Source organism: Microcebus murinus, chromosome 1 (assembly GCF_040939455.1).
Source record: "Microcebus murinus isolate Inina chromosome 1, M.murinus_Inina_mat1.0, whole genome shotgun sequence".
Lineage (NCBI taxonomy): Eukaryota > Metazoa > Chordata > Mammalia > Primates > Cheirogaleidae > Microcebus > Microcebus murinus.
The window spans coordinates 144,187,954-144,306,625 of NC_134104.1; the positions used below are offsets into that span (position 1 = coordinate 144,187,954).

The 118,672-nt window shown below is 36.3% G+C and overlaps 1 protein-coding gene across 6 annotated transcripts; it reads left to right on the forward strand.

The window, feature by feature from the left end:
- The first annotated feature begins 914 nt into the window (after window positions 1-914).
- Window positions 915-109,693, forward strand: GOLGA4 (golgin A4). 6 transcript variants are annotated; one of them, XM_012745410.3, is made up of 26 exons: window positions 915-1,041; window positions 12,060-12,149; window positions 19,503-19,601; window positions 24,773-24,838; window positions 36,228-36,542; window positions 38,987-39,034; window positions 42,156-42,212; window positions 45,940-46,038; window positions 46,731-46,863; window positions 48,358-48,545; window positions 48,848-48,931; window positions 51,464-51,611; window positions 62,771-62,949; window positions 67,612-67,743; window positions 69,242-69,397; window positions 70,103-74,337; window positions 74,914-75,035; window positions 75,372-75,502; window positions 81,769-81,882; window positions 84,318-84,338; window positions 84,516-84,584; window positions 86,805-86,880; window positions 91,226-91,329; window positions 99,037-99,123; window positions 105,240-105,302; window positions 108,997-109,693. In XM_012745410.3, the coding sequence occupies exons 1-25, from the start codon at window positions 970-972 to the stop codon at window positions 105,267-105,269; spliced, it is 6,855 nt and encodes a 2,284-aa protein (XP_012600864.2). In that variant the 5' UTR covers window positions 915-969; the 3' UTR covers window positions 105,270-105,302; window positions 108,997-109,693. The 6 variants fall into 6 exon arrangements, with proteins under 6 accessions (XP_012600864.2, XP_012600865.2, XP_012600867.2 ...); XM_012745411.3 differs by lacking the exon at window positions 105,240-105,302; XM_012745413.3 differs by lacking the exon at window positions 48,848-48,931.
- Window positions 109,694-118,672: the final 8,979 nt, after the last annotated feature.

The window sequence follows — 118,672 nt, forward strand, 5'->3', positions numbered from 1 at the left end:
GTGTGATCTTTTATCATCTCCAGGGCTCCCGCACTTAGAATGATAAGGAAAGATTTTTGAACGAATACATGAAAATACACGATTTCAGTGAAATAAAGAATAAAAGCAGGTGTCCAACCGGGTGAGGTCTTACAATATTGTCCTGAAACATGACCCTGGGCACCTGGTACCAGGGACTTCCTGATCCCTGGAAGAGGCCAGGAAGGGAAGGGGGCCCCTCTGGGGAGCAGTCAGGAGTACTAAGCACTAAAGATACAGCATTCTCACCACAGCTACTGAACAAAAGCCCACCATGCTTCAGGGCCCAAGTCAGGTTCCCTGGATCCCTCTTGGGGTCCATCCTGGATGTTCACCCCTGTTTCTTGCCGTGGGCTTGTCCTCACTGTCGCCCTCAGTAGAAGCAGCATTCTCCCCGCCTAATTTCGCAGCGCCCCCCAAAGACCAGGTGAGAGTCAGGATAGTGCGCAGACCGGTCCTTGCTGCGGCTCTGAGCCGCGAGGTGCACCTCCGCACGCCGTAAGTTGAGCCAGCCGCCAATCCTGCTCCTTCTTCATCCTCTCCTGCGTTGCGGGAGACAGCCCAACCGCGCATGTGCCGGCGTCGCCATGGCGCTGTTCCCTACGGCGCTCCGTAGAGCTCTCTCCGTGAGCTCCACGTAGGCCGCGCAGGCGCCCTGGGCGCACCGTTCACCTGCTGCCGTTGTCGTCGCCGCCGCCGCCGCCGCCGCCGCTGCCGAGGCTGGATGGGGGTCCGAGGGCAACCAGGGGCACCCAGAAGAAAGAGACGCGGCGGCGGCGACGCCGACACCCGCTGGACGAGTGTCCGCACTCGCCCGCAAGCGCAAGGAGGAGGCGGCGAGGCTGGGCCCCAGCTGTCCCTGGTGTAGAGAAGCCGCCGTCGCCGCCGCGGCCGGGACACCCGGGCTCTTGCCCCTTGGTATCATTCACTCTCAGGACCCTGCGCTGCGCCATGTTCAAGAAACTGAAGCAAAAGATCAGCGAGGAGCAGCAGCAGCTCCAGCAGGCGCTGTCTCCTACTCAGGTACGATGGCCGCCGCTCTTCTGCCGGAGTTCCCGGCACCCCTTACATCGGTCCGGGGGCTAGAAGGCGGGGGCAGGGGTGGGAGGAGGGGAGTTTCCCCGTGACTTTTGACCTCTAACTTGAGGACTCGTCCCAAACTCCAGGCCAGGGATGAGCTCTGGGCGGCCGAGGTCCTCTGTGACTCCTGACCCAGATTCTCCCACCCCCTAACTCCATCCAGTAACGAGTTGATGGGGGTGGTTGGATCCATCGTGACGTCTGATCTCTCTTAAGTTTTCCCTTAGGTCCAACCCGGACCTGAGTTGGGTGAACGTGAGGCCCCGAACTTGTGTGATTTGTGACCCACAGAGGAGGTTCCCCTCACCCATCAGAGAGACCTCAACCGGGAGTGAGGGCGAGGTGGGAAAACCCAGGTCTCTTGTGATATTTGACCTCTAATCGAGGTGTGCCTTCTCCCACGCCCCTCCTGGAATTGAGTATGGAATGGCCAGGATCCGGCAGGACTGACTCCTGGCGGAAGTCTCCTAAGTCCAAACCCTGGTTTAAGGGTGAGGGCCGGGGTCGAGCCGTTCTGGGCCAGGCTACGTGCAGGCGCGGTGGGACTTGAAAGAGGTGGCTGCGTGGCCGGAGTCCAGCGCCCGAGGCTGTCACGAGTTAGGCATTTCGCATAACTTGGTTGATCCCGGACAGACGGCGGGGGGCAGACACACCGAGGCCCTACTAGCCCTGTGCCAGTCCACATCCCTGCTTCTGCTTGTTAAAAAGTCTTGCTGCTCCTAGAACACGGTTACGTTTTTTCAGGAGTGCTGTTGTTTCAGGGAAAGTTTCCAGGGAAAAGGGGGCGTGTTAGTAGTGTTAATTTAAAGAAACAGCTTGCTGACTGTGTTCAAGTGCTGGTCTCAACGGCGAAGGTGAGGGCTTCTGCAGAAATTCTTCCTAGCCTTTCTGAGTCTCAAGAGATTAAGCAAATAAATCTCTGTCTTAATTTTAGGGTTTCTGGTCTTTGCTTGTGGTTGCAAGAAAGGCTGAGTTTTGACTATTGTAGGTGTTTGTAATTTTTTAACATAACATTTGTTTTATAAACAACTATTGCATAGAGTTTATTCCAAAACTATAAAGTGAAGGTATTCTCTTTTAATTTAAAGCTCGTGTAGAGTAAAACATCATGCTTGAGAAAAACATCAGAATGGCAATGAAAGCTTGCCTGTTCCCTCCTGTAAAGTGTAAATGGTTGAAATTTAAATAATAAAGATTGTACTTTTCATACCCTACTACAGTCTTTTTTAACTCTACAAAACACTGTTATTTAAGAAACAGAGAAACCTTACAAGTGAGGCATAGGTGAGGAATGTGGGGAAATGGACGTGTTAGTGAATGTAAGGCACTTATGTCTGGGACTGTATAAAATATTGAGTCAGGATTCCATTTCTAGAAATTTATTCTAAGAAAATTTAGTATGTATTGAAGATTTAGCTACATGGATTTTCATTTCAGCATTGTTTTTTTTTTTTTTTTTTTTTTTTTTTTTGAGACAGAGTCTCGCTTTGTTGTCCAGGCTAGAGTGAGTGCCGTGGCGTCAGCCTAGCTCACAGCAACCTCAAACTCCTGGGCTCAAGCGATCCTCCTGCCTCAGCCTCCCGAGTAGCTGGGACTACAGGCATGTGCCACCATGCCCGGCTAATTTTTTTATATATATATCAGTTGGCCAATTAATTTCTTTCTATTTTTATAGTAGAGACGGGGTCTCGCTCTTGCTCAGGCTGGTTTTGAACTCCTGACCTTGAGCAATCCGCCCGCCTCGGCCTCCCAAGAGCTAGGATTACAGGCGTGAGCCACAGCGCCCGGCCAGCATTGTTTTAATTGGTAAAAAATTAGCTAAAAGTTCAACAATAGAGAATTGGATAAATTCCATCAGGTAGTTGGTTATTTTATGCAGCCATAAAAAAGGTTGACATATTAATTATTTCTGAGACAGGGTTTTGCTCTGCTGTCTGGGCTAGAATGCAGTGGCATGATCATAGCTCACTGCAACCTCCAACTTTTGGGCTCTAGCTAGGACTATAGGTGTGTGCCACTGCTCCCAGCCAAAAAGGTCACTATTTATGGGTCCTTACTATTTCCAGTTATTTTGCTTAATACTTTACATAGATTATTTTATTTAATCCCATGTAAACCAGTGAGGTAGATGCTACTATTATTCCTCTCTTGTAGATGAAGGAATGAGTCTCAAAGAGGTTAAGAAACTTGCCTAATGTTACACAGCTAGTGTTAAAGCCCATAGAAAAGTATTATCATTGAAAGATATTTATGTTAAAAGACAGATTAAAAGCAACATGTAAAATGTGATCCCAGTTTTGTGGTAAAGAATATATATGTAAGTATATTTATGCACAAATATAGTGAAAATAGTTTAAGAAGGATGTACTCTAAGGTGTTGGTAAGTTATTGCGTGTACTTTTTCTTATTTGTAATGTTTAGTTTATCTTCATGAAAATGAATTACTTTTGTGCATTAACAAAGAGGTGGTTGTTTTTAGTAATAATAAAGCTAGTTACACACTAAGATATAAGAGCTTTCAGTTTCTATATCTTAATGATTCTCATGAGACAGTGCATCTGGATCAAATAAAGTCACTTTGTGTATAAAGATTTAAAATAATCTTTTGGGGTAATATGTATATTTATCCAGAACTCGAAAGTAAGTTGTTAGTGATCAACTACTTATGATTCTCTTCTGGTTCCAAATCTTTAGTTATTCATAACCCTTTAGGAATGAAAAGTTCTAGATTATTGTTTTTAGAGAATTAAGGATTTTTTAAATGCATGAATTAAAAAAAAGGCTGGGCGCAGTGGCTCACACCTATAATCCTAGTACTCTGGGAAGCCAAGTCGGGTGGATCATTTGAGTCAGGAGTTCAAGACCAGCCTGAGCAAGAGCAAGACCCAGTCTCTACTAAAAATAGAAAGAAATTAGCTGGAAAACTAAAAATATATAGAAAAAGTTAGCCGGGCATGGTGGCCTGTCCTGTAGTCCCACCTACTCGGAAAGCTGAGGCAGAAGGATTGCTTGAGCCCAGGAGTTGGAGGTTGCTGTGCGCTAGGCTGATGCCACGGCACTCTAGCCTGAGCAACAGAGTGAGACTCTGTCTCAAGAAAAAAAGAAAAGGTTTTTGATGACATTCCTTTTGCAATAGATTACACATATCCTTGTTTTCTTAAGGAAAAGATCTTCAATTTGTAATAATACAGTGACTCTGGGTTATCATTTTTGAGTATAAATTATTTTGTGAAGATGCCATGCCCTCAGGATTTAATGAGGTGTGAAAGGCACTTTTACCCACTCAAAAAAATTTATTCATTTATTCTTGGTCTACTTTTTGTAGTTGTTTCATAACTTTGCTTGCTATCTGCCATATATCTTTCTTTTTCCTGCTTTTGGATGATTGTGGGCTTAGAAACAAGACAGGTAAACTTCTAAAATTTTGTATAAAGTAAGGGCAAGTACCTGAGGGATTCTTTAATGCATTTTAGTGTATTAACACAAATTTTGAGAAATTTATTTTGCGTTTTCAGAGGCCTTTGTGTGCATATTACCTGAGTACTGATTACTGTGATTACTTGATAGGTTTGTTTCAACTAGAGTGATTTGTCAAGTATGGATAATTCTCAGATAAATGAAACATTTGTATCACAATATTTGCAAAACTTTCCAGCAATAGTAATAGTGATATTGTATAGAGTCCTTTAAGGTTTTAAAAGCATTTAGCAAAAACAAGACAGCCTTCTAATAGTCCCCCAATTGTATCTTTTCTTTCTTTGTTTTTTTTAGAGATGGGGTCTTGTTCCATCACAAGGCTGGGGAGCTGTGGCACAGTCATGGCTCACTGCAGCCTTGAACTCCTGACCTCAAACTGTCCTCCGCTCAGTCTCCTGAGTGGCTAGGACTTCCCAGTCACTTCTATTTGGTTGATGCTAATATCCTTCTTTGATGGATATTATTGTTATTATTACTTTAAATTTAATTAATTAATTAATTTTTGAGACAGGGTCTTGCTGTGTTGCCCAGGCTAGATAGAGTGTAGTGGCATCATCATACCCCTGTAGCCTCAAACCCCTGAGCTGGGTTCAAGTGTTCTTCCTGCCTCAGCCTCCCAAGTAGCTGGGACTACAGGTGCATGCCACCATGCCTGGCTGATTTTTCTATTTTTTGTCGAGACGAGTTCTCACTAAGTCATGCTGGTCATGCTGGTCATTCTCACTAGGTCATGCTGGTCTGAAACTCCTGGCCTCAAGTGATCCTCTTGCCTCGGCCTCCCAAAGTGCTGGGATTACAGGCATGAGCTACCGTGCCTAGCCAAAGTGGATATTATTTTAGGTAATCATTTGCCCAACTTTGGTGATAATGTGAAGCCTAGTAACTAATTAAAAATAGTTTTAAAAGTTTCAAATCAAGTTTCACTTATTATTTTTTTAACAACAAATATCTATTTTGGATTTTTAAACTTCTTACAGCACTAACTTGATAAAAGAAACATTAAGAAGTAATATAGACATTGTAATTTCTTGGGATATCTGTAGTACATGAATAAAACATTTTAAAACATTTTTAACCTTTTTCAAATATTGGTAAAACTTAAACTTTAAAACAGATACAAAAAGACAAATACGATTGCGCTTAAATGAGGTACCCAGAGTAGTCAAATTCATATAGACAGAAAATGGAATAGTGGTTGCCCAGGGCTGAAGAGAGAGAAGAAATAGAAAGAAATTAATTGGCCAACTAATATATATAGAAAAAATTAATCCAAACTCACTGTCTAGTTAGAAAAAAAAAAAAAAAGAAAAAATTAGCTGGGCATGGTGGTGCATGTCTGTAGTCCCAGCTACTCAGGAGGCTGAGGCAGGAGGATGGCTTGAGCCCAGGAGTTTGAGGTTGCTGTGAGCTAGGCTGACGCCACGGCACTCACTCTAGCCTGGGCAACAAAGCGAGACTCTGTCTCAAAAAAAAAAATAAAATAAAAATAAAAAAATAAAAACAAAAACAAACAGCAAAGAATTCCACAGATTGCAAAGAGTCCCTTTCTGAAGGGACATAGCCTTATTGTACATTCATGTTTACTGAATAATTAGTCTCAATCTTCCCCCTGGGATGGGGGCATTAGGAAGAGAGGGGAAAGGGGCAACAGAATGGAAAACAAAAAAGGGGAAAAGAAGCCAGTCACAATCTTGAAATTGGGGAAAGCATAACTCCCAGAGAGAACATTTAGATCAGAACGTACGTTATGAAAGACATGATGAAAAGTTCTAATAATTTTGGTACCTAAAATATAAAAGTTTATGTAAAGAATCAACCCCAGATTACTTTGACCATTCTTTCAGAGCTGGGATGTCAAATTGATTTGACAGTGACTTTCAGCAGTGCTGTGCTGAGGATTCAATGGCTGTGTCTCTGCTGTGACTGATTATTCATAGGCGTGGGAGAGAAAAAGAGTGAAATGAACCAGATTATTTGTTATGCTTGTGCAAGAGTAACATCTCACTTATTTGGGACATAACTGAAAAACCGGGAAATATATCAAAAGGCCTATAAGCAGCCCAAAATGTTAATATTACTAACTTCACATTCCATAGCTAATGTAAGTTATAAGAAAACAAAATAATCCCTCATTTAGAGCTTTCTCATACTTATTTTATCCATAATTCCAATAATATAGTTACCTAGTTTCTAAACTAGTAATAGGCCAGAATGAAGGCGAAGACTTGCTATAAGTAGCATAATGGATAGCAGTGACAACTGGCCTAGAAAACATTATATTCAGTTTCCTTTTATCTTAGAAAACTGGAATTAGTTAATTGATTTCAGAAAATTATAGATTTAAAATGGTTAAACCTCATGATGCCTGAAGAGGTTTATAGATATATATCTTTAGCAATTCCACTATTACATCCACTAATGGAATAAACTTAGATTAACATAGTTTTGACTTTAATATGGAACTTCCCAGTATTATGAATATCCAAAATTGTGTTATCTTTCGATTGTATTGTTCAGCCTGGGATTTATGGTTTGTTTTTTTTTAATGTTTTTTAATTACTGTTTTTTGTGTAATTAAAATTCATTAAATATACTTGATGTATTCTAGATTTAAGAGTTAGTAGGCATGTTTATCAACATTGTTCTTTCAGGGATAACATGGTATAGTGAAAGTAGTTCAAGTGGGTTGTAAAATCAGTGGATTGAGCAGCTTTTTTTTTTAAGTGAAAAATTAGGTCAGGGAATATGATATTTCATGTCATAAGAGTTAAGGTTGTTCTGTAAGACTTGTTTTAGATGTGTCCCTAGGTAAATTGGGTGGTATTAATTATTTTTTACTTTGTGTCTCAGGGAAAAATGTCTAAGAAACAGTGATCTAAAGAATACTGGTGAATACTACTTTCAGGGATCATTTCTGTAGTTTACTAGTGAATTTTCTCTGAACTTGTAGGAGCTAGTAGTGAATTTTCTCTGAACTTGTAGGAACAACAGTAACACAAAAGAATGGAGAAATGGGTGAGGGAATCACAAGACCTGTGTGCTAACTCAGATCTCGTAGTATGCAACTTGGGCAAGCTATGTGAGCATGCTGAGCATCTTATATTCTCATCAGGAAATTGGGAATGATAATATCTGTCCTGCTTACCTTTCAGGTTGGTTGAGAGGATCACAGGCGATAATGTATTTGAAAGCATTTGTAATTGTAGAGCATTTATTTATTTAACAGTGTGCCTGCAAGGTGCTATGCTGGATGCTGCATTTGCCTTAAAGGCAGATTCAGTCCCTGGACCACAGGGTTCAGAGACAGGTACTTTCAGTGTGATGGTGGTGTGTACAGGGTGTTGTGACTGCATATAGGAAGGCATTTCTGGAGAGGGTCAGGGTGACATCTGAGTAGAGTCTTGATGGATGTTGAAAAATCATGGTATAGGAACAAGGCATTTGAGGTTTATTCCTAAAGGTGACTGTATTAGTTTTATAATGTTGCATAACTAGTTACCACAACCTTAGTGCTTAATAACTCAGTTATTATTTTACAGTTCTGTACGTCGGAGGTATGGCATGCTGTGACTAGGTTCTCTGTTCAGTGTCTGGCAAGGCTAAAATCAAGCTGTTGTCCAGTCTGCATTCTCGTCTGGAGCTCAGGTCCTATTCCATGCTCATGTGGTTGTGGTAGAATTCGGCCCTTTCTGGTTATAGAACTGAGGTCCTCATTTTTTGCTGACTTTCAGCTCTTAGAGACTGCCAGCATTCCTCGCCAAGTGCCCCCTTAGGCGTTTTGCTTTCTTTCAGGACAGCAAGATTGCATCTCTCTGCCCTCTGTCCTCTAGACCCATATTTGAAGAGCTTATGTAATTAGGTTAGATTCCTCAAGGTAATCTTTTGATTAACTCAGAGCCAACTGATGAGCAACCTTAAACATCAAAATCCCTTTGCTGTGTAATACAATCACAGGAATGATATATTTATAGGGTGAGGGTCATCCTAGAATTCTGCCTACTACAGTGACTAAAACGGTTTTTCTTATACTGAAATTGAGACCTGTGGTCAGTTAATAATCAGTGTGTGGGCAATAAAATATTAATTGTGAGTCTGAATGTAGCCATCAGGTTTCTTGGCTAATAGCTTAGAAATCTGACTTCAGATTTTTTATGGCTATGAGAATTAATCAGCCCATGTTTGGTTTGAAGGAACATAAATCCCTTTATATCCTTTTTTTCTATTGAGGCAGGGTCTCGCTCTGTTGCCTGGGGCTGGAGTGCAGTGGTGGGATCATAGCTTACTACAGCTTCAAACTCCTGCATTCAAGTGATCCTCCTGCCTCAACCTCCCAAGTAGCTGGGACTACAGGCGTAGACTGCTATGCCTGGCTAATTTTTAAATGTTTTTGGAGAGATGGGGTCTTGCTACATTGCTCAGGCTGGTCTTGAACCCCAGGCCTCAAAGGATCCTCCAACCTTGGCCTCCCAAAATGCTAGGATTACAGGTGTAACCTTTATATCTTGAAGTGAGGATATCTCATTAAAGATCCAGGCACTTGGAACAAGTGCTCAAGTACAGTTAGTTCTTTATGCAGTGTTATATACTTTACAGTCACATCCACTCTCTCGTGTGATCTTTGCTTTATAACTTTAGGGGAAGACCAACAAGCCATCAGCCAAGTTTTGCCAGATAGTACTATTTTTCTCAGGACAGTGTATTTTAGAACCTCTTCTTTAACTTTGGTAAACCTCATCATTCGATTTTTCTTAGTTTATCCAGAGCTGACGACGCTCTCAGTTACTTATTAGACTCACATGAAGGCAAAGTATAAAGACATAGGGCCAATTTTTAAACCTTGCAGTGGAGTATACTTTTCAAGCAATTGGAAGGTCACTGCGTGACCACATCTGAACATTTGGAAAGCTGAATTAATAACCCAAAGATTTCTTAGACACAGTGGAATTCTGATACAGAGTTGGTTGGTCAAGAGATATTTCTGCTAGTCTGATAGTACTTTTCTAATTACTTTCCTCTAACTTTTTACCCCTTAGTGACCCTTTTATTAAAGATCTTATATATAACCATTTGTTAGTACATAGATACAAATGGAACTCCTCCTCCCTAATAGTGGCAGCCTTTAAAGCATCTGCAGCCTTCAAAGCTGGCATGGTTTAAAATTATTACTCTAAGTGTGGGAAGGGTTTATTGAATTTCCCTCAACTTTAATGGAAGCTATTTTTGATGTTCTTTCAACATTTGTCATTTATTAGCAGTCCAGTGACTGTGCTTTCCCTTCCTATTTTCTAAGCATAATGTCAACTTTTACTCATATATTTTCTGGACATTTAAATCACTTATAAGACTTCAGCTTTATTTTACATTCAACCATTTTCTTGTTTATATTTTTAAGTCCTTACTCTTCCTGGTTGGTTTTTTTTTTTTTTTTTTTCGTTGTTGTTTTGTTTTCTGAGATGGGGTCTCACTTTGTTGTCCAGGATGGAGTACAGTGGCACAATCATAATGATCATAGCTTACTGTAATCTCAAACTCCTGGGCTCAAGCAGTCCTCAGCCTCCCAAGTAGCTGGGACAACACGCATACACCACCATGCCTGGCTAATTTTTAAAAACAAATTTTGTACCCAGGCTGGTCTTGAACTTCTGAGCTCAAGTGATCCTCCTACCTCAGCCTCTTAAAGTGCTGGGATTATAGTTATGAGCCACCATGCCTGTGAATTTTGTGTTTTTGTCTTGAGTGGGAGAGGATATATTATCCCTTAAGGTGACTTCTCTGCATAGCTAATTTCATCTATCATGTGTTGATTTTTTTGATTCATCTTTTAGAAGGAGTGTGTATGTTAGATTTCTTAGTTGTAAGCAACAGAACTTAGTGTAGTCAGGTAAACAGAAAAGGAATTTATTAAAAAGATTCGGTGGCTTACAGAATTTCCTTGAGGGTCTAAAAGTCTGGGCTGATTGCTACATCCAGCTATACTGGGGAAACTACTCTAAAAATATTGCAGCTGCCTCAGCTTGGCACCAGTATTGCATCTTCCAGTGCACAGCTCATGTCTGTTTGGTTGCATAAAGTTATGTCTCCATGCTCACCAGATGATGAACTTTAATTTTGCCTGTTTTCTCACATTGCTCATTTATGACTGAGGTCTCATGAGGGTGTTTGATTGATGGAGCTCAGGTTACCTGCCCCAGATAAAAAGAAGATTGATTGGGTTAGTAAGTTTTTTGAGTTATAACTTATGAACTTACAAAAGCTATTCATAGAAAAAAGGTTATTAAACTTTTGACATATATTTAGGTGCTTTCCCTCTCCCAATTAAACTGCTCCTTTTGATTTATGCTTTTGACATAAAAATCTTTCCTGTTCAGAGGTTATTGAAATAGACTCTTATATTTTCTTTTTGTATTTCAATTTTTAAAAAAACCACTTAAATATTTAATATAGCTTAAATATGAAGTAAGGATCTGATTTGTGTCTCTCCTTCCATGTGGATAGCCAGTTGTCCCAACACCATCTGTTGAATATCTGTCTTGATGTGAAATGTTATGTTTTTCATAAACTAAATATGTATGTGTGTATAGAGTGTGTATATATATACACTATCCCTCATGACCTCTCAGTTCTAGCCTAGCCAGAATAGTATGTGCACAGATTTGACAAACCAGAGTTCCAGTTATTCATTCATTGACTCATTTATTTGACAAATATTTATTAAATGCCTTTTATGTAGAACTGTGCAACTACAAAATGGTAAGATACAAAGACTCATTCACTTCTGTGTGTATATGAGTTCAGATCTATTTTGCTATAGGTATAGGAGAGTCTTGAAGTTTAGGTTTTATACTTTTCAGGCTGTTTTTAGTTTACTTAGAGTAAACTTCAAACTCCTAGTTTAAATTTTGGGCTCTTACTCCCAAAGGATTTTGTACTGAGCATTACAGGAGTCAGACTATCCTCTACAGAGTTTAAATGGACTAACATGTCAGTATCCAGCAATGATGTTCAAGGTAGGCTTAAATTAAGCAAGGCCCTTGGTTAGAGAGGTAAGGAAGTACTGGTTACCTGTGTACTTCATAGTAGTGAATGTTAGAGCTGGAAGGGAACTTAAAGGTTGCATTGGCAGCTTTTCTTTTTAAAAAATGAACTTTTAATTTTGGAATAATTTTGATTTACAAAAAAGTTGCAAAGATAGTACAGAGAGTTTTTATATACTCCTCACCTGGCGTTAGTTTCCCTTAATGTTATCATTGTAACATTACCATCACAACCTATTTTTATGTATTAAGACATATAGTCCTAAAAAGTTAATTTAGCAAAGATCATAGTTCTAGTTGGTGGCAGTCAGGCCAAGAACCCAGGCCTGGTAGGCTGGGTCTTCTAGTTGATTATGTTTGTTATTCTTTTCTGCTTTTCATGTGTTTGCTCTTTTCTTTCACTGAATTCTTTGGACTTGGACTAAGAATGCCATAATTTTTTAAATCTAGGCTTCCTCCAATTCTTCAACACCAGTAAGAACCAGGAGCAGGACATCTTCATTTACAGAGCAACTTGATGAAGGTACACCCAATAAAGAGGTAAGTTTGGAATTTCTTTTTCAATATACCCATTATAAGAAGCTAACTAAAATGTAATGCTGTTGATAACAGTAGGAAACTATTTTGACAGGTCCATTATTTCATTCCTAGGTTTTGTTTTTATTAATATAATTGGTCAATATTTTTGCAAATAGCAGTTATGGTTTCATAAAGTGTGTTTTTGATGAGAACCTTAATTTGAGAGGATATACTCTATTTAATATTTGAAGTTTTCAGAATAATTTGATAACAATTTAAACGGTAACATAGCATCATTTTTTCAAGGTAGTGAGTGGAAACTGAGAAGTAACTTAACTGATTCCATGTAACTAGCAGCTGGCACCACAACTCATTTTTTCCAACACTTTTTTCTTTCTGTGAAATGTAACACAAGTACAGAAAAGAGGGTAAAGTGCAAGTGCACAATTCAGTGAATTATCATGATGTGAGTCCCCCCAGGTCAAGAAAAGGAACACTGCTAGCATTTTAGTGCTTCCTACCTGCCCCTGAAAGATTACCACTATCTTGAATTTTTGACATTTGCTTCCTTCCTTCTCTTTATAGTTTTACCACTTAAGTATGCTTTCTAAAGGTAGACATTAAAGTTAAACATTTGACCAACAACCAATTTTTGGTTGTTGTGAATTATGCTGCAGTGAACATTATTGTATATTTCATTTGGTATACGTGTACCTGCATTTCTGTTGGTATGTACTTTGGAGTAGAATTGCTGACTCAAAGTATATACTTAGTTTTAACACTTTAGAAGATAATGATGCTTGTTTTCCAGAGTGGTTTTAGAAATTTACATTCCCACCAGGAGTTTATGAAAGTTGCATTTGCTCTACATTCTTGATAATCTTTTTAATTTCAGCCATTTGGGTTTGTGTGTAGTGGCCTTTTGTTAGGATTTTAATTTGTATTTGATGACTAATAAGATTGAGGATGTTTCTTTCATGTGTTTATTGGTAATTTAATATCTTCTTTGTGAAGTGCTTGTTTAGGTTTCTTGCCCATTTTTCTATTGGATTATCTTTTTCTTATTTATTTGTAGACTTTATATATTTATTTATATATTTATGAATTTATGAATGACAGGGTCTTGGTGTATCTTCCCGGCTAGAGTGCTATGGCATCATCATAACTCACTGCAACTTCAAACTCTTGGACTCGAGCGATCCTCCTGCCTTAGTCTCCCAAGTAGTTGGGACTACAGGCACACACCACTATGCTCAGCTAATTTTTATATTTTTTGTAGAGATGAGGACTCAGTCTTGCTCAGGCTGGCATCGAACTCCTGGCCTTAAGTGATTCTCCCACCTCAGCCTCCCAAAGTGCTAGGATTACAGGTGTGAGCCACTGTGCCTGGCTAGGAGTTATTTTTTATATAGAATGGATAGGAGTTCTTTATTGGATATATATCTTTCTTTTTCCTCGAACTGGCAAGTATGTAGAGCAGTGGATATATATCTTATAAATATCTTCTTCCACCCTGTTGCTTGCCTTTTGTTCCCTTGTATCCTTTGATGAACAGAGGTTCTTAGTTTTTACATTGTGTCTAATTTATTAATATTTTATTTGATAGCTATTGTTCTTTGTTTCTTATTGATGAATTCTTTTCTTACGTTGAGAGTATTTCCTGTGTTATCTTGTTTTGCTTTTCACATTTAGATTTGTAGTCTAATCAAAAATGCTTTTTCAATATGGTGTGAGATAGAGATCAGTTTTCATCCCACACAGTGTGTCTATCCAGTTGTCTCATTTTTTCCACACTATTTCACTCTACTACCTCTTTTCAGAAACTGTGTCCATATTTTAGTGGCTTTTTTTGGAGCTCTCTATTCTTTTCCATTTTTTTTTAATCTTTGATTTGATACTACACTGTCTTAATAACTATAGTTTTTTATATTAATTCTTGCTTTCAGTAGAGCAGGTCCTCCTGCCAGGATCTTTTTGAATGTCTTGATTATTCTTATTCCTTTCCATATAAATTTTATAATTAGATATTTAAGTTCCACAAAAACTCAAAACAAAATAAAACAAACAATGACAACAAAACAAATTTACAAAGATTGGGATTGCATTGAGTTTATAGGTTAGTTTGGAGAAAGTCTCAATATCACAAATCAAATTTTACAGTTTTTTTTTTTTTTTGAGACAGAGACTCACTCTGTTGCCAGGGCCTGTGCTATGTTGTCAGCCTAACTCATAGCAACCTCAAACTCCTGAGCTCAAGCTATCCTCCCACCTCAGCCTCTCAGGGTGCTGGGATTACAGGCATGAGCCACCATGCCCAGCCAGAAGGATACTTTCAAATTGTGCTGATGAGGTTACTTTAAAACAAAGTTAGAAAGACCTTTATTTAGATGTTGATAGCAAAATAAACAAAAATTTCATAGTGCAGTTTTTGCATTCAAAGTTAATGGCATATATGCTCTATTCATGGTGTGTATATTTAAATGAGCTGATAAAGAATAGAAGTATAGAATGTATACTTTCCTTGAGATCTTACCTTTTTGGGGAGGGTTTGTGAAGAATTGGTATTCTTTAAATGTTTGGTAAAATTTACTAATGAAACCACATGTGTGGGCTTTTCTTTGTGGGAAGTGTTTTGATTACTAATTCAATCTCTACTTTTTATAGCTCTATTCATATTTTCTAGTTTTTTGTAATTTGTATCTTTCTAGGAATTTGTCCATTTTATCTAAGTTACCTAATTTGTTGGCATACATATGTTTTTTATTTTATTTTATTTTATTTTTTTTTAGAAGCAAATTTGTTTTGAGATGGCATACATATGTTAAATGAAATTTGGCCTGAGGCTGCCTCTGTACCTCGAGTCCCTACATATGTAACTGCCTAATTTAGTACATTAACAAACTGAAAACCTAAATTAGGAATGTATTTTTTGTAGCAACTCCTGAGTCTTAGCCAATCACAGCAGTAAAGCTTCTGCCAATTTCAGTATACCAACTGATCGGCCCATACCCAAATAGGCAAACACCTTTTCTTTTAACACATAGGATAGGCTGGGTGTGGTGGCTCATGCCTGTAATCCTAGCACTCTGGGAGGCCAGGTGGGAGGATCCCTTGAGGTCAGGAGTTCAGACCAGCAGGAACAAGAGCAAGACCCCACCTCTACTTAAAGAAAAAAACCCAAAAAAACCCAAAACACATAGGATGGTTTTATAATCCTTTTTATTTCTGCAAATTTGACAGTAATCTCCTCTCATTCCTGATTTCAGTAATGACTCTTCTTTTTTTTTTTTTTTTTCTTCCATCAGTCTAGCTAAAGTTTTGTCAATTTTGTTGATTTTTTTTTTTTTTTTTTTTTTTTGAGAATCAACTTTTGGTTCTACTTTCTTGTTGAATATGCTGAATATTCCCAGAATTGGAGTGGCAAGCTGATTTTTGCTGACTTATTTTGCTCAAGTCTAAAGTGCCATGGACTTAGCAAAACTCCCTTGAATCTGTATTGCGCCTTTTTTTCCTGGGCTGATACATGCTTTTTCCCATCTTTATATATCCTTGATCTTTTCAGTGGTGATTAGGGCTAGGGAAAGTTAGATACTTTGTCTTTTTTTGCTATCTGTTTTTGTTTAAAGGCTTTATGTATAGTAGAAATAGCTGTATAGACAAAATAGAGCCTTGACTTGAGGTCTTGAATTTGATCAAAATGACTTACCAACAGTCTGTACTGCATATTTTCTCATTTGCTGCTGCAGTAGACCATTTTATTATCCTGTCTTCTGTAGAGTATACTATCACAGATACTTTTTAAGGTATACAGTGTTGCAAGTAAGAATGTAGTGAGTTTAATTTACTCAAAATAGTAAGTGTTGCTGCTAACAGTTGTATTCGACACATTGTCTGCCATACTAGAAAAAAATTTTTTTCTTTGGGGCCACAGTACTTTATTATAAAAATAGGATAAAAACTTCAGAAACAAAATGATCCTTTCAAATTTAATGAAAAACTTGTTATTTTTTATTGTTTTCTATGTGTGAGTTATACGCAACTGGAAAAATAGTTCATGCATCTCCCAAGGTAAAGAGACATGTGAGTTACATATGCTTCATGAGGCCCTGGGCTCAGAACTAGTGTGAGTTAAATATAGCTCATATGGCAGTTAATGTGTTAACAGTGTCTGGGAAAATAGAAACAGGACCATCTATCATGGAGGCAGAAGGTTTTATACTCTCGGTAAGGTATTAAACTTCTTAAGCCCTTCCTGTCAGCATTATATATGAGAGATGACAGTCAAGCTTTTGTTGCCTATGAGTAAAAAGAAATCTAAAAATTACTGAAAATAAGTTATAATACTTTCTGAAGGAAAGTATTTTCACTGGGGAAAGGACTGCTGGTTATTAGAAAGAATCAGTTACAATGGTATGTGCTAAATCCTCACCTGAAGGACTCTAGTCCAGTCATGCTGTGAGTTTACCCTTAAGGGATCTTTATTGTTTCAACAACACACTAGTAGAAGAAACTTAAAAAAAAAGATTTGAGAGTTGTATCTGGGTACACAAACAAGGTTAACATCTCCCTGGGCTGAGAGGGAATGAAGCTATGGTTCTGGAGGGCTCAAGATTGAGACAAAGGCAGCCCTTTTCAACTAGGGTTCTGTGAGAGAATTAAGCTCTATGGGAAAGGATTTGAGTAACTGTTTTCTTAATTCTTCTAAGGATGGTATGAAACTAGTACCATACTAGGTACATAGGAGATACATTAATTCATAATATATAGTGGATGCCTTAGGGCTAGAAGTATTCTGTGTGGGGGAGTTAGATTTTGTGCTACAAGCTGAGGGCTAACCTGGGATTCTTAGTGCTGGTGAAAGGAGGTTGAGAAAAGCTGTTGCTAACTGCTGCCTAGAGCTGTCTATGGCCCATTATGGGAAACTTGCAGTCCTTAGGGAGGCCTTATGACCAAGAACTGAATCAAACCTCACATTGGCTTAATGACTTGAATTTGTGATCACCTGGGTCTTGCCACAGGGTGGGAAACCCAAACTGGAGTCCTAGAAGTCAGATGGCAGATACAGGCCAGCAGGGCAGTTCCTAGGGGTGGAGAAGCCGGGGACCATTCAGGGGAAGGGCTGCAGGAAAACACAGAACACCCAACAGTCACATATATCATCCGTCTGGTAACATCCCACACTTCCCATAAGCCCTCCCTTGGGCCAGGCCAATAAAAGGAAACCACCTGAGAGTCCTTAACATCTTTCTCCACTCCTGGAGACTGACCTGTTTCTCTCTCTGGAACGTATTTTCACTTTGTATAGTTTTCTTCCTTTTTCTTTCTTTTCTGCAATGAAAGCTGTTTGTGTGGAATTGCTTCATGTCTGTGTTCACTCCATCACACCAGCCCCGCTTGCGACTCTTCCAAGCAAGGAGCCAAAGAACCAGAACAACATTTCTCGTTCAAAAATCCAACCTTGACATTTTAGTATACTACTAAAATTTAGAATTTAGTATAAAGTCAATTCTTGAATCCTATCCAAGGAGTACCAGTTATTAATATAACAGAAAAGACTAAAAAATATTTTTCCTATCCACAGTTATTAATGGTCTCTAATGTAGGACCAGAAAAAGAGTTAGTGAAGGCTCTATTTAGTATCCATAACTCTGTAGTACTGAGATGAAAAGTGTATGTTCTTAAGCTTTTGCAGACATATTCAGATATTAGTTCTTTGTTATATATTACTCAATATATATTATTTGTTTGTTTGTTTTTTGAAATGGGGCCTCCCTGTGTTGCCCAGGCTCGTCTTGAAAGCTGGGCTCAAGTAATCCTCCTGTCTCAGCTTCATCACATAATATATTATGTAACTCTATATTACATAATATGTTAACTGCTAATGTAATGTTGCAAAGATCCATTTTTACAAGTTTTTATTTTGAAATAATTATAGATTCATAGGAAGTTCTAAAAATTTTTGAGGAGGAGGCCCTGTATACCTTCACCCATTTTCCCCCTGTAGTAACATCTTTTTTTTGAGACAAGAGTCTCACTCTGTTGCCTGGCTAGAGTGCCATGGTGTCAGCCTAGCTCACAGCAACCTCAAACTCCTGGGCTCAAGCAATCCTTCTGCCTCAGCCTCTTGAGTAGCTGGGACTACAGGCATGTGCCACCATGCCTGGCTAATTTTTTCTATATAATTATAGTACACTATCCAAATGAGGAAATTGACATTGGTAAACTGTGACATCCACAGAGCTTGTACACATTTTAGCAGTTTTACATGTACTCATCCTGTTTGTGTGTGTGTATGTGTGTGTGTGTGTGTGTGTGTGTGTGTGTGTAGTTCTAAGCAGTTTTGTCACATGTATGGATTTGTGTAACTTCTATAAAAATTTATTGTAATTATAATTTCTTGTATATCTAATTCATGATTGTGTTAGTATTTTGGTCTTTAGTATACAGTTTCTGAAAGAAAACTAAAGCACAGAAGAGAATATATACCAAAAGGATTAGTGTAATATAATTTATCTTTAAAACTTACCATAAATTTCTGTTTCAAAAGCTATTTTTGTACATATTTTGGAGAGAGAAATAATGTATATAAGTACAAAGCAATGATTATTTAAAGCTTTTTGTGTTTTATCATCCCTATACATTTTCATGTGATCTTTTTGAATATATAAAAATGAAGGGCTCAATATTTATGAATGTTATACTAAGGCTTTGTGTTTTTTACTATGTGTTTTTTAACCCACTTTACTGATGTGTGATTGACATGTAAAAAGCTGTTCATATTTAAAGTACACAACTTCATGAGTTTGAGGAGAAGTATGTATCTATGAAACCATCACCACCATCAAGGACCTAGACATATTTGTTTCCTCCCATACCCATTATTATTTTTATTTTCATCATTATTTTTATTGCTAAGAACAGTTAACATAAGGTTGACCTTCCTAGAAAATTTTAAGTGTATAATACAGTATTGTTAGTTGTAGGCATTATGCTGTATAGAAGATCTCTGGAATTTATTTATCTTGCCTATCTGAAACTTTTTACCCTAATATGTTGTTTTTTATTGGTATGAATTTTTATGCCAAATTGCCAGATATGCTGTGTGCCATGGTTTCTGTTGTATATATCATTTGCATGCCGGTAAGCAAGTTGTTTATAAGTTGGGCTTTTAAATCCCAAACTTATCAACTCACCTCCATTCCTGACCTTTCTCTGTAGCTTATTTCTGTGGGTGGGATGGTGGTGGTGATGGTGATAGTCATTATAGTATTATGCATGCTGTGTGGTGAGAACACTTTACAACATGCCATTATGATTTGTTTTTCATCATTTGTTTTATTTTTATACTTCTGCTTATTACACTGAATGAGACAGCTACTAGCCGGGATGATAGCAGAGCCTGCTTTTCTCTCTGAGTATACTATCTTTGCTTTGGATTCCTCCATACAGCCTAAAACACAGAGTGACAGTGTGGTGAGTCCTTCCACCGCTTTCTGCATTCCCTTTGCCGGGAAGCAAAGTAATTTGACAGTTGTAGATGCAAATCTCACGTTGCTCATCACTTACCATCTTTCAAAGCATCTTCAGTGTCTTGTTGCTAACCTTGCTCTAAAATATCAGAGAGTAAACTGCTGAATTCTGATGGCTGGTGTGCTTCCTGGTGGCTTTTTAACAGCAACAAAATAACACTCCTTTCACTAATGGTTACCTTCACTTAGTCTAAACTCTTAAGTTTTCTCTCTAGGGAATGTTTGCTTGTTAACTAAAAAAAGGTATGCAATGCTAGAAATCTCTGTTCTACTATTAGTAGGAGGCCAAGAATATTTTGAGAAGTGGCTCACATTTTTCAGGGGGAAAATTTGTTATATAAATCCATAATTAAACAACATTGACTAGGTAGGTGGATTCTACTGTAACAAATAATTGCATATTATTTTGCAATGACCAATTTTTTGTGTTAAACATCTAAAAGGAAATAATTGTCTCATTTGTTTTCAACTGATTGAATTCACAGTTTTGAATCTTGCATATAATTTCATTTTGGGAAAGTGGACATTTTCCTATTTAAAGTATTTGGTAGGTTCATAGTTTAGCGAATTAAAATTTAGAGATGTTTGCCCAGGAAGGATAGCTTTTGGTGTTAGATTAGACACTGATTGAACTGGGATTGAGGCTTTTCTAAACAATAAAAATTGATTTAACCTTAATAGGTAGCTGGTGATGAAAGAATATTTCTTAAACCATGTAGGCAGTAAAAATTTGGTATGTGTATGGCCAGTAGCGATCTTTGTTTTTTTTTTTACCCCACCAGTAGCAATCTTAAATTACATTCTAAGCTTGGTTTTAGGAAAGAAAGCAGCTAGGGTGAAAATGAGATTTCTAGTGATGCCTTAGCTTTATGCTTCATATAGTAGTAATAGAAAAAATTTTTTAAAAAGAGAAACTTCTCATAGTCCCACTTCTTTAAGTATATAAAAGTATATCATTTGTATTGAGTATCTATTTTCTTGTAGAAAGTGCTTTTAGCATAAAAGTTGAGGTTTTAGAACTATTTAAAAATAATTTAAGAAGAGTAAAAGTATTTTTATTTAAATTTTGATTTTTTTTGATAAAAGCTATTTCTCCTCATGGAACAAAGGGAAACCCATATTAGAATAAAAAATTAGTGAACGTTTCATTCCATTATGAGTTCACCAGGTGCTGACTTTTCCTTAATTCAATTTTTAAAAAATGTATCTCTTTACCCCAATTCTAAAAATTGCCTTCTGCTTAGTGTTCAGCAGTCAATAAAATTGTAGTTGAAAGATTTAAAAAAAAATACAATTAAAGACAAATCTGGCAGGGAACTTGTGTGTGCTTTTAAGTTAAATATTCTTTAAAAGGGTTTTCTGTTTATCTAAGAATTTCCTCCAATAGAAAGTATTGGTGATTTTTGAGTATTGACACATATTGAGCTAGTTCTTCAGGCTTTTCTCTGAGAGAGGGCCTTCAGAGGCTTATTCGGAGGCTAGTGACTGCACAAGGACTTTTGAAATGTTTGAAATGGCAGAGAACAGGAAGGTAAAAGTTAATTCATATAGGCAAAATGTTAGGTTCTGGGGACCAAGATGAAAATGCAGGGTCCTGTCCTCTGAGAGTTTGTAGCTTAATATACAAATGAAGATGTCAACATACACTTACAGTACAAAGGAATTAAGAAGAAAATAAAGGCATAGGGAGTGTGCTATCCCCCCAGGCAAGTCATATTTGAAAGTTGAAAGATGAACAAGAGTTTGGTTGGCAGAAATTACAGATTGTGACAAAATCTCTAATTTTGCATCTAGAGATTCCCAATTTAAATCTACAGGATAGATTGGGACAATACTTTCCTTAGTTGTCCAGAATTTATTTAGATACATGATATAAAACATGAACTGAAATATATATGTGGGGAGGGGAAGTTTTTAAATGTTGTTGTGTGTGTGTTTGATAGGGTAATATTTCAAACACTGTAGAGTAGCTTTTTTGTATGGACTGCAGTCATGTGTCAAGTCATTTACATATTAATAGAATATGGAATTTCTTGCCACTCATCCTCTTAACCTAAATATTTTATGGAGCTGTTTTCTTTCTCCATAATTTGTCTTTTACTTTTCAATATACTGATTGATCGGAGAAATGTTGATTTCTGTAAGGTATATTTTGTAGTGTGAAGTGTAGTATATTTGTAGAGCTAGAAAGCATTCATTATGATGTTACACAGATATATGCCATGTGTATAATTTGAAATGGCAGAGAACAAGAAGGTAAAAGTTAATTCCTATGTTGTCCCAGTCTTCTCTATATAACTTTAAGGAAGTATCTGAGACTGATAAAATTCAATAACTTTTTATTTTAGAAGGAAGAAAAGGTACTTAAAATTTATTTATTTATTTATCGATCAATTGTAGAGATGGAGTCTCACTCTTGCTCAGACTGCTCTCGAACTCCTGACCTAAAGTGATCCTCCTGCCTTGGCCTCCCAGAGTGCTAGGATTACAGATGTGAGCCACTGTGTCCAGCCAAAATTTATTTATTTATTTATTTTATTTTATTTTATTTTTTTTTGAGACAGAGTCTCGCTTTGTTGCCCAGGCTAGAGTGAGTGCCGTGGCGTCAGCCTAGCTCACAGCAACCTCACACTCCTGGGCTCGAGTGATCCTCCTGCCTCAGCCTCCCGGGTAGCTGGGACTACAGGCATGCGCCACCATGCCCGGCTAATTTTATATATATATATCAGTTGGCCAATTAATTTCTTTCTATTTATAGTAGAGACGGGGTCTCGCTCTTGCTCAGGCTGGTTTTGAACTCCTGACCTTGAGCAATCCGCCCGCCTCGGCCTCCCAAGAGCTAGGATTACAGGCGTGAGCCACAGCGCCCGGCCCCAAAATTTATTTTTATTAGAGAAAAGTTCAGATATATTATAAAAGTGGAAATAGTTGTAGTAGTGGTATAAGAATCCCTTCCCCACCAATATCTATTACCTAATATCAACAATTAATAACTGTTTTATTTATTACCACCCTTTCCCCATATTTCCCTAACCACACCACTACTATCCTCCCTATACATGCAGCTTCCCCCCCACCCCCGTCTCCCCCATTAAATATTTGAAGCAAATTTCAGAAATCCTGTTCCATCCATAAACATTTTGGTATATGTCTCTAAAAGATAAAGACTAAAAATATATAACCACAGTACATTTATCACAGCTAAAAATTAATAATCTCTTACAATCAAATACCTAATCAGTGATCAAAAATTTGAGAACACATTTGCAAAGCTGAACTCCTTCTACACTTTTATTTAAGAATTAGTGGCTCAGCCTGGTGCAGTGGCTCACACCTGTGATCCTAGCACTCTGGGAGACTGAGGTGGGTGGATCACTTGGGGTCAGGAAATTGAGACCAGTCTGAGCAATAGCAATGCCTGTCTCTACTAAAAACAGAAAAAATTAGCTGGCCATGGTGGCGTGTGCCTGTAGTCCAAGCTACTTGGGTGGCTGAGGCAAGAGGATCACTTGAGCCCAGGAATTTGAGGCTGCAGTGAGCTATGATGATGCCACTGCACTCTAGCCAGAGTGATAGAGTAAGACTCTATCTCAAAACAAAACAAAACAAAACAGAGTTAGTGGTGATTGCTGGTAATCGAAGCACTTTGGGAGGCCAAGGTGGAAGGATCACTTGAGGCCAGGAGTTTGAGACCAGTCTGGGCAACATAGTGAGACCCTGTGCCTACCAAAAAAAGAAAAAATTAGTCAGATGGGATGATGGGTCCCTGTAGTCCCAGCTACTCTGGAGACTGAGGTAACAGGATCATCGGAGCCCAGGAGTTTGAGGTTGCAGTGAGCTATGATCATGCTACTGTACTCTAGCTAGGGCAACAGAGCAAGACTGTCTCAAAAAAAGAGTTAGGCTGGGCGCAGTGGCTCACACCTGTAATTCTAGCACTCTGGGAGGCCAAGGTGGGCGGATTGCTCGAGGTCAGGAGTTCGAAACCAGGCTGAGCAAGAGTGAGACCCCGTCTCTACTATAAATAGAAATGAATTGGCCAACTAACATATATAGAAAAAATTAGCTGGGCATGGTGGTGCATGCCTGTAGTCCCAGCTACTCGGGAGGCTGAGGCAGGAGGATTGCTTGAGCCCAGGAGTTTGAGGTTGCTGTGATCTAGGCTGATGGCACGGCACTCACTCTAGCCTGGGCAGCAAATTGAGACTCTGTCTCAAAAAAAAAAAAAAAAAAAAGAGTTAGTTAGGTCAGATATTTGATCTTTTCTTGGTCAGTTCTGTAGAGGTAAGGAGAAATGTACTATTTAACTACCAAGTTACTAAAACATAGTTGCTAGTATTTGGTGGAATGCTTTTGTTTAAAACACGGAAGTTATTTTATCATAAGCTATTTCCATAGCTCTAATTTTAGTTAGACATTTAGTATAAGTGCAATATAGAATTTTGAATCTCAAAGAATCTCATTCATTAGCATGAAATCTATGCCAGTATGATGTAATCAGTAGAACATTGCTTAACTTGGAGCTTTTGCCCTATCACCAGAACAAAACAAAAATCTTTCACATGTGGAAGAAGAGAATTTTAATTATAAGTTTTTCTGAAAATTATCACAACAATTTCATTTAGATTGCTAGCTACAAATGAATGAGGCATTTCCATTTCTCCTTATCAAGATAGTTTTCAGAGCTTAGCCCAAATAATTTTAATTTGAATATTATTTTATTCTAGTGAAATATTGACATTATTTCTTCTTCTGGATAGTTTTCTATTTGAATGAGATTTGCTAATTGAATCCCTGATGTTGATTTTTATCGTGGGGGGAAAAATATAGGGACATACGGGAAGAGGTATGTGATTAGCTTGAAATAGATTATGCTACATACTAATATCTGCTATTTAGTTCTATATATTACCACAAAATGAATTTTCTAAAATACTTACCATACTACAGCAATTTTGCCTTGCATGAAAACATTCTAATAAACGGACAATTACTAATTTTGTTTAATAGATAAATGTATATAATGGATCTTAGTACTTAGAGTTTGTTCTTAACAGTTTTAAAGCTTTAGTTTTTTTGTTCCGTTTCTTTACTATGTATTTTTCTTTTTCTTAGAATGCATCTACCCAGGCTACAAAATCTCCCGACAGTGTTAATGGAAGTGAACCAACTACTCCTCAGGTCTGTTACTAATATTTTAAAAATTAAGTCATTTCAGAATGTTGGTCAGCCTGTATTATTAGCATTTGATGTTACATCGAAACGATGATTGCTAAACATTTGATACAGCATGTATGATAAACACAGTTTTGTTCATGGTTTCTTGAAAAAAATTTTAAATGAAAGCAAGATTTTAGTTTTCATTTAATACATTTATAACAGTGAAATGAAAATATTTTGAAAATATGAAATCTGACTTTATAATTGTAAAAGATTATAGAGGTAGCCATATTGAAAAACATGTTTTGAGTTATGTAATCTTGGAAGGGTACTATGAAGGAGTGGGATTTCTTTTAAAGTTTGCTTTAATGCAGAATATTCTGCTACTAGAGAATTGAGAATTTTTTTTTTTTTTGAGACAGGGTCTTGCTCTGTATCCTGGGCTAGAGTGCAGTGATGTGATCATAGCTCACTGCAACCTCAAACTCCTGGGCTCAAGTGATCCTCCTGCTTCTGCCTTCTAAGTAGCTAGGACTACAGGTGTGCACCATCATGCTCAGCTCATTTTTCTATTTTTTGTAGAAACAGGATCTCACTGTTGCTCAGTCTGGTCCTGAACTCCTATTCTCAAGTGATCCTCCCGCTTCGGCCTCCCAAAGTACCAGGATTACAGGTGTGAGCCACTGGGCCTGGCCAGAATATTTTTGATTTAAAAAAGTTATTTGGAGGCTAGGTCTTGAGTGACATTCTTTTGAAGCCTTCCAAAAAAGAAAGAACAAAATCATAATGATATCAGTGTCTGAGATGAACATCTGTTTACTTTGCTTTTAGTAATGACTTTTATCATAATTATAGCTGTTCTCAGTAGTCTCTATTGTAGAACAGTAATGTTTCTAATTCTGTGAACTGAGGGCATGCATTTAGATGATTTGTAAGCTAAATGATTTGCAAACTAACTTATATAACATCCTGAAATATTGTCTAGCAAATGTATAAATCACAGCTTCTCAAACTCTGGATGAGTGACATGCGAGCTTACATCCTCATGTGTTTCAGTGGGGCTGGTTAGGTTCTAGGGACAACCAGAGTCCCTAGGCCTGTTCTTTGGCCTTAGTAAATCCTATGACCTCTACAAATACATCATTTCCTATAAGTGCCTTGAGGGAGGGGTAAAATATTGAGAGGCACCAATCTTAACAGTACTATACTGCTGCAGTCCCCAACCCCTGGACTGAGGACTGGTACTGGTCTGTGTGCTGTTAGGAACCAGGTTGCACAGCAGGAGGTAAGCAGTGGGCAAGCGAGCAAGCGAAGCTTCATCTGTATTTACATTGCTTGTATCACCCATTGCTTGTATCACCACCTAAGCTCTGCCTCCTGCCAAATCAGTGACGGTGTTAGGTTCTGCATTATGGTGAGTTATATAAATTATGTCATTATATATTACAATGTAATAATAATAGAAATAAAGTACACAATAAATATAATGCCCCTGAATCATCCCCAAACCATTCCCACCCCCTAATCCATGGAAAAATTGTCTTCCTTGAAACTTGTCCTTGGTGCCAAAAAGGTCAGGAACTGTTGCTATATTGAATGTATCCAGTGATCTTTAAAGAGTAATATTAAAGAATATTATTTAGATTGCTTATTTTCTTCTCTTATAGGATAGTCCAAAAATCTAAATGTAGTTATGAATACAGAAACTAGAATGAATGATAATCAGCTTTTTAAAAATTTCAGCATATTATAGGGGTACAGATGTTAAGGTTACATATATTGCCCATGCCTTCTCTCCCCCCTCGAGTCAGAGCTTCAAGTGTGACCATCCCCCAAACGTTGCACATCTCACTCATTATGTTTGTATATACCCATCCCCTCCTCCCCTACCCACCTCCCTGACACCTGTTAAATGTTATTCCTATATGTCCACTTAGGTGTTGATCTGTTAATATCAATTTGCTGGTGAGTACGTGTGGTGCTTGTCTTTCTTTTTTCTTTTGGGACAGAGTCTCGCTTTGTTGCCCAAGCCAGAGTGAGTGCTGTGGCGTCAGCCTCGCTCACAGCAACCTCAAACTCCTGGGCTCAAGCAATCCTGCTGCCTCAGCCTCCAGAGTAGCTGGGACTACAGGCATGCACCACCATGCCTGGCTAATTTTTTCTATATATATTAGTTGACCAATTAATTTCTTTCTATTTATAGTAGAGAAGAGGTCTAGCTCTTGCTCAGGCTGCTTTCGAATTCCTGACCTCGAGCAATCTGCCCACCTAGGCTTCCCAGAGTGCTAGGATTACAGGTGTGAGCCACCGTGCCTGGCCAGTGCTTGTTTTTCATTCTTGAGATACTTCACTTAGTAGGATGGGTTCCAGCTCTATCCAAAAATATAAGAGGTGCTATATCACCATTGTTTCTTAAAGTTGAATAGTACTCCATGGTATACATATACCACATTTTATTAATCCACTCATGTATTGATGGGCACTTGGGTTGTTTCCACAACTTTGCAACTGTGAATTGTGGTGCTATAAACATTTGAGTGCAGGTGTCTTTTTCATAAAGTGACTTTTGATCTTTTGGGTAGATGCCCAGTAGTGGAATTGCTGGATCAAATATTAGATCTACTTGTACCGCTTTTAAGGTATCTCTATATTGCTTTCCACAGAAGTTGAACTAGTTTGCAGTCCCACCAGCAGTGTAGGAGTGTTCCTCTCTTTCCGCATCCATGCCAGCATTTGTTGTTTAGGGACTTTTTGATAAAGGCCATTCTTACTGGAGATAAGTGATATCTCATTGCAGTTTTGATTTGCATTTCCCTGATGATTAGAGATGTTGAGCATTTTTTCATATGTTGATAATCAGCTTTAAAACAAATTCAGGAGAGTTTTAATTAATGTGAAGAATGAATGTGGAGGATATTCAGGAAGTAAGCTCACTAAGGCTTAAAAACAATTACAAATATTTTCTTAAAAAATAATAAAGAGTAGCATTTAACGAGTGTTTACTGTGTGTTAGGCATTATCTTAAGTATTTTACATATATGATCTCATTAATTTTTATAACAAGGAGATACCTTTACTCGGAGTTTACTTTTATTTTAAACAACTTTCTGACAAGTTGGTTGTTTGGTTTAGCAAATTAGAAACAATGTGTATATATGAAGTGGGTTGAATGCTTACTGTGGTTGAGCATATTGATAGCAGCAGGAAATCATAGTTGACACCAGGGTAAAAGACATGGCAAAAAGCAAGCCCTAGAGTTCATAAAACATAGCAGCTTGTAGACTCTCTTATTACTGGGGCAAAATACCCATACAGATTGAACATCCCTAATTTGAAAATGTGAAATGCTTTAAACTCTGAAACTTTTTGAGTGCTGACATGATGCCACAAGTAAAATTTTCCACATCACTTTATGTGATGTGCCACAGTCCAAACATACAGTTCATTCAGCATGTACAATGTACAGTTTAATTAGCATCCCTAAGAGAAAAAAGACTCTCCCAGTTCCCTTTGACTGCAACATTATCTTTTTCATTAACACCCAGATTTCTCCCCACAAGCAGACTCACAAAGGGTAATAAAATGAGTGTGTGCAGGCTGGATGTGTCAGTGGTAGGTTCCCCATGATGTCCCACATGGGGCTAAGACCTGTGTGCATTACTCACTGTTTTTTGGCTGTTCTCTGCTCTGTGGTGTAAAGATACTGTTGAAAATGTCAAAAAAAAAAAAAAAAAAAAGCCTGCAGATACCTCTGTGGGTAGCAGTGATAAGAAAACGAGGAAGCATTTATGTTTTTTTATAGCACAGAAAATCAAACTGTTGGAGAAACTGGATAGCAGTGTTAGTATGAAACATCTTACTGAAGAGTATGGTGTTGGAGTGACTGTTGAAATTCTATACTGAAAATGATAAACAGAAGTTAATTAGAATTAGAAAACACCACATAAATCTAAAAATGAGGATCTCAATCATGTATTGAAATTTGGATCTGTTAGTGTTGCAGTGAACACAGGCCACTTAAATATGGCATATAATAAAGATCTATCACAGTGAACTAAAAATTGAAGGGCACTGTGAATGTTCAACAGGCTGGTTGCAGAAATTCAAGAAATACATGGCATTAAATTTTTAAAGATTTGTAGTGATAAAGCATCTGCTAATCATGAAAAACAGTGGAGTTCATTGACAAGTTTGCCAAGGTCATTGCTAGTCTGTAGTGCTAATGAAACCTCTGTGGCCTTATTGCTCTAGAGAAACACTGATTACGGCTGATGAGACAGCCTCACCAGGAATTTAGGATGCCAAAGACAGAATAACTATGCTGGGATGTGCTAATGCAGCAGTTACACATAAGTGAAAATTTGCTGTGATAAAAGCAAAAGCTTGCATTTTCACAGTTTTCAAGGAGTGAATTTCTTACCAGTCCATTATTATGTTAACAAAATGTATGAATCACCAGGGACATCTTTTTTGATTTGTTTCACAAATATTTTGTACCATTGGTTCATGTTCACTGCAGGGAAGCTGGATTGGATGACAGCTGCAAGATTTTGTTATGCCTTGACAACTGCTCTGCTTATGCCCCAGCTGAAATTCTCATCAATAATAATGTTTGTGCCATGTATTTTCCTTAAAATGTGACTTCCTTAATTCAGCCATGTGACCAGGGTATTATTAGATCAATGAAGAGTAAATATAAAAACTTTCTTGAATACCATGCTAGTAGCAGTGAACAGAGGTGTGGATGAGGAAGGGTTTCAAAGGGAGTTTAGCGTGAAGGATGCTGTTGCCAATATTTGGAACACAGTGCCTAAAGACACAGTTGTGCGTGCCTGGCACAACCTCTGACATGAGATTGTTTAGTGATGATAATGGATGAGGTAGTGACTAATGATTCCATATGTCAAGTGAGGAAAAAAATGATGTCTGACCTTACATTTGTTTTAAAAAAATACCTTCAGAATCCCTCAGTGGGTTGGAAGAAGTGGATATTGAAGAATTTTTTAACATTGATAATGAGACTTCAGTTGTTCATTCACTGACCGACATTGAAGTAGCTGAAATGGTTCTGAATCAAGATCATGATGATAATAGTGATAATGAAGATGACACTGCAGAAAAAGTGCCTATGGACAACATGGGGAAAATGTGTGATAGGCTTATTGAAGGACTAGATCAGTGTGCATTCATAACAGAACAAAAAATTATGTCAGTTTATAAAATCAAAGAGAGAATTCTAACACAAAAACCATTGTTAGTGAGGCAGATGATACTGGAGGAAACATTTAAAAAAGCCATTTAGCAGAATGCCTCCTCGTACTTAGAGAACTCATTTCCTGGTCCCTCAATTGCTTTTGATGCTTCTACTCACTTATAAAAAGAAAATACAGTATACGGTAACCTTTTAATCAAAATATTGCATTGTAGGTGGAGACTAAAACTTAGCATTGTTAGTTGTTGCTGTTTAACAGCTGATATAGATATTCTGCTGATGCTACTATGTTGTTTAGTTACCCTGAACACATTAGTTTTTCACTGTATCATTGGTATGTCATATCTTTTCCTATTAGGTACTTATGTGTGAATTAGTGTAAGAAAATGATTGCTTATTGATGGCATGTTAGTTCAGAGTCAGGAGTGATGGTGATGCCAGCAGACCACAGATTGTCCACATGGGTAGCTGAGATAGTGACACCTTTGCTTTCTGATGGTTTAGTGTATATAAACTTTGTTTCATGCACAAAATTATTAAAAATATTATATAAAACTAACTTCAGGCTATCTGTGTAAGGTATATATAAAACACAAATGAATTTTGTGTTTAGATTTGGGTCCTATCTCCAAGATATTATGTATGTACAAGTATTCCAAAATCTGAAAAAAAGCTGGAATCTGAAGCATTTATGGTTCTAAGCTTTTCAGATTAGGGGTATTTAACTTGTACAAGTCAATTGATTTGGTACACAATATAAAATTGTGGCAGGAGTATCATTTAAAAAGGATTGTCCATTGTCTTTTCTTTGTACCCCCAAGCTCCCCATTGTCTTAAAAGGCAAAAAGTGTATATGTATTTCAGAAAAATTAATGTTAAAAACAGTTAACTTTTGAAGTGTTGTTTAATGCAGTTCATAAAATTCAGCTCATCAAAATGATTCATTCATTTATTCATCTCCAAAGGAATGTTTTATTCCAAACAGACTTATAAAAACTCAGATATTTGAAAATAACTAGTATATGCCACCTTATAATAGAGAAAAATACATTTTGCAAAACAGTTGATGTATTTGAGCATTCCTCTTTATCTGGTAAGCTGTAAAATTATTTCATTGGATCATAGATTTAGTATTTAGGGATTTAGGAGGAATCTAGGATTTAATATTACGCTTTGATTGTATAGATGAGAAATCAGGCAAGAATTCTTACATTATGTTACCAGGAAGAAGTGACTAGTTATTGACTAGTATTGTGGAATTATCATAGGTAGACACAAACCACCACTCTATCCAGCTATAATTTTTTGCCATATATTGCCTCATTTGAATTTATATGCTATTGAAATAAAAGGAGAACTGAATTTTATTAAACAAAGTAAAATATAGGGATTTAAATGGTCTCATGTTATTGTGTTGTTTTTAATTATGGGGAAAATCCTTATTTTGAAAAATGTATGAATTTTTTAATATAAGAAAGTATAGGAGTATTACAATTACATTTTTTATTGCTATTTTCTGAATATTTCTTTTCTCTTTCTCTCTTTCTCTCCCTCTCCCTCTCCCTCTCCCTCCCTCCCTCCCTCCCTCCCTCTCTCTCTCTCTCTCTCTCTCTCTCTGTCTCTCTCTCTGTCTCTCTCTCTGTCTCTCTCTCTCTGTCTCTCTCTCTCTGTCTCTCTCTCTCTCTCTCTCTCTCTCTCTCTCTCTCTCTTTTTTTGAGACCGGTTATCACTGTGTCGCCTGGAGTGCAGTGACCTCATTATAGTTCACTGCAACCTTCATGGCTCAAGTGATCTTCTCTCCTCAGCTTCCTGAGTAGCTGGGCATGCTGTACCACACTCAGCTAATTTTTCTATTTTTTTGTAGAGATGGGGTCTTGCTCTTGCTGAGGCTGGTCTTGAGTGATCCTCAAGTGATCTTTCTGCCTCTCTTTCCCAAAATGTTAGGATTATAGACCATTAGCCACCATGCCCAGCCTCCTTTTTCTTTTATTTTAAACAGTTTATTATGAAAAATTTTAAATATACAGAAAAGTTAAAGAGCTTTACAGTAGACATCTGTATACACACCATCTATATTCTACCATTGATACTTTACTGTACTTTATTATAAATCTGTCCATCCTTTTCTCTATCCATCCCTCTATCTGTCCCTCAATCCACCGTACTTTTCTGATTCATTTCTTTATATGAAGGGGTCGGGGGTAGTGAGGAGGAGGGGTGTTCAGTTGCCTGGGCTTTTTAGTTAAGACAGAGTCTCACTCTGTTGCCCTGAGTAGAGTGCAGTGGCTTCATTGTAGCTCACTGCAACCTCCAACTCCTGGGCTATAAGCCATCCTTCTGCCTCAGCCTCCTGGGTGGCTGGGGCTACAGGCGTGTGCCGCAACGCCTGGCTGGGTTTTTTTTTTTCTTTCTTTTTTGATAGAGATGGGGGTCTCACTCTTGCTCAGGCTAGTCTCAAACTCCTAAGCTCAAGCAATCCTCCTACCTCAGTAGTTTGTTCCTTTGTATTGCTTAGTAAAATTCCTTTGAATGACTGTTGTGCTGTTTGTTTACCTATTTACTTATTCATGGACACCTAGGCTGTTTTTGGGTATTATGAATAAAACTACCAGTTAAGCTGGGCATGGTGGTGCGTGCCTATAGTCCCCGTTACTCGAGAGGCTGAGGCAGGAGGATCGCTTGAGCACAGGAATTTGAGGCTACAGTTCCGTTGTACTGTGCCACTGCATTCCAGCCTGGTTGACAGAGTGAGACCTCATCTCTAAAAAACAAAACAAAACAAAACAAACTATTAGGCACACTATTTTAGAAGTCTTCTTGTGGATGTAAGTTTTCATTTTTCCCCTTTTCAAGTGCTGTTTTGTACTAATACTTTTTCATGATTTCTAGAATAACATGTGTTGTATATATAAAATAATGTGTTTTGATACATATTTTGACCAAGTGTTGAGTCTTTAAATATCTCCCATTAGATCATTTTTAACATACTGCCAGGTTAAGGTTCAACTGAACAGATGTGTCCTAAGTACATAGTTTGTGGAAAGCACTGTTGCAAGGCTACAGAGATAAAGAGAATATGGATCCTGTTCTAAAAGAACATGAAGTCTAGTGAGTCAGAACATGAACTAAGGTGAGTCAGAGGGTGTGTGTATAGCAGACATAATGATAGGAAAACTTATTTAGTGCTTATACATAAAAGCATTATTCTAGGTATTTTAAATGTTTTTACTCATTTAATCCACACAACAATCCTATTAGAGTAGTACAGTTTCTATTCCCATTTTACAGATGAGGAAATTGAAACACAGAGGTCTTTTTTTTTTAATTTTTTTAAATTTCTTTATTTTTTTTTCTATTTTCAGTTGGCCAATTAATTTAAAAAAATTTTTTTTAAATTTTAGTAGAGACGGGGTCTCTCTCTTGCTCAGGCTGGTCTCAAACCCCTGAGCTCAAACAATCCACTTGCCTTGGCCTCCCAGAGAGCTGGGAATACAGGTGTGAGCCACCACGCCCGGCGGAAACACAGAGGTCTTAACGTTAGTTAAGTGGTAAAGCTGGGATTCAAATCAGAGTTTTGTCAGAATCTGTTCTTAACCACTGTGCTTTATTGTCTCTGTAATTATTCTGGGGTATAAATAATTAAGTTAGTTGTCACACCAACAAGTAAATAACTAATGGTGAGTCAGAATGCTCTCAGTGCTGTAGTAGTGGTCCTGGGAAAGTACTTAAGTCATAAAGAATGGTCATTTCTGAGGGAGGAGATCTCAAATTTCCTGAAAGAGCTGAAATTGGAGCTGAGGGAAGACATTCTTATTTGTAAGTTTGTCTTTTGTTTGAATCAGTGTCTTTTTAAATCACTTTTCTCCAATAATAATCATAATTGCTACTACTTATTGTTTACCACATTGTAAATATTTTGTATTAACTCCTTCAGTCCTTTAGGCAGCCATACAAGGTAGGAGGTGTTATTATTTTTATCATTGTCATTTTTATCATCCTCATTTTATAGAGGAGGAAACAAGACTAATGAGTTTAAGTAACTTGGTCAAGGTCATGTAGAACACAGTGCTGGTGCTAGGATTTGAACTTAGGCCACCTGACTCGATAGCTCAGAGGCTTAAATCACTGCACTCAGAAATGTTACTCTGATGTGGCAGTTAAATTTATCAGCATCTGCCAATACATATCTTGGCATTGTTCGTTAACTTTTGGCTGACCCTAAAATACCAGCTATTTCTGGTGTTCTTCAAACTTGTATCACTTGTTTGTGCTACGGCAATTTATGAGAAGATTGTCTGCTATGAACTAAAAAGCCCTTTTCTCATAGATCAGAAGTGTCTGGTAATAGAGTACCAGTAATGTGGTTTTTAAAGTTTTTGAGCACAAAGGTCTCTCCTCTCCCTTGAGGCCTTTTCCTGCCCCCGACCCCATTATGAAGGGAGAACTTGTACATTAGCAAAAACCCCAGAAAGTACAGAAAAATATAAAAATGAAAATAAGGCCAGGTGCAGTGGCTCACACCTGTAATCCTAGCACTTTGGGAAGCTAAGGTGAGAGGATTGTTTTAGGCCAGGAGTTTGAGACCAGCCTGGGTAACATAGCAAGACCCTATCTCTAAAAAGATTAAAAGAAAATTAGCCAGATGTGGTGGTATGCACTTGTAGTCTCAGCTACTTGGGGAGGCTGAAGCAAGAGGATTGCTTGTGCCCAGGAGTTTGAGGCTACAGTAAGCTATGATTGTGTCACTGTACTCCAGCCTGGACAACAGAGAAAGAACCTCTCTCTTAAAAATAAGAAAAGAAAGAAAGACCACTCAAAATCCTACCATTCAAAGAGAACCACTGTTAATTTTTGGTGTCTGTCTTTCACAACTTGGTTCTAAGGGTATACATATAAATATACATATAAATTGAAAAGTATATATAATTACCTTAAGTCAAAATGAGTTTACAATATACATATTGTTTTATAACTTGATTTTTTCTCCCATTTGATAGTATGTCTTGAACAACTTTTCATATACTATAATTTATATAATGTGTCCTCTAGTGGTGAACATTTGGGTTGTTTCATGTTTTTACTATTATAAACAACCTGTGATTAATCTGTGTGCATAGAAGGGCATGGGGCATGTTATTCCCTCTTACTTACTCCTACCTTGCCCAATACTATTATTAAATCTCTAAAATTCACGAATAAAACATCTCTGTTTTGATTTTTTAAACTGTATACTAAAGAGAATCTTTTTGTTTTCTTGTAAGTTTTACCTACACATGACCTCAGTCTCCCCTGAGTATTTCACTCTTGGCATCTTTGAGGTCTTATAGGTGACCCTGTTGCACTAATGAGAATGAGTTTCTAGGAAACACCTGTTAAACAGTGACTGCTGTAACCTGAGCAAGATAATGATACTTACAACAGTTGAATTATATTGTGTTATTTTTCATTGTGTTGTTATTCAAATTTATTAAGGGAACAGCTCTTTCTTATCACTATTTCTAGCATCTGTGCAGAGGGATTCTACCTCAGACCTTTCAACTCTCCTCCAAGATATGTTAATTTTTATTTTTATTCCCAGTAGACAGGATAGTAAGTAGAACAGAGTTGGATGTCACTAGTCAACTCTGCCACACATTCCCTTATTAAACAAAAGTAGACTCTATATATTACCTCCCTCCTGCCTCCATTCCTCTTTTTTGTTGAGAAGAATGATCAGAAATCATCACCTCCATAAAGACTCTCCAGATATAGGTCACTTGAGTTCAGTCATGCACTTCACGCTTCATAGTAGGCTCTGGGTATAGACTGGTGATACAGATGGTGTACTCAGATGGTCACTGCCTTCAAGGATCTTACAGTTTAGTGGATGAATCCCCACAACACATCTGTGAGGTCAGCTGCAAAAGTATGGCTTCCTTCTTTTTTACAGATGTACAAACTGAAGGAAAATGACTTAGTGAAGGTCATTTTACCTCTAGCTGACAGACCTGGGACTTTCACCCTAGTCCTCTGACACCGGTGCTTTTTCAGAAATAACCAGGTGTCTTTTGTTTTTCAGGAAACAATATATTATGTAAAATGTCAGGAATATAAATTGAATTTATTAGAGCTTTTAATAGATTATTGCTGGTAAAAGGGGATAAAGGAAATCTAAATGTGTGTTTTTAACCCACGTATTCTGTTTGGTTTTGGTTGCAGTCAGGTGACACACAGTCTTTTGCACAGAAGATCCAGCTCCGGGTACCTTCCATGGAGTCTTTGTTTCTAAGTCCAATAAAGGAATCTCTATTCCGATCTTCTTCTAAAGAGTCTTTGGTACGAACGTCTTCCAGAGAGTCCCTGAATCGACTTGACCTAGACTTTTCTGCTGCCACCTTTGATCCACCGTCTGATATGGATAGCGAGGCCGAAGACTCCCAAGGGAATTCAGACAGTCTCAGTAAAGAACAGTTGATTCACCGGTTGCAAAGAATGGAACGAAGCTTAAGTAGCTACAGAAGAAAATATTCTGAGGTAGGAGCATGACCTTTTTGCCTTTACAAAAATTTCTTCCCTTGTTCTCTCATTCATATTACTGTATTGCTTTTACTCCTGTGGTTGGCTAGTGTTGATTCCCTAGATACCCTGGTTATTAATAGTAGGTAGTCTGTGAAAATATTTAGACTTTCAGTGGTACAGAGGCCTTTGGTAAGACTGTTGGTAAAATTGTGGAGGAGATTGTTGTCCTGTAGTATTTTGGTTCACACATTTTGGGGCTGTCTCCTCTCCTAGTCTCTCTCTCCAAGGTCACTTAGACACCCAGTGCAGAATTCATCCTTTTTCCTTCTCACATCACCTCCCTCGTTCATCTCTAAGTAATGTGCCTCTTCTGCCAGCCAGATTCCCATTATTACTGACTCCAATTATGTTTTAGGTAGCCTGATTATCTGATAGATTTGGTTTATTCTCATTGTACCTACATTTAAACTTTTTGCCTCAAATGACTCTTTTAATTGCTAAATACCTTGAGAATGAACACTCTGTGTTTGGTCTAAGGGAAGAAAGAAGTAGTGCTGCTGTATTGTTTATTTGTCTTAAACAATGTGTAATGTTTTGTTATCTTAAGGTTTGTAAATCAGCATTACAGTTAATGAATAATGAAGTTCAGAGTTTGTTTATAAATTTAGCCATGACTTCTATTTCCAATTATGACTATAATAGGGATAGTTTTACCCTATGGCAACAAACAAAACAAAATAAAACCCTAGATGAAATATACGAAATGTCTTTTTAAAACTATAAGGTGCTGACAAGATAAGAAGAAATTATCAGGCTAAAATCTGCAGGCTGGCTGGAATCCAGAGATGTAAACAGGGCATTAAAACCATTTATCTCATGAAGCACTTGTAGAACTTGGCAACTTTTTCCTTTTAAAATTTTTGCTTTTATATTTTATTTCTACTGAAGTTAATAATGGTCTTGAATCTTTTTGTTTGTTTATATTATTTTGCTGATTTAGCCATGGCTTTTAAGTTTGAAACGAGGGTAGCAGTATAATTGGTATTTAAGTATGCCAGACAAGGGGTATTTTATATGTATAATGTCATTTAATTTTGTATCATCCTTGTGAGGTAGGTGTTAATTAGCTCTATTTTGTAGAAAAGGGATTGGAGACTCCTAATGACTTGCTTAAGTTGCATGTTAACTTGCTTAAGGTCACACAGGCAGCAATTGGCAGAGTCTGGATTTGATTCTAGGTCCTCCTACCCCCGCCTCCCAAAGTGCTGGGATTATAGGTGTGAGCCATTGTGCCTGGCCAGAATTTTGTTTTCTGTATTCTTATCTCTGTTGCTAGAATCAGCTTATGTGCAGAAGAGGCACATTACTTAGAGATGAACAAGGGAGGGGATGTGAGGAGGAAAAAGGATGAATTCTGCACTGGTTTCTAAGTGACCTTGGAGAGAGAGACTAGGAGAGGAGACAGCCCCAAAATGTGTGAACCAAAATACTACAGGACAACAATCTCCTCCACAATTTTACCAACAGTCTTACCAAAGGCCTCTGTACCACTGAAAGTCTAAATATTTTCACAGACTTCCATTGCTCCTGCCTCTTGACTCAAGACATCAGTAGTGGCATTTGAGGGCATATAGCAGTCTTCCAAGGTAAATGACAATGCTCAGACTAGAGGGGTGCTTCCTTTTAAAGCTGTGGTCTATCTCTAGAGCAGCACTAGCACTTCTAAAGTAGGGTCCAAATAATTCATTGAAGCCATGTGCTTAACCTTCAGATGAAAAATGTTATATATTAAAATAATTTATAGGTTTAAAGAGATTTGTTGGCCGGGTGTGGTGGCTCACGCTTGTAATCCTAGCACTCTGGGAGGCCGAGGCAGGAGGAGTGCTTGAGCTCAGGAGTTCGAAACCAGCTTGAGCAAGAGCAAGACCCCGTCTCTACTATAAATAGAAAGAAATTAGCCAAACAACTAAGAATAGAGAAAATTAGCCAGGCACGGTGGTGCGTGCCTGTAGTCCCAGCTGCTGGGGAGGCTGAGACTGAAGGATCCCTTGAGCCCAGGATTTTGAGGTTGCTGTGAGCTATGATAATGCAGTTTGAGTAGCCTCTTATCTTTAGGCAAAGCTTTAATCCCCACCTATGAATTAAGTACTAACATTTAAAGAGGCATGTTTCATATAGAAACTTTGATATCTTCTAGTCAAGTTACATTTTATTTTTTAGAAATATATATTCTATGTTATTTAGTATTGACTGTTACACATTTATTAATCGGGTTGAATTATCTATAAAGGACTCTTCTATTTTGTTTATTTTTTGACTTTCATAAAGAGATATTTTAGGAGAGGTTAGAATAATTAATTACATTTATTTAGGAATTATTAATGTTTTTTGTTTGTTTTTTTGCCTGCTTCCTTTTCCTTTACAAGGAATGACTAATGTTGTTGGTGACTTTATTTTAGCTTGTTACAGCTTATCAGACACTTCAGAGAGAGAAGAAAAAATTACAAGTAAGTGATTTATTGGCTGTGTTATTGAGTCATACATAATTTTAAAATTAGAAAAGATCTTAATGTAAGATATTTCTAACCCTCCCCTTGAATAATTCTCCATATGATCAAAATATTTCACCTGTTTTACCTTTATTAGGGGTTTTGATAGAGAAAGAGTGAATAAAAGATCCTAGAAATTTTACCTCTGTAAGGGATGAGCTTCCTTGAGTTATAGATCTCTGCAGTGTTTAAGTGGTTTGAATTTAAGGCATGTTTGCCTCTTTCAAGCATGTTTCCTAGTGTCTCAGTCTGTAGGTTGTTTCCTTGTGTTAGTAGTAAAGAGATATTCAACCTTCTTTGCTTTCCTTCTACTTTTTAAATATTTGCAGACATCTGTTTCATATCATTATATCAGGGTCCAAATCCAAGCATCCTCTCTTCTAAAATAGCTGTTTCCTGAGGCTGCTGCTTATAAAGCTCTTGGTGAAGTATGTAGGGATAAGAAACTATGTATCTCTTCTTGGTGACCCACCTTGGCCCTACCACGTCATCCTGTTTGTGGCCAGAAATTTCCCACCAGGTATCCTAGGTGATAATTCATACATCAGAGCTCAGGGGAAATATCTGTTCCAGTTCAAATGTTGCCATCAATTTGTTATTTTTTTTCCACAAAATATAGTCTTGTTTTTTAAAGTAAAAGTTATTTCATACCGTTTAGCATTTTGTCCCATTTGAAAAAGCTAATTATATACATAACCAAAAAGTTATTTTTTAAGTGAGCTTAATAAAATTAATTTCCTCATGTATATTATTTTTAAATAATTAATCAGCCATAAATATTAACTTCATTAAGTACAACATAAAGTTTCCTGTCTTTGGTCTGGAATATAATCAGCTCATCAGTTATTTATTGCTGAATAAGTGTTCTAACTGTTCATAATAAATAAAAAATTAGATGATTACAAATAGAACTTTTAGTTTGATATTTTCTGAAACATGCGATCCATTTAAGTGAGGAATAGTTCTGATTTAAGCCATTGTCTTATTTATATTCTATAAGTTCATTCTCAAAAGGTTACCTTGTTCTTAAGTTCTGTGAGTACCTTGCTTGTTTGTGTTTCTTTGAATTGTCTGTGGATTTTCATTTCTAGATACATGTTTGTAATTCTAACACTAGGTGGCAGTAGAGAGTTATGGTTTCATAGTTTCAAATTTAAAAGGTGTTAGAGATAAAATTCAATGATTTGTACTCTTTTCTATACATGTATACATGCCCATGTGTGCATGCCTAGAAACCTCTTTATTAAATAGACAAATATCCTTTCCATAGAACCAATGAAATTATTTTAAGTACTGCCGACACTATTACCAATGCTATTTATGTTAGCTAACATTTATTGAGCTCTTACTAGTGTGCCAGGCATTTTGGTGTATTTAGTCTTTGCCCCTTTCCGGTGAAGAAACTAAGGGAGAGTGACTTGTTCATTGTTGCACAGCATATAAGAGGTAGGGAGGAGAGCTGAGATCTATTTCCTGGCAGTTAGACTCCAGAGCATGTGCTACAGTTTTTCATCATTCTCAGCATAGCATCTTCCTGTGTTTACAAATTTATATTTGAAACTGAACAAACAAAACCTGTGTTCATGCCTTTTGGGGGAAAAAAGCCCTGGTTTTAGTTTTATTCACTTACAAAGCTGCACAAATATAGCCCATCCACACTCCTTGGTCATTAGCAGATCCTTTGCCTATCTGTGTCCCTATTTCATTGTTAATGCACACAAATCAGTGAAGCTCCGGATTAACCTATTTATCTACTTCTGTGTATTTATGTTGTATAAGAATATATGGTTGTTTCATTTCCATAGACCATAACCTTTCTGAGTTTAACTTCCTTTACTAGTGAAAAGAATCCCCCTGTTTCTCCCTCCACCCCCTCAAAGGGTGAGTCCTTTCTTGTTTTTTTTTTGTTTTTTTTTTTTTTGACAGAGTCTCACTCTTGCCCATGCTGGACTGCAGTGGCCTCATCTTAGCTCACTGCAACTTCAAACTCCTGGGCTCAAGTGATCTTCCTACTTCAGCCTCCCAAGTAGCTAGGACTATAGGCATGCACCACCACGCCTAGCTAATTTTTCTATTTTTTGTAGAGATGAGATCTTATTCTTGCTCAGGCTGGTCTTAAATGCCTGGCCTCAAGTGATCCTCACGCCTCAGCCTCCTGCTAGGATTACAGGCATGAGCCTGTAATGAGGATTACCCGGCCTCCTTTCATCTTTCAACATTACTCTTTTAGCGTGATTTTTTTAAAATGTATGGTTGCTAATTTAGCCCTTTAATGTTCTCTTTGCTAGTTTCTCCTGGGATTTTTTGTTTGTTTGTTTAAATATAGACAACTATTTTGTTTTTAAGTCATAGAAGCTTTAAAACAGGCTGGTAATTGAAATATCCCACACATTATAGGCTACAATGAGATAAGTTGCAATTGGAATTTGATTTAACTTTTACAGTTTTTTATTTTTTAAATTAACCTATATCAAAATTGACTTTTTGTTTGGTTTACATGTCTACATATTTTAACAAATGTATAGAGTTATGTAACCACTACTGTGGCCAGGATACAGAACAGTTCTATAGCATCATGATTTAACTTTTATTTATTTGTTTGTTTATTTATTTTAAGAAACAGGGTCTCTGTCACCCAGGTTTGGGTGTAGTGGCACAATCATAGCTCACTATAACCCTGAACTCCTGGGCTCAAGCAATCCTTCTGCCTCAGCCTGCTGAGTAGCTAGGACTACTATGGTGCAAGCCATAACACCTGGCTAGTTTTTTTTTTTTTTTTTGTAGAGACGCCCCGAGTCTTGCAGTGTTGCCCAGGCTCATCTTGAACTCTTGGCCTTAGCCTGTCTTCCTGCCACAGCCTCCCAAAATGCTGGGATTACAAGCATGAGCCACTGTGCCTGGCCTGATTTAACTTTTAACAGATTTTCAGCATGGTCACATCGTTAACATTTTCAGTCTTGCCTTCCATCCTCAGGTTATTTTTGAATAAACGATTATAATATTTTAAAAGTAATTATTTTTTTACTTGCATTACTATGTCATGCTGTTATTTAACTAGCTTTTTTCTTTTTAATTAAAGGGTATATTAAGTCAGAGTCAGGATAAAGCACTTCGGAGAATTGGAGAGTTAAGAGAGGTAAGATTTAATGATGAATGCTTTGAAAATGGTAATCAAATCTCTTATATTTATTAAAACTATCATGTGTGCTAGGGTAGGTTCATATACACTTAATTAGTTATAGTAATAACTAACCAGCCCAGTCTATAAGACCAGGGATCAATTCTTACTGTTTTTATTTGTGTGGTCTTCCTAAGATACATGTTGTTGTTAGAATTAATAAAATAAGAATCTTACTTAGATACGTAATATCATTTGTCTGCATGAGCAGTCATTGGCAACTTTAAAGGCTAATAAACCATTGTCCTTTTCGTTAAGTATTTTAGGCTTCTTTTTGTTTTTCCTAACAAATAATTTTTTTAGTAAAGTAAAAATTATGTTCATTGTAATTTGGGGTGGTATTTTTCATAGAGTTAAGATTATTTGAGCTCCTTTATGTCTTACTGTGGGTCACGTATATTCATTTGTAATCAGAGTAGTCAAGACCACGCCTGGTTTGGCTGGGTGTTTTAAATTAGCTTTGCTGCCTTTTACAGTGAGTATCTGTTGGCTTTTGGGGGTTCTTTTGTTCTCGGGTGCATCTGATACCTTGTTGCTTCCCTCTGCTTTCTCCTATACAGATCCCAACAACATGCTATTTTACTGCTATTGGTGCTTTCTCTCCACCCCTTTGTATTTTGGTGTTTGTAGGGGAATACCTTGTTTCCATTTGTTGTGAAGGGTCTTCATGGGTTTTGGTTTGCTACTTTTTGTTACGTTATGACCAAGACCAGGGTTATTTTGAAATGTTTGAAACAGGTAGCTTTAGGACAAAGTAAGTTTAATATTTTAGGTATTCTAATAGTGTGTAATTTATGGAATTTATCAGTTTAAGATACATAGTATATTTTGAAAGTACAAATAGTTTTAAAAGGATTAGATAAATTAATAAATCTATAAATAGTTTTATTGAGAAAAACTAGTGTAATTGTGGGAAGAGGCAAAGAAGAAGCAAAACAAAGAAGAGATTCTCTCCCTTGTTGATTGATGTCATCAACACCAGCCATATTGTCCCATAGAATAGTCTTTGTTGTTATTGTTAATAACAGATGATTACCTGAATGAACCATCAGAATTAATCATATAGGAATTTCTTATGTTACTAAACTTTTATTCTTATTGATATCATGTTTGATTTCTAGTTTCTTGGGACACTTTTTTTATATAGCCAAGTTCCTGATTTTTTGTGATGATACAAAAGAGAGATTATATAAGGCCGGGTGCAGTGCCTCATGCCCGTAATCCTAGCATTCTGGGAGGTGGAGGCGGGAGGATCGCTCAAGGTCAGGAGTTTGAAACCAGCCTGAGCAAGAGCGAGACCCCAGTCTTTACTAAAAATAGAAAGAAATTGGCCAATTAAAATATATAGAAAAAATTAGCTGGGCATGGTGGCAGATGCTTGTAGTCCCAGCTACTCGGGAGGCTGAGGCAGAAGGAGAAGGATTGCTTGAGCCCAGGAGTTTGAGGTTGCTGTGAGCTAGGCTGACGCCATGGCACTCTAGCCAGGGCAATAGAGTGAGACTCTCAAAAAAAAAAAAAAAAAAAAAGATTATATAATTTACTACAATCCCTAAATAATAGTTTAAAATATTCCAAACATGAATTTGAAAACCAGAGTAATTTATTTTTATGTTAGCAAGACCAAGCATTCGCCTCAGTGATACAAATAATTACAGTTACTCTTCCTTAATGAAAATTTGTATAACTTCTTTTGGATTAACATCTTAGAAAACTTATAACCACTTTTGAAGTGATAAAAAAAAAAGGTAAAACCTTAACTCCTAGTCTGCCCAAACTCTACATTTCTGGTTTGTCTGAAAATTACCTTCCACTTCCCTCTGAACAGTGGAGGATGGGGGAACTGTCATAGGGCTGCTAACTGTTACTTTTCTAAGTAAAGGTATTGGGAATAAGGATCCAGATTCTTTTATTGTCATTATTTCATGAAAGAGAAATTTTGATACCAAAAAATTAGGAAGGACATATTCCCAGGATTAATTACAGTTGCTTAAATGAAAGAAATTTAAATGTAAGAAAATCTCTCTACATTGGCCTTCTGTTTCTCACTTCACCATGGATTGGTGAAAACTTTATTCTGGACATGAGCAGCATTTGGAGAGTACTGCTGTGGGATGTCAAGCTAGGAGACATTAGGGAGAGGAACAGTAAGGAATGTGCTAGAGATCTTGGGGCATTGTGGGTGTGGGGGAGAATAGGGGACATTTAGTTCTAGATAGTGCCTCAGTATCTTGAGAATTAATAAATTTGAAACAATGTAAGAAGAGGGAGTTGCTTATAAGTCCTTGAAAATATTGTTTGAGGAAAATTATTCTAGCAAATATGTGAAGGATGGATTAAATCAGAAGAAGACTTGAGGTAAGAAATCTCTCTAGAAGGCTGTTGAAGGAAATTAACGATCTAAAGTTTTAGAGTCCTGGGCTGTGGTTATAGTTGTGGAAAAAGATAGGACCTAAACATTATAAAGAAAGTAATAAAATAATTTGATCATATGTAGGGATCAATAAAGATAAAAGATAAGTAAACTTTGGGACTTTGAATATTTTGAGTTTAGGTAATTGGTAAGGTGGGACTCTCAGAACAATAAAAGGGTTTTGATGGGCTAATATGTCTTAGATGTTAATCTCTAGCATCCTAAGAGAGTAAGTGTAAGGGAGAAACACAGAGGACAGAAGACTAATCAATGAATGACAAAGAGGAAACAATAATTGACAGGAATATAGCCAGGAGCCCTGAAGCCATGGAAAGCAAGTACAGTCATTCATTGCTTAGCTAACAAGGGGAATTTGTCCTTGTGTGAGCATCATAGAGTGTATTTACACAAGCCTAGATGGTATAGTTTACTACACACCTAGGCTATAACATTTAGTCTCTTGTTCCTAGGTTATAAGCCTGTACAACAGTGTACTGTACTAAAAACTGTAGGCAGTTGTAATACAATGATAAATATTGTGTATCTAAATCTATATAAGCATAGAAAGGTACAGTAAAAATACAGTATTATAATCTTATGGGACCATCATTGTATATGTTGTCCATTGTTGACCGGAATGTCTTTATGCAGTGCATGACTATACCTCAGCTAGGATGGTAATTATTGGTGGCTGATATTACAGAGAGATAAAGATCATTGGATTCAGTTACGAAGACTCATTAATGACCTAAAGAAAGCAGCATTTTAGACAATTTCAGGAACTAGAAATTTTATTATTTGGTGATCACCTAGTTCATCCTCTTCATTTTTCAGATGAGGAAAGCTTGTGATTTTGACTATCATACACTTGCATGTGTTGGGAGGAGCAAGACTCTGCTGGCTATCTCTTTGGTATATAATAATTTAGTTTTAGATCAAGTGAATATAACACAAATAGTAAGATGTCTCAAAATAAAATTTTACTTTTATCTTAATAATTTTTTATTCTCTCCATATTGTTATCAGTTCAGCAATTATTATAGCCCCAGAAAATATACTTTTCTTCTTGGATCTTCATATTCTTTAAGGAACAAAATTATTTGTTGGTGTGAATATTTTAAATAATGTTAATATTTTAAATGGTGATTATTCTCTAATTATTGTTGCTGATACCTTAAGAGAAATGCAAATCTGGGTTGATCATGTTTTTAAACTTGAAAACTTTGTTTTTTGTCTTATATTGAAAACTACCTATAAAATCTTTTTATGTTTTAGGAGCTCCAAATGGACCAGCAAGCAAAGAAACATCTCCAAGAGGAGTTTGACGCGTCTTTAGAGGAGAAAGATCAGTATATCAGTGTTCTCCAAACTCAGGTAAAAGAGTAAAAGAAAAAGTATAGAATTTTTGGATAAAGAAAAATAAAGGGGTTTTGATGGGATATCTAAAATGTTCCAGACTGGGGAGGGGAGAAGGCCTATTGTTAAAACTCTTTGCCTTTCTTAAATTAATTTTAAGGATAATTTTTGATTTATTATGTCTTTTGACTAAACATATTATTACTAATAGCAAATATAAAAATCAACTGCATTAGGAGTAAACTTTTTATTTTGATTTTTTTTCCTGCACTATAGTAAAAAGAACGTCATTTAATCTATCCCTTCTCTGTTTCAAAGAAAGTACACTAAGCTATCCATATCCATGGGTTTTGTTTCTGTGGATTCAGCCAACTGCAGATCAAAAATACTTATTTTGGGGAAAAAGCATATCTGTACTGAATATATAACTTTTTTCCTTGTTATTATTACCTAAAAAATACAGTATAATAACTATTTACTTAGTATTTTCATTGTATTAGGTATTATATGTAATCTAGAGATGATTTAAAGTACATGAGGGATTTGTAGATTATATGCAAATACTAGCCATATTACATAAATGACTTGAACATCTATGGATTTGGAATCTGCAGGAAATCCTGCAACCAATCCCTCTCAGACACCGAGGAACAACTGTACTACTGCCGTAGTTTATCTTGATTTTTTTCTAACGAAGCATTTTTTTTTAGGTTTCTCTACTGAAGCAACGATTACGAAATGGCCCTATGAATGTTGATATACCAAAACCACTTTCTCAGATGGAACCACAGGCTGAAAGCTTCACTAAAGAAGAGAATACGGAGAATGATGTAGAGCCAGTAGGTAAGCTTCGTTTTGTCACAGGTTAATTTAAAAACTAGAATGTGGTGGCTCACATCTGTAATCCTAGCACTTTGGAAGGTTGAAGTGCGGGGATTGCTTTAGGCCAGGAATTTGAGACCAGCCTGGGCAACATAGCGAGACCCCATCTCAACAAAAAATACAAAAATTGGCTGGGCATGGTGGCATGTACCTGTTGTACCAGTTGCTCAGGAGGCTGAGGTGGGAGGATCACTTAAGCCTAGGAGGTTGAGGTTGCAGTGAGTTTCATTAGTGCCACTGCACTCCAGCCTGGACAACAGAAGGAGACCCCCCCCCATCTCTAAATAAGCAAACAGACAAACTAGTGGAGAATTTTGAGAGATTTAGGGTGTGAGCTGATAGACCTGGATGGATGGATAGATAGATAAACAAACAAACAAACTAGAGGAGGATTTTGAGAGATTCTGGGTGTGAGCTGTCAGAACTGGGCTGAGAGAGAAGTATCTTTGATTCTAACATTTTCAGAAAGATGCAAGTGTTTTTATTGTTTTTTGGTTCTTTCTTGTCATTTAGGAGAAAGTAATTATTTTAAAAGTTTCATAGTTTACAAGGAGTACCACTTTTATTTTTGTAATTGAAATTCATTGTTTTATTGATAGCAGTAGCTAGACTTCATATAAACAAGTGATTTTTGCTCAATGTTAATAAATCTATTTGTAACTGGATATTTTAGTTTTTAAATAATATTGCTTATATATTTAAAAATCCTGTATTTACCCTATTCATTGCTTTTTAACTGAAAAAAGAAGACATAGTTAAATTTTGTCTTAAAATTCAATTGTATCCCTCCCTAGGCTTTGAGGTACATATTCATTAAAATTCCTATTTTTTATTTCCTGGCCTTTTCTCTCAAAGAGATTTACAAACTTGGAGTAAGTTACGGAGCAGTTAGCTATCTGAGCAACCAACCTATAAGAGGTCCCAAAATTCTTCTGGGATGTAAAATTTTACATCCATAAATTTTACACATAAATGTAAAGAAATGGAGAAAGCTGTGCTTATTAGAACTCCTCTCAGGAAAAGATTAGAATTTGGTTGGAAAGAATACTGTACTCTATTAATACTTTGGGATGGATGCTAAGACAGGAGGTAACTTTAAATAATAACAAAAGTTATCAGATAATAACAAAGACAGTTATCAAACTGTCTTTTAAGGAGGGTGGATTCATAATGTTAGCTAACTACAGCACCATGCCATTTGGGATGGGATTGAGTCACAAAATAGGTGAAAGCACTACTGAGTTTCTTCAGACAGAGATCAAATAGTAACTAAGTAAATGTTTGAAAGAGTGCCAAATTATTAGCTGACAAGGGTTGTCTCTAAGAAACAATCTGACTGCATCTGGATTAGAGTATGCAGAGTGTTGGTATAAGAATACACTCCTGTGTGCTAACAGACTACCTGTTCCTTATATTCCTTACTGCCTGTCCCTGCTTGTGCTACTTTATTGCTAGTGGGAGATGGAGCTTCTGCTAAAACACTGGAGACACTCCAGCAAAGAGTTAAGCGTCAAGAGAATCTTCTTCAGCGTTGTAAGGAAACAATTCGGTCACACAAGGAACAATGTACACTATTAACCAGTGAAAAAGAAGCTCTGCAAGAACAACTAGATGAAAGACTTCAAGAACTAGAAAAAATGAAGGTAAAAGAGCAATGAGTTTTGTTCTAATTTAATCCCGTGAAGCTATATCTGCAGGCTCTCATGTGGTTTGTACCTCCTCTGGAAAGCCCTCCTCCATTGTCTTTAGAATGGATGGGGAGGGTGTCCTTGTTTGGGCACTTAAATGCCCTGGGCTTCATAGTACTTGCTATGCTTTTGTGACTTGGCATGTACTTTTCTCCTACTAGATTATAAAAAGTATCTAAATTAGGTAATATGTTTAGATTTCTCATATGTAGAGAAGCTTTAGTAGAGATGGAAATGAATTTTTAAAATTTTTTTAGGACCTTCATATGGCTGAGAAGACTAAACTTATCACTCAGTTGCGTGATGCAAAGAACTTAATTGAGCAGCTTGAACAAGATAAGGTAAAATAACAAAATTTATGATACTAACATTTGTCAGGGGATCCAAAACTTCACTTTTGACAGGAGTTGGAAGCAGTTAAACTTCTTTCTAAAATTATTGCAGCTGCTCCAGTGAAAAAATCTTCTTAATTTCTAGATTTATATCACCATTAGCATTAGTTTTTTAATCATGTGATGCTGCAGATTCTCCTTAATTTCTTGATCCCAGTCAGCATTTTGATTAGAATAACTATTGCAAAGGAAATCTCTGTTAATAGTAGATGGCTGCTTCTTAGAGAAAAGTTATTTATAGTTAAGGCATTCTAAATGCGAATGATACCAGTATGTTCTTTCAAATATTATGAAAAGACATTAATCTCTTAGATAAGTTTTCTAAAAAGTAAAGAAGTGATTATATATATATGTATATATTAACATAAACAAAACTTTCTACAAATGAATTTTAGAATGTGTAGGTGAGATTAGAGGACTGAGGACTTACCCTTGGCAGTTTGGAGTTGGAACAGCAGCTATAGCTACACAACAAAGACAACTGAAAAATTCATAGATAAACAGTTTTTACTTAAGACTTTCAACCCAGGTTCTTGGGTCCCTTTTCTAAGTAGCTTCCGTCTGTTCTATACCATCCAGTATTTTCTTTAAATATGCTGGCTTATAGGTACAATGTTTTCAATGGCCATGTAATTATGAACATCTCAGAGCTGTACTGCTATTGAAATGTATTGGCAATTTCTCATTGTTCCTATAATGTTGTTTTGCTAGCTTCTACTTTATAAACTTCATGAGAGCTAAGACTGTAAAAAAAAGTACTATGAAAAACTTAAAACATTTACAAAAGAAGAAATATTAGTAAAATTAATTTCTATGAACTCATCACACAGCTTCAACAGTTAACATCTCATGGCTAATCTTGTTTCATTTGTGCATTCCCAACCCCCATCATCCTCCTCAACGACCGTGATTGTTTTAGAGAAAATCCAAGAAACCTTATCATTTCTTGCATAAATATTTTAATATATCTTTTAAGTAAAAGACTTTAGTTTTACAGAAATATAACCACATCATCACATCTAAAAATTTAATAATTCCTGAATGTGATTTGCTATCTAGTTAGTTTCAGATTTTCCCTATTATCTCAAACATTTTTTTCCTTTTTTGTGAATCAGGACCCAAATAAAGTTCTTTCATCTCAATTGGTTGATATGATTCTTAAGACTTCTTTTAATCAATAGATTCTATCGCCTTCTTTTTCTCTTTTTATTCTGTTGTAATTTGTTTTGTGGAGAAACTAAAGGTCCGTGATTTTGTTTTGAAATTTCATGTAACAATGCTCCACTTACCTGGTTGTTATTGTCCATGAATATTAGCCATCTGGAAGAGTCATACTGCAAAGCAGGGGTCAGCAAAGCCTGCAAGTAAGGCATTAATTTTCTTAAGACCATAAAATAGCTGTCACAAAGTCTGAACTGTTTTTCAAGAGACAAATTAAACCACTCCATTTTTTGTTAGTCCCAAATGACTGATTTAATATATATTTGATTATCTTTTCTCCCTACTGATCTTCATTTCTAGTGTAGGTCATCCAGAGAGGGAAGGAAAGCAACTAGAAAATTGGAGGAATGGGGTTGCTTTACTGACAGTAGTAAGGAGTGGTGGTGAGACCAGAGACAGTCACAGGAGGAACCAGGTAGATCTGTACTGAAGTCTTTCTCCATCCAGCGTGGCAGCAAGCATCTTACACTCTCAGTCTTCGGGCCTATCCCTGTGTTATAGTACAGATTAATAATTGTAGTTCATTATGGCCCTGAGGTCAAGTTCAAAAGGCAATATTTTGTTCATTATAAATTATTTATTTACTAAGACTGGGAAAATTATAGCACATTTTATAGACAGGTTATAAACCTTTTAACTAAAAACTTCAGTGCTTAAAGGATTAAACTTGCTATTAAAATGATGTTTTATATCAAAGACACCCTGATTATCATGCCAGTTAACAGAGGCATAGAATGGAACATAGACTTCAGTTTGTGAAATACTGAAGTTGAGAATCCCTAATCTGAAATCCAAAATGCTCCAAAATCCAAAACTTTTTGAACACTGACATGATGACACAACTGGAAAACGGGAAAATTCCACACTTTACCTCATGTGACAAGTTGCAGTGAAAACATAAAACTTTGTTTCATGCATAAAATAATTAAAAATATTGTATAAAACTACCTTCAGGCTATATATATAAGTTGCTTATGAAGCATAAATGAATTTTATGTTTAGCCTTGGGTCCCATCCCCAAGATATCTCATTGTGTATATGCAGATATTACAGAATCTGAAAAAATCTGAAATCTGAAATACTTCTGATCCTAAGCATTTTGAATAAGTGATACTCAACCTGTACTGAAATAATTCTTATGCTGTACTTATTAGTAGTAAGAAATGTTATTTTTTCTGCCTTGGATGGTTACATTTGAGCTGTGCTATTGATCATACAGTTTTGTTCTGCAAATACTTTAGAGTTTGCACTTTTGTTCAGGGAATGGTTATAGCAGAGACAAAACGTCAGATGCATGAAACCTTGGAAATGAAAGAAGAAGAAATTGCTCAACTTCGTAGTCACATCAAACAGATGACTACCCAGGGAGAGGAGTTACGGGAACAGAAAGAAAAGTCTGAAAGAGCTGGTAAGAACTCAGAGGTTACTTGTTTTATGTTGGAATTCAAAATTCATTTAAAGTGTTTTGCCGACATTTAAAGAAATTAGTTAAGTATTAATAAAAATGCGTAACTGTAGAGGCTCTTTTATAAGATACCCAATTGCTCATTAGAGGAGGCATGGGTTGGGAAACTATGATGGCCTGTGGGCCAAATCCATCCCATGGCCTGTTTATGTATGGCCCTCAAGCTAAGAATGATTTTGTAAAATTGTAAATAATTGAAAAAAGAAGAATATGTGACAGAGACCATATGTGGCCTGCAAAACCTAAAATATTTACCATCTGACCCTTTAAATGAAAGGTTTGTTGACCACTGGCTTGGAGTATCAAAATTCAGGTTTAAAATTTTAGAACTTTGTAGTAGGCACAACATGATACTTATTAAATAACTGCTACTTATAGGTGCTCTGGGGTAAACAAAAATTATAAGGTATAGTCTGCTTTTAAAGGTAATAATGAGCAATTCAGTATTTTACATAATAACATTATGTTTTGAAATAATAACAGCTAGGCTGTAAAGTATAGAGACCAGTCTAGTATTTGAAGTACAATACTGAGTAATGCTAGGAAAAGAGAGATGTTAGAAAGAGGAGAGAGTAGGATAAACTGTGCCTTCATGACAGTGAAGATATGAGTTTTGAGTTGGGCCTTAAGGACTAGAATGGTCTTAAATGGAAAGGTATGGGCAACGTACATTTCAGATGCTACAAAACCATAAACAAACCCAGTGACCATAGTGGGTGTGTGAATCAACTGAAAACCATTCTTACCAAAGTGCAAAATTGAAGTTGGATTGTGAAGGAACTGACTGTTGAAATATTAAAAGGTGAATAGCTGAGTTTAGACTTTGGTATACAAGGCAGCAGGAAACTAGTAATAGGAAAGCATAATATGATGGAAGTTAGTATTTTATGTAGAAAAGAAATGAAGTGGGAAGTCAAATTTAAAAGCAAAGACAGAAATTTAGATTTGAGGGACTGTAAGCTTTGGCTACCTTGACTAGGATGGTGGTCTGGGAAGGAGAGGAAAGGTAGAATCTGTAGACTTTGGTGTCTGATCAACTTAGAGGGGCAGAAGAAAAGTAGGAATCTAAGATGACTCCAATGTTTTGAGCTAAAGAGACTGAATGAATAGTAGTGTGGAGTTAGAATAGGAAATCTAAATAGGGAAGTTGAGGATTGGAGTGAGATGATGAATTTGTTTAGTTACTTTGAATTTGAGCTAATGATAAGCTTTTCAAATGGAATTGACTTATAGGAATTTGGAAATAAGAAACTGGACCGTCTTTCAGGGGTCATTAGCCTAGGGTTGAAGCTTGTGCTTAAATCTGTAAGAGAGGCTGATTTCTCTACAAGACTAAATTTTACAGTAGTTGTAATAGTTATGGTAGTAGTAGCAGCAGCCGTTACTAACTGACACTTATTTATCACTTGCTGCTGCTGTTGCTACTACTACTGCTGCTACTGTTCATACCACTGCTAGCTAACACTTGGTAATTTTAGCAAGGCTCTCATGTAAGTGCTTTACTTGTGTTTACTTGTATTTTATCCTTACAATTCTGGGGCATAATACTGTTATTATCCTCATTTTACAAATAAGAAAACCTAACAATATAGAAGTATCACCTAAGAATATCCTCTCTGTGCCTGCATTTATGCACAGAGAGTAAGTATATGGTCAAGATTTTAATCCAGGCATTGTGACTTGAAAGTCTGTGCTCTTAACCATAGAGTTCTTGAGTTTGGCAATGAGAAATAAATGAGAAAACAGAAGTTACCTCAAAAAGTCAATAGGAATTTTGGATGGTTATCCTCTTGGGGGAATATAAGAGGTGTTTAAAGAAGCAGGGAAGCAGGATGAAGACTTTGAAAAGGATTGTTAAAGATTTGATTCCCAGATGCAGTTTTGAGAAATGATTTTGGAAACCAGATTGTAAAGTGTTAAGGAGGGGAATGGGGCTGGATGACAGTGAAATAGTTGGTTGACAGCACATGTGCTCATAAATATCTCATATCTTTATAGTTGTTTTATGGATAAAGTGGTTGAAAAATTTAGTTAATGAATTTGTTTCCATTAAACCTAAGAAAATTTTCCTTCAGATAGAGTTAATAGAAAATCATCTTTCAGAATATAATCTCAGACGATCTACTTGAAGCATTTTGAGAATTGTGAGACACTGTTAAATAGGATTGCTTTCAGTGAACAGAAAACCTAATTTATAGTCTCAGCTTTTCATATCAAGCCCTTTCATTTTTAGGACTGCTTTTTGTTGATTATTGTAACCAGTAAAGAGAAAATACATTTCCTGTTAAAATTGGAACTTCTTGAGGAGATAGAAACTGATGAGTAAATATCAAGTTGAAAAGGGTAAATGAGGAGAGGTAGATAAAATATACAGTTAATTCACATGCAAGATAAAATTTTTCCTGAAAACTGTTCTAGTTAAATCTTTAGTAGTACAGCCTTCCTTCCCTTGCTTCTCCAAAACACAGTTGTATTTTGTCTTTAAATGTGATTTTTATAAAATTATATTGTTGTAAATGTTTGATAGCCTAATAGTTGAGAAACTTTTCTGTTTAGTACTGTCAAAATATTAAAAATTTATAATATTAAAAGAATCGAGATTTAAATTTTTTAATAGATACATTCACTTTGGAAAGATTTTAGATATTACAGTTACAAGTGCTTTTATAGATATTCTTTAAAATTACATTTGCATTCATAATTATTGAAGGCTATGATAGAAAGTTGTAACAAATGAGTTCCACATTGAAAATGTTGCTTTTTAAATCTATAATGAAAAGTAGTTTTGTACACTAACTGTATTTCATTTGATGGTCTTAGTTGAGTCTGAACAAAACTGTTCAAATAGAAAATGGTTCTTAGTTCAAATATATAGTGCATATGCTACTTGGAAAATTCTAGTTAGGTACTAAAACATAAGAAAAGGTCAATGCAAAGGAAGGAGGGTTTCCATAAATAATTTGTGAACATCATCTGGCTCCTGGAGAATTCTATTGCTCTATTAAATATTTTTCTTCCTCTTTCTCAGATTTAAAATTCAAAAGCTAAACACAGAAGAGCTGGCCTTATAAAGGAAACATTAACATCAGTATAGCCTGCTGTTAGGATTTTAGAAGTAGATATGTCTATAAAAACCATTATCAAAGAAAATATACTCTCCTAATGTGTTTTCAACTGTAAAAAATTTAACTCTGATATTGTTAGTAATTCTTGACATGTGGATATTAGAGAAATAACTAATTCCTTTGGCTTACTTGTTCTGGATGTCAAAATCAGCTCAAGAACATTCCTCACTACTTTTCCTGGAAAACAGTCTGTTGAACTGCTCCTCATATTTTTTTCTAGACAAACAGTGGTGTCTACCATGTGTTGGAGGACAGTGGAAATCTGAATGTCTATGATTTTAAAAAGAATAATTCTATCACAAAATACTGAGACAGTGAATGTGGTGATGTACCAACTTCAGGATGGTATATCTACCTGTAGTACTTAAATAGTCTCCTCTCTAGTAGAAATGTTAGGTCTGTTTTTTAAAGTATGATAGTACAGCATTCTTGTTTTGTTAAAATTATTTCTTTTAGTGAATAAAGAAAACAAACAATGAATATATTTATTGCAAGCACTTATCTACAAAGGAATACTGTTAGTAGTATTCCTTTCTAGGTGTTACTTAAGAACAGATGGTCATATCTTCCAATAACTAGATTTTAACTTGGAAAAGTCTGGTGGTTCAGCTTAAGTGCATAATGCTATATTTTAAGTCCTAGATAATATTTCTAATTGTCTAGAAAATTATATCCTCAGTGCAGTACCAGTGTAGAATGCTCATGTTACTAAAGTTCACAGTAGTTCTTGGCTATTCTGTGTGTATGTGTGTGTTGTGTTTGTGTGTTAACCAGGGTAGGAGGTAGAAGTATCTGGCTAATTATTAATGAAATACATTACCAAAAAATTGGAAAGTAGGGAAAAATCAAGAAAATCACATCACTGTTGTTTCAGTACATTTCCATTTAGCCTTTTCTCTAATCTTTATTTTTATATTATTGTAATAATGTACATACAATTTTGTATGTTCTTTCCCCCCATTTAGCACTATATTGATACTTTGATGTGTTGCTAAAGTACTAACTTGTTTTAATGGCTGTGTCAAAGTGCATGTACATCATTTACTTGGTAACCATTTTTTTTATTGATCAACACTTACATTATTTTGTATTTTTGCCATTATGAATAATTTGGCAGTTTTGTGATACAGCTTATTCCATATCTTTGATTTTTTTTTCTCAGAATGCATTCTTACCCATAAACTTTTAGTCTTTTTTAGTTAGTTACCTTTAAGTGATTTAAATATGTATTGGCCATTACAAAAAAGAACCCACTCCACAATGTTAATCCGCCTCCCATCAAAATGTTCTTGCCTACAATTATGCAAAATAAATAAAATATTTTCTTGGATTAGGAAAGTTTCAAGAGTACACTAACTTTTGTAAACCCCTTTTCCCTTTCATGTACCCTGTCTTTGCTGAAGTTGTGTGTTTTATATGATTGGCTGCTTTTAAAAACTTGGATTAACTAATAACATTCTTTGCTTTTTTATTGTCATGTTGTGTTTATGCAGGAAATAAGTTTTTTATTCATTAGTATAGGCCTGATATGACAAAGATATTCAGTAGGACTTATTTGATGTTTGAAGGACCCTTAAAATAGAATAATAGAGTTTATATATTTAAATAATATGTAAGATTTATGCATTTTTATATAACAAACCAAAATCACATGTGTACTTAAGTGCTTTGTTAGTTGCTGATAATTTATGTAATAAAATTTTCTTGGAGTCTTAAGTCTCACAAAACATCTTATTTTTGTGCATCCACACATGCCAATAAGTGAATCATGGTGCCTTTCCCAAGCCTTGTATGAACAGGACTGGGGTAAGGGCTATTTTTTTTATTATCATGGGTACTTAGAATAAGCCTTACAAGGAAAATTCCATGTTTCTCAGGCAAAAAAAAAAAAAAAAAGTATGAATTAAAATAGATTTGCAGTATGCCATGTTAGATAAGTAATCTGTACATATATTGGCACTAAATGAATACCTGACGGCAAACTTTATTATTTTACATGGATTTTGAAATGCATTTATTTATGTCTCCAGCAATGTCACTGTTACTGGAAAGCATCGGCAACTAGAAGAACATGTTTCCTAGGTGCAGGATCATATTTCCAATTTAATTAAATTTACTTAGCTTTAGCTTAATATTTTTCAAGATTGCCTGATGTTTTCAAGGTATTTGACAGATGAATTTTATGTAAAGAGTACATGAAAGTTTGGATAGATCTGTAAATTTTTTGAAGGTTAAAGCATAGTCAATTTATAGAATTAATCTTGTTATATATTTTGGAGAGTGGCTTAAAAAGTAGGTTTCCATTGCAAAGGTCATATTAAATTTCTGAAGTCCTCAATTTCTATATGAGCATTTTATTATTTAATATATGCTAGTAGGTGGTAGTATTTTATTTTCATTTATGCAAGCTCTACAACAGTAGTTTTTAAACTTTTTGATCTCAGGAACCTCTTTACACTCTTATAACTTATTGGGGATTCCAAAGAGCTTTGTTTATGTGGGTTATATGTATTGATATTTATTGTATTAGTAATTACAAGTAAAAATTTTAAAAATACTTGATTCATTTAAAAATAATTATAAACCCATAGCATGTTAGCATAAATACTTTTATGAAATATACCTGTATTTTCCAAAATAAAATTTAGTGTGAAGAATGGCCTTGCTTTACATTTTTGTTTATTTCATAGTTTGGCTTCATAGAATGCAGCTGGATTTTTATGCCTGTTTCTGCATTCAATCTGTTGTGATTTTGGTTGAAATATATGAAGAAAATCTGCTGTCATACAGACATGTATTTGGAAAAGGGGGGACCTCACAGATCTCTGAAAGGGTCTCAGGATCCCAAGATCTTTGGACTATATATTGAGAATGCTGCTCTAGACTTCTGACTTTATTCACAAAATAGGCATTGGGTGGGAATTCTAATAAGCAAACTTCTTTCTGTTGCTTTTTCTGTTAATTTGCATTTCATTCATTTTGTAGTACTATCTATTTTTTTTTTTTTTTTTAGCTTAATGCCACATGCATTTTAGCAGCTTTTTTGCTGGGATAAAGACAGACAATGGCTTATTTATTCTTTCTTGATGTCATTAACCAGCTTCTTAGGATCAACAGTTAATCTAGAGGTTGGCAGCCTTTCCACACTTCTGCATCTTTGTTTATTACCTGAAGTGGGAATAGAAGTGGGTCTTGTTAACCTTATTGTAAAGTGTTCTCTGGAACAGTGCACGAAAATAGTAATGCTATATAGAACCTCAGAATTCTGGCATTTGTTATAGTGGTTGATTGGAATGGTCAGGATGAGGTGGAGAAAGGTGGTACAGAAGCAAAAAACAATGCCACATTCTTCCTAGCTTTATCTAAGGATTAGTTCTTTATTCTCCTCCCCTCCCTACTACTATTACTATCTTTTTATAAAATATTTTCTTTATCACCCAATACCTAGCATATGCTCTGCAGGTGGTAAACAGCCATTAAGTAGTTGATGAATGAATGGGTGGAGTATTGAGCTGTAGATTGCCAGCCTCTCTCCGTTAACTCTTATAGTAAGTATCTGTCCATTTTTATAATTCCCATGGATGTAAGTCAACCTCGTTTGAAGTGGAAAGTGAGGTGCTAGCAATAGAAGGCCTGCCTTGCATTTTACTTAACTGACAGAGTACTATACTTAAGGTTCATTAAATTTCTGCCTAGAAGTATTTTCAAAGTGCTTTTATTTTTTAAAAATAAAAATTGCCTGAGACACATTGAATTTTGCTTTGGAAGAACACAACATATTGTGTTCTTGCAACGTTTTGCAGCAGTTTGTGCTTAGCCTTCCCTTTGATGTGTGCCGTGACCGTGGTTCCCCGCGCACTCTTGCATGTCGGCAGAAGACTTGTCAGCTGTGGCTGATGCACGCTTTATTTCTCCCCACTCACTTATCCTTTGTTGATAATTGGAAGATAAATTATTTAGATGTTCAGAACATACTTCTTTAATACTTACATTAAAATCCTAGTTTCATTTTGGAAAGAGTAGGGGAATTTACTTTTAGAATATTACAGGCTATGGACTCCAATTTACTGTGTCTGCTGGTTGTGAGGTTGGAAGGTGAGATATTTCTGAGTAGTAAGTACACTCTCAGTATGTCTTCCTTAAACACTGAAATGGGACTCGGTGTTGGAGGCAGACTTCCTGTGAGGAAGTAGCTTCATTTGTGATATAGTGTAGAATCTGTAAAGGGCTAGAAATATTTTTATATGTGCGGATATATATAATGTGTTTTATGCCTTTTTTGTTTTTTTCTTTTTGGGTACTTAACACTTCCTTAAAAACACTTCCTTAAAGCAGGATGGAGGTGGAAAGCAGTGAGCTTTTGTGTCTGTCAAGAGTATAAGTGTTGGCTGATCCAAAGGTAGCGAGTTATCTCACTTGATTGTTCACAGTCAGTTACAAATTGAACTCTTGTTCTACTACTTTTTCCCTTTATCACTACTGCACTTCACTGGCCTTTAAAAATAAATAAATAAATACATAAATAAAAAGAAGTGTAACATGTTACATTTTGTTGAGAGTGAGAAGCCATTAATAATTGATTGGTTCAGAAATTCTGATTTAGTAAGCAATATTGCTCAGTTGAGCTCGATCAATGTCAATCAATGTCAGTATTATTAGTTTTTTAAAATATTGCAAGGTAAGGATTATTTCTTTTTCTTTTTTTTAATTAAATAATTTTTCTCATCATTTTCATTTTTTTAAACATCGGGCGAGTTTGAATATTTCTTTTTCTTTTTCATTTTTATTTTATTTTTATTTTTTTTAGAGATAGGGTCTTGGACTTCTGGCCCCAGGTGATCCTCCCACCTGAGGGAGTAGGGGGATTACAGTCGTGAGCCACACAGGATCATTTCTTAAATCCAGTTTTAAAATTCTACCATGAAGCCTATATATTGAAGTTGACTTACCACCTGAGAGAAAATTTGGATGCCTCAGTTACTGCATTTGAATGGGGATGTTGAATTAAAAGATTTCAAAGGTTTCTTTCTAGGTGTGAATTTATTTGGTTCTCTGGTACAGTGGTGGAAAGTAGGAGAGAAGAGTAAAATTAGGTGAAAAGAACTATGGAACCAAATCCATCCTGCTTTAATCATTATATGGTAGATAATCAGGTGACTTAAGAAAACTATTTTAGTAGGAGAAACACTAAAATTAGAATATATATGTATAGGAGAATATTCTAAAATTTACTGAGTATGGCTAGAAACTTAATTATTAATAGTAGAAAATTATATTTAAGTAGGAACTTGTGACATAGATTTTTTGTTGTTTGGAAAGGTGAGAGCACTGCATTTATTTTTATACTGTGCTGGATTCTGGAATTTTAAAAATGAAAACAAATAAAATTCACTTGGTATATATTATGTAAAGTTTTGTTTTATTTTGCTTAATTGACAAAAGTTTTTTATTTAAACTCTGTTTTGCTGGAGTAGTGTAAAAACTATATTCAGTTTCTCTAGAGCCTGACTTAAGATATTTCTGTGTAGTACCTAAAAATGCTAAGATACAATTTTATATGCTGAATAGTAATAATAATAATAATAATAAAGTATTGATGACATCCAAGCATTAAAAGATACTGTCATTCCTGTTTTCATATTTTTCTTTCTCAGATTTAAACGTTCAGCACAAACTAAGCAGTGAGCACTTAGTCCCAGAATTAGTCCCAGAATTCGTCACTTTACTTGACAAGTGAAGAAACTAATTTCTTGTTAGTAGGAAGAGTTCATTATTTCTGTGTGCCTGATCCTAGAACTTGTAGTAAAAGAATATCTAAATAGGCCAGGTGTGGTGGCTTACACCTGGAATCCTAGCACTCTGGGAGGCCGAGGTGGGCGGATTGCTCGAGGTCAGGAGTTCAAAACCAGGCTGAGCAAGAGTGAGACCCCGTCTTTACTATAAATAGAAACGAATTGGCCAACTAACATATATAGAAAAAATTAGCTGGGCATGGTGGTGCATGCCTGTAGTCCCAGCTACTTGGGAGGCTGAGGCGGTAGGATTGCTTGAACTCAGGAGTTTGAGGTTGCTGTGAGCTAGGCTGATGCCATGGCACTCACTCTAGCCTGGGCAACAAAGTGAGACTCTGTCTAAAAAAAAAGAATATCTAAATAAAACAAAGATGATGTTTTCCTTTAAATATTCTGCTTTCTAACATATTTATATTTAAGGATTGTCATCTTGGTGTTTGCAGGCAAATGCTAGTAAAGTTAGAATAGGAATCTTTATAAATGATTTCAGGTAATTAATATGCCTTTTAATTTCAGACTTTATTTGAACATCAGTTTTATACTTTGGACATATACAATGAATAAATTGGATAGATATGTTTTTTATACCAAAGGTATTATGGTTGCCAGAGAAGTTCTTTTTTAAACTGTTGAGCAAAGTAAGTTGTGTTTCTCAGTTATTACCAGATTCAGCCTTCTCTTCCCTTTTTCTTTATCTAATGCAGTTTGCCATTAAGAAAGAACTTTAGAATAGATGTTTGTCTTCAGGTATACAATTCCTATGCCCAAACCGCTGCGTTGAGCCAAGTTGTGGTTAATAAAAGGCCTTTTTTTCTGTGATGCCATAGGTTGAAGACCTGCATTTCTATTTCTATGATAAAGGGAAGTCTGGGAATTTCTATTCTTTGAAGACAAAAGGAAATAATCTAAAATGTCAATAGCAGTAGGATTATCAGTTTATCATTATGCTAAATGTATATGTGTATGCACGCATACATATACACGTAAACATAATACACATGCGTATATAGATGCTCCTTGACTTACAATGGGGTTACATCCTGATAACTCCATTGTAAATTGAAAATATCGTAAGTTGAAACTTAACGATATTTTCAACTTGCAATGGGTTTATCCAGATGTAACCCCATTGGAAGTTGAGGACTGTACTGAATGCATATTGCTTTTGCACCATTGTAAAGTTGAAAAATCTATGTCAAAAAATTTTAAGTTGTAGACTGTTTGTATTTACAACTATACATAAACACACATATATATTTTTGGTGCCAAGTTACCCAGCTGTTGCACCATCTATTTGATTTTATTTGGTGATAAGCTGTTTGGCCTCCTTAAAAACCTTACTGCTCCAGCCAATATGATTATTTTTAAAGGGCCTGAATTCTTACTTATCTCACCCAAGAAGAACTCTCTGCCCACAGTGCCTTTCTATATATTGTTGAATCCGGTAAAGATTTCTTTCTAGTCAGCTGAAAACAGTCCTGGTTTGAAATTTATACAGGTAGTAGGTTTCATTAAAAGTACATTGTTTAAATATCTGATTTAGCCAACAAATATTTAAAAAAAAAGAAATAAGTACTCTTTTGTCATATGGTTAAAAAGTTTTTAAAAAATAAGATATGCCAAACAATAATTTTTATGTTCTTAAAAATGTCCTAGTTGTGAGTATACAATAGTATTATGTAATTATTGATGATAGATAAGTTAAGAACTATATATAGCAAACAGACAAGTAATTGAAATTATACAGTACAGAAGTAGGGACATGTCTTCATTTCTTTGAATTTGCTATCCATAAGGACACTGGTAGGAAAATGGAGAACCTTTAGGACCGTAATTTTTTTTTTTTCAAACTTCTGAGCTTAGATTCATATAAACAGTCTTAATATCCTAATCCGAAACTCAACAACAAATTGGTGTTAGTGACTGAACATTTCTTGTGGCTTTGTTAAACAACTCAGAAATACCTCTTGGCTTAGAACAATGATGAGTTTTTTAACCTGTCCTGCTACTGCTGCTCTTAGTTCCCATAAATTGAATGTAAAACATTTTAGCTCATTGATGGTATTTCTTTTTTTTTTTTTTTAATTTATTATTTTATTTTATTTTATTTTATTTTTTTGTAGTAAGATTCAGTTGAGATGATAGTATTTCTTGAGATACTTGTTTTCTATTGTTTTCATTATAGCTTTTGAGGAACTTGAAAAAGCCTTGAGTACCGCCCAAAAAACAGAAGAAGCACGGAGAAAAATGAAGGCAGAAATGGATGAACAAATAAAAGCTATGGAAAAAACAAGTGAGGAGGAACGCATCAGTCTTCAACAAGAATTAAGTCGGGTGAAACAGGAGGTTGTTGATATAATGAAAGTAAGAATAATTCTGGAATGAAATGAGTTACAGCATTTTTGAAATTTAAGTCTATTTTTCTTATAATCTTTGGCAAAGAAAAGTTAATTTGTATTTTATTTTATTTTTTGAGACAGAGTCTCACTCTATTGCTCTGGGTAGAGTGCAGTGGCATCATCATAGCTTACTGCAAAATCAAACTCCTGGGCTCAAGCGATCCTCCTGTCTCAGCCCCCCAAGTCACTGGGACTACAGCCCAAGCCACCACACACAGCTAATTTTTTCTAGTTTTGGTAGAGCTGGGGGTCTCGCTTTTACTCAGGTTGGTCTCGAACTCCTGACCTCAAGTGATCTTCCCGCCTTGGCCTCTGAGAGTGCTAGGATTACAGGCCTGTGCCACTGTGCCTGTCCTAATTTGTATTTTAGATCTTGACTATTTCGTGATGTTCAGAATATAGTAGAAAAGCACTTTGATAGAGAAATGAATTTAATACTTAGATAATTCTTTGGAGCCTTTTAAGCTTTGCTTTCTCTCCAGTGGGCCACATTGTAAACTGAGATGTGCCTGAACTATTTTATGCCTTTCTGACTCTAGGCTCCTTGAAGGTAGGTTGCTTAGCTGCTCTGGTAGCATCTCTTCCACAGAACTTAGCCAAGAAGGTACTTGCCTAGTGTGTGTTTGAGGGAGGAAGTGACTGAGGGGGCTAGAGATTGTTTCAATATTTTGGGGTTTTTCTCTCTTTTTTTTCTTTTTTGTGGAGACAGAGCCTGACTCTGTTGCCCTGATGAGAGTGTAGTAGTGTCCTCTTAGCTCACTGCAACCTCCAGCTTCTGGGCTCAAGTGATCCTCCTGCTTCAGCCTTCCGAGTAGCTGGGACTACAGGTGTGCACCACCATGACTGGCTAATTTTTTCTATTTTTAGTAGAGACAGGGTCTCACTCTTGCTTAGGTTGGTCTTGAACTCCTGAGCTTAAGGGATCCTCCTGCCTCAGCCCACCAGAGTGTAAGGATTACAGGCGTGAGCCACCACCCCGGCCTTGTTTAAATGTTTTAAAGGATCAATATTACTTGATATTCTGCTTACTCTTAACAATTATAGATAGACCTCATTTTTAAAATTAGATAGCTTTTTGAAAAGATCTCCTTTAGAAATTAAAATTTTAAAATCTTATAGATTTCCAGTTATTCACAAATGTGAACATATCATTGTCATGACCCCTCTGTGCCTCCAGCTCCCTTCCTCACCCATTTTTCTCTGCTTTGGTTTTTGCTTATTTTTCCTCCTGTCATATTTACCTTTGTTGACTCTTTGCTCATTTTTTTCCTTATTCCTTTACTGACTCATTTGTATTCTTGATTATGTGCACTAAAATTAAATAGCTCAAGATAAATTATGGATCTGAATAGATGAGACTTGGATTTTAGATGCAGTGTTTATTTTTACAACTCCTGGTAAGGTTTCTGTGCTTTTAGTAATTAGTGCATAGCAGGTATTGAGGGGGGCAAATTATATTCTTTTCATATATTTTCTTTCTCCTTCTGAACTATAGACAATTTGCAAAGTAGAAATTATTTGTGACCAATTATTGGATATACAAGGCCTTAGCTGTAACTACCCAAGTGTATTTCAATTTTTTAAATAATTAGTCATATGATGTGGTAAGGACAAAGTCATATACTGTGGAATCTAACAACCTAAAAATAATTAATGAATTATTTTAAAAGGTAATAATGTGGATATATGGTATAAAAATTAAAAGAAAAAGTAGGCTAGGCATGGTGGCTCACTTGTGTAATCCCAGCATTTTGGGAGGCGGAGGCAGGAAGATTGTTTGAGGCCAGGGATTTAAGATAAGTCTGGGCAACATAGTGAGACCCTGGTCTACAAAAAAAGGAATATTAGCCGGTGTGGTGATCTGTGCCTGTAGTCCCAGCTACTCAAGAGGGTGAGGTGGGAGGATCACTTGAGCCCAGGAGTTCACGGCTGCAGTGAGCTGTGATTGTGCCACTGTACTCCAACCTGGGTAGCAGAGTGAGACCCTGTTTCAAGAAAAACAAAAAAGTTAAAAAGTATACAGTGAAAAGGTTCTCCATTTTAGCCTCTTAGTTTTCCCAAAGAAATCTACTATTTTCTTTTATTGAATATACTTCCCAGAGATAGTCTCTGCATATGATTTCTCAGAGATGGTCTCTGTATATGATTTCTCTTTTATGTTTTATAATCTCCTCTTTAATTTTTTTTTAACACAAAAGCATGTTATATATGTTTTTCTATATTTTGGTTTTCCACTTAATCTGTCTGGAAGATTGTTATTTATCTATTGATAATTGATAATTCACAATGATGTCCCATTTGTTTTAAAGGCTGCTCAAGGCTTCAATGTATGAATACCTCATAATTTAATCAGTCTTCTCCTTATAGATATTTAGATCATTTTTACCTTTTGCTATTACAGATTGTGGATATCCTGATACATACTTGCTCATGTTCATATTTCTTTAGGATAGATTCCTAGAAGTGGAATATTACTCAGAGAAAAATCATATGTATTTTTAATTCTTACCTGGTTGCTACAAGCTCTATAGAGGACAATATATACTCCCAAAAGCCATGTATTTAATATAAGAATATGTTTTTCCTTCTCACAAATATGGTGTTTTTTAACTTTTTAATCTTTTCAAGCTTACAAGTAAAAAAGAAAAAATCATTGCTGTTCTGATGTGCATAATTCTTACCAGTATGATACACATATTTTTATATATTTAAAAGGAATTTGTAATTTTTCTCTTTGAGTTACCCAACCAAATCCTTGACTCATTTTTTTATTGGGCTGTTTGGTCTTTTTTGATTTGTGGAAGCTCTTTACTTAAGTGGGAATTAACACTTTGGACATAAGCTGTTTTTATTCAAATAAGTTTTCTCAGTTTGTTATTTGTTGACTTTGTTTATTTATGATTTGTTTTTGTTTTTTGATTGTCTTTTTTTTGTTTTTTTTTGTCATGCAGAAATTTTTACTTTCCTGGTAGTTGAATTTATTAGCCTTTCCCTTAAGTGCTGTCTGGATTTTTGTTCTACTTAAAAACATATGCTCAGGCCGGGCGCTGTGGCTCACGCCTGTAATCCTAGCTCTTTGGGAGGCCGAGGCGGGTGGATTGCTCGAGGTCAGGAGTTCGAAACCAGCCTGAGCAAGAGCGAGACCCCGTCTCTACTATAAATAGAAAGAAACTAATTGGCCAACTAATATATATAGAAAAAATTAGCCGGGCATGGTGGCGCATGCCTGTAGTCCCAGCTACTTGGGAGGCTGAGACAGAAGGATCGCTTGAGCCCAGGAGTTTGAGGTTGCTGTGAGCTAGGCTGACGCCACGGCACTCACTCTAGCCTGGGCAACAAAGTGAGACTCTGTCTCAAAAACAAAACTAAACAAAAAAAAAAAAAACCATATGCTCAATTCTGAGATCATTGAAAAATAATCTACTTTTTCTTCTAGCACTTTTATGCTTTCATTTTTTTACGATTGCATCTTTGATCCAACTGAAATTTATTTGATACAAGGAGTGAGGTAGGGATTGAACTTAAATTTTTTCCAGATGACTACCAAATAGTCTCCAAATTGTTTGTTTAATACTATGCATTTTCCCCTTTGATATGCCATATTATCTTTATTACATACTAAATTATTAAAGTATTAAATGTGGGTCTTTTTTCTAGATTCTTTGTGCTATTCTCTTGCTTCGAGCATGTGCTGTTAATACACTATTGTATTTACTCTAATTTTATAATATGTTATATTTGGTAGTCTCCCCTTGTTACTCCTATTTTTTGGAAGAGTATTGGCTATTCTTGCTTTTTTTTTTTTTTCAGTCCATTCTGTTTTTAGTTTATTTGATTATGTTAACTTTTTAGATTTATCTAGGAAGATTTGACATTTTTATAAGATTTTTTCCTATCCTAAAAAGAACAGGACCAATACCTCTGAATAAATAGTCCATGCCTGGAAAGTTAGGCATAGTTAGATTGGTGCAGCCAAGGCAGCTTGACCACAGCGTAATGCCCTCTCTGAGAGCATCCTTATTCCCCCTGCTCTGCTTCCCTATTCTGACTGGTGGAGAACATCCCTGCAAGATATGGAAATGGAACTTCAGCCTCATCAGACTCTACGGTAGCAGCAACACTTCTTGTCTTAAACTAAGAGAAAAACATTACTAGCTTTTCTTTTAACTATTGTGGCTTTGGTGACTTTTGATCTACTTAGGAAACTGTGTTCTGATTTTTCCTCTTAATAAGTTATTAGTGGCTGGTTGCTATAGCTCATGCTTATAATCCTAGCACATTGGGAGGCCGAGGCAGGAGGATTGCTTCAGTCCAGGTGTTAGAAACCAGCCTAGGCAATAGCAAGACCCTGTCTCTACAAAAAAAGTTTAAAAGTTAGCCAGGTATCATGGTGTGCACGGTGGTCCCAGCCACTCAGAGGCTGAAGAAGAAGGATCTCTTGAGCACAGAAGCTGGAGGCTGCAATGAGCTATGATGATGCACTGTAGCCCAGACAACAGAGTGATACGCTGTCTCAAAAAAAAAAAAAGTTATTAGCTTGATTAAACTGTAATAAAGTAGTAGTTGGTTGTGGAGTTACATATTTTATTGTGGATGTTTTAGCTTTATCTGTTTGACTGATTTTCAGAAATCCTCAGAAGAAAAAATTGCTAAACTACAGAAGCTTCATGAAAAGGAGCTGGCCAGCAAGGAGCAGGAACTGACCAAGAAGTTACAGACACAAGAAAGGGAATTTCAGGAGCAAATAAAAATAGCTCTTGTAAGTACCTGTTTTGTTTCTGCTATAGGTAAATTTAGCAGAGTTATAAAGTTGTCATCCTTTCACTCATGCGTTCCAGCTTGAGGTCAGACTACTTGGCAGCCTTAAACTTTGGGTATGCAGAGAGGATAGAAAGTAGAGCTTGTTAGCTTGGTATTGTGTGAAAATTAAATTTACTGATCTAACAAGCTTTCATCAATCAGTTTGTTTATCTATCCTTTCTACCCTGGCAGTAGGCTATAATTAGGGAAAAATAAAGAAGATAGGTTTGTTGAAGTAGTGGTAACTCAGGAAGAATGTCTAAAAAATTCACCAGACCGAATTTACCCAGAGGTCAAGGCTCAGAAAATTTTGGCTGAATTATATTTTAAAGAAGAAAAAATGAAAATGACCAAGTAGTTTTCATTTTAAGTAGAATAATTTTAGTAATAATTTTCAGTCTCCACAATGTTTAAAAAAAAGAGTTAGATTTAAAAACTTACAGAACTAAAAAGATCAATAACCAGAAAAGCAGATTCAGATTTTTGCTGGAAGATTTGTTGAAATAGCATAATTTGAAAGTTTAAAACAAAAAATATTTTTCTTCAATTGTAAAAGCCTTTTGCATAAGTTGTCATAAAAAGTGTTAGTGTCAAAAATGTGGTTTGTTTTTATATGAGGTTATTATCCACAATATAATAACGTGTAATAATAATAATAATGTATAATTTGAAAATTCTTTCAATGTAAAAGGTTGAGAAATAGTGTTTTACCATTGGCAGTACACTTTTCTTAATTGAAGTTTAATTAAGAAATTAACACTTAGTGTGTTAATTTACTGTTAAAGTACTCTCTAGAACTTTTCTTCTCAAAACAGTAAACACCTTTATTGGTAATTTTGGTACCAATTCATATTGGTAAATACCAATATGAATATTGGTATGTAATAAGGACATTCAGAGAAGCTTTTCAGGATTGATGGGGTATTAGAGCCCAGATCATCTAAAAGAGTTATATAGGCTTTATTTGATAGATATTTACTTGATCTTATCCATATATCCATAAGTAATCTTCTGATTTTGATTTGGTTTTCCATGTGGTCTCCCCTATTATAATGAAGTGTTTCTCAAAAATTGTATACACTTAAAATCTAGTTTCTAGACCTAGAGTGGAAGTACCAAAAGCTGTTACAGAGAAGAGGTAGCAGCAATTGTGTGATCTTTCACATTCAGCAGTGTTTTAGAAAACATTTTAACTAGTGGGAAAATAGCAGATATAATGGAAGGGTTACTGCAACAAAATTTTTCATATTAATAGTAATTGGAAGACCCCATTGGAAAAGCCACAGTGCCTTATTTCTGCAAACTAAAGCATGGGAGGAGACAGATGATGATACTGTCTACCTCACAGGACTGGGAGCAGATCAAAGGAAATTAATAATTCCTATGGAAGTTGTTTGGAATGCTGAAGATGTATGTGGGTCTAAGATGTATATGGGTCTTAATTGTTTTTGATGCAGGAAAAGAGTCAATCAGAATATTTGAAGATCACCCAAGAAAAAGAACAGCAAGAATCTTTGGCCCTGGAAGAGTTAGAGTTGCAGAAAAAAGCAATCCTTACGGAGAGTGAAAATAAATTTCGGGACCTTCAGCAAGAACTAGAGACTTATAGAACTGTAAGTTTAAATAATATTCAGGTTCTGGAGCTGTGAAATTGTTTGCATATGAAAACTATTGTTATATTTCTGGTCAATAAAGTTTCAAAGTAGCTTTTGTTTTACTGGATTAGAGTTAGGTATACATGTGCTTCATTTTTAGATAGTGAGAGATATGGCTCTGCCTTTCTTAACTTTTTCCTTCAGAGTCAAGATTATATTTTCATGAGATAATAGATGTCTTTGGTAAAATTTGTATAGATTCCTCCTTTTTGAAAAAAAAGATCCTCTAAATAATTTAGAGGTGGATAAATCAGATACATTATTTTTTTTTTCATAACTAATAAAGTACTATTATAGGCCTTAAAGTAAAAACGGAGGGAGGAATCCATCTTCTTACCAAAGTTACTATTATCTATTTTATGATTTAATTGTTTTTGACTCTCCAGTTAGAATATTGTTGAAAATGTAGGTAGTTGAAAAGATTACCCAAGTAAGTAAAAAGAATTTGGAATTATCAGTTGTGTTAAAAATATAATCTTTTCTTTGTTATATGATTCCTTTAGTAATTAAACACAAATTCTTTGTCTTTTCTAGTGTTTGGTATGGTATGTAAAGCTATTTATCTAAATTTTAATCTGTGGGTAGGTGGTAGACATGTCTTTATATCACAGCTAATAAATAAGTATGTACTTTAATAAAAAATACATCTGTTTTCATTAACAGAGAATTCTTGAATTGGAAAGTTCTTTGGAAAAAAGTTTAGACGAAAGCAAAAGTCAATCAAAAGATTTAGCTGTTCATTTGGAAGCTGAAAAAAATAAGCACAATGAAGAAATTACAATCATGGTTGAAAAACACAAGACAGAATTGGAAAGCCTGCAGCATCAGCAGGATAAACTTTGGACTGAAAAACTCCAAGTCTTAAAGCAACAGCATCAGACTGAAATGGAAAAACTTAGAGAAAAGTGTGAGCAAGAAAAAGAAACATTGTTGAAAGACAAAGAGAGTCTCTTCCAGGCCCACATAGAAGAGATGAATGAAAAGACTTTAGAAAAGCTTGATGTGAAGCAAACAGAACTGGAATCATTATCTTCTGAACTATCAGAAGTATTAAAAGCCCGTCAAAAGCTAGAAGGGGAACTTTCTGTTCTAAAGGATGAAACAGATAAAATGAAACAGGAATTAGAGGCCAAGCTGGACGAACAGAAAAATCATCACCAGCAAGAAGTTGACAATATCATTAAAGAACATGAGATATCCATCCACAGAACTGAGAAGGCATTAAAAGATCAAATTAATCAACTCGAGCTTCTTTTGATGGAAAAGGACAAGCATCTGGAACAGCGTCAGGCTCATGTAGATAATTTGGAGGCAGATATTAAAAGATCTGAAGGGGAACTCCAGAAGGCATCTGCTAAGCTGGATCTGTTTCAGTCATACCAGAGTACCACAGATGAGCAAACCAAAGCATATGAGGAACAGTTGGCCCAATTACAGCAAAAGTTGTTGGATTTGGAAACAGAAAGAATTCTTCTTACCAAGCAGGTAGCTGAAGTTGAAACACAAAAGAAAGATATTTATATTGAGTTAGATGCTCACAAAAACCAGGTGCAGGACTTAATGCAGCAACTTGAAAATCAGAATATTGAAATGGAGCAAAAATTAAAATCTTTAACCCAACTGTATGAATCCCAACTTAAAGATAATAACAGAGAACAGGAACAGATAAAGCAACTCTTGATGGAAAAGGAAAATATAATTTTGCAAATGAGAGAAGGGCAGAGCAAAGAAATTGAGATAGTCACACAGAAATTGTCAGCCAAGGAGGACAGTATTCGTATTTTGCATGAGGAATATGAAACCAAATTTAAAAATCAAGAAAAAAAGATGGAAAAAATTAAGCAGAAATCAAAGGAGATGCAAGAAACGTTAAAGAAGAAATTGTTGGATCAGGAAGCCAAACTTAAAAAGGAGCTTGAAAATACTGTTCTAGAGCTTAGTCAGAAAGAAAAACAGTTCAGTGCCAAAGTGTTGGAAATGGCACAGGCTAACTCAGCTGGAATCAATGATGCAGTGTCAAGACTGGAAACAAACCAAAAGGAACAAATAGAAAGTCTTACCGAGGTTCATCGGCGAGAACTCAATGATGTCATATCAATTTGGGAAAAGAAACTTAATCAGCAAACTGAAGAACTTCAGGAAAAACATGAAATGCAGTTACAGGAGAAAGAACAAGAAGTAGCAGAATTGAAGCAAAAGATCCTCATATTTGGGTGTGAAAAAGAAGAGATGAACAAGGAAATAATGTGGCTGAAGGAAGAGGGTGTTAAGCAGGATACAACATTAAATGAATTACAGGAACAATTAAAGCAGAAGTCTCTTCATATTGATACTGTCTCACAAAATGAGACTAAACTGAAAGCACAACTTGAAAAGCTGGAGGTTGACTTGAGTCATTCTCTGAAGGAAAACACTTTTCTTCAAGAGCAGTTAGTTGAACTGAAGATGCTGGCAGAAAAAGATAAGCTTAAGATTTCTGAGTTGACTGATAAGTTGAAAACCACAGTTGAAGAACTCCAGAGTCTGAAGTCTTCACAAGAAAGAAGTAACAAAAGCCTAGAAGACAAAAGCTTGGAATTCAAAAAACTGTCTGAGGAACTAGCAATTCAGCTAAATATTTACTGTAAGAAAACTGAAGCCTTGTTGGAAGCTAAAACAAATGAGCTAATCAACATTAGTAGTAGTAAAACAAATGCCATTCTCTCTAGGATTTCCCATTGTCAACACCACACAAGTAAAGTTAAAGAGGCACTATTAATGAAAACTTGCAAAGTTTCTGAATTAGAAGCACAACTTAGACAACTAACAGAGGAGCAAAATATGCTAAATACTTCTTTTCAACAGGCTACCCATCAGTTAGAAGAAAAAGAAAATCAAATTAAGAGCATGAAGGCTGATATTGATGGTCTTGTAACAGAGAAAGAAGCGCTACAGAAGGAAGGAGGTAATCAGCAACAGGCTGCTTCTGAAAAGGAGTCTTGTATCACACAGTTGAAGAAAGAGTTATCTGAAAACATCAATGCTGTCACCTTGATGAAAGAAGAGCTTAAAGAAAAAAAATCTGAGATTAGCAATCTTAATAAACAACTAACTGATTTGAACATTCAACTTCAAAATAGTATCAGCCTAACTGAGAAAGAAGCAGCCATTTCATCACTAAGTAAGCAATATGACGAAGAAAAACGTGAATTGCTGAATCAGGTACAGGATTTATCTTTGAAAGTTGATACTTTGTGTAAAGAGAAAATTTCTGCTCTTGAACAGGTAGATCACTGGTCCAACAAATTCTCAGAATGGAAGAAGAAAGCACAGTCAAAATTTACACAATATCAAAACACTATTAAAGAATTGCAGATGGTGCTTGAGTTAAAAACAAAGGAAGCACATGAAAAGGATGAGCAGATAAATTCACTGAAGGAAGACCTTGATCAGCAAAATAAAAGATTTGAATGTTTAAAGGGCGAAATGGAAGATAAGAAAAGCAAGATGGAGAAAAAGGAATGTAATTTAGAAACTGAGTTAAGGACTCAAACAGCAAAAATTGTGGAATTAGAGGACTATATTACCCAGAAAACAAATGAAATTGAGTCTTTAAATGAAGTTCTTAAAAATTACAATCAACAAAAGGATATTGAACAGAAAGAATTGGTTCAGAAACTTCAACATTTTCAAGAGTTAGGAGAAGAAAAGGACAACAGAGTTAAAGAAGCTGAAGAAAAAGTTTTAAGACTTGAAAAGCAAATGTCTTCCATGAAAGCGGAACTTGAAACTAAGAAGAAAGAATTGGAACATGTGAATTTAAGTGTGAAAAGTAAAGAAGAGGAGTTACAGGCACTGGAAAGTAGACTTGAGTTAGAAAGTACAGCAAAATTAGCAGAACTAAAGAAAAAAGCCGAACAAAAAATTGCTGCCATTAAGAAGCAGTTGTTATCTCAAATGGAAGAGAAAGAACAGCAATATAAAAAAGGTACAGAAAGTCATTTGAACGAGCTAAATGCAAAATTGCAGGAAAGAGAGAGAGAAGTTCACATCTTGGAAGAAAAACTTAAATCAGTGGAAAGTTCACCACAATCAGAAGCACCAGTTGTACCTAGATCAGCAAAAAATGTGGAAGCATGTACTGAGCAAAAAGCAGCAGATTCCCAAAGCTGTATGCAAAAGACATATGAAGAAAAAATCAGTGTTTTACAAAGAAATTTAACTGAAAAAGAACAGCTGTTGCAGAGGCTAGAGCAGGAAAAAGAAGAGACAGTTTCTTCCCATTCTGAAATGCAATGCAAATACCAGGAGCTCTTAATAAAGTTGGAACATGCTGAAGCAAAGCAACATGAGGATCAGGTTATGATAGATAATCTTCAAGAAGAACTTGAGGAAAAAAACAAGAAATATGGCATCTTGATGGCATCCCAGCATGTAGAAGAAGGAGGTAAAAATAACATAGGAGCAAGGCAAAATTTGGAAAATGTTGTCCAGAAAACCCTCCAGGAGAAGGAACTAACCTGTCAGGTCTTGGAGCAAAAGATAAAAGAACTGGATGCTCGCTTAGTAAGAGAGAAGGAAGTACATAGAGTTGAAATGGAAGAGTTGACCTCAAAATATGAAAAGTTACAGGCTTTACAACAACAGATGGATGGAAAAAATAATCCCACCGAAGTTTTGGAAGAAAGTACTGAAGAAAAGTCCAAATCACATGTGCTCCAACCCAAATTGCTTAGTAACACAGAAGCCCAGCACAATGACCTAGAATTTAAATTAGCAGGTGCAGAGCGGGAGAAACAGAAACTGAGCAAGGAGATTACGAGATTGCAAAAAGATCTGCGAATGTTAAGAAAGGAGCATCAGCAAGAATTGGATATACTAAAGAAAGAATGTGAACAAGAAATGGAAGAGAAAATCAAGTAAGTTTTAATTCAGTATGAATATTTTTAAAGCACTCTTCCTTAATTAAGCCTCTTTTTTAGTGCCTAATACAGTTATTTTAAATATTTGGATTAGTTTCACCTATTAAAAGTATTAAATGTAAATCTGATAAGCTAAATATAATAAGAATAAAAACAATTTGGGCAAGAGGCATTATTATGTCTATTTAGGGAGGAAAAACCTTTTCTTAAGATGTAAGATTGTGGTTATTAGGGTATATAGCCAAGTAATTATTTTCTTTTTGTTTTACTATTTTAATATTAGCATTATTATCATATAACATAGATGTGTATGGTGAAAATTTAAAGTGAAAAGTAAAAATTCTCCCGTCCCCAGAACAGCTCCCTAGAGGTAATCATAGATTACATATTCCTGCAGAAGTTTTCTGTCCTGGAATGCACATGTATGTGCACGTGTTCTCTTTTTCTCTCTCTCTTAAAAGTGTTTTTATGCCTGTGAGAGCACACTGTATGTACTGTTTTGAAGACCAGGTAACTCTTTGCAACTTGTTCTTTGTGTGGCACCAGTTAACTCTTTACATTTTTGTTACTCAGACAGGAGCAAGAAGATCTTGAATTGAAGCACAATTCCACATTAAAACAGCTGATGAGGGAGTTTAATACACAGCTGGCACAAAAGGAACAGGAGCTGGAAATGACCATAAAAGAAACTATCAGTAAGTAAAACTTTAAATTCAGTAAGGAATGAATCAGTAGAGAGTATAATTTAAGCCTACTCTTTTTGCACTTGCTGTAGGTGCTTTAAGTTATTAAACTGGAGAATAAATGATCCTTACCCAAGAATTTTCTCTAATGGGAGCTTTTGCTCAGGGAGAGGGTACATTTGATCACTGATGGGCTGGATATCTCATTAAGCACCTTGAAATGCTGATATAAAATTATATTTTATCAAAATTAATTTGCAGTGAGAGTTCTTACTGAAATTGGAATATAAATGTTAACTCTTGACTAATGTGTATTCTTGTGTATATGTGTTCATTTTTATTTATTAGATAAGGCCCAGGAGGTGGAGGCTGAACTTTTGGAAAGCCATCAAGAAGAGACAAATCAGTTACATAAAAAAATTGCAGAGAAAGATGACGATCTAAAAAGAACAGCCAGAAGATATGAAGAAATCCTTGATGTACCTTATTTTCTCTCTCTCTTTCACTTTTGAAATTTAGCTTTAATAGATTTCATGATAGTGCTGAAGATTTCCTATTTTTCTAATATAAAGGGTTTTCTGGGGGCTCCATATTATATAATAATAATATATTAGTATTTTTAAAGTGTATGCAGATCTATAAAGTCTGATTGATTTCTGCCAGGATTGTAGTTTCCTGATCAGATTCTGCTAACCAGGCAGTACAGTCCACTTGCTGGTATTAGAGCAACAGTGAGTTACTAAGGGGAAGAATAGATTCTCTTTTCCATCATCCTCATAGATTCATTCTGAACTGTGAGAGAACCAGACTAAGAATTGAGAGCTTGTGCTTGTGTGAAGTCTAGATAATGGGATAGTTAGTGTGTGTCTGAGTGTGGCTGCTTAACTTAGCTGGTGTCTTTGTGGATGGACCAGTGAACTTTACTCCAGCCCTACCGAATTTGTTGGTTTTTTATTGGTCTCAAGGGAGAAAAGAGATGGGGAACAAAATGGAATGCATCAACCAAATCTTTTGTAATTAGTAGAAGATTAGTTCAAAGTACTTATTCTGCTAATGCCACATTGACATTAGTATGATATGCTACTACCGCACTGCCATTAGTAGAGAAAGATAAGCCATAAAGATATGCTGTGAAGATAAACGATGAATGCTAGTGAGTACTTTGGACTCTAAGAACATTTTCAAAAGTAAAACAATGTAAATTATTCTTGGTTGGGTTACAGATTCTTTAGTTACTCCAAGCCTTATTTCACTGTATGCCAAGAAGCATTTGATGATTAAGAATGCATGAATCAGAGAATCATGCCTCAGCTGTCTATGTCAGCAGTAGAAGTCTGAGCCAGGAACAGCTTTAATAAAAATTATTTTAAATGTAATTGAAATGGCTAAAAATTCCAGGATATGACCATACCTATAGATGCTACCTTTTGTAATTTTTGAGCTTTAAATCTCATTATGAAAAGATTTAAATAATTTCGCATTTTCTTATATTTCCATAGAGTATACATGTGCTAAGTTTTAAAAAATACTATTACTTCTTGAATGCCTAGAGAATGTTGGAATTGAAAGATACATAAAAGTTAGTATAGTTCGATCTTCTGGGGTTTTTTGTTTGTTTGTTTAAGACAGAATGAAAAGCAAGTTCAGCACAATGAAGTGATTTCTCTAAAACAAATTATTTAGTGAGTGGTAGAGCAGTGATTCTTCATTGTCTTCATGTATTTTATTTAAAAAGACTTCTCCCTAAGAAAATAACTTAGAGAAGGCAAGTTATTTATCATGGATAATGAAGTCAAGGAGTTTCATTTTCAGGGCTATGTGCCAGAGCTCTAGAGTTCCTTTTGATAACCTACTTGTCTATCTCTAGATGTATAAGGTAAACTTTTCAAGGGTCATGATAAACCTCTGTAGGTGGAGGGGTGATAGAAAAGGGAGACAGGTAGCTGTAGGCCCTCAGGCATGGTTCCTCCTTCATAATCTACTGTGTATTAGGGAAACTAAGGATATTGTACATCAGACTTCAGGCTTGGAGTAGTAGAGCAAGTGGGTAGGAAGTGGAGGGTAGGCAAGGGAATGGCGTGGACTCTTCCCTAAACCCCTTCTTGTGCCTTGGACCAGCACTGTCTGTTAGAAATATATATATATTGGCTGGGCGCGGTGGCTCACGCCTATAATCCTAGCACTCTGGGAGGCCGAGGCATGTGGATTGCTCGAGGTCAGGAGTTCGAAACCAGCCTGAGCAAGAGTGAGACCCCTTCTCTACTATAAATAGAAAGAAAGTAATTGGCCAACTAATATATATAGAAAAAAATCAGCTGAGCATGGTGGCACATGCCTGTAGTCCCAGCTACTTGGGAGGCTGAGCCAGTAGGATCGCTTGAGTCCAGGAGTTTGAGGTTGCTGTGAGCTAGGCTGACGCCACGGCACTCACTCTAGCCTGGGCAATAAAGTGAGACTCTGTCTCAAAAAAATAAAAAAGAAATATATATGTATTGTTCTTTTTGTTTATTTTACTTACCGGTTCCTGGCCTGTTATGTCTGGTAGAAATATAATTCAAGCCACAAATGTGAGCCACATTGTAATTTAAAGTTTTCTAGTAGCCCCATTGAAAATAAAAGAAACAGAAATAATAATAAAATAATAAAAGAAAAATAAAATAAAACTAACTTTATTAGTAATAAATGTTAACTAACCCAGTCAAACCAAGAGTAGCATTTCAACATGTAGTCAATATAAAATGTATATATATGTATATGTATTCTTTGAAATTCACTGGTTTTTTAATATTTCATCTCAATTTAGACTAGCCACATTTCAAGTGCTTACTAGCCACAGTTTTATGGTGGCTAGTGGCTACTGTATTGGATAGTGTAGCCTTAGACTTTTAACTGCCAGGACTAGGCTAACTTTGTAATTAAACAGGCAGTCCCCCTCTAAACATTTCAAATACATACTCTATCTTGAAGAACATTTTTTGAAAAACTAAAAAGGGTTATTAGCAATTCTCAGCAAATACTATATTGCTTTGATTCTGAGATTTATTTTCCACCATTCTTCCATTTAAAAACTTCTGGAATTGGAGTTTTATCTGGAATTTGTATATATTATGTAGTGGTGTTTTTTTTCCCCTTGTCAAAAGCTCTTACTAGATTGATGATCTGTCTCAGTGATGACATTGTAGAATGGTGTATGTTTGTCATCTATTAAGATAATTCTGTGATTTGTTAATAGCAAATTTGAATACAGAGACATTTCATGTTCCTGCCTTTCCTATCTTAGGTAATATTCTTACCATTCCTCTATTTGAAAAAGGGGGAAACTTTTGTTATCCTTGATTTTCACCTCCTAGCTTCCTAAGCATCTCACACATATGTATCCACCTGGCTATTTTGACATGAAATCTGCTTATATCCTCAGCATAGTATCCAAGATGTAGTGGGCTCTTACTATGTGGTTTTCCATTTAATCCTATTGCAACTCCACTGCTACCACCGCAGTCTGGGCTGCCATCTGTCATCTTTCATCTGCTTGTATTAATGTCTCACCTGGTCCCTTTGCTGCAGTCTTTTCTATAATGTATTTGTCAGTCAGAGTTATTTTCTTTCTTGAAAAAAAAAGAAAAAAGGTGTGATATTTTACTTCTACTCTTAACTATGTGCATTGGCTTCCCATTGTCCCAGTGATACTTCCTCCAGTTCATTCTGTGTTCCAGCCAACTCAGCCTTAGCTTATTCTTCACTGTATTTTACCTTTGTTCATGCTTTTCTGTGTGCCTAAAATAACTTTCTCAAGTTCATGAATTAATGTAAGCATTATTGTCTCTCTTTTGGCTTTTTTTTAAAAAAGATTTTATATTCAGAAAAAAATTCTATTTATTTATTTACTTACCATTTATTAATACTTAATGCATTAATAAATACATTTAATACTTAATGCATTGATAAATACATTAATACTTAATGTATTAATAAATAATATTTTGTTGTTGCTCTGTTGCCTGGGCTAGAGTGATGCCTGGGTATCATCATAGCTCACTGTAGCATCAAACTCCTGGGCTCAAGCAATCCTCCTACCTCAGCCTTCCAAGTAGCTAGGACTACAGGTACATGCCACCATGCCTGGCTAATTTTTAAATTTTTTATAGAGACAGGGTCTTGTTATGTTGCTCAGGCTAGTCTCGAACTCCTGGGCTCAAGCTATCTTCCTGCTTTGGTATTTCAAAAGTGCTGGGATTACAGGCATGAGCCATCACATCTGGTCTATATTCAGATTAAAAATTTTGAATCAAATGTATTCACATGGCTTAAAGATCAAAATAATATTAAAAAGTATACTTTGAGAATGGTATGCATATATAATGAAAGTTGTACCTATTCCTGTTGCCTGTGTTCTGCCTCATCTGCCCCTGCTCCCTCCACAGGCAACTGTTAGTTTCTTGTGTAATATTCCAGTGTTCCCTTATGCAAGCAGAAACAAAAATGAAATATATTCTTATTTTTTCCCTTTCCTACTCAAAAGGTAGCTTTTTGGATATACTTTTCTACATCATAGATTTTCCCCTATTTTTTTTAAACCCCTTAAATATAATTAATTACATCTATATTCTTCATTTATGCTCCTTACTCATCTATATTTGTTACTTCACTTGTAATATGTAATTTTTGTCATACAAACATACGTGTGTAGGAATATATTAATGAATCTGTCCTCTCCCTTAGACTGTAAGCATTTTGTGGGCAGAGATTTTGTTGTTCATCTCTAGTCTTGAGAACCTAGCCCAGTACCTGGCACATACTAGATACTTGGTAAATTTGAAGATGATACATGGTAGGCAGGGAAGAATTCCTTTGGGAGGAGAGCATGGTGACATCTCGAAAGAGAAGTTGGGCACTCATGAGGGAGCTTACCTAGTAGCCTAGTGCCAACCTCAGAGTAGTCTCATTGGGAGAGTAGCTCCTCAATCTACATTAGATACGAAACTGGTTTATTTTTAACATTGACTGTATTTGAGTGATATGGCTTTGGCATTAATAACTGTCTTTAAAACATAATCTCCATGTGTGTGCATAAAATTCAATTTAACTGGTTTTTCTTACTGTTTTTACTTCAAAGCAACAATACTTTTTTAGAAAGAAGACTAAAAAGATTTTATAAAGGATATTACAGAACTTTTTTTTTTTTTTTTTTACTGGGATGAAATGAATGTATTACAGAACTATTTCTTGAATTAGAAATAACACATCAGGGATTTTCTAATTCTTAGAGGACTTGCTTTGGATTGGTTATCCCATTGCTGTTAAAGGAAATGTCAGACATAGCTAATTGTCATATTAAAATCTGGGCCTAACTAAATAAGTAGCCGTAGAGGTGATCCCTTTGAACAAGGCTAAACCACATTGACACAGACAGCGACACAAGCAATACCATGGTAGAATAAAAACAGACTGAGGGAAGGGATGTTTTTACAACAATTTCTGGTTGATGGTGTTTTAGGGGTAGAGGCCTGGTAAATGTATTCCTCAGTGGAGAGACATCTAAGGAGGCTAGTTACTGAGATCTCTGCTTATGTTCAGAGAATGATTTTGTTTTTTTTCAATTAGTCTTAAGAAAGTTTCATGACAAGTAGTATTTAAAATTAAATTTTCCAAGTGTCCTCTGGTTCATTGCTTTATTTTGTGCTATGGGGCTTAATAGCCTAGTTTTATTTGTTTTTGAGAATGATGTTTTTTGTTTTTGGCAACTCAGTATCTGTTAAAATCAGATAGCTGTTTATGGTTGTTTTTCCTGTTAAGTATCTTACTCAGCAAACACTTGTCCTCATTACTCAAATCAGATCAATATTCCAAATGTTCTTTTAGCACAGAGGTTATTGCAAGATTTATAAGACTGAAGAAAAAAGCCTGGATTGCTCTATACAATAAATTGTAGTAATTACCAAGAGAAATGAAGGGATGTAAGAATGGACAACAGCCTTTTACCAGAGTGGTCAAAACAGAAGAGAGGACAATTTGTATGCCAAATTTTATAAGTAGCATCATTGGACCGATAAGTTACGTATTGCTTTTTCTAGTTCAGCCTTGTCTATTTTTTGCAAAGTTTGGGTCAAAGGAAGATTACATTGATTATCAACACATTGGACAGTAACTGTTTTTTTTCAAAAATAGATTTTAGTTGAACATTTACCCCAAAGAACTGCTGATGTGGTTTGGAGGCAGATATATAGATGTCCAGGTTTGCAGAACTAGGACAAAGGACCATCTGTTCGTTTATGCATCCTATCCAAAGCAGGCAAAAAACCAATCTCCACAACATCTTGTGACCAGTATATTGTCAGAAAATATTAATGAATATTTTCTAGAAATCAAATTCCAATATAGAAAAGGCCGAACTCTTATAGGGTTTGTATTGTATTTTTGTCCCAATTCTGTTATACACCTAATTGTTGCTTAAAGCTGGGAACCCTAGCTTAAGGGGAAGGAAACTCGGGGTGAGGACAAAGGGAGTGAGGATGGAAAAGAGGATATCCTAGGAGTAATGGACAGGATTCAAAAGGGCTTGGAGTTCAAACTGGGGCATGAAGGAAAGTGTTTTGAGCAGAGTAATGAATTAAAATAAAAACAATAGAGTATGTCTCAAAAACTTAGTGTTTCTTTTTCCTGTAGAAGTGGCTTTCTCTATGCTATGTTGCCTTTCTACAATGTTCTTTTGATATGTTTATTAACGTGTTATTATTTTATTCCAAAGGCTCGTGAAGAAGAAATGACTGCAAAAGTAATGGACCTGCAGACTCAACTTGAAGAGCTACAGAAGAAATATCAGCAAAAGCTACAGCAGGAGGAGAACCCTGGCAGTGATCATGTGAGAGGAATTTGAGTTTGCTGCCTGTTTCTTGAAAACATTGTCATTTCCATGCTTTGACATGTTTGCTAACACACATATGTATTTATCTCGTTTAATCCTAGCAAAAACGTTTTGAGAGAGATTCTTGCCTCTATTTCATAGACAGTGAAACTAAGGTTCAAAGAGGTTAAATAAAATGTTTAAGCTTACAGAATAAATGTACTGGGAATATAAACCCAATCTACCAGACTTCAAAGCCTAGTGCTTCTTGGTCTTTTCCATGGAAAGAAAATCAGAGAAAAGTGAAAAATATAGACCTGGGGGCATAGCAAGTATGATATTTTTAGTTATAAAAAATTTTGTGCTAAAAAGTCATATAAATTTTATATTTTACTGTGTAATGTATCCTTAGTCGCAGTCACATAAAAATGATATTTTTAGTTATGTACTTTTTTTTTTTTTTTTTGAGACAGAGTCTCGCTTTGTTGTCCAGGCTAGAGTGAGTGCTGTGGCGTCAGCCTAGCTCACAGCAACCTCAAACTCCTGGGCTCAAGCGATCCTCCTGCCTCAGCCTCCTGAGTAGCTGGGACTACAGGCATGCACCACCATGCCCGGCTAATTTTTTATATATATATATCAGTTGGCCAATTAATTTCTTTCTATTTATAGTAGAGACGGGGTCTCGCTCTTGCTCAGGCTGGTTTTGAACTCCTGACCTTGAGCAATCCGCCCGCCTCGGCCTCCCAAGAGCTAGGATTACAGGCGTGAGCCACAGCGCCCGGCCAAGTTATGTACTTTTAAGAAAAATAATTTCTATCTTTCTTCTTGGTTAGTGAATCAGATGCAAATACAATAGGGTGATTTTGGAAAATTGGACACAATTCAAAGAGAACTGGCCCTGCATATCTTAGGCGTTTAAAAAAATAACCCTAATCTTTAAGTAAAATTAACACTATGAAAGATAGATCATGTTTACCCTGTGGCTTCTTGTCCCACTGTGCACCCCAACAAGTGCACACCCACAGGACATAAAGCCCCTGGTTTGAAAAGGCTGATGATAGTGTACTGTTCCACTTCCTAAAACGTTCTCACCCATCTAGGATGGTCTTTTCATAGCACAGTCATGAAGTAATGGGAAAGTGAGTAGACACTGTTCATGACCTTATCCTTGAGAGGCTTCATTACAGAATGTCAGTTACCAGATAACAATTTTTTAGACAACCAATTACATGGATCACCTTCCCAAAGTGCAGAGAAGGGGCCTTTATAAAGAGGTTTGCTATGCTGTGCCACGTGGTAGGTATATCTCAGTTATAAGCACTGAGCAAACTTAGCAGACCATTTCTGTGTTTCTTTAATAGCTCTTTTTTCTTTCTTTCTTTCTTTCTTTTTTTTTTTTTTTTGAGAGACAGGGTCTCACTGTTGCCCAGGATGGAATACAGTGGATGATCATAGCTTACTGTAACCTTGAACTCCTGGGCTCAAGCGATCCTCCAACCTCATCTTCCCAAAGTGCTGGGGTTAAAGGCATGAGCCACCATGCTCAGCCTTTAATAGCTATTAAGTTAGTTCTGTATGTATATATGTATTTATTTATTTATGCTATTTGGTCATGACTTGAAGATACTAGGCACTATTCAATACTACTTCCTATGAGAAAATACACATATTTCACTGTGTATCATGAACTTTTCCTTAGTATCAATGTAAGTATTAATGTTGTAGATAGTAGCATTTTGAACTGTGTTGGGATGACATAGAGTACTGACGCATTGTGAAATTAATATTCAGAAAGACTTCTGAGTCCTTTTCCTTGTGTCATAAGAAAGAGAAAATATCCTTAATTACTTCTACTCTAAAAAATATTTTTCCATTGTGTTTTTCATGAGTTTTTATCCTTTTCCTCTTGAGCATCTTTTGGTGCTTCCAGATACCTTCATTTGCTTACCAGTGTGAGTTTCATGAAAAATAATTTGTTATTACAGCTCAGAGTGGATTCCCAGAAATAGTGCTTTAGAAATTTCCCTAAAGGGTTTATGTACTTTAAATAGATGTTAGTCTTTAATTATGTAAAATTATACAAATAATAGAACATATTCTTGTTGTAAAAGAAGTAATACAGAAGTATACAGCATAAAACCCTCTTTGTTGGGCACCTCCCTTCCCAAGTGGTAATAATCATTGTTAGTTGTTTGGTGAGTGACCCTCAGTTTTTTTCCCCTCTATGTTTACCTATGTTTGTATGTATTTGTACTATAATATTTTGTATAACAAAGTAGAACATTTGTTTAAAAGCAAATATTTAAAGTTGCCTTATCTCAAATCTGACCACTCCATTAAGACTAGAGCACTGACTTCTTATTTCCTTGTATTTTTATATTACTCTATTTTATTGTTTCTTTACTTATAGATTTTATTGTATATATTCATTATTTTTTCTTTTCCATTTTCAGGTAACAATTATGGAGCTACAGGTAAGACTAATTCTTTGAATTTCACTGAAGGTTGTACATTTTAGGAGCATTCTGTTTTATAAGTTAAAACATAAAGAGGCTCTCTTTTAACATGGAAAAATTCCAAGCAGTACAGAAATGTGTCCATGCAATAATGAAACCCATATGCACTGCACATCTGACTTTTTGTTTTTTCAGACACAATTAGCACAGAAGACGACTCTAATCAGTGATTCAAAATTGAAAGAGCAAGAGTTCAGAGAACAGGTACAGCCTAACTGGTGCCTTTTATTTTGAACTAAATTTATGTTAGCATGCACTTGGATATTCTTGCGTTTTACATGAGAAATTTTATTTCCAAATCCAAAGGTGCTAGAGCCTATCTCCATAAATTCATGATCATATATATTTAAACAAGAATTTTCATCGCTTTATTTCCAGTGCTTATTAACATTTTGGATAACAATTTGTGTTTGTATAATTTGTAATAATTTAAGTTCTAAAAAGAAGTTATTTTTATCAGAGAAAAAAGTATGTTGACATCAATCTTTGGTAAGATTTTTCCAAGTGGTTAAATTGTCCTAATCTACTATGATTTGTCCATATGTTATCCATGGGCAGTATATGTCCATGGACAGGATATGTCCACAATTTAAATGGGACCATGTATGTACTTCTTCAATGATGCACAAGTGTGCACACACCAGTACATGTGGTGCATGATCTTTAGTAATGTCTTTTTCTGAACTCTGGAGACATAAGGGCTCAAGTCACAAGGTTAAGTTTGAAGGCTTCATCTCCAGGGATTTTGCAGTTCTTTTAAAATTCATATAGACAAAAATCTTGATATTGTTAAAACTGGGTGAGAGGTGGGCAAATAGGCATTAATTGTACTATACTTTCTTTGAATATGTTTGAAATTTTTCATAAAATTTTTAAAAATTTCATAAAAATAGGTATTGAGTCCCAATTTAACTTTTTTTCTATTTCCCCAGTGGTTCAGCTTTTTAAATCTATTCTGAAGATTACTGCTTTAAAATTCTTTTTTTTAACATCCTCAAATCTTAAAAACTATCTTAGTGTAACAATTTTTGGATTAGTTATTTTTATTGTGGGGAGATACACATAAAAATTACCATTTAAACTGTTTAAAGTACACAGTTCATTGACATTTAATTTAGTTCATTGGCATTTAGTTCACTTATAATGTTGTGAAACCATTATCTAGTTCCAGAATGTTTCATCACCCCAAAAGGAAACTCACATCCAGTAAGCAGTCACTTTCCACTACCTCTTTCCCTAACCCCTGGCAACCACTAATTTGCTTTCTGTCTCCATGGATTTGCCTATTCTGGGTATTTCATATAAATGGCATCATACAACACATGAACATTTTATGTCTGGCTTTTTTTACTTAATGTTTTCAATATTCATTCTTGTTGTAACATTTATCAATATTGACTTTATTGCTTTTTATGGCTGAATAAGATCTCATTGTATGGATATACTACATTTTGTCCATTCATTAATTGATTGACATTTGGGTTGTTTCCACCTTTTTTTTTCGCTATAACAAACAGTGCTGCTAGGAACATTTGTTTACAAGTTTTTGTTTGAACACCTGTTTCCAATAATTTTGGGTGTATACCCGGGAGTGAAATTGCTAGATCATGTGGTAATTCTATGTTTAGCCTTTTGAAGAACTGCCAAACTTTTCCATAGTGGCTGTACCATTTTATGTTACCATCAACAAAGCTTAGGGACCCCAATGTCTCCCCATCCTCAACAACAGGTTTTTTGATTATTGCCATCCTAGTCAGTATGAAGTAGTATCTCATTGTGGTTTTAATTTGCAATTCTCTAATGACCAATAATTTTGAGCATCTTTTTATTTCCTTGTTGGCTCTTTCGAACAATGTAATATCTCCTTGTGGTTTTAATTTGCAATTCTTTAATGACCAATGATGTTGAGCATCTTTTATCTGCTTGTTGGCTCTTTGGAACAATGTCTGTTCAAGTCCTCTGCCCATTTTTTAGTTGGGTTGTCTTCTTGTTGCTGAGATGTAAGTGCTGTTTATATATTCTAGATACAAATCCCTTATCAGATATATGATTTGCAAATATTTTCTCCCATTCTGTAGGTTGTCTTCACTTTCTTGATAGTGTCCTTGATGCACAAAGGTTTCTAATTTTAGTAATATACAGTTTATTTTTTTTGTTTGTGCTTTTGGTGTTAATTTGTTTTAATTTTATTTGCCTATATTCTATCTTTTTTAAACTTCATACATATATACATATTTTTTAGGCTAATCAAGTGAAGCAGTGGGAGTGGAGAAGGAACAAAGGAATCTGTAACTGGTTGTGATCAATTAGTTGTATATATTCTATCTATCTTAACCATCAAAAAATCTAGTGGCTATAGCAATCCTTTTTTCTTGCATATGGTTTGCATATGAATCTTATGGTTTGAATATTTGTTATTTTTAGATTCACAATTTAGAAGACCGTTTGAAGAAATATGAAAAGAATGTATATGCAACAACTGTGGGGACACCTTACAAAGGTAAGAATGATTTCTCCTATCATATTATCTGTGGTTGTCTTTTATTGGTGGATTTATGGATGATTTTTATTTTTGCCTTTGCTAATCTATATTTTTCTCATATTTAAATTACTTATTTTTTCTTAATAGGCAAATGTATATATTTATTGTGTATATCATGTTTTAAAATATATATATTTGAAATGGCTAAATTGAGCTAACAGTGCATTACCTTAGATACTTACCACTTTTTGTGGTGAGAATAATTAAAATCTACTCTCTTAGCAATTTTCAAGAATACAATACTTTGTTACTAACTAGAGTCACCATATTATATTAATACAATGGATCTCTTGAACACATTCCTCCTATCTGACATTTCATATCCTTTGAACAATATCCCCCCACCCCCAATAGTCCGTGGTTAGCACCATTCTACTCTGCTGCTATGAGTTCAACTTTTTTAGGTTCCACATATAAGTGAGATCATGTGGTATTTGCCTCCCTGTGCCTGCCTTATTTCAGTTAACATAATCTCCTCTAGTTTCATCCATGTTGTCCCAAATGACAGGATTTTCTTCTTTTTTAAGGCTGAATAGTATTCCATCATGGCCAATCTGTATTCTTTATAGTGAATATGTTTTACCCTTATTATTTTAACAGCTAATTTTAAGGAAAGAATAATAGCAATTTAAATTAAAACTTAATGCACATTTATTGTTTTTTTAAAAACATGAATCAATGTTGCAGTGCATAAGTGAAATTGTAAGTTTCTATTTTATTCTTCCCTCTTCAGATGCACCCCAGTTCATAATTTATGTATATTTTTCCAGACTCTTGTGTATTTATGCAAACATTTATATAATCCACATATACATACACATACTTACATGTTTTATATGCTTCTTGGTTTTTACTATAATAATTCTGTAATTACTAATTTTAAACCAGGATTTAAGGAGAAAATAATTTCATTAAAATTCTTATATTCAAGATAAGGAAGGATGACTTTTCTCTTGATTTAAATAGAATATTTCTTTTGGAAAGGTTTTTTTTTTATAATTTAAAATCAATTTTAATTATTTTTTTCTTTTTGACACACCACATTTTAAATTACAAAGGTGTTTTTTTTTTTTTTTTTGGACAGAGTCACAGAGTCTCGCTTTGTTGCCTAGGCTAGCTAGAGTGAGTGCCATGGCGTCAGCCTAGCTCACAGCAACCTCAAACTCCTGGGCTCAAGCAATCCTTCTGCCTCAGCCTCCCGAGTAGCTGGGACTACAGGGATGCGCCACCATGCCTGGCTAATTTTTTCTATATATAATAGTTGGCCAATTAATTTCTTTCTATTTAGAGTAGAGACGGGGTCTCGCTCTTGCTCAGGCTACTCCTGACCTCGAGCAATCTGCCCGCCTCGGCCTCCCAGAGTGCTAGGATTACAGGCTTGAGCCACTGTGCCCAGCTTACAAAGGGTTTTAAAGATGAGCTTTATGTAGTGGTTCTCTTGAGATAATCATGATCTTTGAATAATCTTATAACAATTACCCATTTGAGGCTTCTTCTGATGCTTTGTAATCCTTCTCTATTCTTTCTCAAGGGTAACCACTGTTATTATATTACATTATAAGTAGTTCCCTTAAATATTTTTGATTTTAGTGTTTTATGGTTTTGGCTGTTTAGAAATGACATCATATTTCACATATCCTACATAGCTTACTCTTTTTTTTTTTGTAAACAACATATAATTTTGAGATTGTATCCACTATGTGAAGTTATAATTTGACCATTTTCAATGCTGAGTTTAATGTTATATCTTTATATCATACTTTATTTATTCTCCTATTGGTGGGTATTTGAGTTGTTGCAATTTTGCTTTTATAAACAGTATAACTGTAAACATCGATTCATAGTGTATAGCAGTTCTCCTGATTATAGCACTAGAAATTGAATTGCTGTGTCATGAAACAAGCTTTACTACTTCACAAAGCTTTACAAACTAAGGCCAAATTGTCATCTGTCGTGCTTATATCAGTTTCCTCTCCTGCTAGTAGTGCACAAAAGATTCCATTGTTTTATTAGGTTGGTCCAAAAGTAATAGTGCTTTCAGATCCTGAATTTTAAATCATTATAACTAGGCTCAAACACATCTTTATTAATCAAAATAGGAACCATTACAATCAACATATTGTTGCCAATAAGAAATAAGTTTGTTTATTCCTGTAGTGTAAAAATATCCGTGCTTTGAGATTCGATGAACTCTTTGAAAGCATTTTCTGCATCCTGCTGGTTGTGGAAGTATTTTCCCTGCAAAAAGTTGTTGAGATGCTTGAAAAAAGTTTGGTGAGAGGTCAGGTGAATATCGTGGATATGGCAAAACTTCATAGCCCAATTCATTCAACTTTTTGAAGTGTTGGTTGTGCAGTGTGCGGTTGGGTGCTATCATGGAGAGGATTTGGCCCCTTCTGTTAACGAGTGCTGGCTGCAGGTGTTGGAGTTTTCGGTTCATCTCATCAATTTGCTTCTTAGATATAATGGGTTTTTTTTTGTTTTGTTTTGTTTTGTTTTTGAGACAGAGTCTCACTTTGTTGCCTAGGCTAGAGTGAGTGCCATGGCGTCAGCCTAGCTCACAGCAACCTCAATCTCCTGGGCTCAAGCGATCCTCCTGCCTCAGCCTCCCAAGTAGCTGGGACTACAGGCATGCACCACCATGCCCGGCTAATTTTTTGTATATATATTTTTAGTTGGTCAATTAATTTCTTTCTATTTTTAGTAGAGACGGGGTCTCGCTCTTGCTCAGGCTGGTTTCGAACTCCTGACCTCCAGCAATCCGCCTGCCTCGGCCTCCCAGAGTGCTAGGATTACAGGCGTGAGCCACCACGCCCGGCCGATATGATGGTTTTGCTGGGATTCAGAAAGCTGTAATGGATCAGACCGGCAGCAGACCACCAAACAATGACCATGACCTTTTTTGGGTGCAAATTTGCCTTTGGGAAGTGCTTTGGATCTTCTTCTCAGTCCAACCACTGAGCTGGTCATCACTGGTTATATAAAATCTGCAAATCACAATCCAATCAAGAAAATGGTTCGGTGTTGCATACAAAAACAGAAGATGACACTTCAAAATGACTGTTTTTTTGATTTTCAGTCAGCTCATGAGGCACCCACTTATCAAGCTTTTTCACCTTTCCAATTTCCTTCAAATGCTGAATGACCATAGAATGGTTGACCTTGAGTTCTTTGGCAACTTCTCATATAGTTGTAATAGGATCAGCTTTGATGATTGCTCTCAGTTGGTTGTTGTCACTTCTGATGGTTGGCCACTGCACTCCTCATCTTCAAGCTCTCGTCTCCTTTGCGAAACTTCTTGAACCACCACTGTACTGTACATTCAGGCAGTTTCTGGGCCAAATGTGTGGTTGATGTTGCAAGTTGTCTCTGCTGCTTTACGACCCATTTTGAGCTCAAATAAGAAAATTGCTCAAATTTGCTTTTTGTCTAACATCATTTCCATAGTCTAAAATAAATATAAACAGCAAGTAATAAGTCATTAGCAAAAAAAACATAAAGCAAGAAATATGCATTAAAATAATGTATAACATAACCACATTTTTAAAGAATGTATTCATTATCAAACACCAAATTTCAACAGTGCTAAAACTGCAATTACTTTTGCACCAACCTAATATAGCCTCACTGATGAGGCTATATATAGCCTCCAACCTAATATAGCCTCACTGTTATTATTTGACTTTTTAAAGATTTTGCCAGTCACGTGTGTTTAAATGATACCTTATGTAATTTCATTTGTTTCACTGAACAAAAGATGATTTAAATTCTATACCCAGCAGGGCATGGCTTATACCTATAATCCTAGCACTTTAGGGGGCCAAGGCGGGAGGATCACTTGAGCTCAGGAGTTTGAGGTTACAAGGAGCTATGATTGCACCATGACACTCCAGCCTGGGTGACAGAGCAAGACTCCATCTCTAAATAAATGAATAGAATGAAGGAATTCTAAATCTAAAGTAATATGAAGTTACAATAAAAGGCCAGGAGGAAGAGAACAAGATGTAAGATACAAAATTTTTACAATAATACATATTTTCTCTTTCAAGAGTAAGACGCCGATTGGAAAGTTTAATGTGTATGTGTATACAGTACAATATAATATAATTAATATATAAGCAGTGCCTCTCTTTGTTCCATTGATTTTTAGTTTGGTTTTCTTTTTTTTTTATCTTTTTAAATTTTTTATACAATTTTTTTTACCAATATCAAAATGTCAAATTACTTATCAGTTTGGTTTTCTAAGTAATAAGTAGTATATCTGGTATTGTCTTTACAGTTTGATCTGTTTTTTATTTGACAGGTGGCAGTTTGTACCATACTGATGTCTCACTCTTTGGAGAACCTACCGAGTTTGAGTATTTGCGAAAAGTGCTTTTTGAGTATATGATGGGTCGTGAGACTAAGGTATAAATCATGTCTGGTGATTTGGTATGTGGCTTAATCTAAAAGGAAATGTGTTCTGCTTCTAATATACATATTGAGAGCATATGTTTACTGTTAGCAGATCATGCATGCTAATAGTTGGCAATAGGTAATTATGTTATTGCTCTTAGTTTACAAAAGTGAATTGGCAGATCTTGTATTTGTTACATTTATAAAATATTAATTTTTAAAATGCTGTCAGATGACACTGAATCCTAAAAAATTAACCTAAAAATCATTAACCTAAAAATAATATTGTGAAGCATGTGAACATGTTTCTTCTTGACTTCAGATCTTAAAATTAGGAGAATAGATTTCATTTTCAAGGAGACTTTAGGATATTATGGGTAGTATTGGAAATGGTTGTAATTAAGAATGGCTCCTTAGGAAGATTTAGATATATTTCACTTTAATCACTGTAAGAAAATCACTTCCTGCACATGTGGAATATTGATCATTTTAAAATTACCACACTGTAAGTAATAGTGCTTGGCTAATTTGTTTTTTAGGATGATACATTTATAATAAGTTCCTTGAGTGTACAGACTTGTTTTATCCTTATTTGTATCCCCTGCAGTGTTTTTAAAAGAACCTTATATTGGAAATTTAGTAAATGTGTCTTGAATTGAATTAAATGTTTTTAGGGAAATTCATGAGCTTTTCCTCAAACAAGATTTTTTATATAATGCAGTTTCTGTTTTTGACATTGTTGTAACTTTTTACCTTTATGCAATTTTACATTGTGTACCTTGGCTAAGAATATATTTGAATAATGAGTTTCCCCTCCTTCGAAGCAATCAGCGTTTTAATGTATGGATGTGAGGAAGTTGCTGAGTCACAGGGTGCTAAGCTAGTTCAGGCATTGATTTGGCAAATGTGTTTAAAACCCAAAAAGCATGCGTAAGAAAATATCGTAAAAGAATATTATGAATTTATGTATTGGAAATTCAGCTAAACACCAGCAGTGGGCTAGAAGTCATTTGAATTTTTTTTTTTTTTTTTGGAGACAGAATCTTACTCTGTTGACCTGGCTAGAGTGCTGTGGCGTCAGTCAGCCTAGCTCACAGCAACGTCAAACTCCTGGGCTCCTACTGCCTCAGCCTCCCCAGTAGCTGGGACTACAGGCATGCACCACCATGCCCGGCTAATTTTTTCTGTGTATTGTTAGTTGGCCAATTAATTTCTTTCTATTTTTAGGTAGAGACCGGGTCTCACTCTTGCTCAGGCTGGTCTCTTAACTCCTAAGCTCAAAGGATCTGCCCACATTAGCCTCCCAGAGTGCTAGGATTATAGGCATGAGCCACCACACCCAGCCTGAATTCTTAATATTTATAGAAATCACATTTCATTGCATCAAATAGTTTTCAAATTAAATTAATGCTTAGTATGTTTGTGAACATGTATCTCAGAGGGGATGTGTCAATTCATAGTGATTATGTCTTTTGTTCTTAAGGACTTTAAAGAAAAAAAACCCTCAAGGATAGTTAAACTTAATTTTCTCCTTATCTGTTTAAAACAAAGCTACTGAATTGTAGTTTTCTTTATTATGTCCTTACTGTCCACCTCACATAGCAACTTATATTTGTGGTAGAGTAGATAGTTTAAAGTTACCTTGTTACTTCTTTGGGCATGGGGAAGAGAGGCATATCTTTAAAAAATAAAAAGCCTCTCAGAACTTTAGCTATACCTTGGTTCATTAGTGAATCTAAAGCTTTGATGCAAGTGTTGTTGCTAAATAAATTATTTAACCTTTTCTTGATCTGTAAAGTGAAGAAACTAATGCCTAAACCTGTCTCTTCTGGAGACGAGATAATTTACAGAGCTTGGTCCTCCGAAAGAAAGACCTAGCATAAGCATAAGAAGTTGTGGGGCAATACCAGTTCAGCTAAGTCTAAGCTTGGTGCTTTCAGAGCTCTGCAGTTAATCTTAGGGTGTGGCTTGGGAGATAGCTGAAAGGGATGTTGCATGGCACAAGCAACTCCATTTAACACCTGGCTAGGAATCCACGTTGTGGAGGAATGCTCTCTCTCTTATATTCAGCATTCATTCTACTTTTCTAGCTACTAAAAATCAAGAGTAGTCTACAACTATGCCATCACATTTTGTAGGTAAATATTGAAAATTTGGTAGCAGGTATTCAGCTTAATTTACTGTACACTTATTGAGTATTTAACCATATGTGGCCCTTTATTTATCATGATGATGGATAGATGAAATTTGACACCATCCCTAAGTTTAAGGAGTTCACCATATAGTAAGAAAGTGGAACTGTATTTACTTAACCATAATGTGATGCAGAATGTAGTCAGTGCTATATGAGAGGTACGGAGTCCTCATATTTTCTTGTGGAGGGCCAGGGTGGGCATTGTGGAGAAGGTGGTATGCATACAGGGGTTTAAGGAGGTATGTTAGATTTTGACAGATTAGCTCAGATGGGTGGGGTAGCCCAGATGGAAGATCCAAGGCAGGAAATTGAGTGTGGGTTTTGGGAATGATAAGTAATCTCCTCCCCATAAGACACTGGATCTATGAAGAAGAAGTGATTCCACTTAAGGCTACAATAGAGGATAAAGAGCCTTGAATGTTAACAGCATTTTACCTGTAGGTATTGGGTAGCCTTGAAAAATTGTGATCAGACATTGACAAGATCACAGCTGCTTTTAGACACATCTTCTGCTGATTTGCCCAATTTCTGTACATTGACAAAGAATTTGAAATGGAGACCAGGTTGTGATTTTAGAATAAGCCAGAGTATGTTGTAGCCTTTGTGATTTGATTACCATCTTCAGTTGTTTCTTGTCTAGCAGGATCTGTATGTCATCTCACCTGTCTTTCTTCATCTGCTTTTGCACAGTGTTCTTTATTTTATGAGGCAGATGACTTTTTAAAGAAGATCATATTATAGTACACACATCCTTGTAGTGTGGAGTTAAGTAACTCCAATCTTTTCTTCTCTCCTTTCACTTTTTCTCGGGTTTTGATCCTCCATGCTATTATTGAATCTGAAATTCAGCCTGTTCTCCTTTTCAATGTAAAGTATTTCTCATCCTAAGATTTATTGAAAAAAACCTCTCCCTAAGGAAAACCTGGCAGGAGAGGCCACTTCTAAATCAGGTGGCTCATTTGAACTTTTCCTTACTTCCCAGGGCCTGAGGAGATTGTATATAGAGTAGACAGTCTGATTTCTTTCCCAAGGTGTGGCTGGCTTCTTCATTAAAGTGTTTTCTGGCAAGCCAGGGACGAGCTTTAAGTCTTTACTGGGTAATAAGCTGCACATTCTGGATCGCTGATGAATTTAGAGGTGGGTTTACCATTTAATGTCATCTAGAAATGTGAAGAGACAACTAGCCACAGTTCATTTTTGTTTTTTTTTTTGTTTTTTGATTTTTACAAACATGCTTGTGCATGCATGTATATGTGGTTTCATAGTGAATATAAATGGACTTTTTGGTATTCTGAACTTTATGCCAGCATTGAAATTAGAGAAATGCTTTCTATGATTGTGAATCCCTAAATTTAAAATTTTTGATACTTTGTAAAAATGATCTTTATAGATGGTATGCCAGAAGTTGCTTCAGAATATTATTAAAATGAAAATACTGAAATATTTACTACTTCATATTTCTTTTGCTCTTTTATGCCACATACATGTAGGCATACCTTGAAGATACTGTGGGTTCAGTTCCAGACCACTGCAATAAAATGAATATCACAATAAAGCAAATCACACTAATTTTTTGGTTTCTCAGTGCATATAAAGGTTATGTTTACACTATAATGTGGTCTGTTAGATTTACAATAGCATTATATCTAAAAAACATATATATAGATTAATTTTAAAAATACATCATTGTGGGCCGGGCGCGGTGGCTCACGCCTATAATCCTAGCACTCTGGGAGGCAGAGGAGGGCAGTTTGCTCGAGCTCAGGAGTTCGAAACCAGCCTGAGCAAGAGCGAGACCCCGTCTCTACCATAAATAGAAAGAAATTAATTGGCTAACTAATATATATATAGAAAAAATTAGCCGGGCATGGTGACGCGTGCCTGTAGTCCCAGCTACTCGGGAGGCTGAGGCAGCAGGATTGCTTGAGCCCAGGAGTCTGAGGTTGCTGTGAGCTAGGCTGAGGCCATGGCACTCACTCTAGCCTGAGCAACAAAGCGAGACTCTGTCTCAAAAAAAAAAAAAATACATCATTGCTAAAAAATGCTAATGATCATCTGAACCTTCAGTGAGTCATGATCTTTTTCCTGGTTGGAGGGTCTTGCCTCAGTGTTCATGGCTGCTAAGTGATCAGGGTAGTAGTTGCTGAAGGATGGGGTGGCTGTGGCAATTTCTTAAAAATGACAACAATGAAGTTTGCTGCATCAATTGACTCTTCCTTTCACAAAAGATTTCTCTGTTGCATGTGATGCTGTTTGACAGCATTTACCTACAGTAGAGCTTCTTTCAAAATCGGAGTCAGTCTTCTCAAACCCTGCCACTGCCTTACCATCTAAGTTTATGGAATATTCTAAATCTTTTGTCGTCATTTCAGCAATGTTCACAGTATCTTGACCATCTTAAGAAATCACTTTCTTCGCTCATTCATAAGAAATGACTTCTTATCAGTTAAAGTTTTATCATGAGATTGCAGCGATACAGTCACATCTTCAGGCTCTACTTCTAATTGTAGCTCTCTTACTATTTCCGCCACATCTGCAGGTACTTCTTCCACTGAGGTCTTGACCCCAACAGAGTCATCTGTTGGGGTTGGAAACAGCTTCTTCCACATTCTTGTTAATGTTGATGTTTTGATCTCCTCCCATGAATCATGAATGTTCTTTATGTTATCTAGAGTAGAGAATCTTTTCCAGAAGGTTTTCAATTTACTTTGCCCAGATCCATCAAAGGAATCACTATCTATGGCTGTTATAACCTTACAAAATATATTCTTTAAATAATAAGGCTTGATAGTTGAAATTACTCCTTGATCTGCAGAATGGATGTTGTGTTAGCAGACATGAAAGCAACATTCATATCCTCGTACATCTCTATCAGAGCTCTTGGGTAACCATTGCATTGTTAATAAGCCATAATATTTAGAAAGGAATCTTTTTTTCTGAGCGGTAGGTCTCAATGGTGGGCTTACAATATTCAGTAAACCATGCTGTAAATAGATATGCTGTCACCCAGGCTTTAATTGTTCCATTTCTAGAGCACAGGCAGAGTAGAGTTAGCACAATTCTTAAGGGCACTAAGATTTTTGGAATGGTAAATGAGCATTTGCTTCAACTTAAAAAGGTCACCAGCTACATTAGTCCCTAACAAGACAGTCAGCCTGTCTTCTAAAGCTTTGAAACCAGGAGTTAACCTCTCATCCTAGTTTTGAAAATCCTAGGTGAAATCTTCTTCCAATAAAAGGCTGTTTTGTCTACATTGAATAGTCTAATCTGTTGTGTAATGTAGTCACCTTCATCAGTCATCTTATCTAGATTTGGATAACTTACTGCAGCTTCTCTATCAGCACTTGCTGCTTCACCTTGCGCTTTTATGTTTTGGAGATGGTTTCTTTCATTAAGCCTCATGAACCAATCTCTGCTAGCTTCACAGTTTTCTTCTGCAGTCACTTCACCTCTCTCAGCTTTCATATAACTTAAGTTAGGGCCTTGCTATGAATTATGCTTTGGCTTAAGGGAATGTTGTGGTTGTTTTGATCTTCTATCCGGACCACTAAAATTATTTCCATTTCAACAGTAAGGCTATTTCACTTTCTTATCTTTTGTGTGTTCACTGGAGTAGCATTTTAATTTCCTTCAAGTACTTTTCCCCTGTATTTTTAAGTTGGCTAACTCTTTGGCATAAGAGGCCTAGCTTTCTGCCTATCTCAGCTTTCAACATGACTTCTTCAGTAAGCTTAATCATTTGTAGCTCTTGATTTAAAGTGAGAGACATATGACTCTTCCTTTCGTTCGAACACTTAGAAGACTTGTTTCCATATTGTTGTGTCTGAGGGAATAGAGAGGCCCAAGGAAAGGGAGAGCGATGGGAAAACAGTCGGTCAGTGGAGCAGTCAGAACACACACAACATTTATCAATTATATTTGCCACCTTATATGGGTCTGGTTCTTGGTACAATTACCATAGTAATGTTAAAGATTACTAATCACAGATCATGGCAACAGATTCAGTTATAATGAAAATGTTTGAAATATTGCAAGTATTACCAAATTGTGGCACAGAGACACGAAGAGATCATGTACTGGAAAAATGACGCTGATAGACTTCCTAGACACAGAGTTGCTACAAAACTTCAATTTGTGAAAGAAACACGCAGTATCTGTGAAGCTCAGTAAAGTACAATAAAATGAGGTACGCCTGTACTTGTTTTCTAGACTTTAGTTTAGTACACAGAATTCTGTTCTACCTAGGCAATACAATTTAAATGATGAGAGTTTTTGTAAAATGCCTTTGGAATTCTCCAAGAAGTAAGTTGTTTTAAATGGTATTTTTTTAAATCACCAAAATCGCAGAGGCAAAGATAAAAGGAAGAAGAGATCTGAAACTAAAATATTGCTATGCGTGGAGTTTGTGGTTGAGGAACAGTATTAGTTGATGTGTTAGTTGAAGTATTAGGAATATGTAAAGTGTCTTGCCTAGGCTTTAGTATATAATAGGATTTTTTTTTAGTTAGTTCTTTTTCTTCCTGGAAATAATTATGATACTTTTTTTCAGCCTAATGATGTGTGTTTCCAATATTTTTGGTCAACTATATTATCTTTTCCTTAATGACCTTCTCCAGATCATCCCCTCCACCCCCCTGGTCTGTGTAACTGAGAACAAAGAATATTAAGGGTCAGTTTCTTGGGCTACCTTCCTATCCACTGTAGGAATCTTTAGGAGAATACTACCTCCTGATTTTGTATGTAAGCACTGAACTTGTTATCCTACTTATTTCATAAGTGGTATCTTCTTTCCTCTCTGTCTCCCTCAAAACCTCTCATCTTGATACAAAATAGGGAGTTTCATCCTTTGAGGAGAATTTTCCAGGAGCTTATGGGTAACAGTCTGACTTACGGTATATTTATTTAGATCTGCACAATTTATGATCTTGTTTTGCAAGCCACCATGTGTAATGTTTTGATTCATCATGTTTTCTATCAAACGAAACATCTTGTGTTTATTTAAAACGTAATTTGTATTTCTATTAGGCTGATGTGCTGCATGTCTTGAAAAATACCTACTAAGCATGTTCATGTTCATGCAGTAGCCGTGTTTATGAGATATATGATGTGATTTAGTTAAAGCTGAACATGGGGAGTATTTAATTCTGATTAATTAGAGCATATATTTTGGCAATATATCATTTACTAGACAGATTTCTGCAAATAAAAAGCCTTTTAAAATGAATAATAAAATTTCAACTTAATAAACAAAGGGCCATGAGTGTTAGAACTTTATATAGCTTCATGCTATTGTAAATGCATCTTCTTAAAATAATTATAAACCCAGACATTGTGAGGAGTCCTTTTAAATTGAAATTCTAGTGTTGGCTGTTATTTCCTTGATTAATACCTTCACATCATACTTCTTTGTTCGTGGCTTCCATTGAGAGCACTAAAGAATCCCACCAGCAGAACATGTCAGAATGGATTGGAACTTTATGTGTTTTACTCTCTCTATTAATAACCATCTCTTATTTTTCTTATAGACCATGGCAAAAGTTATAACCACTGTACTGAAGTTCCCTGATGATCAGACTCAGAAAATTTTGGAAAGAGAAGATGCTCGACTAATGGTAAGCTGTAGAAGTAGGCTATAGATAGAAGATGACTTTATCTCATCTGTTTATATTCTGTTTCATTGATAAAGACTTTAAGTTGATAACAGAAACTTAAAATTTTTAAATCTTTATTATACTCCAGCCTGAAAGGTGAGAGTGAATTTACATTAAGAAAGTTTAACTAAGAGCAAATGTGAATGGATGCCTACAAGGGAAAGAACAGTCCTATTTAATAGCATATAAGAGGTTGACACCCATATCTACTGTATGGGATTTCCAGAACTTTGGCTGTTTATGGAAAGGATGAAAAAGGCATATGTTCTGGTATATCCAGTAATACATTTTTAAACCAAATTATATTATCATGTTAGATGTTTTATAGATTATAGTTCTTTATTCTGTTTCAATTGATTTCCAAAGACATTAATTCTGGGTAAAAGAATTTAAGCATTTCTGAGCTTTTGGCACCTTGCAAGGTTTGATGTAGACAGACAACTGAATTATTAAAAGCATTTTTGTGAAGTAAGCTGTGATTGAAAAATGAGACACACACACACACTTCATCACTTCATAAATTATGCAAAATTCCTCATGCCTAACTTCTTTTGCCCTGGGCCAGCAATTCATCAAGAAGATCCTCTCTAGGCAGAGTGTAAAACTTGAGAAGTTTGTGTCCTGCCCCTAGCTTTCTCTTTCTACTCCTTTTCCTGTCTTGATAAAAGCCTGCAAAGCCATTGGTACCCTCCCCACTAATTTCTTTACCTACTTCATAACCCAGTGCTGCTTTTCTCTTCTTTCTTCTCACTAAAGCAAACATCTCCTCCATAGTGGTGGGTTAGCATGTCTTGGAGCATTCCCAGTAAGGAGCACCAAGTCAGTAAGTTCCAAAGCATTTCATCATATCTTAATAGACTGTGTTTTTTTACAAGAGTTCTTGCTGCTCCTCTTTTATAGTGCTCACCTATTTGTCCTAGTGTAAAAACCTTTTAAACACACAAAAAAGTGTCTTCTTTTAAAAAAATGTAACTAAAATGAAATCTTTGAAAAACATTAGACTCTTCCTGAATACGGTGGTATTCATTCTAGACAGGAATGAAATGGTGACTGGCCTATTCTTCCTGAAATAATCCTCATTTATCCTAGATGCTGACCTGTCCAGAAAGAATGTCCTACTTTTCTACCACTCCTTTAAACAAAATCTCATCCGTCATTATCTGTTGCTTAATGTAAAAATTCAGTCAACAATAATCTACTCTTCTAGTTGTTATAGGTAATATAGGAAAATTGAAGGTATGGAAGACATGGTTATTGACCCGTGGAACCTTTAATTTGGAGAGAGAAGAGGTAACATCCATCCATTCATACACTAATAAAAGATATACCCAAGTAATATAATTCAGATGATAAAATTAGATGCTTAAGGAGTAGTGTGGTGACTCATGACTTCAGTAATTTTAGCATTTCAGGAGGCCGATGCGGCAGGATCACTTGAGTCCAGGAATTTGAGACTAGCCTGTGCAAAAGACCCCATCTGTAGAAAAAAAAAAAAGAAAAGAAAAATCAGCTGGGCATGATGGTGCACACCTGTAGTTGCAGCTACTCAGGAGGCTGAGGCAGGTAGATTGATTTAGCCCAGAAGTTTGAGGTTGCAATAAGCTATGATGACACCACTGCACTCCAGGCTAGGCAACAGAGCAAGACCCTGTCTCAAAAAAAATAAAAATAAAAAGACATTTAGGAAATATGAAATAAGTTATGATGAGTATGAAGTGAGGAAGACCCCAAACTATGAGATGACTTATAAATTAGTCAATTTGAGTCACCTTTTGTCAGTCTAAGGCAGGGGTCCTCAAACTTTTTAAACAGGGGGCCAGTTCACTGTCCCTCAGACCGTTGGAGCATGCACACTGTGAGCCCAGGATGAGTCAGCTGCTAAGCAGGACAGGCAGCTGCGGCAAAAACACCCGGCGTGGCCTGATAAATGTCCGAGGGAGGCGGCATGTGGCCCTCGGGCCGTAGTTTGAGGACGCCTGATCTAAGGAGATTCTTGATACTTAATAGAGTGACTAGTGATTATTTCATGTATTTGATGGAAAGTTAAAATCACTGTTGATTGACAAAGTTGAAGCAAGAATCACATTTGCCTTAAGACTGCTCTCATTAATAAAATGAGCAATAAGAATCATTCTCTTTGAACAAGTCTCTTGAAGAAATTTCAACTAATTTTATACCCCTGTCCAACATAGCTCATTGGAACAAAACACAGATATGAACAGTGATTGTCTTTTTCCAATAGAAAGTGAGGATAGTGAAATGTATAGAATACAAAGCTTTAGGAGTTTGTTGAATAATCCTATAAAAATATGCTGAGTGCTATGGCTTATGTCTGTAATCCTAGCACTCTAGGAGGCCAAGGTGAGAGGATCACTTGAGGCCAGAAGTTTGAGACCAGCCTGAGCAACATAGCAAGACCGCATCTCTACAAAAAATGGAAAAATTAGCCAGCCATGGTGGCGTGCACCTGTAGTCCCAGCTACTCAGGAGGCTGAGGCAGGAGGATTGCTTGAGCCCAGGAGTTGGAGGTTGCAGTGAGCTATGATGATGCCACTGTACTTGGGGGAAAGAGCGAGACCCTGCCTCAAAAAAAGATTTGATCACATTAGCTTTAAGTGTTATGCTCCAAATGGATCTTTTCTATAATTTGTTATAAATGTGCATCTGCAGTTTCCCTTCTCTTAAAATCAGTAGCTTGAGTCTTTTATTTTAGCTTTGAAGGCTGAAAAGCTGGCATAAGAAAATCAAAATAAACCCAAACACATTATGAAGCTGCCTCCCCTGTCAAATTAATATTTGGGATACTTGAAAGAGTGTGGATTGCACTTTGTGTTGACAGTATGCAGCTCAAATTAGTGTTTGCATTATTTATCACGTATTATAGAAGGAATACATTCTTAAAACTTTGCATTTTGACCCTGATGATTACACTTTTACTTTATGGCATTGATCAAAAGCTTTCTATGACTGCTGATAAGGCATTTTTCACCCTGTCCTGTCTTTACTGTACCTCCCTTCTCTTCAGTGAGTTTTATATTCTTTATTTGAAAATGCAAGTTATTACTTAGTGTTTTCAGAGTTTTACCTAATCTCAAGAGTATATTTCATAGATAAAAGGCCATCATCTGTCAAGTAGGATTAAATTAAAGACCATAATTAGAGTGTGGTTTATTTGACCTAGTCCTTTATTGACTTGCTATGGAAACTCAGGCAAGACTGAGAGTCTCTGTTTCTTCACAATTCTAACATGATCTTGTTAGGATTGTTGGAGAAATAGAGCATAGTACCTGCACTGGGTTTCTGTGATAACGTGGAGGTGGTGATAATGATTATTTATTGATGTATAGAACTAGTCTTTCCTGGAAAATGAGGCTGGAAAGATGAACTAAGAATTAACATGTGTAAGATAAACCATTAGCGACCTCCGTAGGAGAGTCAAGTCATTGGAATGACACCAGTTCACCAAGTGCCTCCATCCCAGTTTCAGTACCTTGGAGTGTCAACCACATGCAGTATTGCTGCAGTGAAAGCCTAAATCTCAACAGCTTGACTGCTATGTGACTGGGCAAAGCTGTTTTATATTTCTGGCCCTTATTGGTAAAATGAATGTGTTGGATTATACTATCTCTAAGGTTGCTTTCCCTGTAGAGTATAAAATTCAAAGTTTTAGATTTGTTTTAAGTAGGGAAAAAATTGCCTTATAAATAGCAGGCAGAGATTAAAACAAAAATGCACACACCTAGAGCAGCCTTTTTCCTCCTCTCAATTTTTAGTTTACTTTGCTGTTTCATTTTGTGATGGCTTTAGGTAGCTTAGATGGCCAGAGTAGACTGAGTAGCATAGTAGGGTCAAGAGTGAATACAAATGTCCTTGGCTTGTCTAATTATTTGTTTTTTACTAAATAAAACTGCCCTAGAAATACACCCTCTGATTTTTTTAAAGGAAAATGTTACTTATATAATTTCATTAAGAAAGTTTATTGTAATTGGGTGACAAATAATCTCTTGAAATTGAGAGATTCCATTGTTATATAGAAACTTACTCTTAAAAGTTTCCCTAGAAATACAGTTTTCTCTTCTAAAGTACTAGCAAAACTTAATGACATAAACTTTCATCACTATTTTCTTGATAACTCTATTAAGGAAAATTTCTCTTGTTTAATTAAAAAGGTTTGGCTTGTTTTCATTTTCCATCCACTCTAGTTGCTTTTTACAGTTGCCATTCTGTTGACTTGGTTTCAGCTTCGCTTTCACACTGGTCCTTCATGTTGTGTCTAGTTCTTGATCAGTCCTTGCCCTAGACCAGCTGTATTATATTAAAGTGTCTAGCTTTTCTCCCTTTGGTTGGAATTTTTTAAATCTCCCCTGAATTAATAAAAATCATCAGAACTTTTCAGCGTTGTTAGGTACAAAAGTTTTCCATCCTAGTGTGAGGTTTACTCTTTCTCTTTGCATGGGCTCAGAAGATACATGTAAGCTGGATTCAGGAAACAAATGCAAAGAAAACTGACACATAGAAATACTGCGCATGTAAAATACATATTTCTTATCTTGAATATGATTTTGTCTCTGATGCAATATTATATATTGTTAGAATATATAATATGTGATCATTGCAAAATCCATTGCAAACTATTCAGAAACTACATTTTAGAAAGGGAGTCAATCCTTCATGATCTTCAACCTTTCAACTATTTCTACCATGCCAAGATCATCTCTGTTAATAGTATGGTGAATATCCCCACATTTTCTAAGCCTTAATATACATTTATAATTATTACCTTATCACATAATTATTTTATTGTATAAAAATGAGGATATGCAACAGCTTGCTTATTTCACTTAATATGTTTTTACATTATTCTACCTCATTATAAACTGTTCTACTTCATTCTTTTTAATGACTGCATGATTCTATGGATGTCCTATAATTTAGTTCATCAGTTTCCTATTCTATTTGTTTAGGTTGTTTTCAGTTTTTCAGTATTTACAAGCATAGACACAGGGAACATCCATATACATATATTTCTTGTACTTCTGCAAGTTTTCCAGTAGGATATTAATCTCATTGTGTTATGTATGTTGGAAACATTTTCTAGTTTGTCTTTGATTTTGCTGCTTTTTACTAACTTCATGTTAAATATAAAATATGTATAAAATGTTACATCTAAGTTGGTCATACTATCCAAGAATAGACTCAGATTTTATAAACAACATTTGTATTTGATGTTGCCATTTTAAAGCAGGCCATGAAGCTAATTAATGATTTTGGATTATGGCCATCTTAAAATAGGGCATAGTATGTATATAAGGTTTGTCAAAGTAAAAACTATATTTAATTCCTTTGAACTGAAATTCTAGTTTGGGTCACCATTCTTATATACTATTGAATTATAAGAGAATTATTCAGTGATAAAATTGATATAGTTTAGGTATAAAAATTCAACATATAGGCGTATTACCTTTCAAATTAATAAACATTTTCTCAAAAACCTTTTAGGGTAAACTAAACTTAGGTTATGTAAATCAAATTTTAATGTCTACTTTATTGGAATTATGAAAGAAATCCTTTTATAAAGCATATAAGAACCCCCTCATTTATCTAGTGCAGGGGTCCTCAAACTTTTTAAACAGGGTGTCAGTTCACTGTCCCTCAGACTGTTGGAGGGCCAGACTATGGTTTAAAAAAAAACTCTGAACAAATTCCTGTGCACACTGCACATATCTTATTTTGAAGTAAAAAAACAAATGGGCAAAAACACCTGCATGTGGCCCGTGGGCTGTCGTTTGAGGATGCCTGATCTAGTGGATAAATAAAAAGTATACCTTTCATTATGTTGCTTAAGTTTTTTAATGAAAGTTGCAAGTAAAATATCAGCTATACAATACTTTGTTTACTTAGGATAGGGAGGTGTTACAGATTGCTTATAGTTTACTTTCCCCTTGATTTGGGGAGATTTGAGAAACATTTAAGTACAATCTGTTTAATACTATGAACTTCGTACACACATATAACCTATGTATTATATTAAGTCTTAAAACTAACCCAATAAGCTTTTTTTCTTCCTGGCTTTGTAGTTTACTTCACCTCGCAGTGGTATCTTCTGAGTAAACCATCAATCTGTGCTTAGTTAGCATGTGGTGAGTGAAGAATAATATGTCTTGTGTCTTTTGTGCAAAAATCAAATGTATTGCATGATACTAACCATTTTGCTGGAATTCTTTTGCTCTTGTTTAATGAACATGATTGTGCTAATGGTTAATATAAATATTTTCTGTTAATTCTGTTCTATAGATTAATAATATGTTGATTAATAATCACCACCACATAAGAGTTATATAATTTTAAGAAATTTTATTTCTTTAAATAGTAGTTGAAAGTTTCAAAGTTGCTCCTTGAAATTTTATTACAGAATCCAAAAAAGTGCCTAAGTTTATGTATCTTATGTTCCTTTTCATTTTTAATTTTCCAAGAATGGTCTTTGAAATTAATAATTATTGTGACAAATGAAAAATCATTTTCTAGATAAAAATAATGTGATATATTTCACAAATCCAGAATTAAAAAATACTATAAAGCCTAACTAGAGTCAAAGCTAGTCTGAAATAATGAATACTAGTAAGGTGATTTAAGGTTTATTATTTCTTGGGATCATAACAGTTTAACACAGGATAACATATTTGTCCTGGAGAGGCCCTTAGGTAGCCTGCTTTCATTGAATGTGGTTAATATTCTATTATAGTGAAATGAAGGCATCCAAAATATTTCTGCCCAGTTGATTGTCTTTACCTTTAAACCCTGTCCCCTATATGTTATTGATGCTATTAGGTTGATTTAGCGCCACCTAAAAAGTTAGGGTATATCTTTACCTCAGACTTTGTCAGAATTTTCACAAATAAGGTGTAACACAATTAATAGGGCTTAATTATAACTAAAATAAAGATTCCCTGTGATTGTTAATTCAGCCAGTATTCAGCTAATAGTATCAAGGTTTAAAATGCCAAGATGTATTTCTTTTATTAAGCTTTTAGCTTCAGAAATCCTTTGTGTATACATTTAAGTTTCCTTCTGATTTTCATATATATCATTTAATTTGTTACTTTTATAAAGGTGAAAATTTTTTTAAATGTAAATTTCATATCTAACCCAATAAATCTTAATATTAGGTCATTAAATATGAAATGTCCAATTTCAAATCAAAAGTATAGTTTATTATATCTCAAGAAGCAGGACAATTAAAGTATGCGCCTAAACTGTCAACACAGTTTTGCCATCTTATGGTAGCTCGTTTATGCCAGCCGCAGGAATCCTGGAGAGCGAATGGTGATGAAATAACCAAAGGCGTTTTCCTTGGCTTGTTGAGAATAGAATGTTTTTCCTTGAAAGAAGTGATCTAAAGCCTGAAAGAAGTGGTAAGGTCTGGTGAATATGGTGGAACACAGAGAGTTTCCAAGTCCAGCTTCTGTAGTTTTAGCAGCATTGTTTGTGCGACATATGGTCAAACATTGTCTTGCAAGAGGATTGGCCTGTCTCTAGTGACCAACCTTGGCTGCTTACTCGCAAGCATCTTCATCATTTTGTCTACTTGGTTGCAGTTGACATCCACTGTAATAAACTGACCAGTTTTCATGAAGCTGTAGTGGATAATACCAGCGCTGGACCACCAGACACCATTAGCTTTTTTGGGTGAATATTCAGTTTTCAGACTGTGTGTCAGCACTTCATCTTTATCCAACCATTGTGTTTAACTCATGCAAAACCCATCTATCCAGCTTCTTTACCTTGCCCATTTGTTCCAAATGGTCCAATATTGTTGGAATAGTAGTATCAGACCTTGCTGCTAATTCACACGTAGGTTGAGATGGGTTCATTTCCCCTATAGCTTTCAGCTCATCATTATCCACCTTGGTGTCAGGTCACCCACGTAGCTCATTTTCAAAATGAAAATCACTGGAGCAGAACTTCTCAAACTGTTAATGTACTGTGTGTTCGTTAGCCACATCCTTCCCAAACACTTCGTTGATATTTTGAGCTGTCTCCACTGCGTTGGTTCTACGATGGAACTCATATTCGAGAATAACACAAATGTTTGACTTACCTATGGTTTCACAAAAATTGCTGTTAAAAAAATTTGAAAGATAATCACAAGCCAAAATGTGTGTTTGAAAGACTTGAGGATGTACCTTCACAATACACATGAAACAAGAAGTATCAAAGTGAAATGTCAGAGATAATCAACTATCAAATTTAGGACTTAAGGAAATTGGACATTTCATACTTAATAACCTAATAGTTTCCTTTTTAAAATAATATTATAAATACATCATTGTACTTGCTATTATTTACTACAGTTAAATACTGTCATTTATCACTAGAAATGTATACTGTGTAGCCTTTCTATTGATTGATTAATCAATAGATTAATCGATTGATTAATTGCTTGATCTGTTGATTAATTGATGATTGATTAATTGATTAGTTGATTGTCTACTCAACTTTTGGTTTGAAACATTTCAGACATAAGATTTGCAAAACTAGTGTAATGAACACCCATACTTCCTTCACTTAGATTTACCAATTATTGACGTTTTGCCAAATGTTTTTTCTCTTTCTCCATATATCTTTCCCCCTTTGTAACATTTAATAGTTACCTGTAAACATTGTGCTTGCAAGTATTTGACAATTGTAGACATAAACTAAATACTTTAGCATATATCTTTAAGAACACTATATAATTATTGTATGTAGGAAAATGCCCTATATACAATATAGTTATCTCAGAAAGTTTAATTTTAATAATCCTATTATCTAGTATATAATAAATATTCAATTTTTCCAGTTTTCCAAATGTCTTCCATAATTTTTTAAAATCCAGAATTCATTTAAAGATTGCACATTACACGTAGCAGTCATGTTTTTCTAGTCTCTTTTAAACTGGAAAAATTCTCCCATCCTTTTTTGTCTTTTATGACATTGCCATTGTATAGCATTGTTGAATCGTTCTTGAACTTTGTTTCCCATAACAGCTCAAGCTGAAGTTTCAAAATAACCAACAAAAAAAGATCTTTGTTAGAACTGAAGATCTTTGTTATATCATTTTTAGATTCCTAGGACATAAAATGATTGTTGAACTGGTTTTATAAATAATATACTATTAGGAGTACATCAGGAGTAGTGGACCGTATTGTTCATTTACAAATTGAGAAGACTTTAAAACTTCCTCTTTCCAGTAAATATGTATGGAAAGTTTATCTCTTTTACTTAATCTTATTTGGTAATTTATTTGTATGGCATTTTAAACTCATATTTGATCTATTAGCTTTTACCATTTAAAGATACATTATTAGGAAGATTTTGGCTTTGTTTCTCAGCATTTTTAATTTTTTAAGTTAAGTTTGTTGTCATTTGCTGTTATACATATCATGCTGGGAGAATTGCAATATGTAGAACAATCAAAACATTGGGAAAGAGAGAAGAGCTCTTTCTCCTCATTAGATCTAATATGAGAGCTGCATCTTTGTGAGATTCAGCTAAGTCAGCATGTTTACTCTCAGGTTTCTTTATGACCTGGTACCATTCAATACACGATGAAAGGTTGCAGTTCCAAATTTCATTTACAAACACTGTTTTCCAGAATTGCTAACTATAGGTTGGTTTGAATCATTCCAAGAACATCAATTTGTTTTAAGATTTAATATTTAGATTGTTTCTACTTCTTTACTGTAATTCCCAGACCATAGAGTATAATTTTAACTTGAAAAAACAAATCTCCCCAAAAGCTGACTTTAAAAGGTTTTTTTCTTGCTGTCTCCTCTTTTCCTTTTTCTTTTCCAGTCGTGGCTCAGATCTTCATCTTGAAGAAATGGAGAGAGTGACGATGGGTGACTGCTGCTTGGAAGACTGTCCACATTGCTACTCTTTGAGAATGAAGCTGTTGTTCAGGGTCGCTCATGTAGCCAAAAGACCAAGAAAAATCTGGCCCATAGATTTATCGCAGGCTGCCTTTAAAATAGATTTTATCAGTGGAGAAATGGTGATAGTTTTTTCTTTTTTCTTCAGTTTTCTGTTGGGAAGAGTTTTATGTTTAAAAGATATTTTGAATAACTTAACCTGATTTATGGGCTTACTTAATGTTCCTTTCTTCTTTTTATCCCTCTTTTTAAAGAACTGCTTGCCTTTCCTATTTATTTTTAGGGTGATTTTTTTTAAAAGACTTGTGCAATACATTTTGAGGTGAAATTTAGTGGATTTTTCTGATAAATTATAGCATTTAATTGACTATTTTATTCAGATTGATTTGTTGACTATTTGCTAAAGACTATTTGCTAGTTCTTTAAGCTATGACATATGATAAATCCCAAATGGCAGTACCTCATTGTTTACTTAGCTTTTGTACTTATATTTTTCAGAGGAAAAAATACTACTGTAAATTGTAAATAGTCAATACATAACTGTATTGTATGCAAATCTGTGACTGTTGGCAATGTCATCTCGGAGGAACAGATAAATAAAGTTTATTTACTATATAATATTTGTTTATTGTGTTTCTTCATAAATTGAAATGTATTTAAAAATGTTTAAAAATCCATGTTCTATTTGGACAAATATAGTGAGGAACTATTTGTCAAGATAGCTAAATGCTGAGCATTTAGAAAGATTTTTTTTGTGTGCAAAACTAGTATGACCAAGTTAGAAAAGAGTATGGAAATAAGAAATACTGTATGGTGTCTGTTTTAGGATTCTACCAACTGGGAAATGCCTGTTCTCTCTGGAGTAGACCATACTTTGATTGTTTTTAAACTTAGAAACTTTTTAGGAGAAGAATAAATGTTGCAGGCAGCTCGAGCCATGGGAGGTCTCCCTTCTCCACTGCAGACCTCTGGGCTGGTTGGGGAGCTGCTCAGAGTCTGTGCAGAGACATTGCACTGGACAGCAGGCACAGCAGAGGTCTGGTGGCTGCCAGTCCTGGGTTTCTGCAACCGATGCCATCCTGAGTGCTCTGGTGCACAGCGCCAGGTCTGCTTGGGACTCGGCAGTAACCTTCACCTCACTCCCGCCAGGCTGGTGGCGAGGGAGGGGGAGCAGACAGAACTGACACTCCCCCAGGTTGTGCCCTGTGACTGGGGTCAAGTGCATCTCCCACCCTGAGTGGGATCTAAGCAGAGGAGGGGCCTCAGATGCCACAGGCACCACCTGGGAAGCCTTGGGCAACTGCCTCAGTGGGTCCTGTTGAGGGGAACCTTGGCTGACCAGCAGCTCCAGCCCACCTATGCGTCCTTACCAGCCCTTGTTTTCCGCCGACTTGCCATCTTGCCTAGAGAACAAAGTTTCCCTCCTTTTACCTCTCTGGCAAGGCAGCCACCTCTCAGTAGATCTATTCCCACTCTCTGTGCCCTCGTCCTGCAGGGATCCTTGAGGAGCAGTGTCAGGCTAAACTCTGGTGTTTGCTACGGGTTCCCTGGAGTGGCCAGGACTTATGTGGGGCAGACCTGGAGGGAAGCTCAGGACTATGGAGGGAGCCCCTCCATAGTTCTGTGTCTGTTGGAGAAGACTCAGGATATTCCAAGCCTACAACCCAGTATTGCCATCAGGTTCTCTTTCTGTTCTGGAAATGATCGCTTTGCTGCATTACCTGGGACAGTCCGGGCTCATACAGCTCTGCCCAATGTCTGTGAGGCAACCAGCTGCCCAGGAATCCTACTGCCAGTATTCAGTGAGAAGGGACATCTCATCTGAAGCCAGATCTGAAGCCCTAGCCCCGCTGTCTAACCTTCTTGGCTCTTTCCTTTTAACTCGACTCTGCTCAGTCTCACACTTGCCCTTCTGCCCTGACCCTTGATTATATTCTCTCAGAGTTAACCCTAGTTCTGGTCTCCAGGGCTCCTTAACTGTCCTTCACACCCCTCTGTGGGCAAAGCCTGATCCCAGCTGTTCTGGGCAATCATCCTGTGGGATCTGAACCTGTCCCCGATCCTGCCCCACCATAGGCTCATGTGGCTTATGGGGAGGGGATAGAACTTGTTCTCAGGGCCTGGCCTGTGTGCTCGAGGTCTGAAATGAACCTAAGTCACATGGAACTGTCCACTCCAGCCATGGCTGAATCAGAGGTGAGGCTAAGAGGATGTGCGTGGAGCATCAGGCATGTCTGCTGCAGGCTTCCAGACCCCCGTGAGCTGGAGAGCTAGACCTGAACTTCTTCCATAAACCCAAAACCACTGCACACTGTCCAACCACTAAACTAGAAGTAGAAGAACTCCATTCTCTGGCCTGGGAATGCAAAAGCTGGACTTTGCCCAGGTCAGTGGATAGAAGAACTGCCTGTGAGAGACTCGAGGCTGAACCTGTGCGGTGTGAGTGTGGGAAGTTCAAGTTCACACCATTTGAGTGTTGCAGGAACACGGTCATGCAGGAAACCCCAAGCAAGGAACCCACAGAATCCCAGCATAAGCAAACGAGCAGTTGTCCTATGGAGATGTTGCATATCCCAGGGCGTTGAAACTCCCGTGGAGAATCACTCGCTAAAGATGAGCTAGCAGGAAAGATTCCAGGCCACGAGAGGAAACAAATCGAAACAAATCTGTGAGCCACACAAATAGAATTTCACCTCCAAGAAAGAAAGCTGATAAAATAATCTGGAAGAAGCTTTAATCGGGTGCACAGAGGAAGGCACAGGTGTTATGGGAGCCAAGAGGAGGCACCTGGAGAGGATGCCACCTGACCTGAGTCCTAGGAAAGAGCTGGAGGGAGCCCTGAAGTTGGGGAAGGCGACCAAGGCAGAAGGACCAGCAGAAGCACAGAGGTAAGAAACGGCCACGTGTGTGTGTGTGTGTGAACGTGACCCCACAGCAAGGGAGAGCCGCCGGCATAGACGGTGTGAGGCAGGCGTGGGACATGAGGCTCAAGGCAGAGAGGGGCCAGATGATAAAGGCCACATATTCCTGGCAATTGTTTAATTTTAGACACTGTATAGTGCTCTGTTGCCCGGGTTGGTCTCAAACTCCTGGGCTCAAGCAATCCTTCTGCCTCAGCCTCCCAAGTAGCTGGGACTATATAGGTGTTTGTCACCACACCCCGGGTTGATTTCTTAGACTTCATCCTAGACTGTAATAAAAGACAACATCAAGATAGTCTGGGATGTTTTTCAACTCCAGGTATCTCCTTCCTTGAAAGTTCAAGGCCAGTTTTACAGCTAGAATCTTGGCAGTGTGAGCTTTGAAAAATGAAATGCATGTGGGGTGTTCATTGCTCAGGCTGAATGTACTTGCATGAAGTAATCTGGGCCTCCCAGAGGAAGAGAATAGAAGGAGCTGTCTGAAGTCAGGTTTGTTTGTTGGAGCTGTGTGCACCCCATTGCTCGCTGTCTGGGCTTAGGAGTAGGGGTTATGGCCAGCTGGCCTTTGCCACCAAGCCCCACAGTCTAAACAGCTTCACTAGCAAGGATTTGGATGGAGACCCCAGACTCCTTGGCCCACTGCTCAGTGCTTACTGAACTGATCCACAAACAGGTCCCACTCACGGGATGGGAAGTCTGTTTTACGTCCAGCTGAAGGTGTGAATGACTGCGGTCGAGCCAACTGGATGATTGGAGAATGATCTAAAGGGAGGGAGGGTATTATCTGTGCCTCTCAAGAGTGTATCAGCTCTCCCTCTCTCCCTCTGCCAGGTTTTGGATTGTGGAATAATTGCCAAGAAGCAGCTGCCAAAAAACCCAGCCTCACTTCCACCTGCTGATTCTCCAGCATCTCACAAAGGGTTGGTTCAGGAGTGTACCCCCCCTGTGGGCTCAGCACAGGGAGGGTGAATATCTGAAATGGAGCTTTTGCTGGTGGTGTGTGATGTATACAAAGGCCAGGCACGGCAGGATACGGGGACTGGTTTGAAGCCCACGCAGTCCATCAGGTCTCCCAGAATGCCTGGCGGGGGGCAGCAGGCCCCGTCCTGTACCTGCAGCAGACATAACCAGCAACCCTGTCTCTGTTATCTGTTGCCACAATGGGCTCTGCATACCACACCACCCAGAGTTCAGTGGCTTAAAACAAGCACCTCTTTAACGCAAGAGAGTCTTTGGGTCAGTGATTTGGGCAGGACAATTCTGGTTTGGGCTGTGCTCCCTCGCGTGATCTGGGGAGTGTGGGCTGTCAGCTCACCTGTCAGGGGCTCAGCCGATTGAGGACAGTCCCTGCTGGTGCACCTTGACTGTCTTCCCTTCAGAGGACGGCCAGCCACATTCTCACAGCAAAGTTGGAGGTGCAAGAGGAGAAATGGCAACCTGCAAGCACTTTCTGAAGCCTCTGCTATGTCACAACCTTGGCCAAACTCGGAATTAATGAGTGGAGAAGTTCACATTATCTCTTGACGGGAGAAGTCCAAAAGTCGCGTCATGCGAGGTGTGAATAGAGTGAGGGGTGAAGATTGGGGGCACTTAAAAGCAATGAGTAATCTAGCAGAAAACTTGGTTCCTTAAAAAAAATAAATAAATAAAATAAAAGCAATGAGTAACCAAAACACTTCAACTCAGCTCTCCACAGCTGCTACCAATCATTGAAGTTCAGACACGACGTGAAAGCTGTTTACTATCACAACTACAAATATGCAGTTTTCAAGCTAGATCTAGTGGAGCCCTTCGGTTCCAAGGGGGTGCTTCAGGAAACTTGGGGTGTAGGTGGGGAGGGGTGGGGAGAGGAGGAGGATGGCAAAACAGCAGGGCTCTGGACCTTCCTTACTTAGAGCTGCTCCACTTTTATTTGTTTTATGTATTAGAATTCTACATAAGATTTAATAGGGTATTGGGCAGGTGGGAGGGGGGGCGGGTATATACATACATAATGAGTGAGATGTGCACCATCTGGGGGATGGTCATGCTGGAGACTCAGACTTGTGGGGGGAGGGGGGAATTGGCATTTATTGAAACCTTAAAATCTGTACCCCCATAACATGCCGAAATAAAAAAAAAAAGAATTCTACATAAGATTTCATTTGAAAAAAGATATTGCCATCAGAAAAAAAAAGAAAAAAACTTTAAAAAATGTTCTCTCCTTGGATGTATTCAGATCCACAGGAGAAGAGGCATGAGTAGTGCAGATATCACCGGTCCTTGTGGAAGAGCTCCCACTCAGCTGTGTTTCAGACTGTGCAACATACCTCCACTCAATAAAGGCCATGTATAACAAACCCACAGCTAACATCACACTATTAATAAATAGGGAGAAGCTGAAAAATCTCTCTCCTAAGAATTAGAACAAGAGAAGGATGCCCACTTTTACCACTCTTATTCAACATAGTACTGGAAGTCCTAACTAGAGCAGTTAGGCAAGAGAGAGAAATAAAGGGTGTTCGAATTGGAAAGGAGGAAGTCAAATTGTCCCTCTTTGCATATGATATGGCCTAATATATAGAAAAACCTAAAGCCTTCACCAAAAAACTCTTTCTTAGATTTGATAAGCAAATTCAACAAAGTTACAGGATACAAAATCAATGCACAAAAATCAGTAGCATTTCTATACACTAATAACTATCTAGCTGGGAGAAAAATCAAGAACACAATTTCATTCACAATAGCTACAAAAAAAATACCTAGGAATAAATCTAATCAAGGACATGAAAGATCTCTACAAGGGAAACTACAAAACACTGATGAAAGAAATTGTAGATAAAACACAAACAAATGGAAAAGCATCCCAAGCTCCAGGATTGGAAGAATTAATATAATTAAAATGACTATACTTCCCAAAGCAATCTACAGGTTCAACACAATCCCTACCTACATACCAACATCATTTTTCACAGAATTAGAAAAAACAATCCTAAAATTCATATGGAACCAAAAAAGAGCCTTCTAGTCAGGGTGACAGAGCAAGTCTCCATCTCAAAAAAAAAAAAAAAAAAAAAAAAACTAGAAGAAGAAAATGCAGGAAAAAATCTTCTAGACATTGATCTAGGCAAAGAATTTATGACTGAGGCCTCAAAAGCACAGACAACAAAAGCAAAATTACACAAATGGCACTTAATTAAACTAAAAAGCTTCTGCACAGCAAAAGAAATAATAAATAGAGCAAAGAGACCACCTGTGTGCTCGAGGTCTGAAATGAACCTAAGTCACATGGAACTGTCCACTCCAGCCATGGCTGAATCAGAGGTGAGGCTAAGAGGATGTGCGTGGAGCATCAGGCATGTCTGTTGCAGGCTTCCAGACCCCTGTGAGCTGGGGACCCCTGTTGAATGGAGAAAATATTTGCAAACTATTCATCTGATAGGGGACTAATATCCAGAATATGCAAGGAACTCAAACAGCTCAACAAATAATCCCGTTAAAAAGTAGATAAAGGACATCAACAGACATTTTCAAAAAGAAGAAATACAAATGACCAACAGGTATGTAAAAAAATACTCAAAATCACTAATCATCAGAGAAATTCAAATCAAGACCACAATGAGACATCATCTTATCCTAGTCAGAATGGCTATTACTAAAAAGACAAAAAATAACAGATGTCGGTGAGGATGTGTAGAAAAGGGAACTCTCTTGTACAGTGTAGGTGGGGATGTAAATTAGTACAACATCTGTGGAAAACAGTATGGAGATTACTCAATGAACTAAAAATAGAATTACCATTCCATCTAGTAATCTCACTACTAGGTATCTACTCAAAGGAAAAGAAATCAACATATTATAAAGATACCTGCACTCATATGTTTATTGCAGCACTATTCCCAGTAGCAAGTATATGGCATGAACCTAAGTATCCATCAATAGATGAATGGATAAAGAAAATGTGGTATATATATCCACAACGGAATACTATTCAGCCATAAAATAGAATGAAATTATGTCTTTTGTAGCAACTTGGACGGAACTGGAGGTCATTATCGAAAGTGAAACAAGCCAGGCACAGAAAGACAAATCTTGCATGTCCTCACTCGTAAGTGGATGCTAAAAACTGTGTCCACATGGAAGTAGAGAGTGAAACGACAGACAACGGAGAGTCAATGGTGAGGGGATAGGAAGGAGATGGATGATGAGAAATTGGTTAATGGGTACAATGTATGTTAATTGGTGGTAGATACTGCTGACATCTGGTCCCCTCAGGTTCTGCTTTGCCTCTCGTCTACTTCCCGTGGGCCTTTCTCCCCACTTGAGACTCCAGACTCTATTAAGAAATTCTCAGGTCTCCAGCTGGAGGTCAAGGCTGGGTGGGAGTGGGGAGGAGGTAGGTCAGCTTTTCCAGTCTGCCTTCAGCCAACGCCCCCTGTCCAACTTCCGCCCTCCCTCCTCCATCTCTTGAGCTCACCTTGGGGTCCTCCTGGGGCCCTCAGGAAAAACAGCTCCACATCCACTTCATCTTCTCTCATGCAAGTGGCCTGTGGATTTCTCTTCATTATTATTTAATATGAATCCATTTGATCTTTGTCCTCCAGAAATTCATAAAAATTCTTTGCCATCTTTCCAGCACTGCCATGGATTCATTCCTTTTATTTTAAAAAAATAGCCTATCATAGTTAATAACAATGTATTATAGTCTTGAAATTTGCTATGAGTATATATTTTAAGTGCTCTTGTGACAAAAAAAATAAGTGTGTGAGGTTATTGCGTGTTAATTAGCTCAGTCTTGCCAAAGATCACACAGTTGGTAAATGGGGCCAGGATTTGAGCCCAGGTTTAAATCTGAACTCATTTAGGTTGACAATACTTCTTAGCCTTTTCTACACACTAATGCACAAAGATTTACACATGCAACACGCTTGCTTACACAATTCTTGGTTACTGGCTCTTACTCCTTTTGCTGCTTCTGAAGAAAGCATCAGAATGTAAATGAATGAAACTAATGTTTTTATAAGAATAATCTTGAACTATCTTTATTAAAAATAAAAAGCCACTAACTTTGAAAGTCTAAGTCTTATTAATAACAAAGTAAATAAATTCTAATACACTTATCCCAGAGTTTTTCAGCTTAAAGCATTATTCTAATCAATGATCCTACCAGTTTATCACTATTGGCAATCTTTCCTCCATCCCCTGCTCCATATCTTATTTTTCTTCTTTTCTTTTCTTTCTTTGTTTCTTTTTTTTTTTTTTTTCTGAGACAGGATCTTGCTCTGTTGCCCAGGCTGGAATGTAGGGGCGTGATTATAGCCTTGAACTCCTGGGCTCAAGTGAGCCTCCTGCCTCAGCTTCCTGAGTAGCTGGGACTACAGGCACATGCCACCACACCTGGCTAATTTTTCCTTATTTTTTTTTTTTTATAGAGACAGAGACTCGCTATGTTGCCCAGGCTGGTCTCAGAGTTTTTCCTCAAGTGATCTCATTTTGAACTTCCAAAGTGCTAGGATTACAGGCGTGAGCCAGTATGCCTGGTTCCCTGTCTCTGTGTCCCTCCTTCCTCCGTTCATCAATATAATGCCCTCGAAGTCCCCTTTGCCACTCTCCTTCCATTATACTCACCCATGAAAGCCTGGAAAAACCTAATACCCACTTACGCTGTGTGTGCACCTCAGTGGGGGAGTCTTGTTCTATACAAGCACACAGTCATTCTGATTGGTCTCACTTTAAATCCAAGACAAGTGTATTATAAGTTCAGATTCCTCTGAGAAGAAACACTGCAATGGAATGAGGAGTGCATAACGCAATACACATGATAAAACAGGAAGAAGCAGGATAGGTGGGGGAGGGAGAGCTTCACCACCTCCGCCCCAGCCCAAGGCAACCACTCATGTACCTTCTATCTCTATAGATTTACCCATTTTGGACATTTTTATATAAATGGAATCAATCACACATGGCCCTTTGTGAGTGGCTTTTAAAATTTAGAACCATATTTTCAAGGTTCATCCATGCTGTAGCAGGTATAAGAACTTCATTCCTTTTTATTGCCAGTAATATCCCAGTGTGTAGATAGATCGTGTTTTATTCATCCATTCATTGACTGATGGACATTTGGGTTGCTTCCACTTTTTGGCTATTGTGAATAATGCTGCTGTGAACATTTGTGTACAAGTTTTTGTGTGAACATATGTTTTCAATTTTCTTAGGCATATGCCTAGGCTGGCAACTTCTTATAACTCATATTTCAGCTTAAATTTCACCCCTTCAGAAAACACCCAACCCAAAGTTGTCACCTCATCACTCCCTATGGTGGCACCTCATTTAATCTCTATGTAGCATTGGGAATTTATTTGGTTTTTAAAATTTTTTATTTCCTTTTCTTTTTTTTTTAATGTTTTTATTTTTTTGCTTTTTTTAGCACTTGTAATTTGATACTCTTCTTGACTATTTCAGTTTTTACAGATGTCTTGTCCTATATTTCCTAACACATGGTGAATGCTCAATAAACATTTGTCAAATAAATGAATGAAATTACTTGTGACTCACCCCTCAACTGAGCCTCACATGCCTGAGAATCATAGCCTGGTTGAGGATAGCTGATGTGAAGCACTGCATCTCTCATGTACCAAATTTCCACATGTGAGTACATCTGATCACATCCCTCTCTCCTAATTATTAATTATCTTAATG

Coding starts and splice junctions, on each gene's coding strand:
- GOLGA4 (XM_012745410.3), top strand. CDS start 970: ATGTTCAAGAAACTGAAGCAAAAGATCAGCGAGGAGCAGCAGCAGCTC. Junction 67,744..69,241: donor AGCAAATAAAAATAGCTCTT/GTAAGTACCTGT, acceptor TTTTTGATGCAG/GAAAAGAGTCAATCAGAATA. Junction 75,503..81,768: donor GATATGAAGAAATCCTTGAT/GTACCTTATTTT, acceptor TTTATTCCAAAG/GCTCGTGAAGAAGAAATGAC.